General features: G+C 38.0%; 5 protein-coding genes and 1 pseudogene across 15 annotated transcripts; 4 read left to right on the top strand and 2 right to left on the bottom strand.

Moving 5' to 3' along the window:
• The first annotated feature begins 1,918 nt into the window (after positions 1-1,918).
• Positions 1,919-21,108, top strand: snx9a (sorting nexin 9a). Of its 2 annotated transcripts, XM_035533149.1 has the most exons (19): positions 1,919-2,141; positions 4,748-4,834; positions 5,818-5,892; positions 7,073-7,156; positions 8,325-8,406; positions 10,495-10,636; positions 10,833-10,920; positions 11,023-11,148; positions 11,243-11,360; positions 12,444-12,574; positions 12,717-12,820; positions 12,910-13,013; positions 15,454-15,531; positions 15,641-15,717; positions 15,964-16,053; positions 17,589-17,714; positions 18,938-19,052; positions 19,368-19,459; positions 19,821-21,108. In XM_035533149.1, exons 1-19 carry the CDS (start codon positions 2,130-2,132, stop codon positions 19,866-19,868), a joined length of 1,779 nt encoding a protein of 592 aa, XP_035389042.1. In that variant the 5' UTR covers positions 1,919-2,129; the 3' UTR covers positions 19,869-21,108. The 2 variants fall into 2 exon arrangements, with proteins under 2 accessions (XP_035389042.1, XP_026875934.2); XM_027020133.2 differs by lacking the exon at positions 17,589-17,714.
• Positions 21,109-27,541: 6,433 nt separating this feature from the next.
• pomca (proopiomelanocortin a) lies at positions 27,542-29,220 on the top strand. Its single transcript, XM_027020117.2, has 3 exons — positions 27,542-27,664; positions 28,115-28,254; positions 28,440-29,220. Exons 2-3 carry the CDS (start codon positions 28,117-28,119, stop codon positions 28,959-28,961), a joined length of 660 nt encoding a protein of 219 aa, XP_026875918.2. The 5' UTR covers positions 27,542-27,664; positions 28,115-28,116; the 3' UTR covers positions 28,962-29,220.
• On the bottom strand, positions 29,084-58,964 carry efr3ba (EFR3 homolog Ba (S. cerevisiae)). Of its 10 annotated transcripts, none has more exons than XM_035532769.1 (23): positions 58,833-58,964; positions 54,319-54,395; positions 53,761-53,888; positions 53,242-53,392; positions 51,643-51,764; positions 50,989-51,138; positions 49,881-50,006; positions 49,413-49,491; positions 48,882-49,017; positions 48,371-48,532; positions 48,092-48,203; positions 38,726-38,777; positions 38,451-38,623; positions 37,953-38,190; positions 37,260-37,388; positions 34,320-34,387; positions 32,902-33,029; positions 32,527-32,618; positions 32,281-32,329; positions 32,002-32,105; positions 31,811-31,860; positions 31,298-31,383; positions 29,084-31,174 (listed from the first exon to the last, which is right to left on the bottom strand). In XM_035532769.1, the coding sequence occupies exons 1-23, from the start codon at positions 58,924-58,926 to the stop codon at positions 31,104-31,106; spliced, it is 2,577 nt and encodes an 858-aa protein (XP_035388662.1). In that variant the 5' UTR covers positions 58,927-58,964; the 3' UTR covers positions 29,084-31,103. The 10 variants fall into 10 exon arrangements, with proteins under 10 accessions (XP_035388662.1, XP_035388661.1, XP_035388660.1 ...); XM_035532768.1 differs by having other exon boundaries at positions 31,298-31,380; positions 32,002-32,108; XM_035532767.1 differs by having other exon boundaries at positions 32,002-32,108.
• A 1,182-nt stretch (positions 58,965-60,146) lies between these two features.
• On the top strand, positions 60,147-64,864 carry dnajc27 (DnaJ (Hsp40) homolog, subfamily C, member 27). Its single transcript, XM_027020132.2, has 7 exons — positions 60,147-60,634; positions 61,104-61,186; positions 61,471-61,540; positions 61,826-61,990; positions 62,161-62,283; positions 62,896-63,056; positions 64,296-64,864. The coding sequence occupies exons 1-7, from the start codon at positions 60,548-60,550 to the stop codon at positions 64,426-64,428; spliced, it is 822 nt and encodes a 273-aa protein (XP_026875933.1). The 5' UTR covers positions 60,147-60,547; the 3' UTR covers positions 64,429-64,864.
• Positions 64,865-90,942: 26,078 nt separating this feature from the next.
• On the top strand, positions 90,943-111,135 carry xdh (xanthine dehydrogenase). Its single transcript, XM_027020113.2, has 36 exons — positions 90,943-91,030; positions 91,185-91,242; positions 92,000-92,096; positions 92,383-92,491; positions 92,654-92,780; positions 92,888-92,949; positions 93,392-93,475; positions 93,975-94,070; positions 94,343-94,484; positions 94,667-94,759; positions 95,043-95,194; positions 95,439-95,532; positions 95,970-96,079; positions 96,241-96,425; positions 97,893-98,055; positions 98,789-98,878; positions 98,970-99,139; positions 99,499-99,625; positions 100,368-100,490; positions 102,049-102,145; positions 102,409-102,533; positions 103,000-103,133; positions 103,656-103,743; positions 103,907-103,993; positions 104,089-104,280; positions 104,627-104,772; positions 105,022-105,103; positions 105,195-105,290; positions 105,543-105,671; positions 106,690-106,764; positions 108,105-108,157; positions 108,271-108,385; positions 108,664-108,729; positions 108,803-108,991; positions 109,528-109,695; positions 110,294-111,135. Exons 1-36 carry the CDS (start codon positions 90,971-90,973, stop codon positions 110,342-110,344), a joined length of 4,035 nt encoding a protein of 1,344 aa, XP_026875914.2. The 5' UTR covers positions 90,943-90,970; the 3' UTR covers positions 110,345-111,135.
• A 485-nt stretch (positions 111,136-111,620) lies between these two features.
• On the bottom strand, positions 111,621-112,504 carry LOC118242349 (annotated as a pseudogene).
• Positions 112,505-125,926: the final 13,422 nt, after the last annotated feature.

Genomic DNA, 125,926 nt, shown 5'->3' on the forward strand with positions numbered 1-125,926 from the left:
TCAGCACCAAAAATACTGTAGTCATTGGACAACAGTTCTGACCATTTGTCTATTTATGCTTTTTGTATCTTGTATAAGGTAAGATCAAATTTTTATTTATTAGTCTCTGTCAAATGATTTCACACTTAATACTATGTGCACTTTTTTAAAACTCGTCACACACTATGCTTTTGAAACACACACCTCAAGCAGATCAGCATACTGTTGGTGTAAAATGCACCTGAACCACCAAAACGCTTCATATTTCATCCAAAAGTGACTCATGCTACCATAACTATAACATATGCTTTCTCCAACAGGACCGCTTTGTCACTCGATGTACAATGAATTTCAAAATGCAAAAAACAATTGTAACATTGCGAAATACATGTTTGTTTCCCTTTCCTCTATGTTTGCATCCACAAATATTGTAAGCAAGCTAAAGAACCTTTCAATTTGTTATCTTACCTCTCACAATAGGTAATGACAGATTGTATTACATTTACAGTAAACTGTAAATGAATTAATGTTTTACTTATCAGAAACCCAGAATAACAATATTTTCTGTAGAATGTGAAACAATATGTGATAAAGAAAAATCACAAAAGCCAGAGTATTCTTCCGGGGTTTACTGTATTTTGCCTTTTGTTCTCAAAATGCAATATATATTGTAGTTCAGAAAACTGTAGTTCTGTACATAATACCAAATTGATATTTTCACTACATACAGTAATTCACACATATTTTTCTGTGTATCAGTATCAAAAGTGTTGATGGCCTGTTGGCCTGGTCCATACCTCCTGTCCACTGCATTTGGCCATAGATTTTCATCAACATCACACCGAATGTTATAATAACAGGCCACAAAATATATATATAAATAAAATAAAATAAATTAAATAAATAAAAAAACTTGGGTAGGTTGTTAACTGAAATAACAGACAGGTGTTTCAGGTGTACATGTATACTGCTAATACTAAATCTATATTTTCTTTATATACATGCAAATTTTAATACAGGTATGTATTGTATACAACTTTTGTATTTATGGTAACTAAGCTGTAAACAACAACAAAAAAAGAATAAACTTAATAAACATTCTGCTAAAAAAGAATAATCTGTTTTATGTATTTCAAATGTATTTTTTCAACATATTTCAACATATTTCCATCCACAGTGATGATAATTTTGTTGGGTTTTCAACTGAAAGATAACTGTTTTGAACAGAGTATCTAAATGTCTGCAAATTTTGCTGTAGTTTTACAGACTTTTGCTGGTTGTGAACACTGACTGAGAGAGGTGTTTATGAATTTTGGAAGATGTGGTGATTGAATGCCTTTTTTATCAAAGCAATGCAAAACAATATAGACAGTTCGCACACACACACACACACACACACACACACACACACACACACACACACACACACACATATATATATATATATATATATATATATATATATATATATATATATATATAATTCTATTTTTTAAGTGGTCTTGGTATCGAGGCAAGTTTGAAAATGAATGTAAAAAAAACTGCAAAATGCTGCTCAATAGGCGTAGTTAGATGCCAAAACCTGAAGATGGCGACATTGCCTCGAGTGTGAACCAAGGTTGCGACACTCGCTATGTTCACTTTTCCAGCAAATTACAACCCACTGGCCGTGCTGGTGTTGGAATGGAACGATAACACATAAATAAATATAATTTACATGTCAGGGTGTGTACAACTTTATGAATAAGCATACTTCTATTTATTCACAAAACGACTTATTATTCGGCATTAGATTTGAACTGTTCTATATTAGATCCATAAATGTTCGTATGTGTTCAAAGCTTTACAATGGTCTGTATGAATAACCAAATTGTGTACGATACAGATGAATAACTTTGAGGGCGACATCCCAAAAGATTGTCACAAGGCACATTTCTTGGCCAGTGTGCTGTATTTTCCGGTTGTCTGCTCTGGAAAGGGGTCGAGACATAGCTCCATTGCAAGCACAACAACACTGGATATTGCAGGGTGTGTTTCTATGGTCAATTCCATTCGCATAACGTATTCGTTTGGTAAAACCGACATATCTTACATCAACAGTTGCTTGTGTGGATAATCTATTCAGAATCAGCTAAATAAATGCTGCTACAATGGCAATCAAGGTAAGTTTGTGTAAACGACAAAAGAACTTACATTAGTTATGTGGATTTACTTCGGATTTTTGACAACACAGCAACATACAGCGGATGTGAAAACTGTTCAGTTAAACTGGATTCGACACGCAAATCCTAATGCGTTGTAATTTAATACAACTCGATTGAAACGTTGCCGTTGATGAGTTAGAGTTTTTAGTAATGGTGTTTTTGTTTCGGTTTTGTAGGTAGGTAGCCTTTCTTAAATTCCCGTGCTCTAGCTAGGTCAGGTTCCCCTGGAGTGGTATTTAGGTAATCTTTAAAGTCAACACAATTCCGTATTCTGTTTAGGTAATGTTTAAGGTGGATACAATCTACCGTATATGTTGGGAAATTAGACTATTCCAGTTTAGAATATGACTGATATAACTCTTGTTAACAGCGGACATAACTATTAACACACTTCTTTGCTGACACTTTCTAATACTTCCATATGTTACAATAATGTGCGCTCGTCATTACATTGAAATAAATAAATTAATCAAGAGTCAGAAATTGGTATTTGATATAATCAGCAATTCCAGCTGTAGAAATGTTGAATACTAAAATCGACTGTAAATAGTTCCAGAAAATAAATAAAGGGCATGGTGTTCACGCGAGCACACCTACCTGCTGAGGTGGTGGTAGCTGAACAGCCCTTAGGCGAATTGTTAGAACAAAGCAGGCACGGATCCGGGTAAATGTTTCTGACAGTATGGTGACCTCAGTGGCATTGTTACATTTACTGAAATAGTTTTCCCTGTATCAATTAGACTTACCGCTTTTAAAATTTTTGACAAGTTGAATATACCGACGTGCTATGATGTATCAGTTTACACTAGCTTATTGTTGTTGTTACTCAAATTGAGAGAAAAGTACACTTTTTAGGTTTTAGTTTAAAAGAACACTACATAAAATTAAAGTCCTAAGAGTTCCTCAATCCATGAAAATAATTTAAAGTCTTAGGATAATTGACCTGAAACATTTTGTGTACCACAAAATTTTCATTAAGTAAGTAGATCCTGAATCAAAATCACAAGTATAACAACACCTTTTAGGAATGACAAAAATCTTGTTCGGAATACATTTTACAGGTATGCACCTGACAGAATTGCAGTTTGCTCTAAGGTCTCTCAAAACCTGAGGTTGTTTTCATATCATAGATTAGTGCTAAATTCCTTGGCTTCTAATATTAAATATATATGTATTTGAATGTGTTTTTTTTTCTGCTCTTTATGCTTTTTACTGTTGTGTGTCCTGGCATCTTATTGCTTACTTTTGTTCTTGTTGTGCTGTCCGGTGTCGACCAGAGGAGGATGTGTTCCACCTTTGAGTTTTGGTACTTCTCAAGGTTCCTTATACTCTTAAGGTGATTTTCCTTGGCACTGTCACCTTTGCTCTGGTCACTGAGGTCTTGGGCATCTCGAAAGCTGCTTTGTCCGCGTCGATTGTTTGATATATTTTGACTGTTTGATATAGTCACACATTGGTGTATTTGGACAAATGAACATCCACAAACACAAAGGAATGCTTAATGATGAGATTACATAAGAACTTATTTTGCAGGAAGTGTTTTACTTTTGAGAACAGTAAATCCATTGTTCACTTAACGTTCTTAGTGGTGCTATATTTTGTAATGTATTGAGCATGCTGCTGCTGGATCATTGTTATTTTATTTTGAAGGTATATCAGTTCACTTGATCATTGTTATTCTATTCTGAAGGTATATCTCAGTTCACTGGATCGCGCGAGCCTTTCTGTGTTCATATCACTGCAATTGGTATTTAGTAATAGATTCCTTTATCAAAAGCGTAGCATTGCTTGCAATTTATTTGATAATTGTCTTTTTACAGTTATCAAAATATCTTACCTCACATTATGAACATCAAGAACAGAAAGTCATTTTTCAGACACTTTTTTTCTGACATATTTCAAAAGATTTCAAAACAAGTAAAATATGTCAAATAAGCTTGCTGACCAGACCCCTGATGTATAAGTATTGTTTATTTGTGAATGTTATTGTGTTTAGTTAAATTTTAATTACTATTTTCATTTGTTATGTTCTTTTATACATATTAGAAATCTAAATGTCACTTACTGCAGGTCTCATTTGGACTGACTGTAAAAAAAAATTAAAAAACAAAAATAAGGTTATTTCATGAACTCAAATGAATCAAATATAAATACAGAGGTAAATTCTACAGAAAGCAAACTGCAAATATATATCCATCAGTGACACTCCCCATCTGTGAAACTGCAGAGGGCCAAGTTGAGCCTGGCTTGCTGCGTGTCATATTTCTAAGATGTTTTTGGTGAAAACAATGAGAAAATCAGTGTTTTCCCTTACTGAAGGATTCCTTTTGTTCTTTGATGTTCTTGATTCAGCAGTCTTGAAGTGGAGTGGCCCTTGCAAAACCACAATTTGAATAAATACAAGTCAAAACTGTCAAAACTCAATACATTATTGAGAGGTGTGTTTGAGCAAATTTTCAAGGTTTTAAACGTTTTTTATTCTTCTCATCCACACTACTACTTCTGTGCATGTTTCTGCATACAGTATGTTTGTAATGACATAAATATTTATGTGTTATGTTCAGGCTCAGGCACTCTATGACTTCACTGCTGTGTCAGGCAACAATGAGTTGAGCATCCAAGAGGGAGAAACACTCACTGTCATTAACTGGGTGAGGACACCATCAACATCTCTTTGTTTTGTGGATAATTTTTATATATATTTTTAGTTGGTTATAAACCCAGACCATAAGCTACCTGAATGGAGTAAAATGTTAAACTGTGATCTACTAAGTCTGCTAAATCTGTTAAAAAATTAAGCAAATAAAACTTTTAACAGTCCATCTGTATTAACCCATAAGGCAAGCATGCATGTCTTTGAAGGAAGGTTTGGATTGACGATGAGGAACTGAGAGGTGTTGGACATTTAAATCTCAAGAATTAGAAAAAAACTGATTATTGCAGCTTTAATGGGCCACAAATAAATTTGCAAAGTGAAGCAGAATACCATCGGAATACATATTTACTCTTTGAGCCCTTCCTCCATCCCTACCTCACACACATGGAGACTGTCCCACACACTCATTGTCATCCTCTTCTTGTTAATAGCATCACACTGACTGGCTGGAATTATCCTGTACATGAATATGAGGTTCATGAGTGTAATGAAATGTCTGGCACAGTACCTCTTCCTTGGACACATACATCCTGTAGGACTAAGGGCATCCTGTAGGACTAAAAATCGGCCAGTACTGTATTCAGCTCTTCCTACTTTGTGCTAGAACCTTCCAAAAATTATGATGGCCAAAAGAGTCCAAAATTATTCCAAGTTCACAAGATGCCAAGTTTAGTATCCATCATTGATATGCACTACTGGTTTGTTGTAGATGTGTAATAATTCAAACAAGGAAACAAGGAAAGACAGGTGGCCCTTCCTGCTTGTCAGTGATTTTTGTGTGCACACAGAACATAGAAAGGTGGTTAAGTGTGTGTGTGTGTGTGTGTGTGTGTGTGTGTGTTTGACTAGTGTTTCCTCTGGTGTTGTCACACATCCCCCCCCCCCCCCCCCCACGAATGCGTGCAGTTTATTTTGGCCAGCTGTATTCTAGAATTACTTTGTTATCTAATGTTACAATGTTGTATCTACTTTATGTAGAATGTTGGTGGAGGCTGGGTAGAAGCTCAAAACTCTAAAGGACAAACAGGCTTGGTGCCAGAGGATTATATACAGGTAAGAAAAAATATTGTAATTATTCACATACTTAGTAAAATTCATATTAACTGTTGATGACAATAGAATAAGACTATGCAAATTATTAAAAGATGTACAAAAATTTGTGTGAATCTAAAAGAATTTGAGTGCAGCACAGACATATGTGTGCCTGCTGTAGGCTGGAGATTTGTAGCATGTAGTAGCTGTTTTGACCTTCAAAACAACACCACTTCACCTGGGAATGTATTGTACTTTGATACTAAACAGACCTTTTGACTATGTTGTTTGCACCAAATTCTGATCCATTCACAGTCATGATGGAAAAGAAACCTGGATTTGTGACCAAGCTGGGTTTTTTCCCCCCAGTCTTTACTATTCCAGTTTTGATTTCCCTGTGCACTATGGAAACTGGAGTTTTTTGCCCTCCCTGACAAACTAGGTACCCTACAACAGACTGATTTTGCCTGTGTAAGATAAAATCCATTAATTGAAACATTCTGAGACAACATTCTATAAACCAGTAATAAATCTGGATGTAATTTGCCTTGTTTTAGACCAGTTCTTTGCTAGCATGATTCTGGATTATCCTTTGACCCATTTGAACCACAAGGAATCCCGATCACAGATAGTTTTTGGTTTTTTTTGGTTGTGTCTGAAAAGCCCATAAATACTTTTTTTGGGAGCCACAATTCCCATCATTAATTATCACGCTACATTAATAATCATACTTCTTTCAAAGTCACAAATGTCACTATGTTGCCCATTTCAACAATCTGTTCAACATTAACCAATAACATGAATGTTGTTATGCCTAATTATTACCACAAGGTGCACAATTTGTGTAAAGGTTGAGGGTGTACCTAATATTGCCTTCCATTATACAAATAAAGACACTTATAAATACAGTCTAAACTTTGAATTTATACCTAACAATCCCCAGAACATAATCCTGCTCCACTATCTTCTGTTCTACGAACTACTACACTACACAGGCCAGCATGTGAATGGTTTTATAAAATATTTTTGACCAAAGTTGTGGGATTTGCATATACACAGAGGTCCTTCATCACATGTGTAAGCAACTGTGTATGTTTGCATATTTGAAACACTGTGTACTTTGCTTGCAAAGGTGATGAAGGACCTCTCTCCAAAATGTCCTGTAATGTGTGTGTGTGTGTGTGTGTGTGCTACATTGCAGACCAATTCAGGATGTATAGCTGCTTCAGTAGGACATCATACTAATGCCTACAATTCCAGTTCTCACAACACTGCAGTCACTCAGGTGAACCTTAATTTATTACTGACTTGCATGTCACAGTAACATAGGGTACCTTTTTTATTTGAGGTTTGTTATGGATTTACTCTGAGCCAGTAAATATTATGTTGAGGGATCCCAAATTCCTCAAATTCTCTGTAAGCAGTACCAGTCTAAATTTGAGTGCAATAACTTTCAGAGCCATACTTCATCTTTCTAAATTTGTGTGCCATCTTTTGTGTGCCAGATATTTACTATAGTATGGCACAAAAGGCTCTAAAGATGAAAAAGCTGAAAACATATATTAGTTTGCTAATTTTATTATCATTTACTTTGAATAAACAAAAATTAAGAGACATTATCAATGATCACAAAAACAGAAATCTTCTGCAATTTTTCTCTAATTTTACAACTTTGCAATACAACATTTCATGAACTGGAACAAAATTGTATATTAGAACATTGCATTAGCAGGAAATGTCATCAAGTGCTGAAAATTGTCAAAAAGGCACATGTAAGGAGCCCAGCAGATTGGGATGACTCACTGACATTAAGGATGATCCTTGACAACAGAGTACTGATAGTAAACACTTGAGTTACTTTGTGTCCTGGATAAATTGGTATAAATGTTTCCAATAGTCTGAAGCAGGAAGAAAGCCAAATGCTTTCTCATAGTGATGGATCAGTTTTTAGCAGGCTCAAGGTCAGACCTATTGATAAAGCATGCCATTAAGGCTAGGAGGATGCGCAGTGAGGGAAAACCTTTTAGGTCCCTAGCAAAACCAGACTAGTCTTATACGTGAATCTGTCAATGGCCATGCCAGAGGACTTTAGATAGTTATGTCTGTATACCAGACAATGAATCCATTTGCTGCTTATTACTCACCACTTCAAGAGACAATTATTATTGACATTTATATAAATTAATGTAATAATGGCTTATTTTCTAACGCTTTGAACAGAATTCAGGAAGCAGCTGTGTATATGGAACATTTCCTAGAAACTTTGATAGTGTTAGTAGTTAGTAGAATTTACAACAGTGACATTTACAATGTATTTGCATACAATCCAGTTAATCTATGGTCAACTGGACAAGTTAAATAATGGATCACAAAGTTGTATTTTATGGTATTGAAAATAAAATGATTACACAGTATGCATTAAAAGAAATGCTGTTTTTTACATTTTATTGTAGGGAGTTAATAGCAGTGAACACACTAACAACAGTCGAGTCGAGAACTGGGGTTACGGTCAACAGCAAGTGCTGGCATATCAGGGTAAGAGGAAAGAGCACCGTCTCTCTCTATTATAACACAGCTGCATGTGGTTCATTGTCAAAAGGGTACAATATGATAATTAACCAAAGACTTCCAAGTGTAAATTCTGTGTTTCTGCTTTGTATTCAAGAAGGTAGAATGTCGTTATATATTTGTGTATACTTCTAGTTATATATTTTTTACTAATTTTGAATAATCTTAGTTTTGTATCTGATCACTCCCATTTGTTTGTAATGGGACAAAAGTACTGGGACAAAACCATGGTAAATAAATAAAGTAGTAAAAATATCTGTGTAATTTGTAGTTTGTAAGTAGTGTAAAAAACTAAAACAAAATAGTGTAAACTACATATTTATTAAATATCTGATGTTTAATTGCACCATATCTAATGCATATTCCATTTTTTAAATTGATTAGATAGTCTCTTTTTTCAGTCTACATGTTTATCTGTGTAGTTTGGGCTATTCTATTTCAACCTTTCTAATTTTGATTCTAATGAGAGGTGTAAATCTTTTAAATATACTGTTAAAGATGTTTATATATGGTTGATTATTCCTTCATGGTTTGCTGTTTTCAATTAATATTAAGTAAGTGGTTTGTAATAGTATAATTGGATTCAACATCTTTTGTTCCTACGGTATCCAATATATTTTCAGTTATTTATTTTTACAATGCTCTGAGCACGTGTGTGCATAGATGGGCTCACTTGCAATAAGATGAATGCAGCTTTATTAGTGAACACAGGAATTCCACAGACATAATCAAAAGTACAGGCCAGGGTCGAAATCCAGAAGAGCAATCAACAATGTAAACAACAGATGGGGGACAGGCAAAGAGGGTAATCCAAAAATAGGCAGAGATCCAACAAAGCAGAGAAACATACAAAGATATACAATGGCTCAGAAATGTACCGAGTAGATGAGACCTCACAAAGACTGGTAACAAATATGGGGTTTATTACTGAGACTAATTAGGACTAACACAATACAGGCGAGTACAATAACTGGTAGGTTAGAACTAACTAGGGGGCGGAACCAAATGAAACCAAACCAAGGAAACAGGAGAAAACAAAACCAGGAATTAAGTAAACAGATGCATTGCCATGGGAAACATGACAATTTTGAAAATGAAAAGCTGGGAGGTGGCAACAAATTGCAGACTTGATGTTGTTAATGTAGTATGACTCTTACTACAACAGGTAATGTCATACCACCTTAGTTTAAGTGCATTTGTCCTGACACGTCCACTATGCATCCATCATGTCTTTGTGGTCTGAAGTAGCCTTAAATGGGAGCATTCCTGTCAGAATATCTTCTTGCTACAATCTCCCTCAGCCAAGAAATAAAAACTTGTTCAATACAATTGCTCAGGGTACACTAGGCTCTATTGCAATGATGAATTGTTTGCTGAATATCTTTTCATTTATTTGTTTTGCAGTTCTTCCAGGATTTCTCCTAGCAGCTCTAAGTTGTCTTTAGTTTATGCAATGCAACCAAGCTTTCTTTGACTGTTTTGTGTACATTTAAACCAAAAAACTAATTTAAGCAAGTTCTATTTCTGATACAGTCATTTGCACCAGTGTCTTCTAGTCTCAGACATTTCTCAGAACTAGCTGAAATTTGCTGTAGAACTCTCTTAAAGCTTGTGCCCTTATCATTGGGGGACCTCAAATTTGAATTGGTCTTTGGCCAGAGAATCCAAGATAACACAATTGGCCATCTAGCCAGGAAGGACAGCCTGTGTTCCAGGTTGGTAGTTATCATGTAATGGAGAGATAACAGTGAGTTGACTGACAGAAAATAATTGATAGACTGGGTACAAACTTCCATGTAAATAAAAGGGGAATCATATAAATATGTGAATTCACAAATTATGCACTATGATGGGTCTTTGTCCATGCACAAGGGGGACCAGTTAGTAATTCAGAAACATTGCTTTGTTTATGCTGTGAACTTATAGGCAGTGGAATTTAGTCTTCTTCGGGCATCTAAAAGGAATCTTCTTCAAGAAAGTTGACAGAAAAAAAAAGGTTTTAAAAAAGTGTCCTTTTAATATGCGTAATTGGCATGTTCTTGCCATGTCTGTCAGGTTCCATTGATGATGATGAGTGGGACGATGAGTCAGATGATGGCAGGTCAATGGGTGGCAACAGCTGGTCACAAACAGAAGAGGGTGGAGGGAGAATACAGCGGAGTGCAGCACATCACTCTGTGAAGATTTCTCTTAACAAGTAGGACAAGCATCCATACTATAAGTATAGTATTACCTAGAGAAATTGAATCATTAAACAGTTGTCGCTGACCAGGCTTTGATATGACACAACTCTGATGAGGTATTTCACTATTTCTGTGGTACTACCCTCAATCTTGCTGCCTATGTGAAACAATGCCATTCTGATGCAAATTGTAATCTTCATCTCCTCGTAGATTTCCAGTTTTTTCCAAGGCACCGAATCCTGAAGTGTATTTGCTATCAAAACATTTGCCTAAACAAACTGACAGATTGCCAATATATGTAAGCTACATAAGTTACTATCATTGATGTTAGCTTTGTTGTTGCTGCTTTTTCTGTTGTCACCTCATCAGAACCTCTGTTCCTTTTGATTTTCACTGCTAGATGGGAGAGGTGGGTCCAGTGTGGTTGTATCCACAAAGTCAGTTAGACTGTGTGGTAGCTGATCCCAAAAAGGGATCAAAAATGTATGGCCTGAAGAGCTATATTGAATATCAGATTACACCTAATGTAAGTTGGTCATCTATTTTTTTCATACTGGTGTCCTGAGGTTTCATGTGTCAACAACTGTAAAATAGCGCTTTTGTTGCTTGTCATTTCTCAGAGTACAAATAGACCTGTCAATCACAGATACAAGCACTTTGACTGGCTGTATGAGAGGCTTACGGAAAAGTTTGGCTGTGCACTCCCTATCCCAAGTCTTCCAGATAAACAAGTCACAGGTTAGTGGAACCCAAAGAGTGCTTGTGGCCACATTAGGGTCTGGATCCAAATATTTTTAAACCTGTTTGAATATTATTACAATAAGGTAGTGCCATTATTTATCAGAAAATACATTCCAGAAATGTACAAGGTGTACACCCTGCACAGAAATCATACAAGCGTATTTAAAGTACCTACAAAATAAATATAATAAGCAATATGAAATTTGAATTGAATATAGTGTGTAAATCAGAGTGAACAATGCTTGAATAACTTCAAATACAAACATGGCATACAGCTTTCATTCAATCTTCATTTAATCTTGGGAAATATCGAGGAAGATCCTCATTTACATTGTAGCTGAGCAGGAATTACAAAAAACCAGATTGAGTGAAATAGATAAAAAGACAGGAATAGCTATGAGGTGAAATAAATGATTAAATACTTAAAAAAAAAACAATTTAAAAATTATTAAGCAATACTAAAACTAATCAGGCTCTCATGTCATGAGATAAATTAAGCAAAGTAGCTAATGAAACTAAAAATGAATGAAAATCCCTAAAATCAAACAGTTCAATAATAATTATAATAAATAAAATGTAATTTGGAATAATAAAAATAAAATAATGATTATAATGATATTAGTAAAAGAATAAATAATAAATATTGCTAAACCTTTTAAGAATGGACTAACTGTAACAAGGGCAGGCTGCAGGAAGGTGGTTAGAGATTAAGGAAACGAGGAAATTGTCAAACATTCCTAGATTTTACTGGCTTCAGCTTCAGATTGAATTCTTATTGCTTCAGGGGGAAATTTAATTTCCATTTTAATTTTAAAATAAAATATCTGAATATTTAAAATTAAATTGAATTGAATTAAAATATCTGAATGTAATGCATTTATGATTATATGTGTATATTATCATGTAAATGTATATTAATTAAATATACATGATTGCCTTGCATAGATAATCAGGCAAAAACCGGTTTCGGCATGTCTGTTTACTTAGACTGTGGACTGGTACTGTGTATTTGAAACCAAATGCTTAGTTCTAACAGTATTTTAGACCAATAAAAACTGCTGTTCTCTCATTTTTATGCAGGTCGGTTTGAAGATGAATTCATTAAAATGCGAATGGAACGTCTACAGGCTTGGATGTCTCGTATGTGCCGACATCCCGTAGTCTCAAATAGTGATGTTTTTCAACTGTTCCTCACCTACAAAGATGAGAAGGTACCAGCACCTCTCTGAACTTGCATACAAATTCAACATGCACCTGTAAATATGGTTAATACATTACAGTACAATATATTATCCATCTATATAAATATCTGAAGCTTTTTAATTACTATTCATATTTCTTTGTCTTTGTTAGGACTGGAAAGAAGGCAAACGCAAAGCAGAAAAGGACGAGACAGCGGGAGTAATGATCTTCTCGTATATGGATCCCGAGGTCCCAGATCTAGAGCCTACAGAAGTGTAAGGCAACTTTTTAGACCTGTAAACAAATACATTTCTGAACTTTAAGATTATCATCAGAATAAGGTTACTTGCTTGGTTTGTTACAGAGAGCAGAGGTATGAGACATATAGCCGCTTCACCAGATCTATGGATGATGGTGTTAAAGACCTCCATTCTGTCAGCCATCTTCACTGGAAGAGATGTACAGGACGTGAGTTCATATCCTCTTCATAGAGGATTTCGGAGACATCCTGGGTCAATGGCATTGATGAATGCTTACTGATACACACTGATCTAAGGCCATTTTGTTTGTTTCTCTTCATTGGTTTTGTGTAGTGTTAGTATTAGAATTTTGGGGAAATTCCTTAATACTAATCTAATAATACTGCCATTGCTTTGCAACCAGTTTAAGCAGTCTAGCCTGCAAGGGGCTGATCTGGCTGCAGGTTTGCATTCCAACCAAGCAGGAGCACACACAATACAGCTAGTCAGTTTTTTTGAAGAATGAGACTAACCGATTAAATAAATGGGATATGGTGTGTTCCAGCAACCAGATCAGCTCTTGGTGGATTACATTGCCTAGGCCAGATTCAAAAATATTACACTGTCAGGTTTCAGTTAGCACTTTGCAAAGGAGAAATAATAACTGGTCATTTCAGTCATTTAGCCATATATCATTTTAGGCAAATTATTTCTTTCCAAGCAGCAGTACCTGATGACAACAACAATATTTAGCTTCTCTTCAAATATTAGATACTTTATCATGATTCTTCCTAGTGACAGCATGCCCAGGATTTTGAAGGCCAGAGCCTGTTTTAATGCACCATTGTAAGTAGTAGCTCAACTAGGCAAAGCAAGGCAAGTTTATTTCTATAGCACCTATCATGCACAACTGCACAACTTCTTTTGCTCCTAGAGCAAACTCTAGCAGTTGCATTTTGAATGAACTGAATCTGTTTGATCAATTGCCATTTTTGGGAGTCTCGTTAGGAGACCTGCTACAGATAAAAGCATGGATGGGTTTCTGCTAAAACTGAGATCAGAGTCTATTAATATGCCTAGGTTACGAGCTAGCTCTTTAGAGTTTAGTTTTCTAGGCAGCTAGTCTGTGCCTTTCATTACTTTAACAAATAATAATAATATCTGTTTTATCTTTAGTCAGTTGCCGAAGGTTTAGGTCCATCTGATTAGTGACATGCTCAAGGCACTTGCAGAGAGTTACTGGGGCCGTAGTTGTCTGGGGAAAGGGCTAAGTAAATCTGAGTGTCATCTGCATAGCTATGGTACGATAGCCCAGAGTCTGATTTGACCAAGAGGAAGCATATATAAGTTAAATAAGAGTGGCCCAAGAATCAGTCACTGGCACTGTTTCAGAAACCTTATTTTCAATTTCAACAAAATAATTCCTGCCTTGCAGGTATGACTGAACAATTTTAGGACTGAAATTTGTCTAGACAGCCATTTGTGGGTAGGAAATCAGTAAGTTAATTGAAATCAATTTTCTCAGTGGTTTTCCTAATGAACAATAGATTTGAGATTGATCTGTAATTACTTATCACTCTTGCGTACAAGTTTTTCTTTTTTAATAGAGGCTTCAGTATAGCAGTTTTTAGTGTGTTAGGAAAAACATGTAATAAGTATGAGGTGTGTCTGAAGTCTGAAGTATGTGATGTGCTATTGAGTAATACACATTCTTTAAGAAGGTAGTAGGTAAGGTGTCAAGGCTGCGTGTAGATGATTTAAGGTGCCTCACTGTATTGATTAAAATTTTATCAATAGCACTGGGACATTTTCATGATAACTTTACATGGTGATAGACAAATTGCAATCTCATTGGTGGATAGAGACACTAATAGCTTGTCTGATATTAAAAATCTTAGTATTAAAATTTCATTACATAACTCAGTTGATAATAATTATGGGGCCATTTGTGTTCGCAAATTTGTTAATTTGTCAACCATTAATAATGTTATTCACACTACCCTTAACAAGCTAATTTTATTACCTTTATTGTAACATGCTTTTATGATTTTTAAGTTTTGCCTTAATTATAATTAATATTTTATACTTTTTAAAAGTATGCTTTTGTACTCTTATGTAAAGTCTGAAATCCTCTCAGGGATTGACAGATCACTGTGATGCTATAGTGGTTTGTAGATGTTAGTTGGTATCCTCTGATGGATTGAGAGAAGACCATGTTATCCTCTCATGGTTTGAGAGAAGACTGTGTTGATATGACTGTTTCAGGAACTAAATAAAGTCCGATATCCTCTCAAGGATTGAGAGATGATTTTGGTGGTACTTTTTGGTGGTACTTTTGGTGGCACTTTTATTTCTTCACTTTATTCTTAAATTATTTTTCCTTGTTTTAATTTTATGCCTACATTTTTACTCTCTTTGCCTTTTGAGGTGCTAGATCTCAGGAATGTATATGCTTTTATTTCTCTTTTTGTTTCAATCATTTTTATTTAAATTCATTTTTTCAATCATAATTCTGTTTTATTTCTATTATCCTATATGTCTTTGTATTATCTTATTTGTAAAGCACTTTGAGTGTCCACAGTGTATGAAAGTCCTGACAGTGTATCTGAAATTTTGATGCCATCTGTGTTCAGCCTTTTATACCTTTTTGTTATGTTTTTCTTCACAAGCCCTACAGAAGGAATACCGGCACATTGGGAAAGCACTTCAGAACCTGTCCTCGGTTTTCAACACAAGTGGATACCAGGGTAGGAGGCCAGAACGCATCACCTAAAGTGTGAACTTTTATTTCTATGTTGACAGTAACAATTAAATTCCCCTTCGTTGTCTTCCTCTTTTCTTCCTCTTCTCCTCAAGGAGAAGCAACTCTTACTGAAGCCCTAATGACAACAGGGAAAATATATGAGGAAATAGCAGAAATTGTTGCTGGACAGGTACTGACCATCAGCATTCTTGTTTTAAAGCTTACTTATGTCAATACTTGCTCAGTCCTTCAGTAATGTTTTTGTCTCTCTGCACCCTTTTTCTCTATTTCCCTCTTGTTATCTTAAATGTGTGATAGGATTGTTACCCTGAAGGCCACACCATAATAGACATGAGCAAGTCACTGTAATTGGTCTGATTTTGAGACCAGTGCTTTATAGAAATTGTGATTTTTTTTCCCTTTTTTGTTTTATAAGCCAAAAAAAGACCTACACTACCTGATGGAAACCAACAATGAATACAAAGGACTACTCGGATGCTTCCCTGACATTATTGGAGTCCAAAAGGTACAGACCTATATTTTTAGTCACAGCCACTTATATGATGTTCAGATTATTAACATTTTAACATTTGTCATTGTGTTTGCAGCACTGTTTCTATTTGTTGTTGTTGTTTTTAATATGTTAAAATATTAAAATTTGGTGTTCAGGCCACAGGCCTGTTGTGGTAATCCATTTTAACCCTTCTGTATCTTTAGCCTTCTGTATCTTTAGCCTTCTGTATCTTTAGCCGATTGCCAACCATGTCTTCAATAGTGGTCAGAACACATGATTGTGTGACTATAAAAGGGAGGACAACTCCAGTGTCTGGGAAGTTGGGTGGTGCCCTGTCTGGAAGTAGAGGATGCTGTACCAATCCTAAAAGAGATCTCTCCCAAACAATCAGGGAGAGTATCTGTTAAAGGTGGTGTTGGAATCAGACTCAGGAGACGATGGAGCCACTTTGAGAGATGAAGAGAGGGTCATGTGGCTGGGCAGTTATGTGCTATTTTAAGTTGATTGTGGCATAACAGGAGTTTGTTCAGACTGACATGGAGCTGATCCAGGACATGTATAGAGCTAAGCTTTTGCTATTTTTGATGGTAAATATTAGTGTCTCATGATTGAAGATATGTGTGGAGGTATGAATAGGAAGGCAAATGTAATGAAGGAGATGGTTGAGATTGTCAAAATAAAATACAAAATAAAAATAAAGTAAAAAAAATATATATCTATGGACACATCACCAGTAATGTTACCTTGGGTCATTGGATGTTTCAGGTCTTTCAACCATCAGATACCCTTTCCCAGGTGATCCAACAGTGATCAGATCCCCGCTTGTGTCCAAGTAGCATGTGCCCAGCAATTGCTTTTTGTTCCACAGCCATCTAAAAGCCTTTCTGCTGCCTCTGTGTTGGCCCTGAAGACCATCCTCTTGTGGGCACCTCTGCAACCCACCTATATGGGCACACACTGCATTCTTCACCCCTGTCTCTGCCACTCATCCACCAAGTCTGCATACTTGGCTTGCTTCCTTTTATTGGTTTCTTCCTCACAGGGAACAATATGCTCCAGCATGACCACCTTTTTTGATGTTTCTGAAACACAATATCTTGTCTCAGGGTGGTTCTCTGCGATGTTCTCAGGGTGGTCCTCTGTAATGGTCTCAGGGCTATAATGATCTCTTGAACACCTCACTCAGGCTGATCATAGAGAGCTTCAGCTTGATGCTCTTCCTGTATAAAGAAATGCTCCACAGGCTGTGTGGCAGGCCCAGACACCTGCACATGTGCTGACCAACCCTCCTCTCAAAGGCTTCTACCTCTGACAAATTCATAGCTCAGCAGTGGCCATGAAAACCAGGAAAGCGTGCCATGCTGATAGGTCCAGGCTTTTTTTCTGGTAGCCCTGACTTGTCAGCTGCTTCCAGCCATACCTCCAACTCTTAGTTTGCGACATTGATGACGGCAGCATCCTTCAGAGTGCTTCTCAAAGATCTTCCCAAGGGTCTTGACTAGTTTGTCTTGACTGATGCTACTTTAATATCTCCCACATGTCAACAGTATCTGTCAGTCACCTTCCCCTTCTTCAGCACCAAAGATCTGAACTTCCCTGGCTGGAAGCCCATCTGTGCCCATATGATGAGCTTCTCTAACCTCTGGAAAGTCCACCTGCATCCTGACACTGAGGTTATTATTGAATAATTGAATATTGTGGGACATAAAAAATAAGTAAATTCACTTACAGCCTGACCAGTTACTAAAAAGGGTCCATGGGGCTATTGCATTTAGAAGAGCTTGCTGAGTTTGATAGATAAGGTGGCTAAACTAAGGGTTCAGTGTAAAGTTGTGTCTGCAGCGGGATAAACTGTTAGGGGTGGGCTTGCTAATGCCACCAATTCTCAGAATTTCTGAAAATAATGTGTCAGTGATACTGAAGTGACCAGAGGCATGTGCATTTTGAATAATATTCTAGTGTTTTATGTCATGCCAAGTGAGGCATAGTAGAAATGACTTGAGGATCAGTGTTTGGAGTGTCCTTTGTTGTTGATGTCATCAGTAGCTATGTTACTGGACATTCCATTCATGCCCTCAAAGAAGGGCAATAGTGATTATATAAAACTTCCACAAGCCAAATGATCCCACCTCTAAGGTGATGAATTTGGTAGACTCTGGGAAGACGAACATTGACCCCAGTAGATATTCCCGAAGATTCAGTCTGAAGGGATGAAGGACTAGGAGAAATAGGACTGAGCCTGGAAGATGATGTGGACAGTTTGATAGGGCATGTCACAAAAAGTTGGATGGGGTGAGTGTGATGCATTTGAACTTGTCCAAAGGGAGGGATGCCTATTATGAATAATGTAAAGGAATTTGAAGTTGGTAGCAGGTAACACTGTCCAAATTCTTATAGAGGTGTTGAAAAGGGCAATAAGATAACCCTGCTTTGCTTGTACATGCCTGAACATCACCACACCAAACTCTGCCTATTGGTCACTAAGCTTCACCCTGACCTTAGTGACACCAATAGGAAAACAGTGACTGGCAGAGTGAATGGGGACTGTAACCAGTCACTGGCTTTCTCCTACTCATCTTACAGTGTTGGATCCAGTGAACATTGAGGAACATTTGTCTTCATATTGTGTGTCCAAATAAATAAACACAATGTGTTCTAAAGTGTGTGGGGTGCAATAATCACCTGATTTCAGGACATCATGTACAACTACCCCTGTCTCTGACCAGATAGCTGTGGTGGCTGCCAATTTTAAGTGATCTACCCAGGGATAGTTTGAGATTTAGTACCCCTCTCCTTTTCAGGAGAATATTACCTTTCTAAACCTTTAGTTCATAACTGTACATGTGTCTTGTTTTATCGTAGAAAATGAATATGCTGTATACCACATTTTTTTCAGGCTGCTATTGAGAAAGTGAAAGATGCTGATCGTCTTGTGGCCATGAATAAAATCGCACCTCAGGACAAGCATAATATGGCAAAGAATCTGAGTACAATGTCATATGCATTTCAAGGTAAATTGACCAGCCTTTTTTTCTTTTTGCTTTCTTTACCTTCTTTACCTTGATTTTCAACATTTTTTATATTTGTAGTTTACTCTCATCTTCAGAATAATTTTCTGATTCAGATTTTTGTCGTACTGCATTAAACATTAGTATCACCTTCCGGTAGCTGATGATGATGATGATGATACTAAACTAGATTTAATATTTTTGCATACATTTGATTGTGTTTATGTCTGTTCATTTCTCTTAATTTGAATCTGTCTAATGTGACTGCCAACTGTTAGAAGTGTAACCTTAGCCTCGTATTTTACCATCTGTCTTCAGCGGAGATGAACCACTTCCATAGCAACCGTATCTATGACTACAACAGAGTCATGCAGTTCTACTTGCAGGAGCAGGTGAAATTCTATGAGACTGTGAGTAAACTAGGTCTGCCAATTTACTTACTAACACTACAGATGTGTAGTAAAGTTTGCATATAAAGGAGAAACCATTTTAAGAAATATATAAAAAGGTAAACCTTTCTTGAAAAAAGTTACATGTAAAGGTAATCTTTATTGAGAAAAATTTTTTAAAATGCAGTGTAAGATAGTTGAATATATTTTGACTTTTAATGGGATTTGCCTATTTTGTAAACCTGTGCTGTACTTTAATAAAATGTCAATTACTTTTTTTCAAAGTATAATATATTGGAAATGTATTGCATAAATTGTTTTTATTGCATTGCTGTGTCATAAATATTATATTGTTTACTAATTATTATTTTCTTCTGGTTAGATTGCGGAGAAGCTAAAGCAGGCGCTCAGTCAGTACACAAACTTGTGAGGACAACCACCACCCATCACGGACACCCTAACACCTATCACAGACACACCCTAATACACATCATAGCCACACCCTACTGTCCATCAGGGACACTCTACTGTCCATCATGGAACCCTACCACCCATCATGGACATCATACCACCTGTCATGGATTACACCCATTGCCACCAATAAGGCTAGCACACTTTGCCATCAACTCTGAAATATGCAATATTTCTACACATGTATGGTCATTCTTTCAGTTTCTATTTGTTTTTTTCTATTCTTTCTATACTCATAAAACCAATGCATTGAATTCATGTTTTGTTTGCTCAGTGTGTATTTATATGACATGTGGATAAGTACATGTCAATAGTGCACAGTACACAGTGACAACATTTCCAGGCTATTGTTACACCTAATCTAAGTGAAAATAATTTAATAGCACAACCTGGATGTTGCAGGAATGTTGATTAGGGCATTGCTTGGGTTATTAGTTGACATGCAGTCAGATTCAGACAACAGTTTAACAGTAATCTGATTATAATTATACTATAATCCAAAAGTGTTTCAATTAACACCTTATTTTTGCACTATTAAAAAGGTATAGCTCATGTATAGTCATGTATAGTCATTATGCACCAATAACCCACGAGTAAGCTCTTCTCCCTCACATAGAATTATTTAACTACATGTGACTTCTAAAACCGTCCCCCCTTGTTTGCAAATGTTTTGTGATAACCTAATAGAAAAAAAAATTGCATTCATTTGCAAATATTCTTGATTCATAATTATGAAGACTCTGAGCTGTTACTATGCTGCTTATTCTTTTGTTCATGGAGGTTGCCCTTGCCTGGGAGGTTACATTTGCCTGGGACCAGTTTGTCCCTGTCCTTGAGTTACAGCATTGTCATATATGCCTGTATCAAGATGTTTTCTTTAAAAGTTGAAAACATACCTACTTGGATTTATACCTTGAGGCTTGACTTTGAAATGTGTGGCCTAATGCAGTTCTGTATTTTCTAAAACACTGTATGTTTTAGATCCACTACTAATTATTACCACATATCTAAAACAACCATTTTCTATGTATTACAGTTCCTGTGTATCCACTGAATGTAATGTATCCTCTGTGTCTTAGATTTTGTTGTCTTTAAACTATGATGAAGACTGTTAAGAATGTCGATATTATACAAAGCTATATGCTTTTACCTAGCTCTCCTATGGTCCTGTTTAACATAAAGTAAGCTATATATCTTTACGTGTCTGTCATGGCTATCCTTTTTGTGGAAAATCCTCTACATTTTTGTGAGCTGTTACAAGCTAACTTTAAGACGGGGTTAATTTTTACTGTAATTGATGACTGCTACAACAGACAGGTATGATACAAGTATACTGTAAAACTTTACAGCATTCTGTCTCTGTAACTAGGTAGCAGGAAACTTGCCAGTGACATCACAGGAAGCAGAGAACAGGGACCAAGCTGACCTTAACATGTGACTCCAAAACAGTTTGTATGTATGTGCGAAAGAGAGGAAGACCCTAAGCAAGGAAACACTCTGCTTCCTTTCCTGAAATAATGTATCAGCAACAAGGTCAAAATTCAAGATCATCCTGTTATTTTGTTTATTTAGCACTTATATATTTAAAGAGTGATTCATTGAGACCATGGTCATATGTTTGCTGGGGTTTTGTTACATATTCAAGCATATTTAAAACATAAGCATCTGCAAAGGTTTAATTATAGAACTATATAAGCAGTTACAAATGTTTAGGGGAAAAAAAAATCCCTGTCATGCAGATCTGCTACACCCTCTGCGTCCTTGACTGACGTATTTTTATCAATGAAGAATGGTCTGCTGCTGATATAAACTGATATAATAATGTATCTGCTTTAGCCTGTGCATTTGGGACACCAGGTGTCACAGGCATAGAATGCGCAGGAAAAAAGGAGGAAGCAAATGTAAGCCTCAAACTGAAGAGTTTAAGGAAAGTAACAAAAACGAGACTGAACATAAAAGCGCATGAACTAAACATGAACTAAAGAAAGCCAACATAAGGAGAACCGTGACAGACAACAGTCATACAGACACAAAGGGCTTATAAAGAGAAAGGAATATTATTTATTCGTAATTAAGGATGTTATTACATGTAAAATATGTACAATTTTGTACATTTGTATTATGCCTATATTTAACCTGCTAACATAGTTCCACTTTCCTTGGTACCAATTTTCCATAGGCCTACTATACATGTTGACATCTGCTAAATGCCCTACATGTAAATATAATGGAACAAAAAAACCTGTAGTTGATAGAGAAATTCTGAAAAAATAGTTTGAGTCAGCATGCATAAATAAACAGCTGGGTTTTTTGCTCTGGGTCTGTCCTACTTAGTTTATGTGAGTTTATATGAGATGTTTCATATTGGCTAAATATTGTGGGTATCACAAGTCACAAGCATCAAATTGGATTAAGTGATTACTTTGTGATTAGTACAATTTGTATGAATATTTTGAGCTCTTGCCCAAGGTCACTTGACATTTGACTTCTTGTTATATTTGCATTGTGATTAGGTGACCAAGAGCAGCTGGCTAGCTAGCTAGATAACCTATGTTGCCTAGATAACAACTGTTCCTGTATGTGGTCAGAGGAAATATCAATATATAAAATCAATTTTAAAAAAAAACTTTTTTTGTAGCCTTGAAACCTTTATAATCTTGAAAATATGCACAGCTGCCATTAGTTCAGTTCAGTTGCTCTATATATTTTTCTGTTGCTTGTAGTTTATAGCTACATATCTACCACGATAGATAGCCATTATTTTAAAATGTAATGGGAGGAACATTCTTTTAAAACAACTCCTCAAAGTACAATTGTTCAAAAAGTTACTTAAACAAAATGTAACTACCTACCTCTGCTCTTGAATATGTCTGCGATTCTACACAACAGACATTTACTTAGCTAGATACCTTGTACTGTAATTGATTATGCATAAGATAAGTAGCTACCAAATAAAAGTTACAGAAACGCAATGTCTACCAAATTATTCAGGATACAGTATGGAACATGTAAATGTAAATTGTTTGACAATGTTACTTCATTAATAACATTTAACAAGATCAGCACCATAGGAACTACTGTCCTACTTAGTTCACATGGTATGTTTAAGCTACATGAGGTTTTTCAAATTTACTAAATATTTTGTATATAAGTCACAAGCATCACACTGGATTTGGTGATCACTTTGTGATTAATAGTTTCTGGGAATATTCCGAGTTCTTGCCCAAGGTCACTTACTAGACATTTTACTTTTCATTATATTCACGTTGCAATTAGGCGACTAATTAGTCAAACTGGCTATGTTGCTAGATATCCCACTTTGCCTAGCTAACAGCTGTACCTGTATAAAGTCAAAAGAAATATTAATATATTAAATCAATATCAAACCTTTTTATAATTTTTAAAATAAATTTTTATATCCTTGAAACCTTTATGAAATCTTCAAAATATGCCTCAATATGGGGTATGCATTCCTGCACACCATGACTTCAGATGATGCATTTATTTTTCTGCTGTTTGTAGTATAAACTACAAACTATAAACTATAAAGCTACATAGCTAACTGTGCATTTTTTCTTAGTATATAATTGATATCAGACCACACTTTAATATTAATGAGAGAGCATTGATTTCACACACAGATAGGCAACACCTGTCTCTCATTCCAGTTCCGTTTATAAAATCCGAGTTTTCCCCCCTCAGATTTGTGAAGTATTGTATTCCTCTATGCATACTGAGCGTTCTTCATTCTTATTGTTTTTCCTGGCTTTTGACCTCTGCTTCCTCCCCAGATTACACCTCTTTCCTAGCCCCTTGGATTACTTTGGTTTCTGACTGCTGATTTATACTGTGGACCCTCGACTCTCCTCGTCCGAACTCCCCAGTGCTGAGCACTACCCTACCTATCCACCTCACTCATTCCTGCTAGCATCAATAAACTCTTGCACTTGGATCCTCACTTACCTGTGTCTTGGAGTTCATTACAGCTACTTTAAATAAATGTCATTTGGAAAATGTGTCTGTTCACTGTTCATTATGTGAGCCTACTGTCCAGGTGTGTAACTTACATCATCTTTTGGCTATGCAAATGTACTCCAATATCCTCTTTTAAAACAACCCTTCAAAGTATAATTTGTTCAAAAGGTTACTTAAGTAAATGTAACAGATGTTACAGATGTTAAATGTAGGGTATGACTACCCACATCTGATTGTAAGTAGTAATAAGTGGTTGTTGTCATCACTTACTACTGTGTCCACATGCATTTCCTTGTTATTTATATACTCCGTCTACATTGTTTTTGTGTGAAGCTTGGTTACAAAAACAATACAAAATGTAGTGACAAAAACAACAACCTAATGTTAATCTGTCGATGTATTGAGATCTGTAGCTAAAACAGTTATTGACAAACCTAAAATTGCAGTCCTATGGACAGTAGGAGTCTTTCTTAGTATCCTATTGGTCACACAAATGGAACAGTCTAACGAGACTGCATGGTAAGTGGTGATATAACCAGAAGGTGAGCATTCAGTTTGCATTCTGTTAAACAATCTAACTTTCTGGGATTAAAAATAAACTAACAGTAAATAACAGTATGCTAGCTTTGTTAGAATTTGCTATGCCAGCTAACTAATGTGCCAACAAGCGTACGCAGTACAATAAACACCATCTTTGTAGCTATATAATTCTGAATAAAATATGATATATGGATGGATGTTTTAATTAATTGATCATTTTACACTTTAATTCAATGTTAATTTAATTAACTTAATCAATTTTACATTTACAAGGTAATGAAGATGAATTTAAGTATGTTAAAACAATTTCTGCTCCAGAGGGTTAATTTCCTGCCATTTTTGTAGTACTCTTTTTTTTCACATTGCAGGTGCGCAGAGAACTGTGGATAACACAGGGCCCAGAAGGATAAACAAGTTTTGTGCTTTAAATCCCTCCAAACGTAGGCTGGATTTCTGAGCTGTATTTAAAGGCTCCTTCACTTTGGAACAGTCTGGGCTTTGGAATGCAGCTAAAGTGGAGCATATTTCATGTATCTCAATAAGCATCATATTTAATGTATCTCAGAACTAAGACAGCTTTCTTGATGGGGGTGTGCATTCTAAGATGTAAAATGCTGTCAATGTAGAGGGGTCACTAGGTATTGTTAGGAAATCTGCCCAGCCCACTAGGTTTGCCACACCCAGACCAAGCAGATTGTCTTCTCCAGAGTACTAATGTTTATTTCCATCTGTCCCCTTATAAAGACTCACATCTCCCATATCTCTTTGTGAAGTGTTGCCATCCTAGTATGCCTACCAAGTGTTCTCTTCTCCTGTTTTTTCTGGCCACTGACTTCTGTTTCCTCCCCACACTACACCTCATTTCTAGCTCTTTGGTTCCCTCTGGACTCTGGTTCTGACCCTGAATTTGACTGACTACTCTCTGCCTCATGATCTCCTGGTTGAAAATGCTTAGTTCCTATAAACTCCTCTTACAGGCCTTATCTGTATGTTGATACCCCTTGTGAACTTGACATTCCAGGATCTCAAGAGCATAACATAAAACAACATGGAGATGCACACTGTACTAGGATTCAATCATTTATTGTTTTTATCTGCTGGAACCTATGCAGTAAGACTGCTATGCACCTATAAATGCGTACTACAAGCTATTGTATTTCAGGGTTATAGCTTGTGCTACTTTACTATTCAATGATAAACTGCCAGTTTAAATGACTGATATGCCTTAATAAAAGTCATCATATGCCCTTTCATGAATAGAGTAGTATTTACAGAACACAGGTACAGTTATGTAGTACATGTACAGTAATTACAGTAATATACTGTAATAAAATGAACTATTAGCTCCGTGCATCAATTACAGCATATATTTGGAATATGCACACAAAACTAAGCAAAAGCCATTAGATTAAAATGTATTTAATTAGTGAAGTTTAAAATGCAGTTAATATGCAGTATCTACAGGAAATGTTATACACTACAATTTACTATTTTTCTATGAACAGTATCATTATAGTCATTACTGGGTGTATTTCCAAAATTCAGCTGTTTGAGAAATGTATAAAGGGAAACAAAAAACCTTAAGTTTTCTTAAATTACTCAGTGCTCCCAGAGAGACATTTAATCACTGTTAATATTAATATTTGTCTCAACTCATTCATATCTTTTACATTTACAATACAACCCTTTGTTCATAAACATCAGGGAGTTGAACTGAGAGCTTTAAATACTGGCAATTCACTCTGTAGCTATAGGTTTCATTAGTAACACAAAAATGTTCTTCAGCAGTCCCCCCGTCTTTGAGGAAGAAAGACTGTTTAAGAGACCTTTCCCTCTCTGAGGAAAAAAAATAAGATTGTGTAATTGAGAGAGCAAGTAATATTGCATAGTTAGGAGTCTTTTCCCAACTTTCCCAAGGCATGTTCTGTTTGAAATGCCTAAACTAACACAGAAGTGAATATCTAATGTATAGGTGAAACTGTATTTCTGTTATGGGAAATGTTCAAAGTGGCTGGCTGTCTCATCCAGAATGGTAAGTTCTCAACTAATTGAAAAGTCACATACGTTAGATGTTTATCTGAAATTTTTCATGGTTCACCACTAAAAGCTTTTCCATTTAATGGGCCACTTGAATATAACATTTACTAGGGCCTGATGACAAAGAGCAAGACAGAATGAACATGAAAGTCCAGCAAGGTCAGAGAAATATAATCATGTTGCTTTGACAGAGAATATCCCACTGAGTTTGTGCTTTACAAATGCAAAATACCAATAGAAATTTGTTCCTCTTAATGGTCACCAGCTCACCAAGCAGCCTTGACTAAAATTAGTCAATTCTAGACTTTTAATAGACTAAAATTAGTGAGTGAGATCTAAAATCCTTGATTTCAAGACCTCATATATTTCTTTTGTTTGTTTGTTTTGTTGTTTTACATGTAATTGCATTTTTTTTAAACTGGCTTTTTATATAGTACATTGAATATACTTATGTACTTATTCACATTTAGCACCAAAAAAACCCAAGAACTTTCACTTATACTCTTGAGGTGGACCTTTTCTGTAAAAATGAAATCTGTAGTACTTTCTTATCCTTGTTGAAGTTATAGTCTCTTGGTTTACTATAATGTTCACTGACACACAAAATTCACACGAATTCATTACAGATAGTAATACAAAACAGAGGTTTAAAAACTTATTTTGAGCTTAAACAAAGCTGACTTCCTTTTTGTCATCTTTCGCATAACCAAAACTGAGAATTAGCACACATATGCCTCACACATTAGGACACATAAAGCCAGACAAAAATGACCGGAGGTGAATTTCTAGCTTTAATCAGTCAAGCCATGTAAACTAATACTGGTGCCCTTAACCTGCTGGAAGACAGCATCATGATTTTGTAAATGACAGCTACTTGATAATCCACCCTAGATCAGTCTTCATTGACCAGTGACATTTTCATGTGGACTGGAAATTTGACATGGATTATTTTTCTGTATGGCTGATGATATGCTGGAGTTTCCTAGTATGTTCCATCCTAGTCTCGAGAGCCAGAGAAGAAATTTCGTAGTTTTTGTCCTTGAAAGGTGCGTCGCTTTTGGGGGCTTATAAAAGAAGAGCAGAGAGAAGGCTCAGACATCAGAAACACACACACTTATACATAGGAAGACGTCTAAGTGCAGTGGGAGAACTCTGGCAAAGAGCATTCACAGACAGTTCCCTAGAGAGGAGCTAATATAACTGGTGAGTGATATCAAATGCATTTGAGTTTCTACTTTAATTTAAAGTTGTCTTCTTGCCGTAAAAGTTTTCAGGTATTTGTTATCAAATTGATTTCAAATTCTATTCAATTTTTCTTGACTCAGCCTTATGGTTCAGGTTCATCCGTTTTGCTTACTTTTGGATATTTTTCTTTATTTTTCTGTCTTTTCTATAGCCCATCAGACATAAAAATATTTTGTTAATAAAAAAGCTTTATGTAATTATTTTATATGGCTTCATTGTTATTTTTAGACAGTTTTCATAGCACTTCATAACACTTTTTTCATAGCTTCCATAGCTTAAACAGACTTTGAACTTTTTTGAAAAGTGTGAATATATAGGTTGGTGTTGAAGGATGCATTGCTGAAGAAGCATTGCTTTTTTGACTTCTGATTTATTGATATGAAATGACATTTCCCTGTGGTTCCCCAGTAATGGTTAGGGGACTGAGAATGGTGTGTCCTGTGTGGCTATTGGCTCTGGCTGTGCTGAGTGCAGCTGTTTCAGAGGTAAGAGCTCAGTGCTGGGAGAACCCTCGCTGCAGAGATCTCAGATCTGAGGAAAACATTCTGGTGAGTTTCTGCTTCCACTTTTGTCACTCAATCTAATCACATTTCACCTTTAATTTAAACTACGACAATTCTATTCCTAAGTGTCAAATATATATATAAAGCTTGTTAGGCAATGTTCTGCAAAAACTGTCCAGACTTTAGCCTCTTCTATTTTTCCTGATTCATTTATTGTGCTTTTCTCACAGGACTGTGTAAAGCTGTGCAGGTCTGATCTAACAGCAGAGTCTCCTTTCTACCCTGGATTTGGCCATCTCCAGCCTCTTTTTGAGCCCATACCAAACGAGGTCCCTGTTGCCACCGTCTCACCCACAGCAGAAGAAGCAGCTTCAGAGTCTGGCTCACAGTACGATACCAAGCGCTCCTACTCCATGGAACACTTCCGTTGGGGTAAGCCTGTGGGCCGTAAACGTCGACCCATCAAGGTCTACACCAATGGGGTGGAGGAAGAGTCTGCGGAGGCTCTGCCAACTGAAATGAGGCGTGAATTGGCCCCTGGTGAGGCCAACTATCCACTGGAGGATAGCACCTTCAACCAGCAAGAGAAGAAAGATGGTTCCTACAAGATGAATCACTTTCGCTGGAGTGGCCCACCTGCCAGCAAACGCTATGGCGGTTTCATGAAGTCTTGGGATGAGCGCAGTCAGAAGCCACTTCTCACACTCTTCAAAAACGTTATCAACAAAGATGGGCACGAGAAGGATCAGTGAGACCTACAGGAGAGGAACTGCCATACAACATGCATTATGTAGAGACAGAAAAATAAAATTAGTTTTTATTCACCCCAAATAACTAAATAATTGCTGCTTTTATTATCTGAAGTGTTGGCCTATCATAGACAGAAAATGTTAGATTCAGACAATGTTAGATTCAGATTTAGGACAGTGGGAAAACTTTTTGACAAATAGCACTTTGTTCTCATGGCCAGCAGTACATTCACAATGTAATCAATAAATACTCACTACTGTACATAGAAATGCTGTGGTGATTAATTGTTGGTTAGAGGCTAAGGGTGAAGCATTTTATTTATTGAGATAAATATTATATTGTTGAATATGAAAAAGCTAACCATAAATGAATACTTCAAATTACAAGTTGAATCTGTAGAATGAAAAATCACCCAAATCTGTCAAAAAAAATATTGAGTGTTTTTGAAAAACATGAAAAAACAATGTAAAATGTCAAGATCACTAATTTCATAATCTAAAGGAAAAATATGTTCTGATCATGTTGACTTCCTGAAATCCTGAAAGGTAAATCAATGTGTCTCCCAACAAAAAGTATTAGTAAAAAGCAAACACCCTTACATTTGAAAAGCAACTTGAAAAATTATTTAGGAACTATATTATTTTCTTCAAGATGATTATATTAATAAATAAAGGTACAGAATCACTACCCCCTATTTGTAAAGTCACTCCTGTACACAGTTCTCACAATAAATCAGAACACAGTCCTCACCATAGAGTTGACTAAACATAAACATAAAAATATAGCATATGCCTTTCTACTTTGTGGCAAACAGAAAAGAATACAAAATAACACCTTTTTTATTTCACAGCTATCACAATTATAGTACATTTTGTAGCATATGCACATGCACACAATATTGAAATCTGAAGGATTATGTGCATTCTTCAGGAAAACACATGTGTAATTATATATAGTACTTTGTGGGGAAAAACCTAAAAAAATATATAAACAATATCAAGGCCGTTACTGTTTTCACGTTTTACTGAATTTAATTTCATGCAGTAAAATCATTATAACCAAATTAATTATTTTTGATATAATTCTAAAATATCTGGTATATATAGTACAAGAAGCGCTTATGATCACTCCTCTGTCCATCACATTACAATGTTTGCAATCAATGGCTTTAAGGCTTTCATTGGTTACATAACTATTTTATAAACATCTCTACATTGTATTTCTGTAATATATACACTGTGAAAGTACTACTGTAATTCAATAGACATTCAAGATTTTCTGTCTAGATGATATGGTACACAGATCAATTTCACCTTAAATAAAGGCTATATATCCCAGAGACTAAAGATTACGCTCTAAACATTCACTCTACTTCACCTGAGTCATGGCTTGACATAATAAATCTGTTGCAAAAATGTGTTTTAAAAAAAAAGAAGAAAAAAAAAGGTTCAGCAGGAATTGGATTGGGAAATACTAGTCTTATGCGTTGTGTTATTGCTTCTCAGTACAATTTTTTGCACCATGTAAAAATTAATAAGAATAAAAAACCATCACAATTCTGAACATGCATGTAATGATACGCCCCTGCCTATGCATTGCAATTGTTTCATATTATTCAAAGAAAACTGTGCCTCACTGATGGTTCTTCAAAAATTAAACACCTGACAAATAAAAACACATCTAATTTATTACTGCAGTGTAGTCAAATATACTTCAAGCATTTTTACCAGTACCAATGAATAGCTTTTACTTTGGTGTTACTACTCACAAAAATTATCTTATTGGACCTTTGTCCTACTATTGCAATGTCCCAGAGAAAATTTTAAACAGCTCCATTAACTGCTGTCCTTTTGAAGTATTCACAAATTATCAATATCAATCCTCTATGAAATGCTAAGGTACAACTGAAATACATATCTCACTTTTCAAAATATAGACATGGATACTCATGAAAAATATATTTGGTGTAGGTAATCTATACTTTTCTGTTCTTTCCTGTTCTCTGCACTAACTGAGCACAGATACATATTATCTTACTCAGCTGGATGATTTGTCTTTCTTACTAAACACTTCAGGATACTTGGCAAACTGAGACCATCCGCAGTGTGTAAAAGCTCAGAAGACAGGTGTTGTCACCTTCCTCTTCAGAATGGCAGTAGTGAGATTTGGCTGCAGTGTTTGTACACACTGAGGTCAGGGAACTTCATCTCATAGACTGAAAGACAGCATGCATGTGAATGTGTGTGTGTTAGAACACAGAGATCAGGGAAATTCATCTCACAGATTGGAACAACGTGTGTGTGTGTGTGTGTGTGTGTGTGTGTGTATTAGTACACACAGAGGTCAGGAAACTTCATCTCGTATACTGGAACAGAGCAGTTCTTCCCATTACCAACTGATCCAGACGGAGTAGGAGGAGGCCTGCTTATGTGTGTGTGTGTGTGTGTGTGTGTGTGTGTGTGTGTGTGTGTGTGTGTGTGTGTGTGTGTGTGTGTGTGTGTGTGTGTGTGTGTGCGCACGCGTGTGTGAGAGAGGGGGAGAAAGACAGACAGAAAAGACAGACATTTCATTTTATCTGTACTCCTTTCAATTTTGTTTTTATAGTTCTAATAGCTTCTTTTTTTTACAATATACTGTCACAAACAATCTTTTTGAAAGTGCATATCTACTACACACCATGGTGGAGTGCAGGTAGCCTTGTTTATATTTACTATATGTCAAACAGTATGCAGGACTGAGGGCCAGTGCATTCCACTGGATATTATTGAATGTTTTGTAAACACAATGTGCTGACTTTTTTTTTTTTTTTGCATGCAGACAAATTAAACTCAAGACTGTTGAATTCACATACCTGATTGTGATTTCGAAAATTTGATTGAGTTTACTCTGTAGCAAAGCAGCCTAATATGAGACACATATTAAAGACATCACTACACTGAAGGACAGTAGCATTTTAAAAATAACAATAATAACTGAAAAACAAAGGAAGAGTCTATAAACATGGTAAATGTGCCATCCAGAGAGGTTAGCATGTTTACTCACCCTAGCCCCACAATGAGCCACAATCTCCTCAAATGGAGCAGTCTGAAACCTCTCTATGACCTGCCTCCTGCGCTCTCTCTCCTGCTCCTCCAAAATCACATCATCTACTGGGCAAGCACACACACACACACACACACACACACACACACACACACACACACAAACACACACATGCACACACCATAATTAGAATAAACACAGGCTTTGTACATTGCCCTCAGATATTACATATGCCTTACATATGGGATCTTACTATTATTATCTAACAGGTGCACTTACCAATTGCTTGTTTTAGGGTTTCAAATGTGATCTGTTCTGCTGGAGTTTTCTGTAAAGTCAGAATGACTAGCTGATTATGAGAGATAATAATGTATATCACCTGGTAACTGGGAAAAATGATTAAGTCATATAAATAAACATATCAAACACATACAAACACACATGGAGAAAAAGTCACACAAACAATCACTGAAGACAAATTCACACACACAAATTCACACAGAATTAGATGGTGAACTTTCTCACCTGTTCTTTTTCTGGACTATGTCTGGAGTCCATCTCAAGTTGTAAAGAGATAGTGTCACCAATACTTTTCCTCTTTGACAGTCTGTCTTCATCTAAATTTCAAGGGGCAGACAGCAGAGAAAAATGTTCTCTCATTTATTATTATTCATAGTATTTGCTGCTCACTCCAACTGATTGGTGACATTTTCTACTATTTAGACTGATACATGGAATCGGGAAAACAGAGTTTACAGAAATGAAGTGTAAGTAGTGGAGCATTACTTTTGCATGCTGTTGTCACAATACTAATTTGTCTGACGAATTTAGCATACCAGAAAAGATGCAAATAAGGAAATGAGACTATAAGGAAAGCTAAGCATCAGCCGAGGGACAAACCAGTGAGCTCTGGGATGTAGAATGTTGCCAGTCTCTCAGAGCTGTAGCCACTTCCACCCAGCATCTCGGCTATCTTAGTCTGTGAGAACAGCACCTCTCCTTCCACATTCACCATCTTCTCTGGGAGCCTAAAACAGCAAAGAGTAATCATCATCATCACACCACCAGGCACACACACACACACACGAAAAAAACCATCAAGCTGGCAGATGCTCTAAATGCTCGATAAGACAGACACAATTATGAAAAAAAAAAAAATAATAAACTTTTTCAGTGCCTGTGCACATATGTTCTGGTATCTAGTATAGGATAGCCCAGTCTTAGTCCTAGGCCAGAAAACATGGGATCCAACAAACCATTCAGATTTGGGTCCCTTCTCTACATCATTAGGGGCCTGAATAGAATTGTGCCTCACCATCCATGTATTTCCACCCATGGCCTTAGAAATACCTTTGATATAGTGTACCTTTTTTTTTTCTTCTTTGAAGTATTGGACCCACTTGCATTATGTTGAAGCTAAGAGCTCAACATGGGAACTGCTCTGTGACTGGCTGTACAAACCAGCATAATGTTCTACATCAGCCTCCAGCTACAGAGGAGATAAAAGTGGTAAAAGCTTATTTTACCTTATTATAAAGAATTACTTATTACTTATTATATATGTATTATACTTATTATAATGTCCCAGCTACACTTCTCAAAGACCTTTGTGCTAATCACTTTGTCTTTGATTGATTTTTCCAACCTGGATTAGTACAACACAGAATTGGCAATGAGACATTTCAATACTGGCCAATCAATACTGGCCATAGCAAAACTGCAGATAAGGGAAATGCAAATATTTTAAAATAATTATGCTATGTGATTCTTTGGATGTTTATCATATTAATAAGTTAATGAGGTAATATAACTGTTAAATGTTATTTTCTAGAAGGATACTGGCATTACTTGCTGCAGTATCCACCATAATATTAACACTGTTTTTTGGTAGTAGAATGTCTGTAAGTTAAACTTCATCTCAACACGTGAATATTGTTGGTGTAAAATGAGAGAATGGGTGTAGGTATTTCCAGGGTGTAGCTTGAATAATATGAAAGTAAAATGACAGAATGGTTGTAGGTGTCTCCAGAGTCTTTTTTGCAGCTGATTATAAAGAGATTCCCAAGATGTTTATGAGCTGACATGAATCACTGAGGTCATTTCATCCCCATCCCCTTCTGAGTGTCTAAGAGTACTAACCCATGCAGTCATGCTAGAAGTTATTTGGCCTGTCAGCCAAGAGAATTGTGAATATCAGCAACTATTCAGCAACTATAGAAGTTTAAGAATCTTAAAGCCCAGATATATGAGAGAATTAATGAATGCCTCTTATATGCAAATAAAACAGTGGGTTGAAATGTTGGTTCAGATATCTCTACTTTGGTGTCTCCATGAAGACATCATCTGGTAGCATGAAAGGGAGCTCCTTCCGTCTCGCTTCAATTACCTGGGGGAGAGAGGACAGATGATACAATAACCCACTTTGCCTCAGACAAAATCATTATACCTCTAACTTTAATAATGCACCAATGACCATTCAGTAAAATACACTGGTTTAAGGATTTGTTTATACTCCCTATATGAATTCAGGTCTGTGATCACGGTCAATATTATAGAGACAATATTGCCATTTTATAGGACAGCGAAATTTGGAGTGTGATTCCCCACCAAGACTATAATAAAAATAGTTACGCTATAAAAGTAAAAGAGCACGTACAGTATAATAAATTGAATCTGCAAAAAGTGTGCAATGTACATGTAAACAAACATACATACAATAGTGTGCAATACACATGGGTAGAGTTTTAGGCTGTAAACAATATGCTACTGTGTTCAGTGTGCATTATTCAAACAAGGTTATTTTTATGCAATATACATTACGTGCATGTGTATGCATATGGGTATGCTGTAATATGCATGCATTATACATGCAATAATATGCATTCTGAGTGATGCCAGTTTATTAAGTCCATAATACTTGACATTCCAGTCAATACAATATATAGTGAAAAGTGTTCATTTAACACTGAAGTGTAAAATATGCAGGGTATGCTGTAATCCAGTATGCAGTACACAGATCTGAAATGATGGATCTTTGATCGCATGAGGAATAGCAACACATATGTGTTTGTATATGTGTGAGGTAGCAGTATCACATTTATTGTGTTTTATGTGAATTGTGTTGTGTGGCAGGTTTGCCCTAGGAGAGTTTGCAGTTTGTCTGCTTAAGAAGGCTGGTTGCTCTTTAGTTTATTTTCTTAAGCAGCCTCAGAAAGTAGAGCTGTTTCTCTGCTTTCTTTAGCAGCGCTGTGGTGTTCACGGTGCATTCTTTCAGTATTAGTCCAGAGATTCTGTCAGGACCTACTGCTTTCCTAGAGTGAGGGGAGAGTTGGTCCATGTCAGCTCCTCTGCTTAGTCTGAGGTCACCATTTGGTTGATGTTTTTTGTTAAAATTAGTGACAGACAGGGTGCCTAACTATCCATGTTGTGTGTTTTTGCTGTTAATGTGATCCACAATCTACTGCTTGTGTATCAGCTTGGCACATCTGATGCCTTTTTAAATTTTTTATGAGGACACCAGAACTGAAGGCTGCAGATATCAGACCTCACTGTTCATCAAGGCCATCTGGTTAGAGAAGATAACTCTTGTTACAATTCAATTGTCAGCACAGAATGTTATACATGCCAAAACAGAAGCTATGTATTCCTCAAAGCCTATTTCTCCTTTATGTGTGGCCTGGTTGCAAAAAATGTCCTTGTTTCAAGCCATGCCTTTACTCTTCTTATAGTTGTTTACTTCTATTGATGAGGCACCTGTAAGTTGGCATCAGGAACAGGGAGAAGTTTACTGATTGTCCTAGTTTGGGGGAAGTTGAAAGTTTTTGTGCATCCTTAATGTTTCAGTAAACATGACCAGGTGTATTTTCAGCCCAGTTGGGAAATTTATCATACCGGTACAACTTTGTCAGAACAGTCTTCAGGTTTATATGACTGAAGTCCTCTGCTACTATACCCCCCCACACACACACCCCACACACACACACAATCTAGGAGCAAGTTTGGTTGCTGTGTTGTGCTAGGAGTAGCTCATCAAGTGCTACATTATTTACATCCACTCCTTGCCAAAGTCCGACGTTTTGATCACATGATGAGCCATGCAGCCTACTCTCTCAATGGCTTCATCTGTAGTCCTAGGGGGTTACCAGGATTTTGTGAAAATTATGGCACAGGAGTCTTGGATATTTCTTCTCACAGCTGTACACAGTTTTAGTTTGTTCATTTCGTTGGCCAGAGATCAGGTGTTATCAAGGATGATTGGAAGCAGTGGTTTGCTCAGGGAGCACCTTAGTGTGGCCTGTGCTCCATCTAATTTTTCCAGCTTTTGTTCCCTTTGTCTGCTCTGATGTGATCACCTGATGAGTGGTATGGGGAACCGCAGAAGACTTTGAGTGTTAGCTAGATTTGATGGTATGCTAGCAATGTAATATAAATCTGGCATATTACACGTGTTCCCAATTGCTCACCCAGTAGGCTGTCGGTATCATCACCCAGCTGACCTGAGTTTGAGACTGCCTTACACAGACACTCCTTTGCAGACCTCACAAATTCTGTGGTTCCTGTCCTTGCCCAGTTTCCTGCTCCAGGCCATACTCTAAACCCTGATCTTGCTCCTGTTTCAGTCTTGGTGCCATCCCTGGATCCATTTTTTTTTTTCCTGTGTTACAACCACAGCCCTGTTCTGGCTTCCATAGTTCCATAGTTCTGGCTTCAGTTCTGCCTTCAGTTCTGCCTTTGGCTCCAGTTCCAGGTTCTGTCCCATCTCTGCCTCCTAACCTAGAGTCAGCGCATATCCTGTCACATCTACTGCCCTAGAGTTGGCTCATATTCCACCTCTAGTTCCATTTCCGGTCCCCGTTCCAGATCCTCCTCCAGTCCTGACTCCATATTGTTGGGTATTGCTTGTTCTTGTTTGTTTGTGGATGCTGTTCATTGTTGCATTAATGCAAGGTTAGATTCTATTAAGAGACCCTTTGTTGCAGTAATGGCCTGCTAGTTTCTTATGGGTTTTTTGTATTATTTTTGTTCTTCATGTTCCTGTATAATGGGTTCTGGCTTCTGTTAATAAAGCATACTATATTATATATTTGTTTCCTACCCTGTCCTCTTAGTTGCTATAGTGTGTTAAATAAAGGAAAGTTCCCTCCAGGACTTGACACCAAAATCCCAATCCCTTCAGGTTTGAACAATATATGGACAATATATAGACTCACATTTTATTCATTTATTTACTTATATATATATATATAACTTGAGCTTACTTCATGAACATGTTGACAGAAGGTGGGCACCGTGGTCAGTTGACTGATAAGGTTCAGATATGCAGCTGACAGTGCATGGATGGCACAGCGATTATACACTGGAAGAATCTCTTCACTCAAGGCCAGGTTCTGATAAGAGAATACAACAATAGGGAATACAATCAGGAATTTTCTCCATAATCACTGAGTGTCTGACTTTGGGATTTAGGGTAGGTGCAAGTTAGACAACAGATGCTTGATTCTAAGTCAACACTGATATTCAAAGGTTCATCCTACATATATATTCACTTATATGAAGGTTATAATATATGTTTAGGTGCAGCAAAGGGCACTTAGCTTTAGGTCCCAAAACATATAATACTGAGATTACTTTAATGTTATTGATGCTAAATAATATATCTTTTTTATAATAATTTTAGATTTAATTCATTAATCATTTAAATTTTCTATGCAATACTCTTTGCCTAGTATTGTAATGTGGTCTGTGTTTGTGTATGATACAATACACTATGTACACTATGACTAAGAGTACACTATGACTAAGAGTACACTATGACTAAGACAATTTTCACTCTCATTTTATTTATTTATTTTTTTTCTGCAGGTGTGTATCAGTCCTGACATGGCTTTAGTATGCTTTAACACTGTATGATTCTGGTTAGAGGTAGAGAGTTGATAGGCTGAGGGAATCACCTGCAGTGCCAAAGCTAGTCGAATCAGGTCCACCACCACCTCCTCATTGGCTAGCTCCACACAGATCAATCCAAAAAGTGTGTACAAAGACTGAAAGTGCCCCTGGCCACTAGTCTTCTCTTTAGAGGCCAGGAAGATATGGCGGTACAGCCTCTGAGAGTGCTTCTTCATGAAAAGATTGTCCTGCCTTGAGCACTTGTTCATTTTTAATTTCAGAGTTAAGACGTCAGTTATGACCCTGTACATGGACAGAAATACTAATATGTTTGCTAAATTGTAAGTAAAAATATTTCATATTAATAAGAATCATTATTGTTAAAAACAATAAATAATTGACATGAACCGCACATTAATTTAACAGATTCGGTCACATTCACTTTTAGATGTAACATGAAACTGTACATGACCTTGATGAGTTTTAAAACACTCAGTCTTATTTGAAGGGATCAAAGCTATGAATGTGTCCTAGATGCCTGTAGGGCATCAAAAAGTTCCAACCTAAGAGATGAGAACTTGTGCTTGTTGTCATGGCGATCAATGAGGCTGATGAGCACATTGAGCACAAGCAGACGGATCTTGACATCTTCCATCAGTGTGAAGGATAGCAGTGGATCAAGGAAAGAGCTGGGCAAAGCAGTCAGCATGTTTGTAGTCTGGAAACCTGCTGTCACCTAGGAGTAAGCAGAGAGACAGACAGATTTTAGACATTATTGCAAACTTATAATGTGTGATAGATGTGTGATAGTCTAATTTGATCACAGAAATCACAATACCTGCAGTAGAGATTTCAGTAGCATAATCTGAATCATCCTACTGCCTACAAACCTGAAAATGAAAACAAACTTTGGATCAGAAAACTATAGATTAACTTCGAGTAATAAAACCTAACCCTCAGCTAATGACCCTATCTTAAGACTTAATCTGATGGTGTACAAAAATTTCTACTAAAGGAATTTGTCATTCTATTAACTTTTGTTCATTACCATTTGCTTACATCATGTTCATCACAGACAAAGTTAACCATTTCTAATTGTATTTATTGCTTAACCTTAAGAGCTATACTGAAATATATTAGCTGTTGATAACATTCAAATGAAGTTAAATGAATCATGTTCATCCAGTGTAGTATGCAACACAGATTTCAAGACCATGAGCAATGAAATTGTACAAGAATAGTTTGTCTTTTTTTTTTTTTTTTTTTTTTCCCCTTTTGTTACTTTGTTTATTCCTAGTCATTTGTGGTGATCCTCCCTAAAACCGAACCCCTGTCTAGGTGGAAAAAAGAATATGAATATGCATGAATCCCTAACAGGCACATCCACTTAATGCATGCATTATACATGCAATAATATGCATTCTGAGTGATGCCAGTTTATTAAGTCCATAATACTTGACATTCCAGTCAATACAATATATAGTACATTTATTCCAAGAGTAGTTTGGTGGAATAGATGGAGTGGGGATGGTAAAGAGAGATGAGTTGGTCAAGTTTGAAAAATCAACAAAAAGTTTACATGAGCAAGAAAGTAGGATTTTCTTCTTACTTTCAGAGCCTCATAGGATGATTAGCCTCACATCTTCAGGTTAGGTAGTTAAGAGAATTACAGAAATGGATCAACATCCAATTTCAGACACATTGCATCTTAGGAGTTCACCTACAAAACCAGCATGGCCATCCAAGTATCCCTGAAAGTATCTAGCTTTGATTCCAATAGTAATTCCAGGCCCCCAAGCTAAGTTGTAGGCTTGGTCAGCAAAAGCAATTCAACTGTGTTTGATCCAGTCCCAAATGCATGGTGAATTTAAACTGAAAAAAATACCTTTTGAAACCAAGTTAGGCATAATAACTACATATGTGCAGTGGTTGACGTTGATTGGGTATCTTATTATACATCATCTTGGTAATTCTTGTGACTCAATTAGGTTAGGGAAGTACCTGTTTGTGTGAAATAATCAGTCACTGTTAATCCCCTTGTCCCTAGAGATTGTGTAGTCTTGTTTTGTTTTGTTTTAAACATGCTTTGTTCACCATGAATCTTGTTTCCTTAATTTCTGTTATGTTAATTTTTTTACTTTTTATAGGTCTGTTTTCTTTAATATGATACCTATACCTATCCAATTTTATCATTTCAATGCATTATTCTATTGTTGCTGATTTGTAAAGAAACATTAAGTCAGTGGTAAAGCTTGCAGTCTGCAGGTTAATACCTGTTAAAATTACTATTAATCAATGAATTGTTATTTAAAATTTCCACTGGAATCTTAACATGATTTAACTGTCTATTTATTGAAGTGTTCATACTAGAAACAGCATTACGTTACCCAAGTTGAAAGATGAGGTTATTGTTCAATGTAACACCCAGGTTTTTGGTAGTTTATAGCCTTCACAGATAGGGATTTTTAAGTACACCAATGCAACATTTCTCAGTTTGCCATTCAAAATAACAAATACTCTAGTTTGTATTTGCTGAGATACAGAAAGTTTTGTACACATCCAGAATTTGATGTCCTCTATCAATCAAGCAGCTGATAGCTCTTGGAAGGTCATTATTTAGGTCATTGGAAGGTCATTATTTATGGAAACACAGAGCTTTGTATTATAAACTATAAGTAGCTCCTTCCAAGCTATTAGAACTGTGATATATCTGTGTCATTGAATCACCTTTTCTATTATTTTATTGAGAAAGAAAATATTTCAAATTGATTTATAGCTCTATAGTCTATAGAACAAAGGGGTCAAAATTACTTTTTTCAGAAGTGAACTGATAACGACTTTTAAAAGTTCTTTGTGGATACATTCCTTGCTAACAATGTTCAGTGTCCCTTGAGAGTGAGCCAAATACTTAATACTTAAATAATGCATGTAGAGGGTCAAGACAGCAGATAGTTGAGAAGTGAAAATACTTTGAGATTCATCACTTCTGGGTGAGATTACACTTAGCATGATTGTTGCTGCTGCTTCTTTCCGTATCTTGTACTTTTTGTTGTTTTCGCTTTCCCGGATCATAATTCTGGATTATATTTTTGGTTTATATCCTTCCTTTTGTCTCCTGTATACAATATACGACTCTACCCTGAAGTGTCTTCATCGCCTGTTCTGCGTGTACATAGCCCTTACGTGCCTTCCTGCTGTGAGCTCTCTCCCCCTTAACCTTCACTTCGGCTGCTTCTTTATCAGGTGAGCTTTTAATCTCTCTTTAAAGTTGTTGGCTGCCAGCACTTGGATATGTTTTGTTGCTTTGTGCATCCTTGCTGTTCTTTGGCTGGCTGTTGATTGGTATAGCAGACTGGCTAATGTAGCATGGTAAGTAGGTTTGAGACGCACCGGCCACAGCTTTTTCTACCAATGCAGACTGGTTTTCTGTCAATAACATTCTGCCATGATCTTTTCTGGTTGTGTGGAGTGTCTTTTTAATTTTTTTGCTTTGGAGTATTTGTGGCTGGCCTACCTGCCTGTCACTACTGGGTTGTGGTGTTCTGGTACATGCCATCACATCTCTGCAGTCTCTGTTCCCATTATCATCTGGAGTGTTCTACCTACATGCTATGCCAGTCACTTGGCATTGCTCGCTGCCCCTGATATATTCATTACTCCTCAGTTCATAGAGCTCAGTTCTTACCATTCCTCTACTATTCCTGTTTTCCGGACAAATGGATGATGCCTGGGAACAACCCCCCCTACTGCACACGGATAATTAACTTTGATGTTCTTCACCCTAAGCATCGCTCCATTCCCCAGCCCCTTTGGGAAAACTTAACTTTGCATTGCTCAACTGCTGCTCTCTCATGGATAAAACCTCTATATGCTATGATCTCATTGTTCAAAACAAATTTAATTTATATTTTCTTACTGACACTTGGCAGCAACCTGGGGACTACTTACATCTCAATTTACTAACACCCACTGGGCATAACTATTTGGCTAAGCCCAGAACCCAGGGAAAAGGTGGTGGTCTAGCTGCTGTCTACAATAACACTCATAATGTTTCTGTGTGTACCTTTCATAAAGTATACTCATTTCAATATTTGGTGTTGAAACTGACAAGTTTCCTTACCCTTACTTTTTTTTTGTTAATCTACTGACCACCCAGAACATCCTTGGCCTTTCTGTCAGAGTTCAGTGAGGTTCAGTGAGGTTCTCACTACGTGTTCAGCAATTTCAAAACTGTCCTCTCCTGATGATATTCTCTCTATATATAATAATTCCATCTCTGAGCACCTCTCAAGTCCAGGCAGGCTCCCTCTGAACGTTCCTCTCCATGGTTTACCCCTGATTTATGTGCCATGAAAACCACAGGTTGATGCCTTGAGCTGATCTCACTGTTCATAAAGTAGCCTACTCTGACCATATGCTTAATTATAGGCCAGCTCTAAATACTGCCCATTCACACTTTATTTCTTCTGTTATCAATGGTCCCAGACATATGCCCAAAACACTCTTTTCCAATATAAATAAGCCCCTTCAGCCTCTATCTTCTTCTTCATCTGGTACTGTTGAATAATGTGAAGGTTTTCTTAGATACTTTAAAGAAAAAATAAGCCAAATTAACCAATATTTTCCCTCTTCTCCCCCTATATCTGATTATGGGGACACCCTTCTCACCCCTGCTGTGAAATAATTTTCTGCCTTCTCTCTTACCCAACCTTCCTTAATTTCTGATTTTATAACAAAATCTAGCTCCTCTACCTGCCAACTTAATCCTGCCACAACTCCTCTTCTTAGGAAGTGTTATTCTATTTTTGCTCCCATCTGTCAACTTACTTCAGGTTGTTTTCCTTCAGCACCCAAAACCTCAACTATCACTCCCATTCGACTAAAGGCTGCACTTCTTGATCATTACCGGCACATTCCCAATCTCCCCTTTCTTTTTTAGAAAAAGTTGTAGCCTCTCAGCTGCAGTCTTTCTTAAATACACAGGCTCTATTTGAATCTTTCCAATCTGGTTTCCATCCTGTGCACAGCACTGAGACAGTCTTCTTATGTTTTCTCAATGATCTTTTTCTCTACTGATTCTGGTGATCTGAGTATTCTCCTTATTCTAGATTTAAGTGCCACATTTGACACAATTAATCATAACATACTCATTGCCTGCCTCTTAACCATTGGCATTACTAATACGGTTCTTGAAAGGTTCATGTGTTCTATAGGACATTTTGTTGTTTTTGGTAAACACAAATTACACACTGACACAGTCACTCAAGGTGTTCCCCAGGGATCATTCCTTGGCCCTTTCCTGTTCATTATCTATATGCTACCCCTTGGTCAGTTTATCTACAGGCATGGTCTTCATTTCCACTGTTATGCTGATGACATAGATTTATATTAACACCAAAGTTAACACTACCCTACCACCTCCTGTTTTACTCTCTTGTATCCAAGATCTTATGCAGTGGATGAAAATTAAACTTCTTAAAACTAAACTCTGCCAAAACAGAATTTCTACTTTTTGGCCAAAATCTCTAATTTCTACAATTTTAAATTAAATCTGGATGGTGTCTTGATCAAATCCTCATCCACAGTTAGGAGCCTTGGTGTATTGTTTGACTCCTCACTCTCCCCCCAACGTCACCTCCAGAATTTCGCTAGGCTTAGACCCATACTCTCCAAACAAGATGCCGAGACCCTGGTTCGTGCCTTCATCATCTCCCGTCTTGACTACTGTAACACTCTCTTTATTGGCATACCAAACAAAACCTCACTTCAATATGTCCAAATTTCAGCTGCGAGGATTGTCCTACAAATAAGGAAATCAGCCTACATCATCTCTAGTCTATATTAGTTACACTGGTTTCCCCGTCCCTGAATGCATTCAGTTTAAAATCCACCTCCTTGCATTCAAAGCTCTGCATGGTCTTGCAACTCCCTACCTATCTGAACTCCTACACTCATACTTTCGCACCTGTACACTTTGGTCCTCTACCGCAGGTCTCCTTTCCATCCTCAAATTTAGATTGGTCTCTGTAGGAGCCAAATCCTTTAGTGTCATGGCCCCAAAATTATGGAACATTTTACATCACTCTCCATCTCTGATCTTAAAACATACCTCTTTTCTCAACATTTCTCATAACTTCTCTTTCTATTTGTATTTGATAATGTGTTGATTGTGTTAATGTCTATTTTTCCTCTTCATCTTTGTCATTGTAAAGCGACCTTGAATCTGTGAAAGACGCTATATAAATTAAACTTAATAATAGTAATATTATCATTACATCAGAATGGTAAAGTGCTCATCGCTTCATTGTGGACAGTCAGGTCGATGGCTAGGTAATAACTATATGCAGTGATGTTCCAAATGCAAAATATTTTATTAACAAAAAGTCAGCAAAACAGGACACATTTGCATTACCAGAAGGTAACATAACAGATGTTGAGGGCAGCTACAAGTACCTTGGAATACCACAGGCAAAAGGATAACATGAAGTGGATATAAGGAAAACAGCTGTAGCCAAAAACCTACAAAGAGTCCTGAGAAGTCAGCTGACTGGGATGAACAAGATCCAGGCTATCAACACCTATGCTCTACCAATCATTAAATATCCCTGTGGCATAATAAGATGGCCAAAGGAGGAGATGGAAGCAACTGACATCAAGACAAGGAAACTCCTCACAATGCATAGAGGGTTCCATCCCAAATCCAGCACTCTGATATCCATTCAGAATAGTGAAGTCCTGGGAACAGCTAAGATTCTACACAGGATGTCAAGCTCCTAGGCCTCTGGTAGAGGATCTGAGAGACCTCCCAGAGGAGGGTAAGTGGGGAATTTTATCTGGGCGGGCTTTTTTTCCTTCAAGCATGGGTCCTCTACCGTTAAGCCTGGTTCAACTTGAACAGGTGAGTAATTGCAGTGTATTGTTAAGAGATATAGAGAGATTCAAAATTGTACAAAGTTTCCAGAGAAACAGTATTTCAGACAGAGGTCTTCCATCACCTGTGCAAGCAAAATAAAATTCTTTTGAAATAGTAGAAGGAAGAACAAGTTTATATTTGAAAAAGTAGATTTAAATCATAACATTCATTCTATGGGGATTTGATGTACACACTTGGAATTTTAGAACCCCGTGGAATGAATGATTTAACCATCTACTTTTTTATATAAAAAGAGTGGTGTAATGAATGCACACACGTAGAAGATCCAGTTGCAGAGGTTTTATTTTAGCAACCAAATTAATACGTGCAGTAAGACAAGTAAGCGTGGTTGGGTCAGTCCAGGGTCGATGCACAGCATTTAGGAGGTGTCCGAGGGTTAGACAGGAGACAAGGTCTAGAAAGCAAGCAAGGAGTCAATAACTGGGAAAGCACACAGGAGCAATGGGGCTCATGGTTGTTCCTGGGGTTTGTAACAGTACCCCCCCCCCCACCTGACGGGCAGCAATTGACACCCAAGAACGGGTAGCTCTAGGCCTACCACGGCCCCGAGGGCCCGGACGATTAGGGTGAGCAGCGTGGAAGTCCACAAGCAAAGAGGGGTCCAGGACATCAGCCCTGGGAACCCACAATTCAGGTCCATAGCCTTCCCGGTCAACGAGATACTGAAGGGTCACGTTTTGTCTCCAGGAATCCAATAATGCACAGACAGCATAGGCCGGATCTCTGTCAATCTCGACGGGGGCAGGAGCGTTGATGGGGGTTGTGGCTGCAAACACTGTACTGTAGTGCACAGGTTTCAACAGGGACACATGGAAGGTGGGATTCATCTTATACTGGAGGGGAAGTTGTAGCTTGTAGGATACGGGATTGATCTGTCATAGCACCTTGAAGGGAGCGATGTACCATGGGCTTAGTTTCTTGCTGGGTAGACTGAGCTTCATGTTTAGAGTTGCGACCCAGACCCTCTGAGGTAAACTGGAACATAGCTTTTCTGGGGGGCATTGCTCTGGACTAGGGTTATCCTTCAAAGCATTCTCCAGTAGGTGACTGTAGGTACTCTAGGTTTCGATGGTCCGTGTATACCAATAAGGGATGTTCAGCCCCTTCTAACCAGTGTCTTCATTGTTCTAGGGCAAGTTTGACCGCGAGAAGTTCCCGGTTCCCTACATCATAATTCCTCTCGGCGGGTTGCCGAGTAGAAAGCACAAGGATACAGTTAAGGTGGGGTGCCTTGTCTTTGGGACAGAACCACCCGCACTCCTACCTCAGAAGCATCCACTTCCACAATGAATGGAAGAGAAGGGTTGGGCTGATGAAGAACAGGTGCTGAAACAAAGGCCCCCTTCAATATTAGGAAAGCATGATCCACGGACGAGATCCACTGAAGCTGCTTTGTTTCTTGAAGAGGTCTGAAAGAGGAGCAGCTATGGTGCCAAACCCTCGAATGAAACTTCTATAGAAGTTGGCAAAACCCAAGAAACATTGCAACTCCTTGATGGTGATGGGTTTAAGCCAATCTTGTATTGACTACATAGCAGGGGATTTAAGGTGATGCTAGGGATTCCTGGTCGCGTAGGTAACCCAACATCCAAAAAATTCCCTGCTGCACCAGAATCCACCAAGGCAGAGAGAGAAACATTGTTACCATCAGCCATAAGGACTACAGGGAGTGTAAGTTATTACGATTAATATACAGAGTAATATACAGCAGAGAAGACGTTCTTACGTGTGTGTTGAACGTAGAAGTCCTCCCATTCTCTTGACAGGGACGAACAGGACAGTTGTCTCAGAAGTGACCGTTAGCACTGCAGTACAGGCACAATCCACTGGTGAATCGTCTGGCACGTTCTTCGGGGGTGAGGCGTGAGCAACTCACTTGCATCGGCTCAGGAACTTCACCGGCTCCGTCGTTAGAATCCTCCAGTACAAAAGTACAGGGGCGAGTTCTGTCTGGAGTCCTGGAGAAAGTCCAAGAGGAAACACGGTTTTCAACGTAGTCTCGCTCAAGCCACTGCCGGCGGTGACTGTACGGAATTCTTGGGCATAGTCAGCCACCATGCGCCTCCCTTGTCGTATCTCGCATGAAATAGTTTCGGGATCCCATCCACTTGCAGGATGATAGAAAACAGCCTTGAAAAGATTGTAGAATTCCATTTTTGACTGTAATGCTGGGTCCTGGCTATCCCAGAGGGTGGTTCCCCAAGCACCTGCCTCACCAGTCAGTAGTGCTAAAACAAATTGTACATGGTTCTTGTTGGTGATGAATTGTACGGCATAATAGGAGAAATACATGGAACATTACATCAGGAAGTTCTTGCATTGATCTGGAGCCATCGGATCGCTCTGGGACGGCCACGGGAATGCAATGAGTAACTGCGGTAGATGGTGAAGGAGTCACAGCAGTCACGGTAAGGATTAACTATGAAAGTCTGTGAATGCTTTTGCATAGCTCGGCCATGGAAACCTCCTGCTGAAAAGGCGAAGTATTCTGTAAAGAATGTACACACATAGAAGAAGATCCAGTTGCAGAGCAACCAAATTAATACATGCAGTAAGACAGGTAAGTGTCGTCGGGTCGGTCTGGGGTCGACACATGGGGTAGCATTCAGGAGGTGTCCAAGGGTCAGGCAGGAGATGAGGTCTAGAAAGCAAGCATGAGTCAATACCAGGAAAGCACACAGGATGAGGAAATGCTCAGTACGCCACATAGCAAAGCAATACTTCACAACTAGTATGTGGGGAGGAGAAGCTTATAAAGAGGTAGGAGATGAGGGGAATAGGAATCAGGTGTGTGCTAGAACTCCGGTGAGTCAGATCGGGGGTGTGTGCGAGTGGGCGTGGCTGTGCAGGGCTGATGGTTGTTCCTGGGGTTCGTAACAAGTGGTTGCTCCTGTTTCATATATAAACATCCTGCTTCTTTGTGTACTTCGCTACAGTTTTGAAGCTCTTTCTCCATCGCTCACTCTCATATATATATATATATATATATATATATATACATAGGACAGTATATAGGAACATTCTAGCCAAGTAGCTTGCCCTCCATCTATACCATCAACTTTCTGAATCATGATGTCTTTTATTCTGTTTAATTTTAGCTTTCCTTTTCACTGTTGCCTTTACGTATTTGTCTTTCAGCCCCCCCCAACCCCCCCACCCCCACACACTATTCAAAAGGGAGGCAGTAAATGCAAGAATAAAAATGAAAATGAAAAATAAAAATGCTTTAAAATGTCTTAAGTGTTTATGTAGCATTAAGATACAGCCCACCCTGTGTTGGCTGACCCCAGAGCTGGATCCATCTCTGGCACAGGAAACTTGCCCATGATGAAAAGCATGACCTCTGAGCGCTGGTAGGTGGGCAAAGTGTTGGCAAACAAGCCTTCAGAGAAAGGGGACAAGCACATGGAAGTGCCATACAGAGTACCAAGTTCAAATATAAACCGCTCATGCATGATAGGAAGCCCACTAATTTTTGGGTGGGTTGAAAAACATATTTGAAATCAGTATGAAATCTTATAGGTCACTCTTGCACACACACTTCCTCACCTATGGTTTTGATGACAGCCTCCTGGAGCTGCCTTTCCTCACTGCCTTTGATGAGTTTGTTTCCTGCATTCGGGTAAGGCTCATAGGTACCAGTGAGCTCGTAGTCCACACTGAGCTGAAGCTGTCTCAATAGTATGTTAAACACCTCTAGCACAGTTGGCCCTGAAGAGAGCAAACATCTCCACTCAGCTCAAAGGAACATATACAATAACAAAAAAGGGCAAATCACAAATTTTATATGCAAACATTCTACATACACATGTACACGCATGTTCATTTATAGAACACTATTTATGGTTTGCTTTTGAGATTTACATGTTTTTTCTTTATTATTTTGCTATTGTGAATCCCAGAATGTGAATAATGACATTTTCAATTAAACTGTTTATACACAAGTTAACCAGTCACAACTAGACAATATGATGTAAATGAAGCAGGACTGAAACGTTTTTTTGTGTGTGTGTTTGTTAGAGGATTCTAGTCCCTCTAGTGGCAGAGTGGTGTTACCCACCAATAGAGCCACTGGCCTCTATGGCTGCTGCTTCAGAGATCACCTCCACTATCCCTTCCCTCACTGTCGCGGAGTTCTTACTGTTAGCGTCCAAATGTCCAAGTAGCAGCTGGATGACCAGGTGTGAGTGTTGGGACTGATAAGGAAAAAGGAACAATTTACTGTACTGTTACTGCTTCTCAGTGGCTTGCCTGATTTACACAAAAATGTAAAACAAAATGTAAACAAAATGTATAATATAAAACAAAAATAGAAAAACAATATTGCAAAAGGTGCATCGAAAATTTTATATACAACTGTAAGGAATCATAAGATGCAGTTCTTTAACCTGATTAATCAATGATTTGTGCAAAATTTGAGCAAAATATTGTACAACAGTTGTCTTCAGGGTAACAAAATAGTGTCCTGAAACAATCCAAACAGATCTTGCAAATGGCTGCCTTCCCCCACAGGTGTTCCATTGTGAGTTCTGAAACCTTTTATATGACAGGTAATCCACACCCATTTCAGAGAGTTAGGCATAAATCCTACCTGAATTGAGTACATGATGATTTTGAAACACTGCACTGCAAAGCTTTTGCCCTCCCACAGTGAATGATTATCAAGGTGCCTGGAAACATAAACAAGAAAATTAATTATTAGAATCCACACACGGGCAACACAGGAAAAGCAGTTCAGTGCACAATTATACAGGCACAGTCAGTATTTCTCTAAGACACACAGGGTTTTATGTTAACATGCTATATACAAGATTAGAGTATTATGCTAGATCATCTTTTCATAGCGGGTTGCATTTTTGACCAGTTGTTTTTATATTTTTACTATTAATTTATTTAATACTAAAAGTGTTAAGTATACATTAAACAGATTAAATGAAACAGAAAATTGATTATTTAAAGTGCACAAAAACTATTATCGGGATATGCTAATTCTTACAAATCAAATAGAAAATTGATTCTGCTTTGTATACTGTCCTCTTGTGGGACCTAGAACACTCACATGAGGACCGGTTTCACAGCATTTTTTATGTTGCCATAGGCAGCACGACCCAACAGTTCTCTGAAACACCTCTCAGTCAGCTCCACTGGGCTCTCCTTATCTTTCTCTGTGTGAGGTGAGGGAGACCTGCATAAGGAAACATGCACGCACGCACGCACACAGTTATTGTCCTTTAAATGCACATAGAATACAGAACAAATGGGCTACAGGTTTCACTTTTCCTTGTCAGATTTCTTTAATATCTTCAGTGCTGCAGGGCAGTATTTTGGTCCGAGCAATGTGCAATTTGCCCATTCTAACACAGTTGCGTTGACAGATTAGTTAAATAACAAGGCCTTCATGATTTAAAATGGGTTCATTAGAAACAGAAAAACATTAAAAATACACACTGCAGTTTACTTTTTTTAGGAACAAAGCATGTAAGAGTTAGTGAGAATGGGTTCCCTTATTTCTGCATCACTAAACATCTGTTGACTTTGGTCCTGGGATTGCTGATCATTGTGCAGACTCTGAATTCCTGTTTAACTAATTTGTTCTCACTAAATAATTTAAATACCTCTGCCAAATCTCTGTTAATTTCTTAAGGCCTATAAGCTACTGTTATGCTTTATAGCAAGTTAAAAGCAAAAACAACTTTATATATTATGTTTTATTAGTTTGCCATCCAGATGATGGGCTCCCCTCTGAGGGCTTCTTTGTGTTACTCTCAATGAGTTTTTCCATGCCATGGTCATGCTGGCTTGCTCATTAGGGGCCTGGACCTGGATTCTCAGTATGAGCTCTGTAAAGATGGTTTGTTACAACACTTGTTGTAAAAAGCACTATACATTTGAATTTAAATACATTGGAATTTAATTGAAAGTTGATGATTCGATTATCCACTTATGATTTCTTTCATATTAATTGATTCAGGGTGGAACTTCTGAAAACTCTCATGTGCTTTAAATTAGTATTTAATTTATAAGCATTGCATTCGGAGCCACATTGTTAAATTCACGAATCTTTTCATGGTGAGAAAGATGTATTAGCCACATCAGTAGCAATTAATGATTTACAATATTGTTTTTATTTTCTTGAGAAAATGTGTGTGTGTATGAGAGAGCAAGACCTCTCTGTTATCTCATCCTGCTGTAGGTTGAACAGTAATGATGGCACTATCTTGTCCATGTGCTGTGGATCCCAAATGTTCGCCTGCAACTCGTCTTTTACTGTCTTTCTTACCACACCCTGCAAACCTCTGATCCCTGCCATGCGAATCCTTACACACACACACACGCACGCACACACAAACACAAACACACACACAAACACAAACACAAACACAAAAACACACACACACAAACACACACACACACACACACACACATAGCAGCTGTGTAAGTATAGGCATACTCTTCATGCTTCCAAATTCACTTTGGACATATATTAAATACATTTTGTTTAACATTTCTATGCAAGATGATGCAAGTGCAAGAACAAAGAAAAAAAGGAAATATAGAAAAAGAATAGAGAAAGTTTAATTATTTTATATTATATTTTTGAGCTGACCCATGATATTACTTGTTAATCATAAAGGTGTCATATCAATAGCTTAATTTTCATTGAATCCAACAATCTAAGCCTGGTATCTCGATTTTATCTGAAAATTCTAGCATCGGTACCAATGAATGAAAGACACTAGTCTACATTTGCAAAATAGATCATTCTAAATGTTATTCATTCATTATAATGCTTAGTAATTTTGAGTGAGATTAACACTGACCTGGTGCGAGTGTCTGGATCTTCATAGCTGGAGTGGCACATCTCACTGAATCGGGAAACGAAGAGGTCGTAGCTACGGTGGTAAGATGGTGTGTCCTCCTCAATGTTGGCAAACTTCACAAACTTTAGAAATGAAGCAAACAAACAGAAATTATCCAATGTTGAACAGATAACATTTTGATTTTCTCATCTTTGTCAAAATTATACTGAAATCACAACCTGAGAGAAAATAACTTGGCTCTGCCATGTATTGTACTGACACTTTGGAACAAAACGTGCCTCAAATGTTTCAAAGAAGTATACAGTTGGTATATTAAATTAGGGGGAAAAATCTCATTCAGTTGTTTTCCTATAGACTTTACTAAGGAAGTAGTTTATATGTTTTCTAAAGACTTCTGAACCATTATATATATATATATATATATATATATATATATATATATATATATATATATATATATATATATATATATATATATATATATATATAATGTTTTCATTAATAATAAAACAGCCTTTCCTCACAAAACATTGAAAATAATATATAAACACACACACTGGAAACATATCCAATCTTCTGTTACCAGGTCTTTAATGCAGATAAAAGGTAGTTTACTAATTGCTTCAAGACAGTGGCAAACGGGCAACTTCAGAAATCACTAATAGACTATGAATGATAAGGGACACAAAAATGTTTACATTATTGGGACATAATATGATCACATTTTCTTTTAATTTACTCCTTTGGGAGTTCATTAAGGGCTCAATCATGTCTGTAGTTCTCACACATTCATTCTTTAAAAATGTATACCATTCTCCAAATGTATGTCCATATTTAGAAAATATAGTTTTAAGTACAGGCGCATGTGACCTAGATCTGGGAAAAAAGATCTAATCTTTAAGCCTTTTAATTTCAGTCTCTATGAACAAACTCTACCGCTGGACGAACACTACTACTGGCTTGCACTGATGTCAAGTATAAACCTGTGGATGGAATCAACTTACGCACCACGTATGTTGCATTAGTAATCAAATTATTGGAATCACTTGCTCTTTAACTGCACCAATTAGGCTGCCATGCATTTTACAGTGAATTATATGTTCCAACACTGAGTGTGCGGATGGCATCACTAGAGCACTCTGAAGTCAGTAGACTGACTTGTGTAGGTTGTATCAACCTTTTCTTATTAACTTGGTTTTAAACGAAGGTCAGGTGTTAATTATTTGGATGGTTGTAGAATACGTTTAAACTGTAAATGTACTTATAAATACATACCTGCCTATATTCTAAAATAGACAAATCATGAAAAAGCCCCCTAGAAACAAGTTAACACAGGTTAAATAACTTCTGAGTACATAAAACTGATTGGAAAAAAAAATCATAACTCCTATTAAGCCTCTCTAGCCAGTTTGAATGACTCTTTCTCTCCATCTTGCCACATCATGTCCACCTAAACAATGCCTTATACACGCTTATCTAATTCCACAAAGGAACAATAGACAGGAAGCCTTCAATTAAGAAGCTTTCTGGACAAAACCAGTCACCATTTCAAGTGTTTTCCAAATCAAATCTCAACAAACATAAGGAAATGCCACTCACAGAGTTGGTGCCAAGGATCTGTAGATTGGGTTTGTCTGACTCTAGTAGTTGTCGCACCATGGTGAGGAAGCTTTCCACAAACAGGTTAATGCTCTGGCAGTGACAGGCCATTAATAGCTGATCCAGAGCCTCCATCGCAATGCACACATATCTGAAAAATATACATATCCTTGTTACATCTTTACTCCCAAAATATTATGATTAATCAGATTTAAAACAGAGTGCTTGCTTCTAACTAAAAGGTCTCTCTCATTTACTGGTTAAATACTTAATGTTGCAATAGATGAAAGTTTGCCGGCTGAAAGGGAAGGTGTGCTAACTTGTTTCCACATGCTTTCACTGTTAAACTAATTTATTTATTTATTTATTTGAAGTCTCAAAGTTTGAAGACATTCTATAGATGCAAGGCCAAATCAATGAATAAAATATCAGTAAGATCAATAAAACGGATCTGGATCTATAACATCAAAATATATGGACTTTGGCTTTTTCAGGCTATTTTTCATGTACTGGTTTTACCCATATCTGTGGCGGACCACATCTCTACAGAGTCTTTCTGACAGATAGGCACCAATGCGGTCCAGCTTCTCTGGTGCAGACAGGGCATAAAATATGAGCTTCTCCATGTTAGCTTTCACCAAACTGTCCTTCAGAGGAAGGAGAGAAATGTATATATATATTAAAAAATTATATTACTTTTTATTATTACAGTCACAACTTTTATATTATTACAGTCCATATTATACATATAACACCTTCAGATATATAATATATACAAAAAATCCCGGATATAAAATATAGCATAAAATACCTTGCTCTCAGGATCAAACAAAATGCAATTAAGCTAAGGACTAAATCTAATCAGGGAAAGAGTACAAGCAACTGCTGTAAAACAGCACTGCAGCCAATATATTTCACCAACACATAGGAAAGGCAGGGTTTTCTTACCATGAGAAGGCAAAAAGACAACATTATGTTGTAGACAATATGTTGGTACTAACTAACTTACAAGCATCAATCTTTGGGTAAAATATAGGTCAACTGAGAGTGGGCAGTTAAACAGTGATCACCTCTTACCTCTGGATCATCTGGAAATATGTTATCCACCAGCCTCTTGTACCGTGGTCTCAATGCACCACAGCACCCACAAACACCTAAGCCACACAAGACAGTCTGACTTGGGGATACAGTCACTGGAAAGATGACCCTAATACAATCTGGAGAAATATAGCCACTGGAAAGATGACCTTAATATAATCTGGAGAAATGCTCTGCATTCATGCTCAAAAGAAGTCAAAAGTCATTTTCTTGCTGTGGCTCTACATTGATTGAGAGTTTATGTAATTACATTGTGCACAGAGCTTATTTATTGCCCCAGCACATTAAATCAATAAGGCCATAAAAGTGAAATTTTGTAAGTGATCAGGAATGTTTAGGAAATTTCTGAAACTTTGAGAGCCCTGCGGCTTTTTGCAAGAACTATGGCATATTGAAGTCACCTCAAGGTTGTTACATCTGTAAACTGCGCCAGTTAACCGAGTCAGTCATTGCTAAGCAACAGACCACACCCAGCCCACCTGCCTTCACCTGAATACTAACTGTGTCCACCTGTTTTCAATCACAACCTTCCTATATGCGGTCCTCTCTGTCATTGCAAATCATTATTTTGCTTTGTTTTCAGATTGTTTTTTATCTCTGCCCATGACCTTCCTGTCTGCTTGTTTTTGTTTTGTTGCACTACTGCCTGGTACCTAGTTGCCGGTTTCTGTTTTTTATGCTGTTAACTGGAATTAAACTTCCATTTGGATGCTCCCCTTTCCTGTTTTGATATGGCAGAGGAAATGATGATAAATTGTATGATGGCCTGAAGGTATATTAGGGTAATCTCCAGTGTGACAAACACACTGGCCTTTGGAAAATGAAAAAATCCACAGTTAGGCTAAGCTGCTCTAAAAGATACATACATCTGTATATACAAGTGCACACTCCTCCCCCAACCACCTGTCTCTATGTGTCCAAATGATTACATTGGCAGGAGCCCTGGGAGGGGAAGAGCTGTTGATTCCAATGCCATGTCTTCACAATAGAGTAAAAAAAACAGAACAGGCTGAGTGATTAAGCAGCCTGCTTCTCCCACACCAACCTGCCATTAGTGTCTCAATAATTAAAAACATCAACTATACCGTATCAAACAGGTATCATCCTTTACAGGTTTACAAGCATTTCTTTTTTACAGTGAAATGGCAAATTAAATTACACCACAAAATTCTTCAATTCCCTTTGGATTATTCCCTTCATTTATTCCCCCTCATTTACTCTGAGGTTCACCATAGACTACACCTCTACTGCAGCCTAGTTTAGCAGGATTCAGGATAGGTTTCATGCGAAAATAACTTCCATCATGACTCATAACCATGCATTTTGATCAAGGTCAATATAATTGCTTATAGTAAATCATAGCTTTCTGCCAAGCACCTAGTCCAAATAAACTGCATGACTGGCAATCATGTTTGATTGGCAGGCTTTGCAGTGTATGACAGAGCTGTATGAAAGGGGGCAGGAGCCTGAGTCATGGCTTTGGCTGCCAGCACGTGTTTTCAACAGCATGACATGACATTCTGTACTGTTAAACTGCAAACAGTCTGGGCAAAAGAAGTGAAAAGTGATAACTTTCAGCACCCACTCTTCCAATGAGGCTTCCACTATAACGCCCCTCCCCCCCTCTCTTTCTTTCCCACTCTACCTCATCCCTCTTTCTCTTGTTCTATTCCAGAATATTTGCTAGGTAATATTTTTGCAACTGTTATAAACAGTTAGTAGTAAAATTACCTTGCATCTCTTGCTCAGGCAAGTAAGGTTAGTCATTTATATAAAACAACCCTAACATTATCTTTACGAGAATTTGTGGTATTTAAGACATTTATGGTTGTTCCAGAAAATGTCCAATAAATCATTGCCCTGATTTTAAACTATGACCGTGTTATATCTTATAACTGATAATTATACCTACTACCTTGCTAATAGTGGCTTATATTTGTAAGTCCTGAGCAGATACAATTTTTATATTTGGCAAAGAGAGTTGATGATCATCATCATCATATTATTATTATTATTGTTGTTGTTGTTGTTGTTCTTGTTAATAATAATAATAATAATAAGATGATGATCTTTGTATCAATTTATTTAATTCAGTTAATATTACTAAGAGCACTTTCTGTTCTTGATCATGAATGTGTACCTGTTTCCATGCCTCTTATGAGCAAGCCAAACAACAGCAGCAAGGAAAAACTCACAAAGAGGAAGAAACTTTGAAAGGAATCAAGGCTCAGAAGGGGAACTCATGGTTCAAACCTCCACTGGTCCAAACCAGACAGAAAACTAATGGCATATTAGTTCAATGGTTCAAGCTGCTTTTCATTCTAACTTTAACTTGCCTGTAAGAATATCTTATAAGCCTTAAGGAATGACTAACACATATTTGGCAGAGCTACTCAGATTATTCAGTGAGAACCAATTAGTAGTTATAATATGAATTTGTACCATAAACAACTAAACATAGGAGAACCTATGGTGGTGGTGACACACTTCACTAAAAGTGAATTGGATCAGGCACACTCAGGAGTTGATTCAGGAAGGTGCTTTAACTTATTTACTATAGAAGAGGCCACAATATGTACAACAAGTAGTAGCATACAACATGAAGCTATTTGAATTGAACCAAATTTAGCCACCAGATTTATGCAAGATTAGCTAACTGTTTAATTATGGTTCCAGATTTGCTTGCTCATGAAAACACTTTAAGAGTATGATTAAGTGTGATTAAGGTTAAGGCGCCTAAGATTCACACTAATGTAGATTATGGCCTAATTTCTTAAAAGCAACATAAGGCATTCTAAAAGCAACCACACGGTGTTCTAATTGCGCTAACAATTAATCGACTATGCAAAAACAAAGTCTGTGATCAGAGTCATGCTGTAATCACAAAAGACATGCAAGCTAACCTCAGAGACTGGTAGCTCAGTGGTTAAGGTACTTAACTAAAACTCAGAGGCTTGCCAATTCAAGCCCCACCAATGCTAAGTTCCACTGTTAGCCCTTTAAGCAAGGCCTTTAACCTTCAGTTGCTCAAGTTGTGTTCACTCAGAATCTAAAGTGTAAATCACTTTGGATACAAGATTCAGCTAAATGCTATAAATGGAAATAAGGGAAGCTGTGCAATCTCACAGCATTGTTTAATGTTACTGCTGCCAACAACAGAAGCTGGGAAGCCTGTCATATCTAATCTCTGTTGGCTCCATACTCTGAAATATCTCTCTCTCTTTATCTATCTATCTGTCCAGCTGCCTCTCTCTCTCTCTCTCTCTCTCTCTCTCTCTCTCTCTCTCTCTCTCTCTCTCTCTCTCTCTCTCTCTTTGCCTCTATTACCTTTGCCCTTCATTCTCTCTTTAACACGCATGCTATTATTTTCTATTGCCCCTGATGCATTTGCCCAAAATAACAACTGCCCAAACAATAAACCAAGTAGAACAAATGTCCCCTCAGACTTATGCAAGATTCTTGAAATAGTGTCTAATTTTAGCATGTTTCCTCTCATATATATGGTATTCATCTAAATTTGTCCCAAAACAAACATTATATTAAACTCAAAGTACTCAAACTTTTATTGAGGGCCACTGCAGAAAATAGTGAAGAAAAGAGCAGAAGAAAAGTTATTCAGACTCAGACCTTGAATGTTATTAATATATTGGTTATATTTTCTAATGTTTTTTCTTCTGTCAGCTTTCTTGTCAAGATCATCTTTAGTGTGGTACAAAAGCACAATGCCAAGATTATTTCTAATGGGGAGATAATCTACCAAATATAATGTTCTATTAATGGATACATTTTTGAAAGTATAGGCTAGAGTAAATATATGACTAGATTTAATCTTTAGGAAATCCATCCCTTTCACAATGTCCTGTACTAATGTAATAAAAAAAAGCAATGCAACACCTAAGTCCCCCAAAGGCATAGGGAAGTTTTAATTCATCTGATCTGATCACCAGAAATGTCTTATAAATGTGTTCAATCTCACATGTTGGAGACACGGCCGCTCTCATGTTTCAGAGGAATTTCCACAGTGGGATTTTAGAATCTGACACTGACAGCCTACAGTTTCTTGTTAATGTTAACATCTGCATCCGGAATTAGGTAATATGCTATACTGCCTAGGTGTATGTAAGGGAGACTATACAAATATAAATATACATTTATAGTAATACACACATAAATGTTTGTGATCATATATTAAAGACAGCGAGTTAAACATTACTCATAATGATTTTAATATCTAACTATTAAAGATTCATATCAATCAAAATATGATCTCATTCCATGGTGCATAAAAGAATAGAATCTAGAAGAGATGTATGTAATCTGTTGCTTTAGCATCTTTCTGGACTCTTGTACAACCACATGAAAATCTGAATGTTCACTGCACAAATACATGAGGAATCACTGCCAGCAAAATGTATACATACACACACACACACACACACACACACACACACACACACATGCACACATCCTACAAGATTAACGCCAACCCTTACCGTACATTGATGGAAACATTGAAAAATTCCCTATTCTTTGCAGGAAGTGACTTTTCCCTCTGTCAGTCACAGCCAGAGAAACACACACACACATTCACACATGCTCAGTCTTCCTCACTCTCTCTCTCTCTCTCCCTCATGCACACACACACACACACACACACACACACACACACACACACACACACATGCTTACTCAGAGCACATGTGACCAATCTCAAATGACCTTGGATTTTCCCAGCAACTCCACACACACACAACTCCACTCTCTCTGAGGAGCACAGACAGTTTAATACATAGACACACACGCGCTCTCACCCACACACACACACACACACACACTCACACACACACACACACACACACACATGGACATATTCTAAAGACACCCCCCCTCTTCACTGCTAATAATGACAAAACCCTTGACTGCTTATGTGAAGCAAAGAGAAAGAAGGAGCGGAAATGAGGGAACGAGGGATGCAATGATGCAGATAGAGAAGCAGATGGGAGAAGACAAATATCAGTCAAACAGGAAACTCACGCTAATTAATTGTTCTCCCATTCTAGATGTTAGATTTATTTTTACCTACTTTTTTTTCACTTCTGAACCTTTTTATTTTCCAATTTCATATGACCATAGTTATTTATATAGCTAATGTTTTAGTTTTTTTTTGTTAGTCTTTTATCAATTAATTTACGCATGTCTATTATCTTATTGTGCAGTACCAATCTTGCTTATTATGGTATTTTAAATGAAAATCACTTATATGTATTTGTGCTTGCGTTATTAAATTGCATTGAAATCAAATAGAAGGTACTTGTAACGGTACTCTAAATCCCTTTCAGAAGACTTTATGCTGAATTACTTACAGCACCGTTATAGAGCCCCAGTCGCCTGTGCCAGTGAAATGGACAGGTGTATACGGTTATAGATTCAGGACTTTCCGGGTCAAAACTATCCATTTTGCTGGAGCAAAAATTGTATGTTACACTATAAAATTCTAACAATTTTATGGCAATTATAAAACATTATTAGCTTAAAAGCTTGTATGTATACCTAACAGTTCCGTTCAAATTCAATAGATTTATCTATCTATTTCTTTCTTTATTTATTTTTATTTGTCGAATGTGTTACCACCTCTTGTTAGAAGTTCATTTGTTAATGTTACTATATGAACGTTCTGCTGTATGTCTAAATTTGCATTTGCGTTTGCAGTTGTTTTATCATTTTAATAGTCTTCTGTAGTCATATTACAATTTAAAAGGCACGGTTTTTAAATATTACAGTGCAGTGAATCAGTTTGGGCAAATCTAAGAATTAAAAATATGTTGTCCAGCTAGCTACGTAACTAGGCTGTTAGCTATATTCATGAAACAGAAGCTGGGCATTATTTTTCTCTTTTTGTGAAATGAACGTTGTTGCTGACAGAATAGATGGAAAGTGTTACAGCTAAAAGCAATGTGGATATTTTAATAATTTTAATTGGCTCCCAAAAAATGTAGTGTACTGTCGTTAGACTTGGCGAAAGAGGAATGCATGTCAGTACTTTAGCAGCTAGCTAGCCAGCCCGGCCCCTTATTTTCAGCTAGCTGGCTATATACATATATGCTATAGCCATAGCCACCGAATGTTAATGGTTCATAGTGGCTGTGCTGGCTGCGCATTTGATAGATTAATGTAAAAAATTTTGCGGCATTGATGGTCTATATTGGAAATGGATACGAATGTACAGAAAAGGAGGGAGAGCAAAAAATCTCTGCGGGTTAAGGTTATCAGTCTTGGGAATGCAGAGGTTGGGAAGGTGGGTAAACTCTAGCTTTTCGGCTTAGAAATGCAGTTAGCTAACTAACGTTTGTCATCCACTTATATGTCTGGTTAGCAGTAATTCTTCGCTACAAAGACACATTAAAGGTCGTATTGATAATATGTAACTAGCTAGCTAGTTTATAATGTTAGCTAGCTGCGTAATCTACTAGCTATGTATTCTCATATTTTACCTGGTAGTATTGGACCTCCTCTCTCTCTCCCTAAAATCAAGATGTTATAGCTGTTTAATATTCTTTTGATTTTATCAAAATATCAGTCCCCTGATATAAAGTTTATTTCATCCCTATGCATATTCTTGACCAAAATATAATGTTGTGGGTTCATATTTGTACGTTTGTAAACTTTAGAGTTTGAAGTCTTTAGACGTTTTTGTTTTGAAAACTTCAAAAAAAGGTATGTTCTTTTATGTTATTATTTTTTATTTATTTATTTATTTTTTGCAGAGTTGCATCATTAAACGGTACTGTGAGAAGAGATTTGTACCCAAATATCTCGCCACAATTGGGATAGATTATGGAGTAACCAAGTAAGTAATGTGTTTTATATGAAGACACTGAATGAGTTTAGGTTTTAGTTCACTACAGCGGCATTGACTGTGGCTTGGCAAATAATGGCAGTCAATCAAGTAACAAATTCAGCAAACTGCTATCCTAAGTCTCAAATCCTAAGCTATCCTAAGTCTCAAACCGTAGTTGAGTAACTTGAGTGTTAAGTACAACAAGTGATATGCCTAGTTAATGTGTACAGTCAAATGGATGCTATCATGCATTTACACCCAAAATATTTTTTTTCTTCCCCTCCCCACACAAGGGTTCAAGTGCGGGACAGGGAAATAAAAGTCAACATTTTTGACATGGCTGGACATCCATTCTTTTATGAGGTATTGATGTACTACTTTTTTTCTGGGGGAAGATATTTTTAATGTTGTTTTTCCTCCATGATAATTTTATCAGAATATGCCTGCATAGGCAAATAGTATTACTCTACTAAAAGGTAATTGAGTACATAACTTTGGTTGTGGCACTGAAAGCTTGTCTTAGTGTTTACAAAACTAATCAATACATTTCAGTAATATAAGATAATTATTTCTAGAACTTATTTCTAAAACTGAATTTTCGCATTATGATATCAATGGAATGCATAATGGTATATTGTGATTCTGCAGGTGCGTAATGAGTTCTATAAGGACTCACAGGGGGTGATCCTGGTATATGATGTTGGTCTGCGAGAGAGTTTTGATGCCCTTGACAGTTGGCTCACGGAGATGAAGCAAGAGATGGGTTCTCAAGCCAACATGGAGAGCATAATTTTTGTTGTTTGTGCCAACAAGGTCAACTTTACTTTTCTGTTACAACTGTTCTGGATTATTTTTATTTTTTAATGATGAACTGTTTCATATGTAGTTGCATTGTGTGTGATATGTAAGCATCCACACCAACTTTCCTTTAAGTCTCTATGAATGTTTTAGATAGATACGAGTACTGTCATTTTCTCTTGCAGGTTGATTTGACTAAACGACGTGTGGTGGATGAGAGTGAAGGCCGGTTGTGGGCAGAGAGCAGAGGTTTCCACTACTTTGAGACATCTGCTCAGAGTGGTGAAGGCATCAGTGAAATGTTCCAGGTTTGTATTCGGACATGCTCATTCTCTTATGACAACAGCATGCCGGTGTCACAGCTGGTTCTCGAAAACCAGAGATGCATTAATTTCTTCAAAGTTATATAATTGAAACTGGCAGTTTGTGACAGTTGTATGGATATGAGTATTAACCATACTATATGAGTAATAATATTTTGTTTTGATTTCATGTCATGTGAGGATTTAAAATTGGACCATAAGTGAAAATTACAGTCCAGAATTGTGCCAGTAATGGCTGATCTTCTAGCTACTTTGCAGCGGTGAACCTATAAAGGATGTGTCAGACATTTTTCTTTACTTTTACCACTCAGTAGAATAAACACATTTACAGTTGTAACAACTAAACTACATTCTGTTTGCACCTTTGCCTTGCAGATGAATCTTGTGCATCAACATGACAGCTGCATGTCTATGGAGGCAAAAGTTCTGCAATTAACATAATCAAGCTGAATTTTTGACTGACCATTAACGTTCCATATATGCATTTAATTCAACAGCACTTTTGGCAGCATCTTTGGTATCCCAATTAACTGAATAATAATTAATAATAAAGAATTTTGAGTTTTTTGTTTTTTTGTTTTTTTGGTACTTCAACAGGCCTTTTTCTCCTCTATAACCGATATGTGTGAGAATGGAGGGAAGAGGCCGACCCCAGAAGTAAGCATAGGCTTCACGAAAGAACAGGCTGACACCATACGACGTATCCGCAACAGCAAAGACAGCTGGGACATGCTGGGTGTTAAGCCTGGGGCAACAAGGTAAGAGTATAGTTACCAAAGTTATCAGAACCAGTTGTTTTTTGGCTTTATAGCTTCAATTAATTAAAGGTTTAGCTACCTAACCAGCGTGGAATCTTTATGATGTCTGTTGCCTAACATGCCATACATAATCCGGTGCACATATTTTATTTGGGTGGCGAACCACAGTAGTGAAACTGATGTAGCAGAGGCTTGATGGTATATATTGATGGTATATATTGCACTGGTGTGGACGTATCATGAACATTGTTCATGCTGTCAGCGTCAGTGTCGTATCTGCTTTCAAAGTCTGCCAGCCAATCATATCAAACCAACAATATTCCCATGGCCAGAAAGTTACCAATAGTAAATAGTGGGAGCATGGCTAACACACAATTATGCATTTAAAAAAAGGCTATTATTGCTAACTGTGCACATATGAGGTGCTTCTAATATGTTACGCTTTCTAATTGTGTGATGAGTGTATTTCTTGATGACCCAAATTAATTCTGTAATTCTGTGTTTTAAATTGTTAGTTTATGGTGAGTTCTTTTTGCTGTACTGCTAAACCCAACCCCTACATCATTATAGTGTAGAATTAAATAGTGGGCCAATGAAGGACGCATTCTCTTTTTCAGGCCTTATGATCTTCTCAGGGAAGTGAGTCATTAGTCTCTATTGTGATTAATTTCTTTGAGTTTTTAGAGATAAAACCAGAGATGACCAGAGCTTGACCATTTTTAGGTGAGACTATTATTTAAGTCTGGCTGCGCTTTCTTTTTTTTTTCTTTCTTCTTTTTTTTTTTTTTTTTATTCTTTTTTTAAATTTTTTTTACAGGATTTAGTTTCCCAGATGAGACTGTCTGGCTCCCCTTTAGATATTATTCTTATTCTTTTTTGTTTTTTGTTTTTTAAGTAGGCTTTGAGTAAAGGGGTTTACAGGTTTACTCATTGTTAATTTGTCTTTACCCACAGGAAAGTTACCCAGTAGCTTTAAATATGCAGTGGTTTTGCCTCTCCTAAAAAGCTCTTTTTGCCTCTTTATAAAGCATAATCTGAATCCTGGAGTACTCTGTATATTTTAGGTTTAAGTCCATATTCTGTTCAGATCTTTAAGGTCATCGTCAGACTTTTAATTGCTCCTCATACTAGGCTGAAGTTAAAGGGTCAATGTGCTTTTGCAGTTGTCACTTCAAGGCTTCTGTTTAGTGAAATATTGGAAATTGGGTCTGATAGTAAATATGTTGTTTTTGATCACAGGGAGGAAGTCAACAAGGCATACAGGAAGCTGGCAGTGCTACTGCACCCAGACAAGTGTGTGGCACCTGGCAGCGAAGATGCCTTTAAAGCAGTGGTGAATGCTCGTACCTCCCTGCTTAAGAATATCAAGTAGGAATATATGCAAATGGACACACACACTTGTGGAGATATGAGTCTTTCGTTGGCTTTAGCAAAATACATTTTTCTTTTTGGGCAGGATTTATGTGCTTATTATACATATATTATCAAACCCTTTTTAAGAATGTACATGTTGGTAGATATTTATTAATATTTGGATTAAACTAAATCATAATAAACTCAAATGTAGCAAGCATCTTTTCATCCAAGAATAAGAGATATCAAACAGTCGTGGTTTACAGTTACCAGCTCGTCATCTGATAGATGTGTTGCTGTTTGCTATAAATGAATCAATATCATATTGCTGCTATTACATGGAGAGCTGCTGCTTCATACTTCAAGGCTAAAGTCAACATCAAATATATTTATATAGCACTTTTCACAACAGCCGTTATAACAAAGCAGCTTTACATGTGTCCGAGTCCAAGCACCCAGTGAGCAAGCCAAGGGCAACAGTGGCAAGGAAAAACTCCCTAGAGCACGAGGAAGAAACCTTGAGAGGAACCAACACTCAATGAGGGGGACCCCTCCTCCTCTAATCAACAAATGTGTTTCTCCTACATATGTCAGTGACAAGGAACATATCTGAATCCCTTAGGATCATAATTTAATTTATATCAGTGAGGAGTTAGCTAAGGAATGGATAAACAATATAATGTTATATTGTACGTTTTTCCGTCTGTCAGGACTTAACTCTAATCCATTCCTCAGGCCACACTAGACCCACCTTTCATTGCTGTGGTCATTGTACCTGATTATCTCAGTTTGATGGACATAAATGGAAGACTGCGGGATCTCAATGTTTGGTATCATCTATCCCTGCAGTTGAACTATACAGCTATGCATATAAGTTTGTCTTTTAACAAATTTGCTCCTTTATTTCATTTAAATCTTGTGTAATTATGGCAATCACGTCTTTGATGTTTAACCCCTTGATTCTTCTCATATGAAAACACCTGAATCAGCTTTCTCTTTTCACAGCACAATGTATAATATTAACTTATTAACTATAGGAAACTGTTATAGCAGACAAACTTGTTTAAACTTTAAAGTATTAAACTTGTTTTTGCACATAAATGTAATTTCCTCTTGTGCTGTTTATTATACTCATGGCACAAAGTGACGTATTGAAATTGTGGTGCCAAGAGTCATTCTTTATTCTTTAAGAATTAAATGACAAGGTATGAAATGTTACAATACAATATGTTTTGTGTTAATAAAAACATGTTTAATTGAATGCCTATTTGGTTGGATAGGCTAATATATAAAATTCATTTGCGCAGCTAATAATCAGAAAGTATTAAATCATTTGTTATACCATAATATATATTATCATGATATGAATTTTCACCCATATCTTACAGCCCTTACCTTGAGAGCTGAAAAAGACTAAACATGATAAAGCTACAATCAGTGTACTTAAGCTTGTTGTAGAAAGCTGTAATTGTGCCTATCTGTCTACCTATTTTCATCTCTTTCTTTTAATAGTAGACCATTTATTTGCTAATATGTACTATTAATAGCAGGTAGTAGCAATGTTCTTTTCTTTAGATATTAATTGGCTGTTAAAATGTGCTGGTTGTAGCTTTAATCATGAATGTCATAAATGTATGCTGATATGCCAACACTGGTAATTCTAAAAATGTTAATATGTAAATTTACATGTAGGTTATCATTGCGTGTATAATATCTTGCATGAAACTTCAGGACTATTTTTATATGAATTGTGAGACATTAGCTATATACATTAGATATAATCCTATAATCTGAGTATTCATGTGCAATGTAACTATATATTTTTACAGTATATTTATCTTCATATATGTACCTTTTATTTTGTAAAATATACATTTTCATAAACATATTTGAGCTATTTGTGGGAACTGGATATTGTATTTTGCCTTGTTGGAGTGTCTATTGGATATTGTATGTTACATTGTTGGAGTTTTTATTATTTTCTTGTTCCTGTTTACCATGTTTAGCATTTTCACCTGTTTTTGGTGGTTACAGATGCTTCATTAGCTACTAGTTTATGCTTCTGTAGCTCTTGACAAAGTTTAACTGAACTCAGTTTAACATGTGTAGGCCTTTCTTTCGTTCATGTTTAATGTGACAAATGATTAGTAAGAAGCATGAGGAGACAGCATGCTTAAATGTTGTTGGTCAAACAGAACTAGACAATGAATTCTTGTCACTACTCCATCAGAGTAAGTTTGTAAGTCACTTTTCTCTTTGGGTTTTGTACTGTAGTAATAATAATAATAATAATAACAACAACAAAAAGACTTTGGGTGTTTCCTTTTTATTTCAAAACACTGAACATTGAGACACATCCGAAGTTGTTTCTTCAGTAATACACCAGAATGTTTAATTCAGGTTTGACACCAAGTCTATTTTGATTGCCCAAATAAGAGAAATTAAAACATCAGGTTTCCTCTAATATAGAAGTAAATTCGATCCATTTTTATCTTTATCATTCCCCTTTATTGTGTAGGAATGTTACAGATATCACAGTTACTTTCTGACCTGGATAACATTATTAGAAAATGGCCAGATTAGCCAGGAGTATTTTATCCAGTTTACACCCCATATTCCTTGCATTAGCTGTTCAGTCAGAACATCGTCAGAAGTCAGCAAATCACATTAAGCTAGCAAAAAAAGTTACCCTACCCCTGTATATGGCTCTATGCTTAATAAATTCAGAGCAATAATAACACTTTACTATACTGAAGATGGATAATACATCATAATTGAATACAGGTGTGTGCACATACAAGTGATAGTGTATTGAATCTTGGTCTCTGTTCATCCTTGTATAGCTATCATAAAGGCAAGCCACTTATTTTGATATGCCATTCCTCATTTAAAGGCTGGTTAGGTATATGGGATAAGCACTTGCCAGCCTGTAACTGTCTTCCAAAGGGTGAGGAAGGTTTTTCAGAAAATATGTTCAGGGCTCAGAACGCCACTGCTTACTACAAGTCAATCACAGAAGAATTGCAGACCATACTTAGTATACATGGATAGAAGTGATCTGAGGTGATATAGACAGTGTTTATTGTTTACACAGCTAGACTAATCATCCCTATGGTGATGTTTTAAAGAGGTACAGAGGATATAACTACTGACAAGGGAATGTTGGACATTGTTGTCTCTGGATTCCATCTCATGGATGCACTATACATGGATAAGAAGGACATGCATACTTGCAGTACTTTTGGCAAGCGAGAGATGTATCAAGATGTTCACATCACTTCTACACACAAAATAATGACTGATGCCTACATTGATTAATTTAATCATTACATAACTTTGCGCAGCATTGTTGGACACCACAAACGGCATTCGTCAGCTGCCCATATCCACTGTCTTCAGGAATTGACTGCTACACAGAAATTCATCGACTCCATCAGTGATGCTGACTTCTTCCTCAGCTGGGGCACCACTGTGCTAGGGATGTTCCTTCCAACTCTTCACCACACATTTAAACGCCCTCACATGGAGCGCCTCTATCAAGCAGTACTCCACGGCTCAGTATCGCACCTCCCTGGTGGTCACCAAAAAAACATATATTTACCATGCACCTCATCATCTTCATTTACCTGGTTGTGGCTCCTGAGATGGTGGATTCACAGTGAGGATGGCTAGTCAGGATTTTCATGGCAATTGGAGTAGTTCTATGTAGTTCTCACCTATACTAGGTTTTCACCATGTCACGACAGTACCTCCAGTATGCAGGCTTGGCCAGCTGGTTGTCCCAAACTGTACAGGCTGTGGGTTGGCTAATGTACAGGCTGGAGAAGTACCACTCCTAGTATGTGCACTTCACATTTTTTTTACCATGTACACCCTGCTACCTTTGCCTCTGCTCTGGTCCATCTGCATCAACATTCTTACTACATCCCTGAATCTGCTGTTTGAGGCACTCATGAAAGTGCCAATGACCCTGCCATAGAAAGGTAGTGAGACTGTAATGGCCCGAGTGAGTCCGGGGGCAGCGCAGGATGCACAGACTCCCTTGACAGAGACAGATGTTTATTGACAGAAGTTTATTGACAGATGGCACTCACGTATAACACAAATACCGAACACGAACAAGGGCACAAACAAAGTCAACATGAACAAAGGCAATGGCCGACAGTGATGCCCAGGGGTTTAAATACATAAACACAGAACATCACTTAACTAGGTGCAGGTGTGTGCAAACATGTAGGCGTGATTACACTCAAGACAAAACAAGAAACTCCCACAGTACTCGGTGGGCTGTTCCACGTGACATGCGAGAGGGAGCGTTCCATGACAGAGGCGTTCTCTCTTTCCCTTTTAGGAGAGATTTAACTGTGTCCAGGGATCCCTAGCCTAACATGTCACTATGAGTTTTAGAAGCTTTTTTATAGGTTTGTAAATCAGTAGCAAACCTGGGTCAAAGATGTATTTAAAGTGGATTATAAAGTGTTTCCCAGTACGTATAGATAGCTGTGTCACATTGTTTAAAGCACTGGGCTGTGGGTCCTGAAACACCTCCTTATTGCTGCTTTCATCCTAAACTCTTTACCTTTTAGATCAGTGGCGAAAAGGATATTTATAGTGGTGGGGTACAATGAAGGAATAAAAAGCTTATTTGTATATGTTTGTTCTTGAAGGAATGCTATTGTCCTTAAGTAGCTATTTGTTTTGAAAAATACACTTTATACACTGTTCACTGACAGGTTCATAACCCAGTATCATCTTCCTAGACATGTTTTAGTAAGCTTATCATCTTCCTAGACATGTGCCTGTGCAACAAGCTAACATCTAACATCAAGTTTGGAGAGAACACACTGTCTTGTTCTACATGCAAATTATAGTTGAATGGTTGAAAAGTGATTTAGAAATGTCACAGGTGTAATTACATGTGTATATTCATTTGTACACTCATTTTTATATATCATCCACACATGCAGAGCAGCAAATGTAGTGCAACATTCATGTTCATTTTATAAATGCAGCCCCTGGTTTCCATCAGATTTATAGCACGTGGTAGCATTAAGTAATCACAATGGATTAAACAGCCTGCTTTTATAAAGGAAAAGTACTAAGAAAAAAATATAATACATCTTTGTTTTTGTGGCATCAGACTTGTCTATTGAATATTCTAGGCAGTATGGACAGCTGTACTTTGGGGTTTGTCTTATGTATCTTCCAGTGTTGGCTATATATGGTACTGTATGTATTTTAGGGATGCTAGTGGCTAGGAATAGGTTGGGTGTTTTGTGACAGTTAGGCACCTGAGATTGAAATGACTTAACCTCTCTCATGCATGAAAATGCTGGGGATTTAAATAAAAAGCACTGGAACCTTTGATCTCAGTTTTAATCTGATTATGTTTTACTTTGACATTTTAACTCATAAGCTTCACATCTTCCACTATTATGATTTTGTTTCAGTTGCTGGAGAATGGTCTGTTGTACTTGGGGGGTGAACACTGGAGGACCACTACCTCTCAGATCATGCTCAGAAACAAGCCTTCTTAAAACATACTGGGATATAGAGAAATGGGTCAGACTGAAACAAGAGAATCAGAGACAAGTCAGAGAAGTAGAAGAAAATGAAATGTGTCTCACCTCTTGAAGCATTATATTCCCGGTCAGTTCACTTATCTGAGGCAGGCCGCCTTCTATACTTTTCAGAATGTTATATAGAAGAGTAGGACTGTATTGCCTAACATTAGTGAAATATATTTGCTTTTTAAGATTCACTTGTTAATCCTGGCCTATATGTAGGTTACTGACTTTATTTCATTTTCATTTCAGTAGTGTTATTTCATAACTGTATTTCATCATGTAAGAATTTGCTTGTGTCACGGCATGGCCTCTTCTAGAAGACTTTCTGTGTGTGTGTGTGTGTGTGTGTGTGTGTGTGTGTGTGTGTGTGTATATGTGTGTGAGTGAGTGTGTGTGTGTGTGTATATGTGTGTGTGTGTGTGTGTGTGTGAGTGAGTGTGTGTGTGTGTGTGTGTGTGTGTGTGTGTGTGCGCGCGTACCCCCCATGTGTTACTTGATAATATCACACCTGTTCTTAGTTACGTTCATTGTTAGCACATGTATTTAAATTTGTTGTTCTGTTGTATGTTGTCGGTGTTTTGCCCTGTGTATATCACACGTAATGCAGTACCTATAGTATTTTTGGTTTCGGTATTGTTTGTATTGTAAATAAACACCTCATTGACTTGCCTCAGCTTCCCACTTCCTCATCACCTCTCATTATAGGTTGATCTTTTCTATCTTTTCTAATCTGGACTCAAGATGCAAAGGACTAAAAATAAAGAGCCTAATTCTTGATTGTCTTGATATTTAATGCAGTCATCAGTACATGAACACTAGAACCTGCTCGTTTATTTGTTAAGACCACATGGCATATAGTATGTAAAATACACTGTGATACTGTATTCAGTATTCAGCTTAATTCAATGAAACAGATAAAGAGAGGTGCCTACCTGAAAACCCCTTAGATGAGCTTGTGTTGTTGTGGCTGCTGGAATGAAGAGCAAATGCAGAGCCCTATGTGAAGCGCTAATGAATTGGCATAGGATATTTTTATATCTTATGTTCTGTATATGTACAGATAACATGATATGTTGGAGTTTTATCAAGCCCGTCAGATAAGGTTTGTGTTATGTTGGACTTCGAGCAAAGAATTTTATTTGAAGATTTGGACAGATATGTTAATTTATTCAAATGCATGTCAGCATGCCAGTTGTTTATTTTGCTTTAGAACTTGGCCACCTTCATTAAGGCTTCCCTGGTGCAGCTGCCTAATCAATTTGCTTCTCAGGGCTTTGGTTCCCAAGAGATCATTAAGAGGTTTATAAGGCAAGTCACTGAGGCACGCATCAGTGAATGCAAGTCTTCAAGGAGACAAATGTGGAGGAAATGGTGTGAGCAGTATTGCTCTAATTGCATTCTATACTTGCTAAATGCCAAAGAATTATATTGCTCACAATTTTTTGTGTAAGTGTAATTTTTCTTCAGCTCCAGTTCTGTAGCCCCATGGGCCATGCACAGTCTAGCACACCTGATCCAACTCATGAAGAGCTTAATAAATATCTGATGGCCTGGACATGGTCCATGTGGCCCTGGGACTAGAGCTGAATATGTTAGATTATTTTACTTTAATATATATACACCATTGTTTTTGTTCAGATATCCATGTGTCCAGAGAGGCTCAGATATCCATATGCCATATTATTTTATTAGAGACATTGCATATTGCATATTGTGAGATGACATTGCATATTGAAAGGTGTAATAAGAACATAAAGTTCAAGTTCATAAACATAAAAGTTTAAGTTTAAGTTAAGTTTAAGTTCAAGCTGTGCATGATTTTTTAATATTATTTTTTTGAAGATTCTGAGAAAAATGTTTTAATCATATTTGGTGCATTGAGATAACCAACAATAACAAATTTGAATCATAAATAATAACTTACATTTGAATTTAAACAGGAAATGAATTTATTTATAAAGAATACAGCTTTTGTATTTTTCCTTATGGAGAGTGAGAAATTAAAGAAGTAGAGTAAAAAATGAACATTGTGTGCACAGAAATTTTATAGTAAAGGACAGACAGGAAGTGTTTCCTGACAGACAGGAATTGTTTTCAAAACAAGATGAAGCCACAGTGGTCACCCTAGCAACCAAGATAGAGTATGAGATATGAAGACATCTGGTGAGCAATTTAGAAAACAAGCCTTGTGGAAATGCAATGACTATTAGTAGGCCCATTTTATAATAAATTACATGTACATGGAAATATTCTGAACATATAAAAAAAATGTTGCAAACTCAAATTTTCATACACCTATAATTTCCTTTGTTTTGTTTCCCCGGGATCAGCCTTGTGGAGGGTCTGTTGTTAATGTTCCTCATGGTCTACTCACTGCTGTTGGTGGTCAATCTGGCAAAAGAGTTCAAGTGATACCTCCAGCATCTATGCTGCTGGATCCATCAAACCAAGAGTAACCTGCTCAGACTCACTGCCATTGCCATCAACTTTGGGGTGGTGTCCTCAGACATTGTAAGTCTACTTATTTGTAGACAGTTCATGATTGTTGATTAAAATGTATTAATATGTGTAAGGGTTGGGGCCAGGCCGAGGCCCCCTTCGACCACCAGAGGGAGGCCTCGAGTCAGGCACGCCACTAATCAGGCTTAACACCCAACAGCTGGGCTAGACATTATATAAGCCCAGTGACCCAGCCATTCAGTGTTGGATCTTTGCCAAAGTTCTCCTAGCTGGTAATGTCAGGTATTGAGGTCTGTGAGCCCTCGTGCTACACCTCACTTCTTGTCTGTGAGGGTGTTCATGTTTTTACACGTCCCCTCACCAATTTTCCCTCTCGAGTCTGTCTGGGTATGGTAGCTATGGTCATATCTGCGGAGTTGCCTACTGAAGCTTGCCGTGGTGACGTTGGTCATTGCTATTTACACATACATCATCGAAGTCACATTCCATCTGCTCTTTATCTGTGAATACCAAAACAGCATGAATCAAAGGTATCAGAATGAATGCTGCCATGAGTTTCCAGATACTATTACAGAAAAAAAAAAAAAAAAAAAAAAACCTTTATAATAATTTATAATCCAATAATCCAATATGTATGATAACAATATGTGGTTTTTAAGTCCTTTTTTATTATATTTTTCATGTGTTGTTTAGGTCTCAGTGTCTAAAAAGAAAGGGCATCTCTGTGTTGGTAATGGCCATGTTTGTTGCCAATGTACTCTATAACAGCAGACAGGTAAAGTCTGAATATTTGTCTGAATATTTATTTTGTTCACATTTGTTATGAACTTTATAGCATGGCCCCCTCCTCCTGGACGTTAACTGTTTACCATTTAAATTAATATGGTGTCTTGTATAAATATGGTGTTTTGAATAAACATTTGGTAACATATCCATATTAACTACAAATGTAGTTATTTCATGTTATACACTATATAGAATGCATTATAATCCTGACATGCATGAAACATTACAAAGTAAACGTTTAAAGATCTGCTGTATGAAATGTTTAATAAATGTCTTATGAGATAATAAAAAAAAACAGAGTTGCATAAAATATAATGAACACACCATCCCAATCTGGCATGGCAATATAACGTACAGCCGGTTATCTTCGCTGTTCAAGTGGTGCTCACAAAACAATGTGGGGTTCATAGATAAGTGGACCACATTTGAGGACAAGCCTGGCCTTTTAGGGTGGGGTGGTATCCATCCTATTAGGGAGGCCGCTGCTCTCCTTTCTTGTAACATAAGCCATGGTCTTATGACAGACCTAGTTAATATTTGACAAACATGAGCAGAGGCCAGGCAGCAGATAAAAAGGCCAAACCAACTCTCTGCTGATTGCTATGAGACGTCACCCAAGGTTTACCAATATTGACACTCTGTTCCCTGAGCTAAGCAGAAATACAGAAAACCAAAAAGAAATGTTTTACTAACCTAATTAGTAATAAACAGAACATTGCCTGCACATTTCCTCTAAAGCTAGGTTTACTAAATGTTATATCCTTAACATCTAAAGTGCTCATAATAAATGAAATTGTCACAGATCATAGATATAATGTACATTGTCTAACAGAAACCTGGATCAAGCCAACTGAGTACTGTCACGGTTAGTCCCTCCTAGCTTTCATGTTCCATGGTTTCCCTGTCTTTTGTGTTTTGGTTTCATTCAGTAATTTCATTTTCTCCACACCTCATTTGGTTTTCCTCAGCTGTTCCTCATTTCTAGTCTTGTTAAGTTCATGTATTTAAACCTTGTCTTGTTCCCTGTGTCTTGGCTGTTGATTGATCAGCCACACAAAGATGTAGCAAGAGATCGTGACTCTGGAAGGTGGTTGTTCCACTGGGATGAAACTCCAGCTGTTTCTACACAGTCCAAATCCGTTATGTCTCAGCACCACCAAACCAGAGATAGCAAATCCCCTGGTGCTGCGGGTACACGGGCATCTCATTGTTCCCGGAAAAAGCAAGATTCTGTGTATTATGTCGATGACAAGATCCTAGGTAAGAGTCTACCTATCTTGACCATTGCTGCAGGGGGGGTTGGCCTGCAGCGCAAGATGTGAGTAGATGGAGTGAGAGCTTAGATAACCTGTTTCTAGGCACTTATTGGGTGCTCAAGCGCAAATGCGAGCTCCCCATAGCCCATGTGTGCTCTGAGAACTGCCAAGAGGGTTCTGTATCTGTGTGTTCCTCCAGGGTCACCCAATCTGTACCTGTGACTATCCTGCAAGCCACCCAGCCAGTTCCTGTTCCCGACATGAGAGACGCCGCCCATCTTGGTCTGGTTCCTGTTCCTGGCATGAGAGGCCACCTGTCCTGTCTCCAGGTCTGTTCCCATGGCTAAGCATGTAGACATGTCAGACCTGCCTTCCCTGATCCCTCATGTTCCCTGCCTCTGGACCTCCTGGACCCGCCGCTGAATGTCTCAGCCGCACTTCCGGACCTCCCGGACCCATCGCTGAACACCACAGCCATGCCTCATGGCACCCTGGATTCATCGCTGGTCTACTCAACGTCCTTGGACCTGCCTTCTGACTCTCAGGCTTCATGTTCCCTGCCTGTCCCTCCCAGGCCTGTGTCTCCTTTGTTGCCTGCTCCTGCTGTCCCATTGTTTTTGTGTTTTGTGTTTTGTCATCTCTGTTGACTGGTTTTGTTTTTGCTCCTGTTATGTTCTGTCCCTGTGCCTGTTCTGGTTCCTGTATCTCCCTTTGTTTCTGTCCCTGTGACCATCCATATGTCCATTCTGGTGTCTGTTTTTGTTCCTGTCCCTTTGTCCCTGGCCTGGTCTGTTTTACAGTTTTGTTTTCCTCATCTTGTTGTGCCTTCGGTTGTACCTCGCCATTTGTCGTCTTTTGTTGTGTCTCCTTGGCCTCCCAACAAGCACATTTGTCATCCTCAGTCTGTTTCTGTTGTGGATTCTGTTCTTGCTCTCGCTTCTGTGTCCATTCCTAGTCCTTGTTCTGCTCCTTCTGCTCCTGTCCCTCTGGTTTCTGTGTCTGTTGGGTCTCCTGCGGCTTTGGTCTCTTCTGCTCCGGTGCCTGCTCCTCGTTGTGTCCTGTAATCGGCTCCCATTTCTCTCCTGTCTGTTCCTGTGTCTCATCTGGGTCCAGTCCCTGCTCATCGTCTTGCCTATACTGTTCCTGTTTATGTCTCGTCCTAGTCCTGCTGTTTGGTTTTGGTGGTTTCTGTTTTGGCACACCCCGGTGTTGCGTGCTTTGGGGTGGTTATGGAGGTACTAGGGACTGTCATGCTTAGTCCCTCCTAGCTTCCATGTTCCAGGGTTTCCCTGTCCTGTGTGTTTTGGTTCCATTCCGTAGTTTCATTTTCTCCACCCCTCGTTTGGTTTTGCACATCTGTTCCTCATTTCTAGTCTGCAAATCTCCTAGATATAACATTTCTCAATGGGATACCCTCAAACCCCACAGAACTTGATCAAATGAGTGAATGCTTAGAATCAGTATGTAATGTTATTGCAGGAACAAGGCGAGAGCCAGAATGCAGATGCAGGAGGTTTTTTACTCAACACAAGAAACTGAACAAGGGAGACAAATAAAACAGAGACATGAGGAAAACACTAAAGCAAAGTAACACACGAACTAAGCAAACAAATAAAACAAGGACGACAATGATGAAAATGACGACAACTCCACAACAGAATGACTAGAATTAACAAAATAACCAACCACATGGGAAACCAAACACAAGGCTTAAATAACGCAGGTGGGTCCGCGGGCGCGGCTGTGGCATTCTTCGGCGAGTCCAGGGGTGCAGCAATCAGCGGCAGGTCCACAGGCTCGGCTGCAGCACTCTGCAGCTGGTCCGAGAGGTTTGGAGGCATAACTGTGCTGTCCGTTCGGTGGGTCCGGGAGCACAGCTACAGGAACAGGCCTGATACAGGAAACAGGAACAGGTTGAGTGACATCTCGGGTGGGGAGAACAAGCTGGGCAGCCTCCACTAGGCCGGGAACAGGAGTAAGATGAGCGGCATCCACTATACCAGGATCAGGAGCAGGAAGGGCGACAACCGCTATGCTGGGAACAGGAGCAGGAACTGGATCAGGATGGGCAGAGTCATCCACACCAGAGGCAAGGATTGGATAAAGACGGGTGGCATCTTCCATGCCAGAGGCAGGTACTGGATCAGGATGGGCGGCATCATCTATGCCGGAGAACCATATTCCGAGTTTATGCCTAATTACAGTACAGAAAAGGCACTAATGAAAATAGTTAATGACCTGTTGTCTTCAGACCAGTGTTATGTCTCTTTGCTTACATTACTTGATCTGACTTGTTATGATCCTGTCTAGGCTGGGAGGCCGTAACATAGGGTTTTGAGTATTACAACAGTAGAAGTAATGAGTAATGGAATGAATAACCAGACAAAGTTGACAGCAAAGATCTAGTGTGTTTACAAGTTTTTGGTGTTTAAAGACAAGAAACTGGAGCAATTGCATCAGGAGTGACCAAGGCCAACACAACAAACAAAACCACACTAGAAACAAAACGACGACTGTTAGAAGCAAAAATAAAGCCACACCCAAACAAAATGGCAGCCAATCCCTACCACCAGTGGACACCAGAGAGGAAGAGGCAAAACCTGGAACACAGAATGCAGACATACAGGCAGACATAACAGACTGCAGCATTTAACACTATAGAACACAATTTAATAGATTTGAGGTTGTGATTAGAGGAACAGCCATTTCCTGGTTTAAATCTTATCTAGCCAATCGCTACAAGTTTGTTAACATAAATGAAAACTTTTCAGCATGGGGCCTCTGCTTTTTTCTTTATATATGCTAATTATAGGTGACATTATATGTAAAAACTGCTAGTTTGCACTGCTACGCTGATGATACTCTCAGACCAGAGGACATGCATCATCTTAGTATTATTGAGAAATGCATAAAGGATGTCAGACACTGGATGTTGAGAAACTTTCACTCACTTAATGCTGACAAAACAGAAGTGCTTCTATTAGGCGTACAGACAGCGAGGTCCTCGTTCTCTAATTACTTAATCTTCTTCAAGTCTCTCATTCAAAGCTCATGTAAATAATATTTCTAGGTGTGCGTTTCTCCACCTCAGGAACATTACAAAGATTAGAAACATACTTTCCTGACATGAAAAAACTGAGAGAGCGTAATGAGTGTCTGCTTTACAACATCCTCCTTGCTCACGTTACAAGGCACTTCACTGACAGGCACAGGAATGATGAGGTACCTGCACAGCCCTTGACTGAGCTGAAAACAACACATAGGCTCAAAACATAGACTCAACACATGCACGTGAAGATATATGTCATCTGTAAAGGCCTGAGTGCCGTAGGAAAAGAAACAGGATGCTCAGACTCCCTTGATGGTGATAGACATTTATTGGCAAACATGGAAGACATGGGCACTCACATAAACCGTGAAAACGAAACACATGAAACATTGTGAACACAAACACTAATGAGCAACAACAAATGTACTTGTAACGTGTTCAAAGACTGACCAAACTGCATGCATCAACATTGGTTCAAATACACACAGACAGTACACACTAAAGCATTTGCTGGTGTGCGCAGACACCAGAGATGTGGCTACAAGAACAACAACAATTACAATGAATTCCCACTGCACGCGGCGGGCCGAACCATGTGATCAGTGGAAAAAGGAGCAGTCCGTGACATCATCACTTAGTGGCTAAAGTCTGTCTGATTTTTGTATTCACATACCAAAAGATAATCCGAACATCTCATATTCATGAATGTCAGTTTGTTTCTCTCTGTATCCCTCTGATTGTAAGGACCTGTACTCTCAGTCCTATGAGAAGGTTTACCTCCAGACTATTATAATCAGAAAGAGATGATTAATCGAGATGTAGCATGTCTGAGCTTGCAAGATCATTGCAGATTTTGATAAATTGTGTAATTTGTCTAAAATAATCGGCTCCGAGCATGCATACCGTTTTTTCAAGGATAAATAAAAATATATTTCCATTTGAGCATCTCAAATTATAGGTTTCATTCTAAAACAAAAAGAACATCCTCAGAAAGAATGAGTGACATTTTACTTCATAGCTGTATTATGTGAAATTGAGAAAATCAAAACCATTAGCAATTGTTACATGGCTGCATCAGGCCTTTCACCTGATAAACAAGTAAGTGGTTCATGCCCAGAAAATAAGCAGTAGGCGTGCCTAATAATCAGAATAAAGTAAATATGTACAGTTTGCATTGGGTCTTTGTATTTTAGAATTTGTATTATGCACATAGATGGTTGTAATGCGGGGAAGGTTGAGGGTGAACACGTGCGAAGTAACAGCACCTCAGACATGAGAGCAGGCAGAACTCAAAGCAGGGGAAGCCATAACGAAAACAATAGACAGGACAGTATAAATGAATGACCAGTTTAATCATGGAAACAGCAGGAGAACACAGTACTGAACAAAACCCAGGAACAAACAATAATAGACTAATCACGGTAAGGATGAGCATTAGATAAAGAAGGGAACTAAATATTAAGGGAAGACATACGGGGAAAAAACAAAGCATGAAACTAAGACAAACAGGGAAGAAAAAGAATGAAATGGAGTACACAGAACTGGGCTACTTAACGAGGTAAACAATAACCAGGATGAAAATACAAGGAACAGATTTAAAAGGAAAACCAAACAACACTTGCATGACTGAACCAGGGGAAAGAAACCTAAAAAAGAGCGAAGCGATGAGGAATGAGACTAGACAAAGACTGGCGATTACGGATCAGGAAAGCAATGTGGACGAAAGCACTGAGATAATGTACAGTGGACAGGAGAACAGAGTAAACTTGATGAACATGAACTGGAAAGGCAATACAGACAGAGCGGGCAACGTAAACTGGAGTACAGATAGAAAGTGCGTAGGAATTAAATGAGAGAGATAAGTAAACAACAGGAGAGAGGCGAGGGTACACAGAGTGAGTAACTAAACTTGGGACAGAGAGAACAAGCACAACGTAGCCAGAAGCCAGTGAGGCAGAGGCAGAAAATTGCGTCGATGTAAATTTAGACATAGACAACGACCAACAAACATGAGACGCAGGAACAAGGTTTAAAAACATGAACCTAACAAGACTAGAAATGAGGAGGAGGTGAAAGCAATGACAGGCATGGAAAACCAAACGAGGGATAGAGAAAAAGAAACTAAGGACTGAAACCAGAATATCACACAGGACAGGGAAACCATGGAAATAGCCGCAAGATGGAAAACACAAAAGAGATCAGGAAGCCGGGGAAACGGGAGACTCTCCGGTCCGTGAGCGTGACAATGGTACTATACTAATGTGTCAGGTTTGCCCTAACTGGCATCACAGTTCCCATGGCAATGCTTCTAAGTTTGTTTACTTCCTGGATTTGTTTCCTCATGCTTCCTTTTTTTTGGTTTAATACTGTTCCGCCCCCTTTCTATCTACGCCTGTTCCTTGTTAGTCCTCGTTAGTCTTTGTAAGCCCTCTCTGTTCACTGTCTTTGCAAAGTCTCGTCAACCTAAGTTCTGAGGCATTTATATTGTGAGTGTTTACTGAAAAGGGACACCGCACTAAAATATAGGGAAAATACGTCAACTAACAATGGTGAAGTACCGAAGGCTTATTAACGTTATATCAGTCTCATTCCTAGATTAGTTCATATCTTGTGCAGTGACCAAACATCAATGCTTCAAATATATTTGCCATGACAACCAACTTGTTGAAGAAATGGGAAGTTTATTGATCAAGGAATGAACAAATTACTGACTTTGTGAAATGGGTGCTATAGACTACTATGACGGACTTGCCTCAGGAATACAAAATACCTAACGAGTGACAACTGAGTGAGAAAGAAGGAGGACAGAGGAGATAAAGAAAACTAATCAAATAATAATAAACCACCAACAAAGACAAGAAAAGGGATCAGAGGGAAGAACTTTTTGCAAAAGCCAGAGAACTGTTTAGCTAGGGTGCTAAGACTAGTCTATCCAAACAAGTGAACAGAGCAAGAGGTAGGTGTCACTACCAGAAGGTTGCCTACAAGGGGAGGAGATTCCTGTTCCTATTATTGTATCAACTAACGACAAGAGGAAATATTAACCTGCGCAGTATTATCTCTAGGAAATTCAACTCGCTATAGACACCCTGAGAAAGCATATGAATGAAACGAATATAGCTCTTATGTCAGTTTCCAGAGACAATCGTCAATGTGGTCGGTCTGTCCATGCAAGAGGGATCACTGAAGTTCAGGTGTAGGCACAGTAGGCTGGAAATGCACCTGATCTTGAATATTCCAGTGGGTTGCCGAGCCTGAGCTTCACCAAGAGTGTAGAGATTAAAAAAAAAAAAAAAACATAGGTAGTGATATTTGGTTATGAGACATATCTCTCAAACTATAACAGGTGGGGTGTGTTACCTTAGTTCACATGAGCCATTTGGTCCACATATTTAGACATAGAGTGCACATGTTCTGAGAAGTAATATAAAGTACACAATTGTGTGTAAGAAAGCAGTTACAATTTCATCCAGAAACACACAACTTAAAAACAGAGTTGGTTACTTAGAGAGATAAAGGAGCAGAGGAGATATAGAGAAGGATAGAAAGTATGATTACTACAGACGTATGTTACTCTACGACTATTAATAAGCTTCCTCTATCTGTTATACTTGAGATAAGAAGGTAGTCACTAAGTAATACATGTATAAAGGTTAATATGCAAACACTAGAATAATAGGGTTAAGGCAAAATAATATATATAATATATATTAATTTCATGACTGACTGAAATAACCAGACATAAGATAAATTAACATAAGTACAGAGCTGATTTCAACATTACAGTGACGATAATTTGAGTATACCCCAAATTCAATCTCACTCCAAATTGAGCATGTTGAGCCTGTTATGTATATAGCAATGCATTGTTGGCCATACATGGTTAAAAAGTCCAGATGGGAAGTTTGGTATAGTCACTGAGGAACGCTTTGGATCGATTGTCCATGCAATCTGTCAAAAATGCAAGACGCTACCCAAACTGTTCCTGTTCCTGTTCCCAGTGTGAAGGATCCTGCCCAGCCTGTTCCTGTTCCTGATGTGAAGGATCCCTCCCAGCCTGTTCCTGTATCTGTCATAATGGATGCCACCCAGCCTGTTCCTGTTCTGAGCCGTTTGTATGGTTTGTGTTTCCCCTGGTAATTTGGTTTTCTGTTTATGTTATTGGAGTTCCATCTTTGCCTGTTCCCTATCTGTTTGGTGTGTAGACTTGCTGCGGTTAGCCACTAGGTAAGGTGTGATGTGATCTGTTAAATAATGAAATACTGCTCCTGAGTGGTACAACAGAAAAGTGTTCATCCTCTCAAAGGGATATTGCAAGTTTGATCCCTGATGATACCACAGCAATTCATGGCCATGAGCCTGAGAGAGTAAATTGGCTGTGCTCTCAGGGAGGGAGGGGCATACTCACTCTTCCCTTTCGACACTGGCCAATCACAGGTGTCTGTGAGCTCATGCATCAGAAAGTGGTGGACAATGTTCTCCTCTGAGAATGTTAATCCATGCCCTGATGTTGCATGAGCTACAGGTTGAAAAGATGTGGTGAATGGCTGCATGTACCTTGGAGGAAACATATGACAGCTCTTGCCCTCTCTGGTTGACAGCTGTTGTGTGTCAGGGGGGGACTTTCCTGATGGGATAGTGAATTGGATATTAGAGAGTAATTAGGGAGAAAATTACAAAAAACACAATAAGCAAAAAAATTTAAAAAAAAATACAGGAATAAAAATAACACATACACAAGGTATTTTATTAAAATTCCAAGCTAAAAGTAATATTGATTGATGGAAAGCATCCACCAGTTCATTCCAGAAGGATGACAAATAGGTGCACTCCCTTCCACTGTTGCCTTCTTGATATCACAAATAATACACTGGTATTGTATTAAAATATTTGGTTGGATTAGAACATCTGGGTATCAATGACATACTGGAAAAATTCATGTTAGCCACAAATTAAGTACTTCCTGATGCTTTGGGTAGAATTAGTATACCAGTTTATAGTATCTTATTTTAACAAGTGGTTCTGGTCATAGTTCACTTAGGAAACATCTAAACAGTTTAGCAGGAGAGCTGGGGGAAGAGGTTACAGGTTATTTTCAATAAAGTCTCCATGAAACCCAGCCACAGTCTTTAATCTCATCAGGTAGGTAGTACATGCAGATAAGCCTTTCAGGCACAAATGGAGGGTCAGTGGCACATGCTGGGGATGCATGGTTGTTCACACTGGTCCGGAGAGCAGGAACTCTCCTTTATGTGTCTCTCAGCAGAGAAAATAAACAGTTGTAGTTAAATTTGTCTGGAAGGCACTGGGCAGATATACAGTATATGATCACAAGAGTGCAGCAGAGACTCTCACAGAGCTAGCTATAACAGCTTAGCTAAAAATGGAGATCCAGAAGGTGGCACAGGCACAGGGGATCCTTGATACATCAGCACCTCTGTTTCACTGTTAACAAACCTGAACGCATGAGAACAGCAGGACAACAGCATCAACATCTTAGTTTACCTTACTTTTCTATGAAATCCAGTATCTACACTATTTATGTAACAAGGAATTAATTTTCAAAAGCTTGTCCAAACAAGTAAGTTTTCAACTTAGACTTAAAAACTGAGACCGTGTCTGAGTCCCAAACACCTGCTGGAAGGTTATGCCAAAGCTGGTGGAATTTATAAAGCTACTCTCCCCCAGCTGAAACTTTTATAATTCCAGGTAGTAAATGATAACCAGCACATTATGATCTAAGCAGGTGTGATGTTTGAGGAAATAAAATTCAGGTTCATTCAGGTACTCCTGAATCAGTATGCTTGTAACATTTTATGCATGTCAAAATATTTTCCGGGAGTGTAGCTTGTTTATTTATTTTCACTTTTTTTGTATACCCCAAAATTACCATTTTAGGTAAATTTATGTCTGAAAATATGAACAAACTTTCTCATTTTTTTAAGGATTCTATGGCCATATACTGGACTAATTGAAAATTGTTTAGACTCTCACTAAGCAGTTAGAAGGCCATTACAATAATCCAGTTGTATTGGAGGACAGGTAAGAATCGAATAGGACATGAAGGTCACAATAGAACAGAAAGGTAATCAAGATTTAAGCTTAATTCTGACGGTCTAGTTCTAGCAGCTTTAGAACCAATAAGATGGACCTCTGTTTTGCATGAATTATATAGGATAGAGTTATCAGGAGTTATCTGTGCAAACTGCTCTACCTTATCTTTTCCCAAACAACTCTACCTTACCTTTCCCCAAACCTGGCCATTGCAAGCAGTCTAATCCTGAGATCCAAGTAATATATATATATATATACAATGAACTATAATTAACACTAACAAAAAGATAACAAAACTGAGCAAAAGAAAAAAAAGGAAATCTTGTCAAAAACAAGAATCTATTGTGTACTTCCATATTATGCTGATAAAAGTCAGCTTTGTCAGTCAGAGATGATCCCATAACTTAATAAGATTGAGGAGTATGCAAAGGATATCAAGGTAGCATGACTACTAAGTCTAATCTGTCATATAACGCTCACTCACAGAAGATTAAGGCTTGTGAGGTAGACTGTTTAGACAAATATGACTGCATATTGATACACCATTGTAAATGTATTCAGCACACTTGAAACAGCTGTGTTCCACTAGCTCACCTGGTGGACCAGGTGGAGCAAGATGCTGGCAACAGTTCATAGGATCAGTTCTCAGAGAACTCATGTGTCAAGTTACTCTGGATAAGAGCATCTGCAAGTTTTGCTGGTTTTCTTTATGTCATGTTTCTGAAAATTGTCGACTGCACTTTGTATGAATCAACATGTTTGGGTTGGCGGCCACCAGCTTTGATATCGCTGACATACTTTTATAAGTCTGTGAATAAGAACATTTTAAATAAACTGATTGGGCTCATTCCTACAGACATTAACTTTCAAGCAAATCTGTGCAATGCAAGTGGACCCTAATTTCATGAAGAGTATTAGAGTTCTGATTTTGGGCTTTTCCTCTAATTAATCCAGCAGATGTGGAGAATGCCCCAGTGAACATGTATCATTGAACATGCAAATGGAGCTGGAAGAACTATCGTGCAATGGCGCAGTCAAGGCCAAATACAATTCAGTTGAAGCAGCCAAGTTCCCTTCTTTCATCCCAGAAACAATGCCCAAGCTCGGCCTGCACACCGCCCGTATGCTGTCCATGTTTTATAGCACATGCCTATGCTAGCAGTTGTAAATAAATCATCTTGAAGAACTCATCTCACTGACAGACACCTTTATACTATGCTTAGGGTTTCAGCAGCTCAGAAGCTGATCCCAAGAATTAATGAAATTGCAGCATAGGAAAGATAGCAGGTGTCTATTTCAAGTAAATAGGTATGTTAAAAAGACCTACCTCCTGAAGACATTTAAAGAGATTTAAAAGTTATGCCATCTGTAGCTAATGTAGCCTATTGTTATATAAATAGGTCTTTAAATTACTTTTGAATATTTGAAGTATTAATGTAATATTTGAACATCTACTTCAAGTGTCTATATTTTGCTGCTGCTGTTTTGGCATATTTTGAATAAACAATGGACAGTTTGGGTAATATAGTAAAATATTATTTTAAAAATTAAATAAAAACATGCACATTCTCTGGCCCCCAGTTTTGTTGAGATTTTCAATATGACCCTTTAAGTAGTTGAGTTTGACACCCCTGTTTTACCTGACTGTATTCGGACGTATGTCATTTAACACTTTTATAAGAGCTGTTTCCATACTATGGTGAGGTCAAAAGCCTGACGAAAATTTGACAAAATAACCACTCGTGTTCAAGAAACTACTGAGTTGATTGGAAACAACTTTGTCAAGATCTTATTTATAACAGGCTCTGAGACAGGTCTGTAATTGTTTAACACAGAAGGGTCCAAATGTCTCTTTTTCAAGATTGGCTGTTTTTAGTGACTTTGGGCAAATGCCTGATAGTAGAGAACCATTAACTATGTGTCTTAAAAAATTCAGATGGCAGTGTTTCGAGACAGCATGTCTCCAAGTCGATGATTTAGGATACCAAACTATTTTCTCTAGAGTATTTTGGTCAATTGTATTAAATTGTGACATAATAATTCCATTATTTCTACACGGTTGTACAGACAGTAGTTATACAAATTCATGGCATATTTCATAGTTTCAAAGGTTTTTCACTAAAAAAGATGAAATTACATTTCTCTGTGGAAAGAAGTTCTGGCCTGATCCATTTGGTGGGGGTGGGGGGGGGGGGGTGTAAGCTTGTCAACCATAGCGAAGAGAGGGCAGGTGCTGTTGATGTTCACATTAATAATCTTAGAGAAGTGCAGCTGTCTAGCTATGCCTATCTAAGCATTAAAACTACAAAGGCTTTGTGTATAGAGGTCATAGTGGATTTGTAGTTTCATTTTTCGCCCTTTACATTCAGCTCTCCTACATTCTCTTTTCAGCGTTATCCTTTTGTCACATATCCTTGTGTTGCGCCATGGTGCTTTCTGTTTGCTGAAAGGTTTCTTGAGTTTTACCAGTGCAACATCATCCATGACAGTTGAAGTTCTAGTTAAAACTTACATTTACATTTACATTTTTGGTATTTAGCAGACACTCTTATCCAGTCATAACTTGAACCAGTTGTACATCAAATGACTCTGCACTTATGGTGGGTGACATAACTATGGCCTCCATAAACTGAGCACCAAAACTCTTATTTATATACCAAGGCAGCTCCGTACACTAAAACCTCGGTCCACTGGGTTGGGCTACAGTTGGCTCAGGCTTGGACTCTTCTCCCTCAGTGTTGGCTTATGCATCACAGTGTCGTTGTTGCCTTGGACGGAAGAGCCGGAGCAGATCACCTGCCAGGGTATGGGAGCAGCATAGATGTCCCTAGTAAGCTTCTAGGAACAATCCATGCCTCCTGGGTGAGTTCTGGGGCTTCCCATGCCCATCCAGAGAGCTCTGGGGTGAAAAAAGCCGCCCATGAACTCTGGGGAGCACTGCCCCAACACAATCCAAGCAGGGAAGAAGAGCTGATGCAGCTTACAGACGACACAAAACGAAAACAAAAAGAGAACAGGCAGTTATTCTATCATGGGTGAAGAATGTGAAAAAAGGAAGGGAAAAATGTGAACAAGCTAACCTTCTTGTCAGACTAAGTTCTATTATAGTGGCAGTACAGAATGTGTGGCTGTAAAAGCCAAGTGATAAGTTCGCTGAAAACAAGTTAAACAGGGGTGTTTCCTGTGATAAGTCACTACACTACATCTTTATCTAACAAGATCTAATACCTAAAGGTTTGCCTAAACAAGTAGGTTCTTTATCTGGACACAGACACTGAGACTGTATCTGAGTCTTAGACTTATTGGAAGGTTAATGTATACCTGTGGGGAAGAAAAGCTTTACCATCTTCTGCAGTTTTAATTGAAGATTCTACACCTCATGATCCAAGCAGTTGTGGTGGTTCATAAGAAGAATGAATGCTTAGGTACATTACACCTTTTAACTACTTAGGTACTCAGACCATTTATAGCTTTTTTATAGATTAGTATTAGTACTTTGTTATTAATACAGAAATTAATACAAATGTCTCCTCCTGTGTGTGTGTGTACGCGTTCGTCTATATGGCCACACCCTCCTTGTGCTTCATACCTGCTCCTCATTGTGTTGCGTTAGCGTGCGTGTATATAAGTCTTGTGTTTGAGTCTGCGTGGGTCGATGTTTGAACCCAATAGCCTGCGTGCTATGCTCGAATTTACATGTCCAAATAAACATATGTGTTTGTCCTACAAACTCATCCCCACATCCTGCTCAGCCTCCTCATCACAGTATTGCCAATAAAACATACCACAAATATAGAGCTAAAACCTGGGAGGTGCAGTTTAAAGATAGGCTTGTTCAGACATATACAGCAACAGCCACATAGCAGGGCAATAGTCAGATGTCAAGGAGATAAAGGCAATTTCTACATCATGTAGTGACATGCAAGAATGCAGGAATACAAGAATGCTGACAAGAGGTAAAGTAGCTAGGTAGCTACAAATCTGGATGAGGCAAGGGCGTCACTAGAAATATATTAATGTGGGGGGGGGGGGGGTCTAAGCCCGCCAGGAGAATTGCAAAAATGAAAATGAATGATCCATTAACACCTGCCCGTTAATACGGGCCCATTATTTAATGCAAAAGTCATTTTTAGTTTGCTTTTTAAGTAATGTTACTTTATATTAGCATTTGTTGATCAATCGTCAGGGTTCCTCTGTCAATTTCTTTTTGGACCTTTAAGAGACATTGAGAGAGACAATGAGGTTACGTATTTTATTTACTTTTCTGTTGAAGCTACACAGTCTTCAGGAACATTCTCTGACACAGAGACAAATTGATTGAGATTTTAGTAAAGCAGTGAAGAGCAATAATCAGCCGTGTCATAGATCACCAAAACAATCAATCTTTCACACTCAAATTGTGTCAGGTTTCAGGGATGTTGTGCGGCGGCAGCATCTCTCCCAAATCCTAGTGCCCCTATATCTCAGTAATTTGGAGATATGATGGCACAGTTGAATACAATAGAAAGAATAAGATCTATTGACAATTTAAACTAATAATAGTTGCATAATAACAACAGGGAGCTTTCAATTAAAAAAAAATGTTGCCATCAATTTGGTTGGCTTAATTTGTTGGTTTTCACAACTTCATTGTTTTATTGACTGAATGCTCAATATGTATCCCCAAAACAGATGAATTAAGAGGACAAGCCCCAAATCAGGACCCTAAAATATAAAGGCCTCTAAAATCAAAGCTGGTGGCCCCCAACCCAAACATGTTGATTCATACTAAGTGCAGTCAGCAATTTTCAGAAACACGACATAAAGAAAACCAGCAACACTGGCAGATGCTCTTATGCAGAGTAACTTGACACATGAGTTCTCTGAGAACTGATCCCATGAACTGTTGCCAGAATCTTACCCCACCTGGTCCACCAGTTGAGCTAGTGGAGCACGGCTGTTACAGGTGTGCTGAATACATTTACAATGGTATATCAATATACAGTGATCTTTATCCAAGCAGTCTACCTCACAAGCCTTAATCTTGTGTGAGTGAGGATTATATGACAGATGAAATTTAGTAGTCATGCTTAAAGTTTTTTACAGCTTGACTTGAAGCAACTGAAACATTCTAGAGATTTAACATACACTGGAAGATTTTTATGTACACCTCAATGTACATCTACTTATGTATACTCTTGTACCTTAGAGACTGCCATACATTTTACAGTCATAAAAGGCCATTATTTACAAATTACTGTACCCAGTGGCAGTATTTTAAAGAAAACTCTGATCCTATAATAGAACCTCGTGAAATACCAAACTTTACTTCTGCACACATCATTTTAATGGCAGACAATGAAGTTTCCTCAGTAGACTTGACAAGGCTGACTGTCAGTAAGAGAGTGTTACTTAACATAAATTAGCTTGCTGCTTAAACACCAGTAGAAAAATAGAATGTAACTCACTTCTATAATGTTATGTGAGTACTGAGATTAATATTGAATAACACACAGTCTGCTGAGATTTCCAATCTGAATATAAAAATAAATACATTCATTTAAAAAACAGACTTGTATTTTGAATTACTGGTTATATTTCTATGACTAAGCTCAAGACTCGTGATTTCTATAATTAAAGATAACATTGCAACGTATATGTTATCAATTGTCAAGGCACAGCGCCCTCCTCCCAGACGACTCCGTGTGTGTGTGTGTGTGTGTGTGTGTGTGTGTGTGTGTGTGTGTGTGTGTGTGTGTGTGTTCATTTGCATGGCCACACCCTTTTTTTGTTTGCATGTATCACACCTGTTTCTCGTTTTATGTTGTTGCTGCGCATGTATATAAGGGGTCATGCTATGGCCCCGCCCCCACCTCAAACGTCTTGGTGTGTTTTCGTCCGTGTTGCCACGCCCTCGTGTCGTACACCTGTTTGGAATTATGTGTAATCGTCTTTAGTGTATATATGTCTCCTGTGTCGTAGTGTGTTTGTTGGTTATTGAGGTGTGCACAGCGTACGTGCAGAGATAGATGTGGCGGCTGTGTGTAAAAACAAAGTGTATGTTTAATCGTGTTCCTTCTCCGCATCCTGAGTGTCTCGCCGCGTCACATAAGGTCTTGTTTAGTTCTTGATGTTTGTCATCATATATCATAAATATAACATAAACATCATCAAAAAGATACCTTAGTGGTTAAGGTTGTGGGGTTTCATAAATTAAATTAATGCTAAGCTTACATTAATAGAGAATAATGCGCAGAATGAAATAGGACTAATGCTTGAATTAATAAAATAATTACTGTATGTCCAGACATGAAACCAGACATAAAAGGAAATGCCCTAGACATGCATATGTGTGATTAAGCAAGAAGACATGTGTACGAGACGATCAAACAGAGGTAATGGTTGAGATGGGAAAACACAAAAGCAGAAGTGGTGCAAGGCGAGAAAAAGTATTAAGTTTGTCTGTTCCAAAGTTATGCTTTGGATCTCACTCGCACTGCGTTGTGAAGTGACATCTCCAGAGCTCTGCATTAATAAAAGGCCACAGGGTAACGCACTGGTTCCTGTCTTTTCTTTCCTGTCTCAACGGACACGACAAGGTACTTGACTTGTAATTGGAAGGTTGCTGGTTAAAGTGCCACCACTGCCAAGTTGCCCCTGTTGGGCCCCGGAGCAAGGCCCTCAACCCTCAATTCCTCAAGCTGTACTCAGTCATAACTGTAAGTCGCTTTGGATAAAAGTGTCAGCTAAATGCCCTAAACATACAACAAAAAGTTTGATATATATACCACTGTGAGAGGGTATAGCAGGTGCTTAGTGTCGTCAACACCGCTCTCTATATGGTTATAATGTATCTAATCTAATTATAATTTTATTATGGATAGTCAGACGAAACCGATTATATGTTAAAACCGCTTGCCATAGCCGCAGTTCTTGTTGTAGTGAGAATGCATGTTTTTAAACAATTTATTTAAAGGAACATTGATGTAATAAAAGGCTGGTTCATTTCATGATTGCACGACTTTGCTTCCGATTAACAACAATATCCATTAGATCTGCTTGTCCCAGACCCCTTGATCCACGAACTGTCCCCAGGTCCAGAGCTTTTTCTTGGCTGAATTATTTTCAAAATGAAATGGTTCAGTTGGATGTAATTGGATACAATTATTGTATGTACACGCAGAGAGAGAGAGAGAGAGAGAGAGAGAGAGAGAGAGAGAGAGAGAGAGAGAGAGAGAGAGAGAAAGAGAGAGAGAGAGAGAGCGCTGTACGGGCAAAGTGTGTATCCGATAGTGATCGGTCACATGATATACAATGCCCCGCCTTAACTGTATATTCCAGTGCATAGCAACTAGTTGTTTTAGTTTTTCCATAGGCTACCACGGAGTAGTGAGCTCTAAGATTCCCATTATGGAAGAAATAAGCAAAAAACATCGAGATGATTTAATTCTCTTCGTAAATGGCAAAAAGGTAATTCGTGATACTTCGTAGGGTTTTTGAGTCATTTTTTAAACTTAAAAAAAAAAAAATTAGATTAATATAAGCTATTATCAATAGCGATCATCAATTTCATAGATGTGAAAAAACGCCGCCTGCACAACCTAGGTCTGTTTTCTCTATCCAGATCGTGGAGAAAAATGCAGAGCCAGAGATGACGCTGCTGACCTACCTCAGGAGAAAGTGTATCCTCCCCACGATCGCTTATTTTATGCGTTAAATAATTTGTTACGCTTTACAGAAATATGCTGACAGTCAATGTCATAATGTGCATCTCTAATGTGCATAAGTATTCTAATACTGAAAGGTAATACTGAAATTTATAGAATGTCTTCAAAGTATCAGATTAAGTCCTTTCATTACATTAAACTATTTATTATTTGATCATACATGGTTTTGGAAATCGGGCTATATTGACAAAGAACATTAGGCTACGTAGCAGATGCAAAGTACTCGCGATGATTTCTGATAGCATATAAAGTTAGCATAACTTTAGGGCAACTAATCATGTAATAAATATAGGCTACACTTTGCTGGGTTTGAACAGTGAGTGCCATTCAGAATAATAATTGCTGCATAATTATTTTTCCTTTTTTTTTCTTTTTTTTTGGAACCTAATGCTAAACACTTTGGACTGGTTTCCACAGAGTGATAAGTAAATAATAGGATTTACAACCATTCTGTTCTTTATCTCATGTCAGCATGTAACGGAGATAGTAGCCTAGCTGTTGGTGAATCTTACATTGCTGAAATAGCAGTACATTGTTTGAGCTTTAACACAAGTATGTCTTTGGTCTATATCTTTAACTTTACATTAAATAAACCGAGTAGGAGTGTAATCATTTTATTTTGTATTCTCTTACTTCTGCTGCACTCTGTCTGCATAATTATGTAAATATAACAGTCTGTTTTGTAAGGTTTCCTTAATGTCAGTGCTGTCAGTGTGTTTGACAGGAACTAAGCTGGGATGTGCTGAAGGTGGTTGTGGTGCCTGCACTGTCATGGTGTCCCGGTTCCACTCAAATCGGAATGCGATTGTGTATCTACATCATGCCACAATTCACCACAACCGTACTGACCAGGCTTATGGGTTGTGGACTTCCGTTTACAATTCAAAGTGTTTTCTTTTGTAATGTTTGAAAAATCAAACAATCATTTTTTTAATGTCACTGGATTCATGGAGGTGATTTTTATATTTTTTTGTATGAGTAGGTTAGCAGAAAGTCAGACCTAATCAGACAACTGTACAGTAAATAGCGTTACTGGAATGTATACTAAATTCAAAAATAATTTTTGCTTTGATGTCCTTAATGACCCTTTCTCAGTCACCAGGCTGTCAATGCTTGCCTGGCACCTATATGCTCTCTGCATCACTGTGCTGTCACTACAGTGGAGGGGATTGGTAGTGTAGCCAGCAAAGTCCATCCTGTGCAGGTGTTTCCACTCTGATGGTCTATTTCCACACGCGTCTTCATATTATGTGTATGCACATTGCATGCACTATATTAATCTTAAATTTGCACTGATTATTTTGAATCACTTTTGAACAATACTTTTGTAAATCTCAGTCTTTCTCAAATAAGCTATATTGTGCAGGAGCGGATCGCTAAGGCACATGGATCGCAGTGTGGGTTCTGTACTCCAGGAATCGTCATGTCCATGTATGCCCTGCTGAGGAACAACCCACAGCCTATGATGCGGGACATCGAGGAGGCCTTCCAGGGTATGATGAGACCCATGATCTATAACATGATTTTGTTTTCCTTAATGTGGCAAATTGCATGACATTGGACTGAATACACTAAAGCATGTTTGGTGGTGGTCATTCAGGCAACCTGTGTCGCTGCACGGGATATAGACCCATATTGGAGGGCTACAAAACCTTCACAAAGGTAAGAAAACCCCAGGAGTGAAGGGCAGTCTACCTGTCTACTGGTATGAATGAATGTACACCACTGTTAAGTGAGTAGTATATTGTGGTCCCACTAATAACCATTTCTATTTTCTGTTCTTTTTTCTTGGTACTCCAAGCATTACGGTGACATCATAGTCATAATCATGTGGAACAATTCAATCTGATGCTCTTCACTGGGATTTTTTTTTCTTTAGTTATAAATTAATTTAAAATATTTTATTTTTTAATGTTTTATTTAAGATATCTGAATTGGGTTTCGAATGTATTTTTCATCTTTACACCTATTAAATAAAACTCGATGAAGACAGCTACTAAACAAACATTCCCGAGCACAGGAAAAGGTGGTAGATTCAAAAACCTGTGGACACATTTTACATTGAAAATTTGAATTGCTGAATTTGAATTCCACTTTATATCAGCAGAAGGAAGGATGCTGTGGGAGCAGAGGAAAGGCTGGTGCCTGCTACATGATCACTGGACAGAAAGAAGAGAAAGCAGAATTGGTGTGAAACACTGACCTACACTACCACTTAAATTGTCATGCTATAATTATCAAGGCAACAGCTTTCTATGTCAGTGCATGATCTTGGTAAACTTAATATTTCCTACTTGTTGTTCTGCCTTGTGCGCAGTGTTGTAGTTTACAACACACAAACCTTATTTGTGATCCACTGATCACAGACCTGTCTATGTAATAGGTGTTTGATCCACTGATTAAAGACCTGTCTATGTAATAGGTGTTTGATGCACTGATCACAGACCTGTCTATGTAATAGGTGTTTGATCCACTGATCACAGACCTGTCTATGTAATAGATGTTTGATCCACTGATCACACACCTGTCTATGTAATAGATGTTTGATCCACTGATCACACATCTGTCTATGTAATAGATGTTTGATCCACTGATCACAGACCTGTCTATGTAATAGGTGTTTGCTTGCACTGCCCTCTGTTCTTTTGCTGCTTTGAATCAGTTTTATATATGTCTCTCTTTTCTAGGGGGATTCAACTAATTCAGTTCAACAATTGTTTGATCCATCAGAATTTATGCCACTGGACCCAACACAAGAGATTATTTTCCCTCCTGAATTGATGGTACATTCTCACATGAACCCAGATCAGTTTAGTCCTGTGGTAAACAGCATAATGTATAAGGGTCATCAGTTTATATACTGTACCATATACTTTTGTTATCTTCAAATATAGCCTCAAAGAAAATTACTAAGTTTTTTTAAACTGTATGTAAAGAGTTATAAAAGTATACGTAAAAATATTATCTTAAATTTTTTGATTTGTAGTTCATCCATTGTTTTTACTGCATGTCTACATATAGCCAACTGTACTAAAGGCATGATGTCGTTCTGCAGAGTCTTAGTAAACAGCCACTAAGAGAGTTGAGGTTCATTGGGGAGAGAATGCAATGGATTCAGCCCAGTTCACTGAAAGAACTTCTGCAGCTAAAGGCAGAGTATCCAGCAGCCAAGCTGGTGGTCGGTAACACTGAAGTGGGTAAGGCTCTCAGTGCAGTGTTGTTTCGTAAATCTATACAAATGATATGCTATGGCATTTAATTTAAAGAACAAGAACAGATTTCACTGTATATTATCCCACATTTCAAGTACCACAGAATGGAGTTGATTGAGAGAAACGATTGAGAGTTTTTTTATTGTCCTTGTGATTTTGCTTCTAAGGTATAGAGATGAAATATAAGAATCAATTTTACCCTCTGATCCTGGCACCGGCCTTCATAGATGAATTGAACAGCATCCAGTACACTGAAAATGGTAATTATGTCTTTGGGTCTCATTGCATTCATGAAATAATTCCATGCTATCAATTTTACCCTCATCTGATATAAGCACACTGCAAAGAACCAAATCCAAATGTACATTTTTAATTCTTCCTTGGGTATGACAGGCCCATGAGGCAAATGCATTATTCCCTGCATCTTATACATTTTTATTTCATGCATTTGTGAAATCATATTTCAGTACTACACTGCAATTAGACATAGATTGACATGTGAAACAGGTATCCACAGCACACTGAGTCACAAATGCACTTTAGGGATTGTCTTTGGAGCATCTGTCACACTGACTCTGCTGGGGAATGTGTTGCATGGGGAGGTGAACAAACTGCCCAGCTACAAGACTGAAGTCTTTCAGGCGATTCTCCGGCAGTTACACTGGTTTGCCGGACAACAGATCCGAAATGTGGCAGTACGTCACCAATTTCTTACCTTTTAGAGTTTATGTTTTATTGACTCATTGAGTCATCACCAGGAAGTATTACATAATTTCAGTTTCAGCACCTAGCATGCCTTACCTTCAACTTTTCAAAAAATGTAATCTATTACAAAAGTTTGTCTTTTTAGATATAAATATAGTCAAGTTCACAAATGTGTTTGTTGTGTGTGTGCATTAATGTGTGTTTGTGGACTAAATGACATGTGTGGGCTGTCAGGCTATTGGTGGCAATATTATGACAGCAAGCCCTATTTCAGACCTTAATCCTGTGTTTATGGCGGCCGGCTGTAAGCTAACTCTGATGTCCAAAGGTAAAATAAATATATTTTTTCTAAATCTAGGATCAAAGGTTGTTTGTATCTCTGCTTGTTTTGATAAGGCCTTGTTAGAGTGCATACAGAGGAAAGAGACTGAAAGAAAAGTGGAAAAAGTGGATTTATTAGTCAGGAAAATAATTATTAGACATAATTTATTGTTATTATATGTGCCCTTATTTGACAAATAGCATAGGATTAATGTAATGTAAGAAGATGGAATGGAATAGAATAGAATACAGTATAACACAAAATCACATACAGCATAACTACCCTAGCAAAAAACAGTTAACTTCACCATGGGCAAGCACTGTACCTCATACTATCTCTATTTATATTTGCATTTATTTATTTAAACAAATAATGTAAATTAAAATACAAGTATACGGCTGAAACTATGTGTATATTAAACTCTAAGCATCTTATATTTAAAGATGGGAAACGTGTCCTTCAGATGGATGACAAGTTCTTCACAGGCTACAGGAAAACTGCTTTGAAACCAGAAGAGATTCTGCTGTCCATTGAGATCCCATACACAAGAAAGGTCCAATTTAACACAACCTGATGAGATTAATTCAGGGACATGTGAACAGCTAAAATTATCTTAAAATAAAAACAACAATTCCTAGTTGTGTAGTACCTAAAATCGAAGACACATTAAATAATTACATCAGACTCAAATGGAAATTCCACTTTGTTTTGCAGGGACAGTATTTTTCAGCCTTTAAGCAATCACCTCGCAAAGAAGATGACATTGCCATTGTCACCTGTGGGATGAACGTGGTCTTCTGGGAGGGTTCTAACATTGTGCAGGATATCCAGCTCAGCTACGGAGGAATGGCTTCCACGACTGTTCTCGCCACAACTACGCGCAGTCAACTTATTGGACGGTAATTTGGATATGGTTTTGTAAATTGCATGTAGAATTTAGTGATGAGTGTTAGTAGCCTTGGCCTATATTATTTAATAAATGAAATGGAGACACATTTGTTTGGATGTAACAACGGGAGAAAGGCAGGCAGGTCGTGAGCAATTTTTATTTGGAGTGATTTCACAGCCATTATTGTTAGCACAGTTGGAGTTTTATTTGGAGTGATTTCACAGCCTAGAGACTAGAAAGACTAGAACAGAATCACCAAGAGAACTGTATTCCACATCATCAATAGCCAATGATGAGGACAGGAACAAAGAGGATATATAAATATATATAAGTTGAAAGTTATTATTATTTTTTTTAATAATCAATAACTACTTATTTTAAGTATGAGTGTTTTAAACTGCACAATAATGTCTAATATAAAAAATTTACTGGGGGAAGTTAGCTTTCATTCATTCTCTCTTCTGGGGCGCTAGAAATATCGCCCAAGCAGAGCAGCATCGCAGCCAATTGCTGACCGTTGCTCACAGAAGACATAGCAACATAATTTTAGTTAATCAGCGTTTTCCAAATCTGACGCCTAAAGGGCGCTTCATTTATCGCCCCAAGCAGATTCAGTCATTGTTGGAGTAGATACGTCTGACGTTATTGATCAAAGAGTCGGTCCGTGGAGTAGGAGATAAAGCTGACTTTATTGATAACAGTCAGTCAGTGGTGGAGTAGGGACAACTGACGTTATTGATGATGGTGTTAATTAACTTTTAGATAACGTTAACTTAAATCGCTAACCTAGCTAACAGGCCGTTGTGTAGCTAATTTACTGGCTCTGGCAAATTGAGCTAGCTAGCGTTCGCTAACAGTTAGCAAGCTAGCTTTTTTTAGATAGTAGTTTGCTAGTTTTAGATAGCCAGCTGTGTGTTTTAGTGGTGAACTGAGCTGAGCTGAGTTCGCTTTACAGCTACGAGGTTTAGGCAGTTGTAATGTGTAATTTCCTTTGTATACCTAATTTACAGCTAGATAATAAGGCCACTGCATTAACTTTTAAAAACCAAGCCTTCTATTTTAGTTAAATATATTCAAATGTTTTTCTAATGATGCATACTGTTCTTTCTGAGCACATTAGAGATGCAACTAATGATAATAGTCATTTATTATTCTGTTGATTTTAAATGCAAATGGAATAATTACTGGCTATTTCACAGCGCCTTAGTAATTTGTGTTAAGTTGTATTGGGATGGTTGCTGAAACTGACTTGAGTATGCCACCAACAGTCTCACCTCACCAGTCTTATTTTTCTCCGGTTGCCACTGATATACAGGATAACTGGGGGAATTTCCAAACAGTGAAAGGTGATGTTGAAATGGAAAGTTCCATGGACGTAGCACCTGTGAAATGCTACTTGCCAAGAATCCCCCCAGATATTACATATACATATGAAGGTGCTACTCTCATGAGCTCTGCTTTGTTCACTTGGTTGCAGGCAGTGGGATGAGGAGATGTTGCAGGATGCCTGCTCTTACTTAACTGAGGAGATGACATTGTCTCCCTCTGCGCCAGGCGGCATGGTGGCGTACAGACGCACACTCACCATCAGCCTGTTCTTCAAATTCTTCCTCACTGTCCAGCATAAACTGGCTCAGGAGGTCAGACAATGAACATATCAACTAACCACAGAAAACAGTAATTAACTTTTATAACAGTACAGTAAACTTTTTCTGTTTGCTTCAGTCACAGCACAGTTAAAATTATGGACAATTTGCTAAATTAATGTATATGAACTGTAAAGTTGGCCCAAGTGCCACAGGGCGTGGAACAGGACGCACAGACTCCCTCGATTTAGTGAGATATTTAATGACATAGAACATTGATGACACTTGCGGCACTCACACATAACAACGAACAGTGTAGACAGGAACAACGACATATCACACTAACAATGGCTACACACACGCAATAACACTAACGATAACAGTAAGAGTAACAATGACCAACGACGAGGCACACACAGGCGGGGGTTTAAATAGACAGACAAACACTTAACGTCAACCCCTGCACAGGTGTGTGCCATCACGGAGGGTGTGGCTACAAACTATGGCGAACCCCCCTGCATGCGGCAGACCCACGTGACTCGTGGGGGGGAGTGTTCCGTGACATGAACCAGACAAAATTGCTCAGACACTAGAAACGTTTGTCTTAGCCAGTTCCAGGATAAATAGAATTTATAATATTTGATTACATTTTGAAATTTGAATGGGCTTAATCACACCAAATAATGTAAAGGTTTTAATTTTTAAAAAGTGTATGGTTAAAAAATGAAATAGTTCTGTAGAGAAATAGAAAGTTCTGTATACAGCTGATAGAACAGTGTCTCCCCAGCATCTTTCTACTGAGGATATCAGACCTGATTATGCCAGTGCTGTAGCGCCTTCCCATCTGGACTCAGCAACCAGCATTCAACTTTTCCAGGTACACAGGCTTAACTGTGTTGCAAATCTAAATTACATGATCATGGGGTTTATACATCCCTGCTACATAAAGCAATTGTCTACTTTTATAGGCAGTCCCTCCTGGTCAGAACATGGATGATGTGATTGGCCGCCCCATCATGCATCTGTCTGCAGTGAAGCAGGCTACAGGAGAGGCAGTCTATTGTGACGACATCCCTTGTTATAAGAATGAGCTCTATTTGGCTTTGGTCACCAGCACTAAACCTCATGCTTACATTAAGTGAGCAGCAACTAACCAAACTACTGAATGTTTTTTTTCCCCTGCTTGATGTACATTATGATGATCTCTCTATAGGGTTCAGATATGTCAAGGCATGTCAATGTGTCTAATGAAAAAAAGTGTAGCCACATATTTGGCCAGGAAAATGTAACAATAAAGTCCTTTTATCCTTTAGTTTATAATTCCAACCTTTTTACTCTCTTGGAAAAGTGCATTTGCTTTGATTCATCTTAATCATTGCTTTGATTTATGTGCATTTCATCTGAATTAAATACACTTGCTATTTTTTTTTTTTACAGATTATGAGTACTCTTTCCACTACTTGGCATGCTTCATGTGTGTGACATATCTTTTGGCAGATCTATAGATACTACAGATGCCATGGCAGTTCCAGGAGTGGTTACATTTGTCTGTGCCAAGGACATTCCTGGGAGCAACAAAACAGGACCTGTGGTCTATGATGAGACTGTCCTTGCTGATGAAAAGGTTACCAACATAATGTATAAGGTTTTCTGACATAATAACTATTGTCAGTTCATAATAACTAACAGGAATCATTAATCTAACATTAAATCCAGTGGCATTTTTTTTTAATATAAATAAAGTTTAACTGGCTGTTGTTGCATATTAATTGTGTGTCATAACCAACAGCAAAAAATACATGGAAGGGATATCTGAAAGAGGTCATCCTTAAGATGTTTGTAGGTCTCTAGTCTTGTAGAAGAAACCTCTCATATGCCTCTTACTTGACCTGTATTTTGCGCACAGAATGATCATATCAAAGAGCTTAGTTACTGTGATACTTAATAGTTACTGCAGTACTAACTGTACATTGGATAATCATTTATCGATGGAAAAGAATAATGTAATTTAGTTGGTGGAGTACAAGTAAATCTCAGGTTTTTGAGTTTGAGGACTTTCTATTAGCATGATCAATGATAGTCCACTGTCAATGAATCAGTTACATCCAAGAATCATGTTCTTCTAATTGGGTCACTCAAATATTATAGATGGTGATTATAAGACATTACCAGACCTCACCCAAAGTGCTACGAATTAGTTTTAAAGTTATTTTATACGTATTATATATGTGTGTCTTACTCACAGCATGTGTTGCACATATTTCCATAGATTGACACAGTGAATCTCTACACAGTCTCAAATAATAACAACAATTTGTCTGTGCTTGGTGTCATGGTGATGATGTACCTTTACCCCTCACTCCCAGGTCACATGTGTGGGTCACATAGTGGGAGCCATTGTGGCAGACACACCAGCCCATGCACAGAGGGCAGCCAAAGCTGTGAGGATCTCTTATCAGGAACTGCAGGCTGTGATTATCACCATTCAGGTGTGGAGGTAGTTTACATTCACACACACACACACACACACACACACACATACACATGCACATACCACCCCCACTGCTGTCTTTGTGATGGTGGTGGCAGTTTATGTAATACTTCAATACTCATATAACATCTATCTGATATAATAATCTACACCTAAATAAATTTAGTCTCTTTTACTTTCTTTTGCAAATTGTACTTGATTTTACCAAATGTACCCATACAGAGAGTAAACACATGTATGTATTCATATATTCATACATATTTCCCATGCCAAAGAAAGTCTGAATCAACCTTCAGATGGTATTCCAAGTACAAATAACGTCCTAACGTTTTATTGAATTAAATATGCTGGACTGGTGGCTGTTTCAGCAGTTAATGTGGGTTGTGTTATTGCCTATTCTTACAACCCAGCTAAAGTGATATTAATTGTATCTCCTGAGTTTTTACCAACTTCTAACACCCAAAAACCTTCCATCATGAACACATATGCTGAGGACTTTTCAAATTAATCTGAAAGCCATGTTGAGGACCCCTGTTTAGGATTTGATTGTCACCACTACATTTACATTTTCATTTATGGCATTTAGCTGATGCTTTTATCCAAAGCAACTTACAATTATGACTGAGTACAACTTGAGCTATTGAGGGTTAAGAGCCTGACTCAGGCCTAACAGTGGCAGCTTGGCAGTGGTGGAGCTTGAACCAGCAAACCTCCGATTACAAGTCAAGTACCCTAATACAGTTGTTAAAGAAATTCACACAAATAATTAATTATGTTACTTAATTGTTTTCCAAGTATCTGAACTTTATTACATTTTCCATTTTTACTCAATAACATTTCAAAGTAAAATACCCTGCTTGTCCTTCTCCACTGCTTTCTATAGCATGAGATATTCTGAAGGGGTCAAATTAGATTATCTAAAAATGTGAAAGAATATGATACATGTTCAGATTAGAGCAAACCAGTCTTAATGCCACACACTGTTATAATGGCAAACCAGTCTTAATGCCACACACCTTTATATTGCCAAACCAGTGTTAATGCCTCACAGTTTTATATTGGCAAATGTGGCATTCTGTATGTATGTGCCATCCATATAGAAGCAAGAAAGTCAGCTGTAGCTGCATATCTACAGCATTCAGACGGGTCTGCCACCATACTGCCTGTCAGGTCTGGCCACTACTGCATTCTGGGCCTTGTGTAATGGTGGAGCAGAAACCACATAGCTCCCCTTAAAAGAAATTGTTATCATAATTATTCTGAATTATTATTTGAAATATTATAATTATATTAATTACTTTGATGTATGTGTACTAACTTTAATAATTTCCCAAGTCCAAATATAGATAAAATATTTTTACTTAAGTAATAATTTACCCAGAGTATCTCTACTTTAAAATCAAGTACAGGACTTGTGTACATTGCCCACCACTGAAAGTAATCATAACATACTAAATGAATCAGAACATAAAGATACGCTTGTCTCTGTAACCAGTCTGCACACTTACCTGCAGTACATGTTTGGGTCATTTTTTCCTTTATTTCTTTCTTGCTAGGATGCCATTGCAAATGAGTCATTCTACCAGCCCACACGAACTATAGAAAGAGGAGATCTCACTCAAGGGTTTCAAGAGTCTGATAACATTCTCCAAGGTATAAAAGCCCCTTTTAGTTTAAAATGAGAACAGTAGCATAGTAGTACTGATTGTGTTATTTTATTGCTTAAGTCTGCATTTGCTGTACAAAATATAGGAGGTAATTAAAAGTCACTGACATATAAACCCATTTAACCTTCAGAGTCCTGAGTTGCAGCTCCAAGCTAAAGCACAAATGCAGCATTGTTTGATTGTAGTCATAGTCTTTCTAAACACTTACCTGAATTAGCTTCTTCCTGTGTTCTGGTTGGGTGTCCCTAGGTGAGATACACATAGGGGGCCAGGAGCACTTTTACCTGGAGACAAACTGTACATTGGCCGTACCTCGAGGAGAAGATGGAGAAATGGAGCTGTTTGTGTCCACCCAGTCAACCGCTAAGACACAAGTGAGCAAACACTGTGAATAGTGAATTAGACATATTCTAACTGTTCTACTTTATTTAAAGATCCGTGCTTAAAGAATTTCTGAAATGTTCATAACACATACATCATTCAGTAATAAATCCTATATAAATATTATATTACTATTATGTACATTGTGTAAGCATTAGCAACTCTTGGTGGCTACACTAGCCAAACTAATGTACTAATATGGATGAGGATCGATGATATGGATTAACTTTCAAAATAATTTTCTCCTGAGATCTGACATGTTTTAAATGTTTGTAAAGATGTGTCTCTTTAAAATTCACAAATTGACATTTAGTATAAATGAATCTGAAAAATAGCCGAAGATCACACAAGGCACCTAACCACCACCTAACAGAAGAATTACTAATTCATCTCCCACAGGAGATGGGTATGGCAGACATTACTATGGTTCTAGTTAGCAACACCATGGCTTGGTTTCAGGCACTTGTGGCAAAAGCACTGGGGGTACCAGCCAGTCACATAGTGTGTCGAGTGAAGCGAATGGGAGGAGGTTTCGGTGGGAAAGAGACCCGGAGCACCATTCTCTCAACGATTGTGGCTGTTGCTGCTCATAAGTAAGAAAACTGGTGCTTGATCAATTATATTTCTTAATCTCCCCTTTCTGGACCCAATCAACACGTTCCTGCTTCTTCTCTTCATGGAATTACCTGACATGACACTAGCTCACAGTCATTTTACTTCTGACATACTTCATTGTCATAAACAATAATTATGTGAAACTAAGCAGTCTGAGATCACCTGGATGGCACAGAAATTATTCCCCTGAACTATCATAATTTACTGAGTTGCTGTGTGTTCCTGTGTGTCTTTTCTGTTTCTATCTATAATTAATTATGAATAATTTGTTTATTAATCTGAGTTCCCCAAAGGAGAATGGGTTTCCCTTTCAAATTTGGCTCCTTCCTTTTGCTGACCCATGGAGTTTTTCCATGCCACTGTCACCTTTGGCTTGGTTATTGGGAAGCCTAGACCTGGACTGTACAGCTGTTTTGAGACTACGGAAAAAAAGGGGGAAAAAAACTAATTGAACCTAATTGAATTGACTAACACGTTACAGTGATTAAATTTTTCCGTAGAGTCAAGAGAGCAGTGCGCTGCATGCTGGACCGTGATGAGGACATGCTGGTGTCAGGAGGCCGACACCCATTCTTTGGACGTTACAAGGTAAGTAGTTCAGCCATAGGCAGATCAGTTGCAGTCATTTGACTGAGACCATGTCAGAGTGATATTTGCTCCATGATATAATGATCATTATGTTTTTGTGCATGTGTAAAGTGATCTATGCGAAGGTACATGCATGTGTATTTCCCCATAATGATTTGTCCAGGTTGGATTTAAGAAAAATGGAAAAGTGATGGCTCTTGATGTGACCTACTACAGCAATGCAGGAAATTCAATGGACCTCTCTCTCTCAGTGAGTGACATTTTAAGATTCTGCTCTATAGTGCCTCTTAATGGAATAAAATGACATTAAATACTACAAACTTAACAAGCCTTTATTTCCCTTAGATTATGGAGCGGGCACTCTTGCATATGGACAACTGCTATAACATCCCCCATGTTCGTGGGACTGGCTACATATGTAGGACCAATTTGCCTTCCAACACTGCGTTTAGGGGCTTTGGTGGGCCACAGGGCATGATGGTAGCAGAGAGCTGGATAAATGATGTGGCTTTGTCCTGTGGGCTCCCTGCTGAACAGGTTTGCCTGGGGATTTCTGCCTTCTCTCTTTCTATAAAAATAATAAATGAATAATAACATTATTAATTTTGATATTACAAGGACTGTAAGTGTAACTAACTGAAGCTACTGCCAATTATTTCTCCAACTATATATGACTATCTATTGTCTTCTTTAACTAATATTATTAGATAACTGCCATAAATGTTTTTCTCTTATATTATGGTGAGTGTGAGAGGTACTAAAAGTAGTTTGAATTATGGCAATGGTGTAGACTCTTCATTAAAAGGTTACAGCTGTCTGACATGTTTACTTGTTTAATATACCACACAGGGTTGTTTATTGTAGTGTCTCCTTGCACTTGAAGGTGAGGGAGCTGAATTTGTACAAGCAGGGAGAATACACGCCTTTTAACCAGTGTCTGGAGCAGTTCACCATAGACCGTTGCTGGAGAGAGTGCATGAACATCTCAGACTTTCACCAGCGCAAGGCCAATGTAGAGCTGTATAACAAGTGAGAGACATGATGCCTTATTGAAAAGGGACTAAATGCTTGTAGAATGTATCATCTGATAGTCTGACACTATATTTGTTGAAGTATCCTATAGCTGGGAAGATTTGCATTCCATTGCATTATTTATTCTGCAGCTAGCTAGAGCTACAGCTGCTAACCTTAACCGTAACCCTAACCGTGATTGTTATGACTGTGTTGCACTACGTATTCTACAGCTAGCTAGAGCTAGAACTACAGTTGTGATTGCAGGCAGCATCGCTGGACCAAGCGAGGATTGTCCATCATTCCCACCAAGTTTGGCATCAGCTTCACTGCAGTCTTCCTCAACCAGGTCAGCTGAACCACAGCCTCTTGTTGAAAAATGTGTGTATGTATGCTTGCATGGGTGTGTATTGAATGTTTTGATAACTGATTGATTGCAGGCAGGAGCACTGGTTCATATCTACACAGATGGTTCAGTTCTTCTCACTCATGGTGGAACAGAAATGGGACAAGGCCTGCACACTAAAATGGTCCAGGTAAACAAAGTCAGAATATGTCCAGGTCTGTTCTCTGACAAGAAGGTCAAGCCCTCAGTGTTTTATCGCATGAGCAGTGTGTGTTTGCTGTTACATATTTTGGCTGTTACGCATTTTTGCTGTTATTTATGTAACATGTCAGCAGAAGTACTTGTGTGATTTACATAATGACACCCAGCTTCTTCTAGCACTCAGAATCAGCATGCACGATGCCATTCCCTGCTAGCTTCTTTTTCTGGCACTGTTGCTTAGGTTGCCAGCAGAACTCTGGAAATCCCCAGCACAAAGATCTTCATCAGTGAGACCAGCACTAACACAGTCCCCAACACCAGCCCCACCGCAGCCTCTGCGTCCTCAGACCTCAATGGCATGGCTGTCTATGTAAGTGTGAGCGCTGAAGTGGGGAGGGAGCAGTTATCCACAGAATAAGTAGCATGTCAAACCCAAGGAATTTGGCATGTTTAATTACAGCACATGCAGGATGAAGTTCTCACAGAACCAGAGAAGTCAGTGGCCGGGTTTTGGTTCTGGGTAGCAAAATCAGAGCTTGTCTTCTTAGGCTTCATTAATCCATGGCCATCTGTGCTACTCATCCACTAGGAATTTATGAAATATAAAGGTCAGAGACTGAGAGCAGGAGAGAGAACAGAGCCCATTAATACGAGGCAGCCCAAAGAGAGTCTGGGGAGAACTACCCAGACTCAATACCCTAGCCCTTTTGAATAGCACAATGCCAGGTGAGCACATGGAGATGGAGAACATAGTGGATGCCAGCCCTGTGTAGTTTGCTGGGCTCTGCCCCCTCTCCATGTGTGGTCTTGCTGTCAAAAACAGCAGTGCTAAAGAGGTCCATCATGCTCAGCACTGGAGAGAGCTCTCAGTCGCCCTGGAGGCTTTACAACGATGAGGTCCCGATCCCCTCTCACTGTAGTATCCACTCAGCTGATGCTTCCTCTACACAATGTTATTGTTATTCAGTCTGGTAGGTATGTGGAATATTACCATATGAAAATGTGTTATCTTTACCTCACACTTCAGCAAGAGTGGTTAAACACTACTTACTCAGCCATTACTTAGCCTACTGTCACATTGTTACTGAGAGGGAAGGACATATTGTATGAGCTAGTCATACGTTAGTATGCTGTGGTGCTTGGCAGTGCCACACAGCCAGTAGTTTGTAAAGATGCAGTGCCAGTCTACGAAGGTTTGATCTGTCCATTGCCCTTCCAAACTGGGGAAGATTTTGTTAGTAGAGGAGAACCTATTTTTACATGCAGAATTGGCTAAGTCACATTAGGAGAAGAAGGGAAAAATGTATATGTGTATATGGTGTTATATTTGAGCATGTCTGAGCAGTAGTAACACATAAAATAATGCTTAACCCTCCAATGTGACTCAGAACGCTTGCAAGACGTTGCTGCAGAGACTGGAGCCATACAAAGCCAAGAACCCTAAAGGCTTCTGGGAGGACTGGGTTTGTAGACAGAGTCAATCACCTCTGCACATGCAACCACTCCACACTTTCTTTTCCCCAAGAAAATCATTTTTTTCTGAACTAGACTTTCCTTTCATCAAAAGTTAGCTGATTTTAGTTTTGTAGTGTATCATATCAATATCATAAAGAAATCTCAGCCACTTTTCTGTGTAAACCAGCTAACCAACAATACTAGATTTATTTGTGGTTTTAATATTTTACTATTAAGCAAAGTATTTCAATAATTCATTAAAACATCTAGTTCAAACATGGAGGAATTGGCTATAACGTGGAGGGATCAAGACACGTACGCATATGCTGAGAAGAGCGAGATTTATTAAGGACAACTCCATAATCAGTCTTAGTCCTGGTCCAGTGTCAATGAGCCAACATAGAAATTCAAAGTTACAGGTAGCAAGAAAACAGAGGCTGGAACAAACAGATACATAGAGTAAACTGAGGCATGGACTAACAAAGAGGCTAGGAATCACAATATATCAGGCAGAGAAAAGACGACAGAGGTATGGATTTCAAAGACCAGCAATCTAACAAAGCACAGGGTTTAAATACACAGGGTAATGCGGACTAACAATGCACAGGTGATACAAATGAGGTGAAAACTAAAAAAAGGGACTGGAACAAGAATGGAGAAAATTAACCAATGACATGAGACAGGGAAACCATGGAGACAGGGACACTAGGAGGGGCCAACCGTGACAGTGGCAGAATAAGTCAGTATTGGCTTTGGTGACATATAACCTTTAGGCCACTAGTGCTATGTGTGGTGGATAATTAGCGTTCTTTGGCCTTGATCAGGAAACACACAAAGTCTTAGTGAAGGTTTATCACTCACAGCCAGGCAGCATGTGTTTATTCAGCATTCATGTGTTTATCTCCAAAGAAGGCACTTTGAATCAATTTTAAAGTTGCTAAAACAAGTGCTATCACCTTTCATTGGTCATCAGACACAAAAACACTTAGCCAATTGCCACAAATAGAGATATGTGATACTTTATTTACATTTCTGCCCAGTTACAAACAGGCAGGTTGTTGCTTCCTTCAGTGGCTACCAATCCTTGCATTATGTCTGTTCCATTGCAGTGAAGGTCAAACAGACCACACCAAGGTGTACTCCCTTACAAAGGCTGGAACAAAGGCCCTCTTAAACACATGGCCAGGGCGTGAACTTTTCATAATATTTAACAGATTATTTATGAACATAAATAAAGTTTCATACATTAGTGAAATATGTGAATAAAATATAAATGTATCACTACCTCATGAAATAACTTTGTGCAACAAAATAATTTTTGCAATTACTGTGTTTTCTTCTTTTACAGGTGACAGCAGCTTACTTTGATAGAGTGAACTTATCAGCAAATGGATTTTATAAGTACGTTCAAAACCTTCTGATCCTTGATTACCTTTAATCCTTTTTTTTTATTTTGCATTATTGTCCACAAAATTATGAGAATATTTTATATATTCATTTATTCTGTTTTGCAGGACTCCAGATCTTGGCTATGACTTTGAAACAAATTCAGGGCATCCATTTAACTACTTTAGTTATGGTGTAGCTGTCTCAGAGGTGGAGATTGACTGTCTGACTGGCAGCCACAAGGTAAAAAACACTATGATCAGTGATATATTGTAAATTTGAAGAAAAACTTCATTCAGAAAACTAACATGACTAACAATGAATAAAAGCAACATAGAATCAGAACAATGTGATTTACATGATGCCTAGCTACTACCAGACAAAACCAGAATGTATGATGACATTTGCAAAATAATAACTTGACCCTACTAGTTTATTTGGATGTCCATTTCTAATACTTTTGATTTTTGTCTGGTGATATAATTCAAATTTGATGATATAATGGCATTTGACACCCTCAGAACCTTCATACCTCCATTGTCATGGATGTGGGCAAAAGTCTGAACCCAGCGCTGGACATTGGTCAGGTAGACTCTCTTTCAAATGCATGACCTGGTCCAGTGTCAAATTTAACTGAGTCATTTTATAATGTGTTTGCAGGTGGAGGGTGCATTCATGCAAGGTGTGGGTCTGTTTACACTAGAGGAGTTGCGCTACTCTTCTCAGGGTTATCTCTATACCCGTGGTCCTGGCATGTACAAAATTCCTGCTTTTGGAGACATTCCCACTGAACTGAAGGTCTCCCTCCTCAGAGATGCTCCCAATGAGAAGGCCATCTTCTCCTCAAAGGTAAGACTGGCCTTCATGTCTTATTGCTTTCTTCTGTATTAGGACTCAGATGAACGGTTTCCTCTCAATCTCAAAGTAGAATATGAAACTATTGCCTTTCACTGGATGAAAGGAGCACTCACCATGTTTAAATCCATCACCAACATTTTATTAGCATCAGAAAAAACAAAAAACTGACTTTCTAAGATTTTATTAAAACAAAATGCCACAACCCCATCTTGTCAAAAATAATCTCAGTACAGTAATCACTTGTAAAATTGCTTTTAAATAAGTAAGAAAAAATCACTTAGTGCTTATTACTACTAAATAAGTTAAAATTATTGCTAAATGCTGACTTTAGAAAATTGTATTTGTATCCATTTTCCTGTTATTGTATGTTTATGTATGCTTTCTAGAAACTTAATTAGTCTAAAACATTTCTGAGTTGTGTCTAAAGATTTAGATGTGTCATTTGTGTTGTTATAGATTTTAAGATGACATGAATCTACAGTGAGATATGTCTGTATATTTCATTTATGTCACTGTGTTGTGTTCAGGCTGTTGGAGAGCCTCCTCTCTTTCTGGCTGCTTCAGTCTTTTATGCAATTAAAGATGCCATCACAGCTGCCAGGGCAGAATCTGGTCTTATTGGCCCCTTCAGACTGGACAGTCCTGCCACACCTGAAAGAATACGCAATGCTTGTGAGGACAAATTCACCAAACTGGTATGTTGTCAAAACTCCCCTTTTAACAGACAGCTAACAAATTTAACAAATTTACTTTCTAACTGAGCTGCCAAATTTATTAGTCATACCTACCTTATAGCTGTACTTAGAGGCCAACTAAGATACATTACTTAATGTGTTATAATTACAATAATAGGTACATATGCAACTCAGGGCATCTACTCAAATATCTACAGTAATTTTAATTTTAATTTTGTCTTCAAAGATGAAATATTGAGTGGTGACATAAAAAACAGTGGTTCAGTCAAGTCCAGGGAAGACCTTGAAATACATGGTTTTGTGTTTTTGCTGTTCTTTTACACTTATTATTTGTTATAAGTTGAGTTAGAGTTTTTCGTACTTGAATTAAAAAACATAAGTAACCTTTTAAAATATAGGCTTATTATATAATGATTAATTAGGATGCATATTATGCAGGAACTACTGTGAATTGTTCAGTATGTACATAAAACCTAAAATATATAATTATTAGCATGAGAATTTAAAAGCAGAGCTATTCCAGAGCTATTCCAAAGTTAACATTCCTCTTTGTTATATATGAAAGATGAACAATTCTCTTTTGGGCATTTTGTTTCAGTGTCCTCCTCCTGAGCCAGGGACCTACACACCATGGGATGTGAGGGTCTAAGCCACAGAAGACCAAGACATTTAGCATTTAATACTGTCCCCCTGGTTGTATCTGAAGCAATATTGGCTCTCATAGCACACTCAGTTGTCTTAGCATCTCTTAGCAAGAAAAGACTTAATTAATGTTCTGTTTCATATTATTTAACTAATCAACAAAGTTAATTGTTGATTTTAGGCAAACTGATGAGAATTACCTTCAGAGCTATGAATTATTAGTAAATGAATTATCATCTTTGTCTCCCATTATTAAATCTTACTACTCCCCAACCCTCCACTTAGTGGTGTCACCAATCCTAATCTAACATTGTATCAATTAATGATTTCTGAAGAAAATAATTAGATGAATCAGCAGTTTTAGGATTGTCACTAAACTGCAGGTAACCCCAGGAGCAGGGAGCGTTTGCTCCAATTAATTTATACTCTAAATCCAATTTAAAGCATTTCATGCCACAAATTATTCAGATCAAATCAGTTTAATTTTCAAATGCTATTTACAACAAAACATATTCGCAATACATTTACAGAAATATATGTCCAGTTCTCTAATGAACAAACTCAGAGGCAAAGAAAAGTCCTTTCTTGAGGCCAGTAGGAGGAGCTAAGACTTACAAAGGGAAATTTATTTTCTTCTGGGCTACACAGGATAGTGCATTAATGATCCATGAGATAAGATATTGATAAATAGTATACAGAAGAATATATTCAATTATGCCATAACTTCATCATAATTCATCATGACTGTGGTACTGTAAAAACCTTATTGAAACCAGTTTAGAAACAAATACTCTTTTGTGCACAATATGTTTCAGTTCTCATTCAATAAAAAAACAATATCATTAAATCTTTTAATGCTATCAACATCTAAAGCCTTAAAGCCATGAGCAGATGGTCCAGTTTTTAGTTCTACAGATTTAGATTTAGAACAACAGTACTGTGGACACTAAACCACAGTTTGTTTTAGTAAACTCTGTGAGTCTGGATGCTATTGGCACTCTTATCTTACTCAGGGCCAGAAATGCCAACAGCAATTTAGATTATCCAGGTAAGACTACATCTGTTCTACAGAGTACCTTCTCTAGGGATTTGCTGTGGTTTTGTAGAAAGTACTGTTGCATATGCTTCTGTATTGGCATGTACACACTATTCCACATTTATCCACATGTATTTCTTGAGGTCCCATTACTGTATGTGTTTTTGGGCAGTTAAGATAACCTACAGGTAAGAAAGATTTAAAAGCAAGGCAGAAAGATTTTATTATGTAGGAATAGAGGAGAGGGTTAATGGCCGAATTTACATGTGAAAGAATGATTGTGGTCAAGGTGAGTTGTAGTGGCACTGTACAGTGTTGACAGAACAACTGCACACAATTGTGTGTACACTATGTGTACCGGGATCCAAAAAAGCACAAAGAGGAAGACAAGCAGGAAAATTGATGTTGCCTTCCTTGCCTTGCACCTCATGCCTGAGTTTTGCCTGTCCTGCACCTCTACTGAAGTCTGCTTGGCTGCAATGCGCCTCACATGCCACCTTATGGTCATGAAGATGTGGGCATAAATGATAAGCATGACCACCAGGGGCATAAAAACACAGCCAAAGAAGTTGAAGTACACCATGTAGGCCATATTCAACACACAGTAAAAGAGGCAATAGCTAATCTGATCAGACCTGTTGTGCCAGCCTATTAGCGGCACTGAGCCCAAAATGAAAGCTAGGAACCAAATTAGCAGGATAATTAGACCAGCATTTATTGGCTTCAACAGCCTCTGATAGTGGAAAGGTGAAAGATGGCCACATAGCATTCAATGGCCACTGCCCGCAGGCTGAAGATGGAGGTCTGGGTTAACACGATGATCATGTACAGAAAGGCAACACACAGGTATAAGTTATGGTGGAGGAATCCAAGGTCTATCATTATAGCACAGGGGATGGCCAAAGCACCTACAAAGAAATCAGCTACTGCCAAAGACACCAGGAAGTAATTAGTGACAGTACACAGCTTCTTGTTCTGTCCAACTGCCACACAAACCAGTAGGTTGCCAGAGATGGATGAAATGGATACTATTAGTTCAGCTGCAATGTAGGGCCCATGTGAGAACCTTTGGCTATTTTCAGTGAAAGGTTGAGTAGATGCATTTTGACGACTCACCCAGCTGCCGTACATGGTTCGTGCTAGCTTATGAGTTTATGTCCTTGAAATGAAAGGAAGAATTTTAAAATAGTTAGATTCATAATACAGCATAGGGAACATATTATTAGGTGGCAAACTGAGTACAAATAGGTTACCTCAGAGATGATGAAATTATCATTGTTCTGAGGAAAAAAAAAAACCGATGTAAATTAAATTGAATGAGACAAGTGATTTGGTGCTTTCATATTCAAAAACCATTGTCTCTTATTTATAGTGACAGACACTGATAAGTTTATTAGATCTTACCATTCTATCAGCCAGCAATATTTACCTGATAGAATGCTTCTCTGGCATTGTTTGATAAGCATCTAGTGCCTACATGTTCATTCATGTTTTGATCTGTTCGTTTGTTCTCTGTTGTGCAGCTAAAGACCTATGCACAAGTCTTTTCTCTTTGTTAAAGTTCTTTAAATGCTGTGTCAACATATTAAGACACCAAAAGGTACAGAGAAGACTTCTATGGAAAGAACACCTGATGGAGTAAAAGGACACCTGAAGGATTTAAAGCTAAATGGCTCTTGTAAAAGCTCTTTCAAATTTTAATTCAAATATCAACAAAGGTGTTATCAATATTTAGCCAGCCCAGTTTAATTATAATGATTACATTCTCTTGGACATTCCCCAAACAGAAGGAAACGTTTTATATCAAGGACTTCAGAGCTTCATAAAACATTCAAAATACACAAAATTATGTGATATTAATTTAACAAAATATGTCTATTTTAATTAATGTAGTCTTGGATAGGAGGCTTCCTTAGTGAAAGAGATCAATGACCTTCAGCATTTTATGACACCTGTGGTTACCTAACTAGTTATGTTTTACACAGCTTGGTCAACCTAATTAAATTTAAGGTATTGAGCAATAAACTAATGGTCAGTTGGATATTACTAAGGTTTATGGCCTTCAGAATTATTTAAAGAGATGTTATTTCCATATATGGACTGTATGGACTTGGGGAACAAATGGTGTGTTTTGAAACTTTAACAATATTTACATATTACTTCAAATTATTTATTGCCATAAATCAAGGGTAATTCAGTTTTCCATGATAGTGGCTCTTAAAAATGCTCAGGATTCCCAGGGATGGAGGGGCATGTGCTTAAAGAATATTGTGAGAGGTGAGGAGGGGGTTACACTGCCAGCAGCTTGGTTTGCTTATTCAGTGTTTTAGGTGGACTGCTGTTGCTTCTGTATGCAGTAATAAAAATCTACAAATGAGTTATGCGTGTTTGCCTCCTGCTTTATCTGCCAGTTGCTACAATGTTGTATGTGCTCAGCAAACTACATTAATCAAGTTCACTCAAATGAAAGTACAAATGGCTTGATTCACTGCAGTAATAGCAACTCAGCAAGTAACCTTTTTTTTTTTTTTTTTACCATAAACATTCACTTGAGAATATTTAGCATTTAAGTTTTATATATGTACTATATGTGTTTGCATGGTGCTCAAGAGAAAAAGCAAGAGAAAATCTCTAAAATTATGAGATTATCTGCAAAGGGCAGCAGGCAATCAATCAAATGAAGCACACCTAATACAACAGATCAGTTGATTGGTGTCACGGTTGGTCAGCCAGTCAGCAGGGGAGACACACCCACCCCTGCTAAGGACTACTCATCGCACCTGCCCCGTTCACAATCCCCTGATTACTAATTGCTTTCACCTATTTGCCATTCACTCCCTGCTCTATTTCTACCCTCAGATCTGAGGAGACGGAGCTGCACATTAGCAGTCCTGTTATGTCAAGACTAACCACGCATAAGTGTTTATCTAGAGGAGGACTAGCCCCTCTGTTCTTTGTATTTGAGATTCTGTGTTCCCATCGAGGATTTCTGATGGAAAATAAAGATTACCTTTCCGCTGACCCGCCTCTCACTTCCATCTGCCCGCCGCCATCACAGTTGGAAACTGAGGCCAACACACCTAATACCACACATCAGTTAATTTAAATCTGAGGCTAAATAATTAAACCAGTGGAATGAGATTTTGCAACTCCTTGATTTGCACGGAAACTGCGGTTGCACTGATGCTTGGTGGAAAAGGTTCACAGTGCCTACCTGATATTCATTCTTAAACTAGATACGAACTTTGCAACTAGACTTACTATACGTGTCTATAAAGCTATTGGTAATTCGTAACATGGTAAAGTTGCCATGTACTGAAAAATCTTAACCTAAGCAAACAACAGTGTAATTATACTGAGTCTTAAAACATAACCTGGGATAATATGGGCTAAACTGCAGAGTCAGCCTTTCTTACTTAAACATCAGAGATCTTTGTTTGACATGGATTCATTAGACAAGAGGAGAAAATAGACACTGAAATATATATCAGTATAGACCTATATATCTACATATTACATCCACATAAGATAGATATTACATCAGTATATGGGTGTAATAAAAATCTATAATTCTTATATTATTAATAATTACAATAATGATATTACGTTTGTTTTTACTCACAAATGTGGAATTCAAATTACATCTGATCTGTAGTCCAGTTAATACAAATTTTGCTGAAAGCAGTTAAACCAGCATTACAGTACTAAATTTTAAAGAAGGAAATCCAGAAGATTAGTGCCTGTAGACTACAGCTGCATGGTGCCCGAGCTCCAAGCAAATAGAGCAGGTAGGACATAACAGGGAGAAAAAGCAATGTCAGATACGAGCTCTAGAGACTTTGCCAGGAGTTCAGGCACTACATTATAAATTTTATTTGCACACCATTCTATATCCCCATTTGCCTTAATATTTTTAAAACTGAAATGAATACAACAAATTGATTCAAGACTGACTGATTATTTTACATAATAATCAACATCAACACCATTTATTGGACCCAACTGGACCTGTGACGGTGCTTCCTGTTTTTCAAACTGTTTTGTGCCAGCACAACTGCTTCAGCATACTAGCCGTTACTGCTCTCTAGCTGTTTATAATTTTTATCCTTGGACTTATCTACATTCTACCTGGAAACTGGCAACTTCCATCAGACATCAAAAATTACTTTATTATCACAAACTACCAAAAACCTAAGTAACATTAACATTTTGCTTGTCCATCATGGCTTTCGTTCTCCTGTAGTGCGTTGAGTACAACGTGTTTAGCATCACCTAGATTTATTGCGAATCTCCCAGACTTATCATTTTTGACTAGTATACCCTCAATACCCTCAATCAAATAACCGAATGCTTAGAATCAGTATTCCGCTGCACACTCAATGATGTTGCTCAACTTTAAATAATAGGGACAAAAAAAGTAGTACCTTGGTATAATGATCACATTCACAAATTAAAACAAAACACTCAAAAAATAGAATGCAAATGGTGCCACATTAAGCTTGTAGTCTTCCAGGTTGCATGAGAGGAGAGCCTTCTCAAGTATAGAAAGGCACTTATTACCATTCAAACAGCTTATCTCTCAATGCTAATAGAAAATAAAAATAATCCTAGATTTCTTTTTAGTACAATTGTAAATCTAACTAGGAATAAGACTGACACCATTGCTCAGATTACAGCATCACATAGTAGCAATGAGTTCATGAATTTCTTCAATGAAAAAATTAAGCACATTAGAGATAACATTAGAAGTATTAACATGACATCAGGCAGCTACTTACAGATCAGAGCAACCAAGCTAAAAATGACTCTAGAATCCTTTACACCTATCCAATAGCATGAACTTACATCTCTGATCTTGTGCTCAAAATCCTCCACTTGCTTACTAGATTCACTGCCCACACACTTTCTTAAGGAAATCCTACCTGAAGTAATTGAACCTTTGCTAAATTTAATAAACTCCTCCTTGAACTTTGGCTATGTTCCTAAATCATTCAAATTAGACGTAATCAGACCACTTATCAAAAAAATCTAACCTCAACCCATGTCAGCTATCAAATTACAGGCCAATCTCAAACCTTCCATTTATTTCCAAGATCCTAGAAAAATCTGTATCTTAGCAGCTACGCTCATATCTGAATCGGAACCAGATGCATGAAGTCTTTTAGTCAGAGTTTATGCCTAATCACAGTATGGAAACAACACTAATTAAAGTAGTTAATGACCTGTTGTTGGCTTCTGAACAGTGTTATGTCTCTTTGTAATTATTGTTGTTTGTAATTATAGTCTCAGAATTCCCCAATTTTCTCCTTTCTACTCAGCCTATAAGAGCTGGTCCACCAGGAGGCCCTGTCGCAATCTGTACACCCCTCAGATGAGCCCTCCAGGGCCCTGCAAACTTGATTCACCTGCCTATGGGAGATCAGCAGTGCCTCTTTACCACAGTCACTCCTCCTACCTCTGATCCCATGTGTCATGTGGAAAAGCTGTGGCAAATTGCCCTATGTCAATGGCAAAGAGGCCATAAGATCAAAGTTAGACCAGCAGGATGTATCACTTTTGGACCACCAAACCACACAAGTAAAGACAGATGGAGCTAAAAGGTATGCGACACCTCTGCTGTGACGCAAACACTTGACACTCCTTAGAGCACCTGTAACTGCTTCCCTCTCCTTATAGAGCATGGAGCGACACCTAGCTAGAGATGGCAAATGAGCTAAAGCTTACTATCAAGAGGTAAAGAAACTAAAGCAAGCAGGCTATATATAAAGGTTAACTCCTGAGTCTGTAGATTACTGAAGAGTCCTGGTTTCTGCCGCATAACCTTGTGCAGCATAAGGGCAAAGCAAGGCTGGTATTCAACTGTTCATTCCAGTATTGGGCCAAAATCTCAACAGTAACCTCCTGACTGGTCCTGCATTGGGATTCTCATTATTAGGTGTCCTTCTCAGATTTCAGGAGCATACTGTTGCTATAAGTGGGGACATCAGTGCAATGTTTCACCAAATCTGCCTCCTTCCCCATAATAAGCCATTACTGTGCTTCATTTGGAGGCAGAAGAAGGAGGAACCCACAGTGTTCAAATGGCAGGTACTCCCATTTGACAGTACTTGAAGTCACTCTTGTGCTACTTATGCACTTCAGTATCATGTGAGACAGCATAGGGAAGGCAATGAGGATACTGTGCAGTCAATAGAACAAGAATTTTATGTAGGCAACTGCCTCCAAAATCTCACTTCTGTAGAGTCAGCCAGGAACCTCATTTACCGACTTCATGAACTGCTAGTCTTAGGAAGCGTTGAGATAAGACAATGGACCAGCAATATTCTAGCTGTAGTAAAACACCTCCCTACTGAGACTAGAGCTATCAGTACAGAACTGTGGCTCTCCAAACAGTGCCAAGACCCACAGGAATCTATGTTAGGTTTGTATTGGAATTGCCTTACAGATTACTTAGGTTATATGCATCGTCCTGTAGAGTACTCAGAGCCAACCCTCAGAAATGTGTATAAAGTACTGGCAATGCTATATAATCCCCTAGGATACCTCATACCCTACACTACAAGTGCTAAAATCCTTGTGCAAGGCAGAGATAAACTGGGATGAATGCATCCCTACTGAGGGACTATTGGAGAGATGGCGAACATGGGAAGCAGAACTTAAGTGTTTACCTTCAGTGGAGGTGCCCCAATGCTACATTACTCCTTGTATGGATGACGGAGGGTCCAGAACAGAGGCACACATCTTCTGCGATGCTTCAGAATGAGCCTATGGTTCTGTAGATTACCTCAGTGTGCAGTGTAAGCAAGAACACATTCACCTGTCTTTGGTGATGGCAAGATCTTGGATGGCCCCCGCAAACAGATTTCTATGCCATGCCCAGAACTGTGTGCAGCTCTCACTGGAACACAACTGGCAGGAATTCTCAGTGCAGAGTCGGCCATTCCTGTCAGAGACATAATTATGTGGACTGACTAAACAACTGTACTGCATTGGAATAAATCTGATTCATGTTGATATAAGGTGTTTTTGGGCACACAGATCTCTGATATACAAAATCTCACTGAAGTAACTAAGTAAAGATATGTGAAGACAGCTGATAACCCATCAGATGATCTAACTAGGGGAAGACTCTGTATGAGCTGAGTCATCCACACCATTGGCAGCAAGGCCCACAATTTCTCTACCAACATTCAGATTTATAGCCAGTGTTACTTCTATTAGAGGCTCAAGAGGAAGAGAATGAAGAGAAGAAAACTGTCTTCTGTGGCAATACAACATTCCTCAGTCCTCAAATGCCTAACCTCACACAGATCCAGACATGGACAGCCCTTCTAAGCATCACTCACCAGTTCCTTCATGGGGCGGCCAGTGCTCCAGGTGATTCTGACATGACTGCTGCTGCTGATGTTTTATCCACTGAGCTTTATCTGCTTGAATGGGCTCAGATAAAGAGCATTCCAGAGTTAGATGCTCTATCTACGAACAAATCAGTAGCTCTTCAAAGTCATTTAGCTGCCCTCGATCCTGAGTATGATGAAGCTCTTGGTCTTTTACATGTAGGAGGAAGACTTTGTAGAACAGAAAATTTAGATTTAGACACCATTCATACAATAGTATTAGACTCTAAACACTGTGTCACACAGCTGATCTCCTTGGCAGGCGATGCTGGCAAAACAGCCAGGTCCTAGTAGACCATTTCTGGTCTAACTTCATCTGCTATCACCTGCCAGATCTTCAGAAGCAACAAAAGTGGCAAGTAGTGATGGTAGTTGATCCTCAGATGCCGCACACCATGTGGCCTATTGGTCGGGTGATTAACACCTATCCTGGAAGGGATCCGTATAGCAGAGGTACTGGTCAAGGCTAGTACATACCTGCGACCAGTCGCACAATTGGTCAAACTACCAGCTTGGACAGATGATGAGGACAATCCAGAGAACTGACTTTAACACATTGTGAAAGAAGCAAATGTAGTTAATAAATTTGGAGGCGGTCATGTAAGAAAGTATATAACGCCTCTGCTATATTACAGTTATGTTTACTCTGTTGTATTAACTTTTCAGTTGTTCCTACTGTGACCTCATAGTTTTCATTGGGCAGTACTTTGCACATGCCCAGAGAGAGTCACCTTAGTTATATAATGGAGGAATATGTTGCCATGCTTTGTGTATTTCCATAACCATCCTTGTTTTGTATATGTCAATCTGATTAAAAGTAAGTTATTCAGTGATTATGTTACATTAACAGGCCTTATAGAGATTGTATTTCATGTGGGAGATACCGCGAGCTGATGGTCCTCTGATGACCTGCAGTTAAATGCTAAATAGATCAATAAACCTATGGACGGCTAACTATCTCTCCAATTAATAATCTGTGAATTATTAATCAAAGGAGTACAACAGCCTTTAAATGTAAATTTATTAAAGCAAAAATACAAAAAGTATGTTGCATGCATTTGTTTCCATTTTCACATCTCCAAATTTGCATTTGACCTATATTATGTCCTTTACATTATGTACTACATTATGTACTCAGATCAACTTGTGCAATTTTACATCTCAGTTTATGTGCAAACGTTTGACAGTTGCACCGCTGTAAGAATCATAATCATTAGCTGTGATGATTGGCCACCCTCCTGGCGTCCCTGTTTTATGATTTCTCTGTCGTGCCTTTGTTTTTCCTTCACTTCCTTGTTCCGTTCCTTGGTTTCGTTTTCTCCACCCCTCGTCTGTTCCTCAGTTCCGGTCCGTGTTTTAGTTCTCCTTCTTATGTTCACCTGTGTCTGAAAATCCTTGATTGTTTTGCTTATCTTAGCCCTGGCTTTTGTCTTTTAGTTTGCTGCTTATTTTGGTAAGTCAGGTTTGTCTGTTGTGTCATCGTCCTTGCCCTTTTCGGGTTGCTCAGTATGTGTGTGTTAATTTACGCTCAGTATTTCTCCTTTGCCTCTCTTTGTTTTGCCATTCGTGTTTGATCTCATTCGTTATTAAATGCCTCCTGCATTTGTGTTCTGCCTCTTGCCTCGTTCCTACTGGAAATGTGGCAGAATAACCAGCCACAATGAGAATGCAGCGGGAGGACTTCTCCAAGTCACGCTGTGTTCCGTCTGTGTCAGCCCGGAAAGGGGGCATGGATTATATTGGAGCCCTGGTCTCTGCGCTTAGAGAAGGGAAACCTTTGGCTCTACCCTCGCTTATGGCAACACTCAGTGAGTGTAACGGGGAGGGTAAGTCTATAGGAACATATGTCATGCAATGCCGTATATACCTTCAGCACCTGACCTGCCCTAATCCCCCAGAGTTTGTGAAGGTATTGTTTCTGAAAACATTTCTCCGGGATAAAGCATTCGAGAGCATTTCTCACCCAGAACCTGCTGCATGATCCAATCAGTCTGGCTACAAACTGGCACATTCTACAGAAACAGCCTTCATAGTGATGACTGAGAAACTTCATGCCGCTAAAGCTGCCAAACTGTCATCTGTTTTGATTCATCTAGACCTTTCAGCAGCCTTTCAGTGAACCATAACATTCTTCTGTTCTTTCCAGGCTTGGTGTGACTGGCTCTGCTTGGAGATGGTTTCAGTCCTATCTGGATCGATGGTCCTATCAGGTGACATGGAGAGGATCCACATCCAAACCGTGTAGACTCTCCACTGGTGTTCCACAAGGCTCAGTATTGGGGCCCCCTTCTCTTCTCTTTGTAAAACTGAAGAGAAGAGCTTCTGTTCATCCCAGGTACTCCCAACCCTTACCGTGACCTTACTGTTTCCTTTGAGAACTCCCTGGTATCACCATCCAAAGCTATCCATAGCCTGGACGTAACTTTGGACAACCAGTTGTCGTTCTCAACCCATGTTTCTAATCTAACCCGGTCTTTCGCAGGAAGCTGCCCAGGTGCTTAAGCAATCTCTTGTGATCTCAAAGCCTAGACTACTGCAACCTGCTGTTCTTCCTCTAAGAGCCATCAGACATCTACAACTTGTCCAGAATGCAGCAGCACGACTGGTCTTCAATCTTCCGAAGTTCACACATGTTACTCCACTGCTACTCTCCCTTCATTGGCTCACTGTAGCTGCACGCATCAGATTTAAAACCCTGATGCATGCCTACAAAGCCAAAAATGGACCAGCCCCTTCATAGATGAGGTCAATGGTCAAAGCCTGATTCGTACCTCAAGTACTACAAACCTCAAGTACGGCTCTGCTTGAAATACCTTGCTTCAGGTCTCGTGGATGACGAGCATTGCTGGCTCCGAGATGGGCATGAACTCCCACTTGCTGTCCGGACAGCAGAGTCCCTTGCAGTCTTCAAATGCAGACTGAAGACCCATCTATTTGCAGAATATTTAAAGGACAACTGACACTGCTCCCTTATTGACTGACTAATTTAGTACTTATTGTAGGGCACTGTTTGTTGTTTAACAAACTCTAGCACTTATTGTTTATTGCACTTATCATTGTTTAAGATAGACCTTATGTATTCTGCACTTCTAGGTATCAGCATTCATCCCTGTATTCTAGTTCATTGGTATGTTTAATTCTAACCTACCATACTGTACTTGGATATATTCTATGAGTAAATGACAAAGCACTTTTGTAAGTCGCTCTGGATAAGAGTGTCTGCTAAGTGCCGTAAATGTAAAAGACTTGCTGAGAGTCAAAGATTTTATTCGTTATATGCACAATATGTCAAGGACATTGTATATAAAAATACTGCAGGTGGGGCTCTGGTAAGTACTCTACAGCTGTGTAATATATATATATATATATATATATATATATATATATATATATATATATATATATATATATACACATACATATATATGTGTATTAATATGTGTGTGTGTATTATTTATATATATATATATATATATATATACACATATAATGTGTATATATATATATATAATGTATATTAATATGTGTGTGTGTGTGTGTGTGTGTGTGTGTGTGTGTATATATATATATATACACACACACAATAATATACATTATTTATATATATATATATATATATATATATATATATATATATATATATATATATATATATATATATATATATATATATATATATATATATATAATGACATACAATATATACAAATTACTTTATAAATAAATAGTATACAAAATATATGAACCATATTTATGAATTAGAATATGTGCAGCTTCAATATAACTACTATGAAAAATTAATAAATATGCTTGTGGGTAATGACTAATGTGTATGACAGGAGTTAATAATGCTTTGATGATGATGTGTATTGTGTTCATTGGGCTCACCTTGTTGTGTTCATTGAGATTGAGGTATTATCATGTGGTCAGTGATTATCATCATCATCAAAAGCAAGGAGGGCCCACATATCCACTGATACCAAGATTCCTGTTTCTGAAAGGCCTACCAGAAAAGTCCTCTGACACCAGCTCCTGAAATCCAATCGAGTGGATCAAGAAAGCTTGGTCATGTTATTGTCATCAGTCTACATCGCTTGTGCAGGGTTGTGCAAGGCAACAGAAAACAGACACTCTCCCAGTGCCATCCAGATGGTTTAATGTAAAACGGATTATCTATTAGTGCCATCCAAACAGTTTAACATGGTCAAGCCAAGCAATTTGTAATGACATTTCCTTTTTATGTTACCAGTTGGTATCATTAGCTAATTTTTCTGTTTGTATATCAAAATTGGATCAGTTAACTCCTGCCTCCAATCTCCTTCCTACTGCCTCCTCAGTCCTACATAGTTCTCCCTCAGGTTGTCTCAGAACAATCCCTTCTTTTCTTCTAAGTCTTTCTGTTATACTTTAGTCATGCTCTCTCACCACGAATCTTGTTTGGTTGATAATATTTTTATCTTTCTATTCTTTTTCTTTCTTTTATTTGTTTAACTGTGGTCCACCACAAATCTAGTTTGGATTCATTTGTTTTGGTTACTTTGTTTGTTACATTTGTTCTACTATAGAAATTTTAGTGAACTCAGTACCTCTGGTCATTAGAATCCTAGTCAATGATTTTTATGCATGTTTTCCTATCACCGTTTACTATTGAGTAATTAATAATGTCATTTAATTAATTAAAATTATGTCTGTGAGTCGAGTGGTATTCTAATTTTCAGTAGGCAAGAAATAATCACATTATGAGTTGAGACTGAGTAATTATTAATTAATTTTCACTGTTAATCAGAATGGTGCCACAATTAATATTATTGATTCTGATTAATGTATTCATATAAAGTGTTCATATCCTTAGAAATTTTATTTTATTTTTTTATTTGGTTTTTTTTTATTGTGTTTTATACTACCAATAAGCTTGTAAAATTCAAGCAGTTAAAATAACCACTGTGGTCATTCTAGTAGTTATGGCTTCTAGTTTAAAACCCAATCCTGTTCTTGGAGAGTTTAGAACAACAGATCTGCCCTAATATTCACATACCTCTGAAAGCATGTTGGATTAAAGTTACTACCAGGATGAAGCACGTTGGATTAAGATTACTACCATCATGAAGCATGTTAAATTAAGGTTGTAGCTAAACTGCAGGAGTTACATCTCCAGGACCATCTCCAGGTGCTGTTTGCACCACTGTCTGAGGAGCTTTATGGTGTTTCTTTAACACTTCAATAGAAAACTTTAACTCATGACATGATGGACTGTTTATTCAGTATATCAAATGACATATGACACTAACTAATAAACATTACAGTAATTGCAAAGTCCTCCTCACACTACTCAAATAACGTGTTAGGTTGGATGTCTTCCTCACAATACTCATATAATGTGTTAGGTTGGGAGGTGTGAGCACCCCGCCCCCCCCCCCCCCCCCCAAAGTTGAAATGAAACCTACACCACAGCAGAGAAGGACCTTTAGGAACCCAGAAAATACCTCTATTGCTTACTTGTTCTTCTTATTTTATATTGCATATGTTGTTCCTGTTGGTGTCTGGTGTCAACTCTAATTATACTCTTTTGAGTCTTGCTTCCTCTCAAGGTTTCCTCCTCATGGTCCTAGGGACTTTTCCTTGCCACTGTCAGCTTTGGATGCTCACTGGGTGCTTGGACTCGGACATCTGTGAAGCTACTTTGTGTCAAAAAAAAAAAGGGGGGGGGGGGGGGGGGGGGGGGAGGCAGCTTTACAAACCAGCAGCTTTACAAACAAGCAGCTTTACAAACAAGCAGCTTTACAAACAAATATGACTTCACTTAGGAAAGAGCACATCCAGTAGTTAAAAGAGATTAGCATGGAGACAGGTCAGAATGTGAATGTACCCTCAGATGTATCTATGTAAAATAGAGCTGATCTAAGACTATATTTACGCTTTGATGCTTTTAGCTTCGTATCATATTTGGAAATGTAGTATGGCATTACTTTTTTTAAAGCATTTTAGGCATTACTTCGTATTTCATACTTCGTATATAGTGTTTAGGCATTACTTCATCCTTTTCTGACAGAATCCCTACTCTGAGTCATTAAAGTTGGACTTTCAGAAGAAGTATGCCCACATTGCACTTGATGTGGAACATCTGAACAAAAAGATTAATAAAATCTAAAATGAGGTTCAGTGGTACTCCTCTAGGGTAAAGATCCAAACACTTCTTCACCTTAGGTATTCCAGGTTTGATTCCTCGTGGTAATGGCACGTTTTTACCCAGATATTGAGATTTGGTGACCTCATGTGGTCAAAATATTTAGTACGTTCAGTGGTAACAATTAATTCCTGTTGACTTGTACATTTTTCCTGTTGACTTGTACATCATAGAAATAGGGATAATCTCTACATGTTTATGCTACATGCTAGTATAAAAACTACCATTAAAATTAGTACTTAGGCTACACAAGCTAAATGCTTGTGGATACTCAAGCTTTTGTGTCGTAAACTTCACTTTACTTAAAAAAATTATTATTTTACTAATTAATGAGCATATACCGAGCATATACCATAACACTAACCTACTGTACTGGCTAGAATACATTCTGTGAGTAAATGACAAAGTACTTTTTTAAGTTGCTCTGGAAAAGAGTGTCTGCCAAATGTTGTAAATGTACCATTTAGCACACTGCATTGAATCATACATAGATCAACAACAGCACGCTACCCATATTCCCTGTTTTATGCTGGACTGTTCTAACCACGTACTTGCAAGATAGTCTCTAAATGTAGAATATACATCTCTGTATGGCTCGGCTGGGTACAGATCAAACTCCCTCTGCAGATGATCCATCCACTGCACCAGTGTGAGGGAGAGACACAGGAGATTGTCCTACAAGCCAGTGAGCTACCCAATATGGCCAGTGTTAACATCCACAGCCAGGACCTGGTTTAACCTAGTTTAAGCGTTAAATACTCACAGGGCTAGACAGGTTTTCTGAAATGTAATGCTTTTTATTGTTTTGAAACATGTTTGTGGTATTTTATTGGCTTTTTTGGAATTTCAAGGTTGTGTTGCTTAATCAAGTCAACTAATTAAAGGACAAAACATGTTTGTGTCACTTTTACATGACTAAATATTTATATTGGTTTAGAATTATTTTATTTAATGTAAGTTTGTCATTCAATA

Source organism: Electrophorus electricus, chromosome 13 (genome assembly GCF_013358815.1).
Source record: "Electrophorus electricus isolate fEleEle1 chromosome 13, fEleEle1.pri, whole genome shotgun sequence".
Taxonomy (NCBI): Eukaryota; Metazoa; Chordata; class Actinopteri; order Gymnotiformes; family Gymnotidae; genus Electrophorus; species Electrophorus electricus.

Bases quoted from the DNA above. Each gene is read 5' to 3' on its own strand.
- pomca (XM_027020117.2), top strand. From the start codon at position 28,117: ATGGTTAGGGGACTGAGAATGGTGTGTCCTGTGTGGCTATTGGCTCTG. The intron at 28,255-28,439 runs GTGAGTTTCTGC...CTTTTCTCACAG, and splicing joins GATCTGAGGAAAACATTCTG to GACTGTGTAAAGCTGTGCAG.
- xdh (XM_027020113.2), top strand. From the start codon at position 90,971: ATGGAAGAAATAAGCAAAAAACATCGAGATGATTTAATTCTCTTCGTA. The intron at 95,195-95,438 runs GTACGTCACCAA...GTGGGCTGTCAG, and splicing joins AACAGATCCGAAATGTGGCA to GCTATTGGTGGCAATATTAT. The intron at 106,765-108,104 runs GTTTGTAGACAG...CTTCTTTTACAG, and splicing joins AAGGCTTCTGGGAGGACTGG to GTGACAGCAGCTTACTTTGA.
- efr3ba (XM_035532767.1), bottom strand. From the start codon at position 58,926: ATGTGTGTGTGTGTTTCTCTGGCTGTGACTGACAGAGGGAAAAGTCAC. The intron at 37,389-37,952 runs GTGATTCCCTCA...TTCTCTTATCAG, and splicing joins GACTAGCTTTGGCACTGCAG to AACCTGGCCTTGAGTGAAGA. The intron at 31,175-31,297 runs GTGTGTACTAAT...GCTGTCTTTCAG, and splicing joins GATGAAGTTTCCTGACCTCT to TCTATGAGATGAAGTTCCCT.
- dnajc27 (XM_027020132.2), top strand. From the start codon at position 60,548: ATGGATACGAATGTACAGAAAAGGAGGGAGAGCAAAAAATCTCTGCGG. The intron at 61,187-61,470 runs GTAAGTAATGTG...TCCCCACACAAG, and splicing joins ATAGATTATGGAGTAACCAA to GGTTCAAGTGCGGGACAGGG. The intron at 61,991-62,160 runs GTCAACTTTACT...TTTCTCTTGCAG, and splicing joins TTGTTGTTTGTGCCAACAAG to GTTGATTTGACTAAACGACG.
- snx9a (XM_035533149.1), top strand. The intron at 7,157-8,324 runs GTGAACCTTAAT...ATTTTATTGTAG, and splicing joins ACAACACTGCAGTCACTCAG to GGAGTTAATAGCAGTGAACA. The intron at 10,921-11,022 runs GTAAGCTACATA...TTTCACTGCTAG, and splicing joins CTGACAGATTGCCAATATAT to ATGGGAGAGGTGGGTCCAGT.